Genomic DNA, 144,179 nt, shown 5'->3' with positions numbered 1-144,179 from the left:
GTTATTTAGCTTTAGGACGTAACCAATGGAAACAATTGTTTTAACTTTTTTTCGGGAATTAATTCGATTGAGAATTATATTCAAGAAGTTCAAAATTGCGACCAACGTGCAATATGCAGCGCTCGCGTACCGACTGCGACAAGTCTGAATAATCTTTTTTTCCAATTTTGTCATAATTTTTTATTTCCCAGGAAATGTAAGAAAAAATAAATGGTGCAGTGAGTGTGTTGTTCAATCTTTTAAAAAAGATAGTTTCTACTCACGGTAAGTTGTTTTGTTCGGATGTCAAAGTTGTAGGCTCGAAATCCGGATCGTTCAAAACAACTTACTGCGAGTAGGAACTATCTTTTTAAAAAGAAGGAAATATAAAGTTAAAATTATTTCTTTAGGCCGTAATATGGTCAGAACGGGACCAAAAAGAATCGAATATCAAAATCAGATCCGGTCAGAACCAAATGGTGACTAGTTTTAGTAGACTGTAGGAAATGTGCTAAAAAAGGAAAATTAAAAGAACAATAAACTCACCTTTTGCTGTTTCTCGGTATCAAAACAAGGAGTACCGTGGGGGGGGGGGGTTGGAATGAAACGGAAAAGACTGTTGGACAATGATGGGAAAAGGACTCCTTACCTACAATCCAGCGAGAGTTTCAAACGGTGGGTTCGCCGCGACGATCTGCGAAAATCGCGATTTGATCGAACCAACTGACCAAACAAACTGGACAATAAAATTAAGATACTTTCTCTCCGACTGCGATACAAAGACTTCAGCTAGAAAAACACTTACCCGTTGCTACGCCATGCGACGCTACCCGATGCTACCCGACGCAAATCCAAACTCCGATTTTCCATAAGGTTGCATTACCCCCGTGCACATCTACCCGATGCTATGCCACGCTAACCTACCCGACGCTCTGCGATCCCCACTGTCCGGATTTTCGTCGGGTCGCATCGAGTACAGTCGAAGACGAAAGAACCGGACACTCATATTTTTATTCAAACTACATGTATTATTGTCGTTATATTAATTACAACATACTTATTTTAATATAAACCAAATTAACTGTGATTAAAAATTAATTAGTTTTTATTTAAAAATTAATTTTAATGGTTTTTGTAGAAAATTAATCAAAACACCGGAATAGGATTTTTTGATATAATGAATTTAACTAACAATTTATTGGCGTAATATACTAAAATTGGAACAATTTATTGCACGGTTTTGCTCATAAAATTTAATTAACAATTTATTTCATAGTTTTGCTCTTAAAATTACACCATTTTGTAAAGTCGGGTAGCATCAGAACAGGACACTCATATTTTCTGTAGTTTATTTCAAACTAAGTACATGTAATTTTGTGGTTATATTAATTACAACATGTTATTTTACTGTAAACCGAATTAAACGAGATAAAAAATGCATAAGTTTTTATAAATATTGTTTAATTATGATGGTTAGGAGTAACTTTATTTAAAACAATTAAGTTTAACAAACAATTTATTAGATAGTTGTGCTCATAAAATTTAACTAACTATTTATTACAAGGTTTTGCTCAACATAGTGCACAAGAACAAAAGATGCGTTGCGCATGTGATAGAGATTGTGATAAACGCTGCGGACTGTACGCGACGTGTACTTGCGTCGGATAAATGTGCACACCCCACCAAAACATGGCAAGGCGTCGGGTAGCATCGGGTAAGTGTGTTCCTGGCGTAACGCCGTTCAAAGCCAGTTGGACCGAACACCGGCCTCTCGGGGTTTTACCGATTCTTTTTCTGAATCTAAAGAGTCTGAAAAATTAATCTTTATGAAAGGTATTGGTTGAGATAAAAAAGCCAGTGCCACGAGCGGGATTCGAACCCACGCCATTCGGCTAAATACGCCGCTACTCTACCACTTGAGCTATCGTGATTTCGATCCACTCAGTCACTAACTCTCCATCTCAACTTACAACAAAATGAAAATGGCAAAAAGAAGGAAGGTTCGAACGGTTGTAGGTTGAGATGGAGAGTTGGTGTCCGAGTGGATAGAAGCCATGAAAAAGCTAATTGGTCAATCGGACCACGAACTCTAATGGAGACTGAAAAATGTTCTGAATCTCCATTGGTTGAATGTTTTGCATTCGTGTTTATAAGACATTCAATGTCTGGAAGATTCAGTACTTCCTAAAATATTATTAAAAACATAAATATCACAATTCCAGTGCAAATAACATTAGTAGATTAAAAAAACCGTAACAGGCTACAAGTCAGATTATATTTTGATAGTTATTCAGATATCGTGAGATGCGGTCGGGTGTGATGTAGGTTTCAGAAAAACATTTTCTTTATCGTGCCAACGTTTCGATCTTTTATTGAGATCATCTTCAGGGCCTGGGATTTACAAACAATGTTTACATTTAACAAATANTTTATTGACTTTATCAATTCTAAAAATTCTGAATTCTACTCAGACGGAATTAATAAGTTACCAACACGTTGGGAGAAATGTATTGAGAGTATGGGAAATTATTTTGATTAAAGAACATTGCTTTAAAGTAACTAGTTTCTTTTTTTTTGTTTAATACCAAAATCCTGCATTATTTTCCGGACAACCCAATATTTGATTAATGATATTGGCGTAGCTGCGATCGGAATCACCTTCCGGGTTTATATTGAGTTCGGTGACAAATCGTTCGTAGTTTCGCCTATAAAACTCTAGTCATACTGAAAATAACAAATAAACGCTCAAAGTGAATTTAAAACATTTCCATAAACAAGACAACTAACTTGTGATGAATGGAGTTTTGAATCTAATTCTTAGTTCAAGAAGATGAAAAATCGTTTTCTAAATTCTACAAAATATAATTTAACCTTTATTGTACTACAATTAATTAAGGTTTTTAGATGAAATAAAAAGTCAATGGCACGAGCGGGATTCGAACCCACGATCTTCCGCTAGATACGCCGCTGCTCTACCACTTGAGCTATCGTGACCTCGATCCACTCGGATACCAACCTCCTTTCTCAATCCCACCTTTTGAGTTTTCCCTCCTTTTTGCCATTTTTCAACTAAAAACCTTAATTAATTGTAATATATTAATTGGTCAAGCGGACTACGAAATTAGTGAATTTAATGATTTAAAATGAAGTATACTTCACTAAAGCTCTCCATGGCCATTTCATTTGTCGTCGAAAATCCAATCCGATTACACGACGTTTGAAAAATTAAATTTTATTGTACTGTTATTAAAATGTACAAAAAATTACTGAATATAATTGCTCATAATGAAATACCCAAACTACAACGGTAACCAGGAAACTAAAATTCGGAAAGACGTTTGCTTCCAATGAATGGTAACAAATCTGTTATTTTATTAAACAGTTATATATTTATATTAAAAACAAATAATCATCCAATTATAAATATGGTTAACAATTAATTTGTTCAATTATAAAAATTAATTTAATTACTATCTTGCTGTCCATAATTGATAACGGGTGAAACAGTGTGGCTTGTTACCTGATTGCTGAAAAGATAGCGCTTTGCTTATTGTTTAAATGATCAATAATTTGTTTGATCATTTTTTTAACCATTCCCGTCCATTTTTTTTTGTTTTTGTTTTTTTGTTTTCTGTTCTGAAATCTAAGACGATCGATCGGCTTTAAATAATCAAACCTTACCGACCTTAGATTGGACGTTGGAGAACTGAATACGTTTTGTTGTAAAATGGTCATAAACAACCGAGTCGCTTAACTCTGAGGTGCAATGTAGTCACGTGCAGCAGAGTCTGCGGTCAAGTCGGGAGCTCATCTAGTCTTCAATTACCCGGATTGATCTAAAGCCTCATTGCGGATTCTACTCCTGGAGCCAGAGGGATATATCAGGGCCTGGGTATTGACTCGTTAGTCACTTAGCACCCTTATTAACAGTCTTTGCGGCCCCGGAAGCCCTCTGATTCAAAGCCCAGAAGAAGGTCGAGGCAAGCGGACAAAAGAGGTATTGTCACAAAAGATGTATCACCTAAGCCCAATAACCGCAGGTAATCCTCTCAGCTTCTCGGACAATGGGAATATCGTATTATTTATGATATCTGAGCGGAATTACAGGCTGGATGCTACAAATGCCATTTCCGACTTTACTTGTTAACGCCTCCCCTCGCCTTTCTTTCCTTCTTTTCAAAACTTGTAATGAACCCACTTTTGTTCTCTGGACTCTCTTCCACTGAACACCCATCCTTTAAATAGTCGTACAAAAAATTGAAAATTAACATTATGGTGCAATTTCTTTGCAGGAATGGATTGAATATTTCAACCCATTGACAATCTCTGAAATGCTATAATAGAAAAACAAATTTACATACAATCATATTAAAAGTGTTAGATGTATCTACCACTTTTTTACTTACAAATAATCAGGATCTCGGTATGGACTGGACGAAAAAAAACACAAATTCATTGTGCCAATTTGTAGACATCTTTAAGATTATTTTGCTATGATAACCTTAAAATATGACGAAATCGAAAGCTTGGTATATAACTGGATTTGTTTTTTCATCCAGATCATACCAAGATCCAGATTATTCGTAATATAATTGTAAGTAATTAAATTTTTTACAAAAAGCTAAATTTGTATAAAACATTATTTCAATTGCTCTGCTGTGTCAAATACGAAGTCAAAATTATCGTATTTTATTTGTACCCGTAGCCAACCAGAGAGAAGGAACGTATCTTTTTACATTGTCCAATAGATTCATCGTTAAGCAACCTGCCAAACTAAAACCGCTTCAGATAAATAATTATTATTTGGATGTCTTGAGACGAAATAGAATTATTGACATGCGGTCTGGTGTGATGTAGGTTTAGAAAAACATTTTCTTCATCGTGCCAACGTTTCGATCTTTATTGAGAACATCTTCAGGGCTCAAAGAGTTTGTTTTCCGTGTAGATGTGTCTTCTTGACTATCGTGTTGAGATTGCGGCACTGAAAAATGGAACCAAAAGATTAATACGTATTCAACTGGAACCTACTACGTAGATCCAACTGTCCACAAAAGACCGTCGTTTGATCAGTACCGGCTTACCAAGAGCGATTGTACCACAACGGTTAGACTCAGATCGAATCACGGTAACTGTGGCGCACATTTAACAAAGAGGACAAGCATCAAACGACACATGTTCTATATGCAAGGAAAAGGACAGCTTGGAACACATAGTGATGTCCTGTAAAAAATATAACAAAAAAAGATAGATCATGTTAGACGAATTGTATAAGATAATACTGCTCGAAAAACCTTTCAACTATAAAGCTATTCTAAGTCATAGCACCCTTATACGATGTGACAATAAAATTTATTTATTGAGAAATCGTGAAATGCGGTCTGGTGTGATGTAGGTTTCAGAAAAACATTTTTTTTTATCGTGCCAACGTTACGATCTTTATTGAGATCATCTTCAGGGCCTGGGATTTACAAACATTGTTTACATTTAACAAATACATTTAGGATGTGGAAAAGTGAATTTATACAATGCAAAATATATTTTTTATATTCAATCAAAGTATTTCTACTCACTCAAAGTGTTTGTCTTCTGTGTAATTGTGCCATTCTTGCGTGTCGTGTTGAGAGTGCCAGTGAGATTTTGCTGTTTTATGTTTATATACGTTGGATTTTGAAGGGGTGGGGAAGGAAGTCGGTATAGAAAAGACATTTTTGTATAAGGCGTCGGCTTCTTTGAGGTGAAAAGAGCCGACGAAGGGAAAAAATGTGTTGGTAATGGTTCGGCCAGATTATCCTTTCAGGATTATATAGAAAGGGATAAATAGGAAAAGGAAAGCTAAATTGTTGGAAAATTAGACTATGTGAAAAATATTTGATGTGTGGAATGTAATGTGATGATATAGGTATGTTATCTGTATTGAATTTGATTAATGATATTGGCGTAGCTGCGACTGAGTTTACATGTATCTGTTCTGTAATTGATGCTGTGTTTATCTCTGTTGATATAAACCATTTCTAAGAAATTACGTTTATGTTTGTTTTGTTCTTTGTGTAATACTTTTGGATTTTTGTAGTCGAAATTGTGTTGGTGTTCATCATTGTGGGTAGCGACTGCTGTAGGATTTTGCTTAGGTTTTTTGCAATCATAAATATGTTGCTTTACTCTCTTGTCCAGATATTGGGATGTAAGACCGATGTAAGTTGCCGGACAGTTTAAACAGTTGATCTTGTAGTTTACGTCAGATCTATTTGTTATTGGTGTGGGATCTTTAATTTTGGAAAAAAGTAAAATTTATACGTTCGGCAGGAGTAAGGTGTAAATAAAAATTATAAATTATTCGTGTATTTATTATTATTTATTCATTCCATCTATTTATTCAATTATTTATTTATATATGTATTTTTGTCATTTTATAGCTGTATGATCAAAAATTGACCCATATTTAGATTAATGCTGCGATAGTGTGATATACATGTTTATTCTCTGGGCAATTTGTCTTTAAGCAAAGGAAAAAAGCGTAATATAAGGAAAACGAGAAAATCACTTGCCAAGAGTAGCAATGTTTCACTCACCTTACAATTTGCTCCTGCAGGAGCAGGATAACGCCCGACGGTCCGCTCTAAGGACTTTGAATTTTTCGCCGGGAATGAGCTGTGAAACGTAAGCATCACTTTTCGGAAGATAATTTTCTCCTGTTGTATAAAGAGGAGAAATACTTCGTTGAAAGGGGAAAGTTAACTAATTTTATGATATTGAGAACAACAAGGCGCCCGTCGAGAGGAAAAACATGTGCTCAACGGACGGTATCAAGAAGCCTAAAAAAGTCCGCCAAATAAGCCTCTCATCATTCGGCGGGTCAATCAGATGTCGGAGGCTTAAAATAAAGAGAACTAAATTGAATTTTAATAAGAATTTTTAATTCACTAATTTGTAATCAGAAAAAAAAAAAATTACACGTCGGTGTATAATGAACGGAAAGACTTCCCACTTCATTGTGAACTGAAAATGTTGGGAAAAGCCTTGCCGAGTGGAATGCATCAAGTCTAATGGGAGGTCGCTTAGCATTCATCGTAGGGCACCTCCGCTAATTGTGCTTCTAATGAGCAAACAGTTTAGCACGAGCGACAAATAAAGAAACTATCTGTGTAAATAAAAACCACTCAGACGAAAGAGCAAAGGGTGAAATTAACACATTATGTATTTCAATATGTACTTAGGGACTGGATGTGTGGGACTCCAACTTCCGCCGCATTCAAATCCTACGAAAAATACTTCATGCTTCATTTTATGTACCAAACCTACTACACATACAGACCTAAATATTCCTTGCGTTCAAGAAGAAAATCATTCCCGTTACCGCAAATTTCACATAACCCTCCCAACCAGCACTTCGGAAACTTTGCATTCTGACGAATTGTCTCGAACGGCTGTTGAGACGGTGGCCGCGAGATCTACGAAGTGATAGTGCAAGTGATATTGATACAAATAATAATTAAACAGAAATTTTTTTAGTATCGTTCGAGTACTTGTACTTATGTGCATTTTTCCCCTCGTTGTTTTAATTTTGTATATATTTCCTTTATTATTGTTACATGTTCCCTATTTGAAGGTAGTTGTGATGTATTACAACAAAGGTTCTTTTGTTACTTTTTCACGTACTTCGAGCGTTTTCCCGTTAGTTTTGAACCGAACTAAATGGGAAACTAATAAAAAAATTCTGGGTTTTCCTCCACTTTCCTCTTATCTATATCTCGTAGATGTTAAATACTTTGTACGTAATGGGAAGTAAACTAATAGGACGATATCATTTTGAACTAGTTTGCCAGGTTTCACTGGATGCAGAGGTACATGTCCGTTTTAAACACTAGGTACATATAAAAACAGATATCTTATTCGATTATTTTATATTAAAATAATAATAATAATAAAAAGAGACAGCGAGAAGGAGTGGTAGCCTGGAGGTCTCGAATCGAAGAGAGCGAGAGAGGCCCATGCTGTCCCATCCCGTCTTCCCACGGCGGCCGAGCAGGTAACGTGACTCCGATAACTACTTTGATGTTGTCTCCAAACAATTTCGTCATAATTTTTCAAGGCCACCGAATATTCCTCCTTACTTGTATAAACAGCAATTCCAAAAATAAAGGCCTCTTTTACAAGTCACACCCAAGCATTCATTGGTGGATCACAGGTGGAACTAACAGTGTTATGTGCCTTATTATTATACCTCCCAAAGGCAATTTAATACTCTGGACATACTTCCTATGGCCCCTTTTGACAATATAAAGACAATTCTACGGGCAACCGTTGGTTCAGAAGATATGGCTTGCCCTTGAATGATTGAGATCCTCTGGCATGCAGGTAGTTTTCGTGTGGGTCCCGGGACATTGTGGCATCGTAGGGAATGAAAAAGACACTGACCGCTTTTGATGGGTTCTTAGATAAATATACACCCATACAAATTTTATCACTTCCACTAAAAAAGACTTGGTCCAATTAGGACCCCAGACTACATCTTATATATTGAGTGCTCAGTCACGCCACTCTACAGTCACACTTTGAGCCTGCATTTGAAATATATTAGGAAAGTACTGAATCACACACCTGACAGACTGACGCAGTTTTTGGCCGACGTGGTAATAAATAAAGGCATATTATGGCAGCTGTCAGAGTTAGGTAGGCTGTTCGGTGTAGGAGTAAGTAGGGAGGAACTGAAGTCCTCTAATACCAATGATCTGATTAAAAAGTGGGAGGCAAGCAAAAGGAAAGACCTGGTAACCCGTGCGAAAAACAGCTTACATCACAGCTTGTACGCAAGACTGGATTTTGACTTAGGGCGAAACTACTTGGAGTGCTCTAATATGACAGCGTATGCGGTGTCTCTGGTCTTGAGGGCGAGGGGTGAATTGCTTCAGCTGAACTGCTAACCGTGGAGACAGGACCGCGCCATCATTTGCTCCTTCTGTAACCTCAACGGCCCAAAGGACACTCTCCACTTCATAGGATGTGCCCCGTTCTGAGAGAGTTGCGCCAAAGCTACTTTGGGAAACTGAAGCTGGATGTAGAAGAAGTTATTGCAATCCTTAACGGAAGGGATAACTGGAGGAAGCTTGTGGTGTACCTCACTCACGCCCTGCAGTACCTTAAATACCTGGTTGACCACTTCAATTTTTAAAATCAAAGAAGGCCATTCTCAAGTTACAAAAATAGGGATATAAATTTATAAAGCAATTCGACAGACGGCTAAGGCCATTGTCAATTTAGCTTTTCGAAATGTAAATACTTTTGTGTAAATAACGCTTTCATTCATTCAAAAACGGCCTGGTGAAATGGCAGGAAGAATGAAGAACAGTGAGGAAACAATTAATGAAAATAAACCCAAATATTAGTCCCTGTGGGTAAGGCAAGGTCGTGTGGTGAGTCCACTTCTGTTCTCATTCTTTAGATAATCTCATATTTTAGATGACTTGCCAGCTGCTTTAGATTCAGGAGTCAGAATCGTCCATACATTGATTAAAGTTCTAATGTACGCTGTCGATATTGTTCTCATCTCCGACAACGCAGCCAGTCTCCGAAGGAATATAAAACTTTTGGAATTCTACTGTCTTCAATGGAATCTATTGGTTAATCTAAGTAAATCGAAGATCATGGTATTTGTATTGGTATAGGAGAGGTGGAAGGCTGGCTGCAAAAGATCGATGGTTTTTCGATAACAAAAAAATTGAAATTGTTAAGGAATATAAATATCTCGGTGCAACGCTATCCCCTCTTCTGTGTTTCAATTATCATATCAACAATAAAATATCTACAACGAAACGGGCTCTAAAATGTATATGGCACGACTTAATTTCTCAAAATTTTATTTTTCTTCCAGTGAAATTCAGACTGTTCCATTCGGTTTGCCGCTCAATACTTTGTTACGCCTAACAAGTCTGAGGCTATGAAAAATTTGAACAGCTTGAAAAAACTCAACGTTTTAATTAGAAAGTTATTTGCCCTTCCCAAAACCACCCCGAATTTTATAATTTATTTAGAGATTAAAGTTGAACAATAGTTTTCATATACCCTCAAACTTCATTTTAACTACAACTTTAAACTCTTCAAACATCCTAATTACCGTCTTTCCAAAATAGTAGCCCTGAAAGTCGTTTGTCGTGGTGCATTGTGGTATGAACGTTGGAATAGTTCAGTGAAGAATTTCGTGAATAGGTCAGAACAACCTCGCGTTTTTTATTGTAAAAGGAACTTAACCAAGTTGATTTTAATATGTTTAACCTAACTAAGAACAGGTCTAAAGTGTCGTCATTAGTCGAGTTAAGGTGGTTATTCAAAATCAGAAATCTGCTTTATCTCAATGGTGCACCTTTTCGGGCTTGATAAAAATGTCATTTGTTCATTATGCAATGACCATGTAAAAGGAGACATAGTGCATTTTATTGCAAAATGCACTATACTATCGGTGACTCGGCTTTTGCATCTAAATTTTGTTAAAGGATAAAAAATAAAAATAAAATACAATGTATAAAAATAAAAACATATTTTGACGCGATTGAGAATTGGGCAAAGTACAGTTACAAACGGGTCGGGTATCTCGTGGGCAGAAAATCAGCTCGAGTTTGCAATTGCTGTACGGAATTGGTCACGGTGAAACACCTCTTGACTAATTGTCTAAAGTATGAATAATCAAGCAATAAAGTCCAACCTGGTAGGTTGTAGGAAACCGTCGGGGAACCTTATTGGCAGTGAGACCCCTGACCTGCGAAGCATGTGGATAAAAGAAGTGCCATGACCATCCCCCCTGATAGGTCAGGTGCTAATCTTACACGAAGCGTTGAGCGCAAGGGGTGTTACCTGGGGGCACCGTCTTTTCTCCTGCCCATGGAGACAAAAAAATATGATTAAATAACATCGAACGACTTTTTTAAAATAAATAAATAAATATGTAAAAAAGAACAGAAAAGGCTGTCAAATAAAGTAAAACTTTGTTTCGAAAAACTCATTTATCTCACTTTTATATTTCAAAACAGTGGAAATATCCCTCTATATTTTTTCTTCTATTATAGTGAGCAACTTTATAGGTCAAGTTAAATTAAAACAGAGCAAGACCGCATTCTCAACTGATTTAACTTTAAAAAAAATCTAAAGAATTTTTTTGTTACTTAAATATTGTTTAAGAAATGGGTATATTAATCATTTCGTGTTTATGAATATAATTTTCTAGAACGTATAATTAACCATATTGTAATGAAAATATTTAAATTTTCCATCGGTGGAGTAACTTCGTTAAGCTGGTCTTGAGATATAAAATTACTTTTAAGTATAATAATTATTTGGAGATCGTGCTCAGCTCAATCTAAAAGTTCCACTCGAAATAATAATAACGCCCTCACCAGGATACCGAGAAAACGATATTCAGAAAAACAATCTCCTCGCCGCAGCAATAAAACTCCAAAAAACTTATAAAACGAGTTTATGCATGCAGCAACCTGACAAACTAAAAGCGCTTCAGATAAATAATTATTATTTGGAGGTCGTGAGATGCGGTCTGGTGTGACGTAGGTTTGAGAAAAACATTTTCATTATCGTGCCAACGTTTCGAACTTTATTGAGATCATCTTCAGTGCTCAAAGTGTTTTCCGTGTAGATGTGTCATTCTTGTCTGTCGTGTTGAGAGACGTGTTTAAGTATAATATAAAAAGGGAAAAATTTCCTTGTAATCAACAAATTTAAACCTTGCAAAAAGTCGACGATATTTTTCGTCGAATTCTCCCACCGATTCAAGTGAGAAGACGTGATTTATTAAATGAAATCAATCGTATAAACTTTAAGGAAGGAATTCTTTCACAAAAGACACGCGATGTTTAATCAATCTTTGATTATTCTCAGTGTTATTTTGCAAAGCGAAAATGTACGTTTAAAGAAGAATGTTTGGACGCCTCTAAACATTAACATTCTGCTTTAATCACATTTTACTTTCATGAGCATCTTCCAAATAGACACTGCACAACTTCAAGTACATAATAATAATGATTGCGTGATAGTTTTGCAGTTATGAATAAATTTGTTATAAATATTTAATTTCTATTTAAAGATTTGCTGTCGAATATGATTGCTTCTCCTTCTTTTCAATCAGAATTTATATTCCTACACGAAAGTTAGGGGACATATCTAGCTTTTTCAGTTCCACAAAGGACTCATCGGTTGTTCCATAATACATACTAATACATTTTAAATTGAGTCGTCCATAGCTGTGGCTTGATCTTTCTGTTGCTGATCCCTGGAGGGTTCAATATTTTGTCAACAAACAGTCTTGTGCTCCTCTCGTAACCAATTCTACTATTCTAGGCGTACAAGCTGTAGTCGATTGAAGAAGAGTCACGATATAAACATATCCAACGTTCAACTTGGATTTGGTGTGAAACGATCGCAGAGGCGAAATTAGGCGACACGATTAGCGAGTTGTAATAAGAATTACCAATCGCGGATTAAAATGTAATGAACTGCCATTGAGGTTTGCCGCGCCGGAAGCATTTCCTCCCGACGTCACAGGGGCCGAAATGGAGAAGAATGCGTGACTAATCATATAGATCAGGTATGTGCTAGACGGTGGTACGAGAGGAGAGACCAAGGGAACGCCCAAAAATATATATATATATAAAATATATACCCTTATTATATACCGAAATTTTATTTGTTTTATGATTTAATTTAATTACATCTTTGTCCCCTTCAGAGAGAAAAGGTGTTGGGTCGTTACAATATGTTCGACAGCCAAAGATATTTATTAAGCACCTTGACAAATAAAATAGTTGGGGATTGGAATCCTAGGGGGTCAAAAATCCGCCGAATTTCGAAAAGAATAGAATAAAGAAAACGCAACATCCAGTAGACACTTCGAAGCTCCACAATTAGTCGAAGGACAAAGGAAAAGACAAGGGCGAGGACGGCGAAGGAAAAACTATCGGGATACCCTTTACCTTGTTTTCTCAAAGAGCAACGATGATCGCTAGACAGAAGAAGAAATTTTTTAAGGCCACGATTTGCAAAACAGCCGATGTGTACGGCTTGAGCGAGATGTACAACGAACTGTGTAGGTCGGAGAACACCGAGCGTGAACCTTGACGGACCCCGTTCAAATTCCAAAAAAATGGCATATACATGTATTGTAAGGTAATATAACGGCTACGGAATTGAAAATGTCCAAGCTGTAAATACTTGTTTTTCTTTATCTGTTGTATCTATATTTAGTTAATGACGTATTATTATTACTATTATTTTTCAATGAATTAAGGTTTTTAGTTGAGATAAAAAAGTCAGTGTCACGAGCGAGACTTGAACCCAAGACGAGGTTCAAAGGTGGGGTTGAGATGGGAAGTTGATGTCGGAGAGGGTCAAAGTCATGATAGCTCAAGTGGTACAGTAGCGCGAATCTGGCCGAGAGTCGTGGGTTCGAGTCCCGCTCGTCACAGCGACTTTTTTATCTCAACTAAAAACTTTAATTAATTGAAAGATATTAATTGGTCAAGCGGACCACGAAAACTAGTGAATTACAATTATTAATGATTTACTACAATGTGCACATTAAATCAGTGATAAGTGATAACACATTTCTCCAAACGTTAAGCAAACATCATTTTGTACCCATTGCATACGAGATAAACGCTAGGAGTTTGAACAAAGAAAGGCCACTCGTCTACTGTGAGCGAAGAACTGCGAAAAGGTTACGAAAACGTGTATACAGACCCAGATCCGAACTACAGGTCTGCTTATCATCGCTGTTAGTCTGTCAGACATGTTTTGACTCGTCTTCATCATCAGAGGTGGGTTTTGTTTTGTTCTGCCAGATGTGTTTCGGCTAACGTCATCATCAGTATTGGGTTCATTTGCTTTTTGACATAGTTGAGTACCTTCAATATCTATCGAAAAACCATCGAAAGGTATAAGAACGAGTCACTGTAGTCAACTCGCAACGATTCGCCATATTAAAGAAACTTGTGTGGTGATTAGTGACCGTTAATCGATAGTTATTTAGAAATCGTGAGATGCGGTCTGGTGTGATGTAGGTTTCAGAAAAACATTTTCTTTATCGTGCCAACGTTTCGATCTTTATTGAGATCATCTTCAGGGCCTGGGGTTTACAAACATTGTTTACATATTACAATTACATTTTGGATGTGGAAAAGTGAATTTATACAATGCAAAATATATTTTTTATATACTCAATCAAAGTATTTCTACTCACTCAAAGTGTTTGTCTTCTGTGTAATTGTGCCATTCTTGCGCGTCGTGTCGAGAGTGCCAGTGAGATTTTGCTATTTTGTGTTTATATACGTTGGATTTTGAAGGGTTGGGGAAGGATGTCGGTATAGAAAAGATATTTTTGTATAAGGCGTCGGCTTCTTTGAGGTGAAAAGAGCCGACGAAGGGAAAAAATAAACGGAATTTCTTAGAAATGGTCTATTCTTATCTTAACTAAAATCCTTAATTAATTGAAAAAATTCTCACCTATATTATTTCTTCAAACAGTGTTCTATACTTTCAAGAAAATTAAAGAAATCTGTGGGGATTAACCTAATTGATAGAAGTAAAGGAATACATTAAACTGAAACTTAATCTATTAATGTGTGTGATTATTAAATCAACATTTTTTATTGAATTGTTTTATAACGTATCGAAAGCTTAGTCAACAAATGAACTGAGGAAGTACTTTACGATCGGCGTATGAACTATGTCTCAAGTGTTCGTTCGAATCAGTACAATATGGTGGCATCGGATCGGGATATTCAGGAATCCCGGGATCACAGTCGCACTTCGTAGGCGGGTAGACGATTGGAACGGGCACGGGAACCTGTTCGACGATGGCCGGAGGCGGTTCCGGAGGTGGCTGCATCACCAAGATCTGTGCAGGGTCCTGGTGGACGATCACGTGCGGAGGCTGAACGCAAGATGCAACTTCCGGTTCTGGCAGTTCGAGGTTGACTACAACGTCCGTATTCACAGGAGAGCCGCCAACAGTTACAGAGATTGGTTTTTCTTTTTTCGGTCTTAAGTAGAAGGACGGCATGTTAGTGAGTGAGCGCATCCTTATTTTTCTTTTCTTTCCTCTGAACTTCTTTAATTTACCTTCCTTAAGCCAGAGACGTTTCGCTTTCCTGCCGAGTTTCCGAGTGCCCCCTCCTTTTCTGTTTATCACCAACACCACGTCCTGGTCCTCCCTGATAAACTGCTCGGTTATTAATAACCGAGCATTGTTTATCACTACTAAAGCGTAGGCATATACCACTGAAAACGAAAGGAAATTTGAATATTTGTGACATACTTGTTAGGCAAATATATGATTAGCTACCAAAAATATACTACTATTATGAACTTTATTTGTTGAATTTGAATTTATGAAATTTAATTTAATTTATTACAGAAAATAGTAAAGTCAATCATAGCTCAATGATAGAGTTTTTATCCAAAAGTCTTGGGTTCGAGCTCAGCTCGTGTCACTAATTTTTCATCTCGTAGTATATTCATAATTCGCTGGTAATATGTAGTTATAAAATGAATTAATGATGAATAAGTAATATGTAAGAAATGCTAAGAAGTATTCTAATAATGTGCGTTTGTAAAGCAATTATTTTATAATACAACATTGCGTTAGAGAACACATATTTGAAAAATACAAAACATATAACCGTTAGTGGAAGAATCTCCAGGTTCTCAGGATTATTTAGCGTTTATAAAACTTAACGCTATTTTACACAAATTGTAATATACTCTACGGAATAGTATTCATACTAATTTAAAAAATTGGAAGAGAGATCTGGAAGCTATGTGATTACCTTAATATAATATGTTGTCTGCCTGTAAAAAGCAAAGAAAATTGCTTGGCGAATGTGGAAACGGGACCCACATTACAATCATACTTTACTTGTTATATTAGGAGATTTTTAAAAAAATTGTTAACAATGTTAACAAGATAGTAAATATATTTGAAATACATCACTCAGTTAAAAGTTAGTATTTTAGTTAACGGTTTGTGAAAAATCATTAATACGAGTCCCGCGAAAATAGCAAGTTGTTTGACGTATTGTCCTTTATCTTCCGCCTGGTGTCGGGTTTATCCGTCCTGGAGATTTCTCTGTCCAGGTCAGGGATTGACTCCTTCATTCGTTTGAGCTTCATATTCTTTAACCTCCTATAATCCGCCATTCGATCGGTATCCAAATATTTCAGCCGTCGAACCGGAGTTACGTTATCAGGCATTTTGTTCTTGGCCGGAATCGGGTCCGTCGTCAAAAACGGCAAATTTCTCGGTACATCTTTGACTTTCCTGACGACGCACTGAGCTCCATTTTGACTGTCCTTGCTGTAAATCGGACAAGAAATAAGCAGCATGTCCCCGGGTCCCTCATTTTCTGCGGTATCCTCGCCGCTTGTTTGCTGTTCTTCGGAATCATTGGCCAACTTCTTTTCTCGCATGATAAGTAATTTTGAATTGATTACAATGCACATTATGAAGAAGAAAACTGAAAAATTGAATGAGATGTTATAATTTCAATACTCTGACTTAAATCACTATATAAAGTTATAATTATATGTATATAGTTCTACGAATATTGTTTATCCTTCCAAATACGAAGTTAATCACGCTAAGAAATTGAAAACCCAGTAACATTATTAGCCATTGTTTGTAATATTTAGTTATTAATACAAGAAACTACAAGAAAACCAAATTTATTTACATTTTTTATTTACTCCACATAAAAAACGTATATACATCTTTTTATTTACTATTTCTTGCGAAGTTTCGGAAACGTGCCGTACTTATGATATAGTAACTTAGTTACACAATAAAATATTATACTAATTATATATATTCTGTGGACCCTCTCGTCGTGCTTTTGATGGTAAAATTCGCCGAGTTGAAGCATCTCGGAAAAACGGTGGTTGTTGTCTGGATACCCGGACAGTCGGGCTGGAGGGTAATGAACGTGCGGACGAGGCGGCAAAGGCCGGAAGTCCCATCCTCCAGACCGGACTATCGCGACCAGGCCCTATGACGCCAAGCTAGCAGTAAAGAACATGTTAAAAGAAAGATGGCAGCGTCCGTGGGCCGGATCGTCCGAGAGGGTTTTGCGCGTCAAGAGCACGATTCGTAGATGGCCCCCCGCGAACCTGAGCCGGAAACTAGGAATCGTCCTTACGCGATTAAGAATAGGCCATACGCGGTTGACACACGGGCTACTCTTCGGCCAAAGCCCGCGCAGGTGCCCCTTATGTAGAGAAAGGTGCTCGATGTGTCCCACATACTGGAAACATGTCATGCCTTGGCTCCCTACAGGGAGCGTGTAGGCATGCCATCCAATCTGAAAATGATACTCGAGCACTGCAGCGAGTTTCTGGGTCCCCTGTTCCGCTTTTTATGGAAAATTGGGGTTTTTACTGTATATAATATGTCTTATGTGTTGTGTGTCTATATATTTTGTCTGAGTGCTTGTATTTATTAGCGTGAATGGCGAGGGGTGAGGGTGAAATATAACTTCATCATCGCCCCTCGAACGTTGAGAGCGTATGAGTGTGTGTTCGGGGTCGATGGCGGAATATTTATAAAAGTACTCCATCGACCCCAATCTAGCTTAGTTTGAGTATAGGTCGGTGGAGGAATATCAAATACCCTACCGTCCAAACGGAATGAGTGTACTGTACGGATGTATTTATGTGTATGAATGTATTTATTTGTATGAATGTATTCTTTGATAGGGTAAATATAATATAGACTTAGTTGGGGACTGAAATGAACTAGATGTCGGAAGCCCCAGTCAAAAAAAAATATTTTTTTTTTATTTTTATTTTTTTTAATACATTTTACTTAATACATTATTTGGGATAGTGGTTGTCCATTTTTCAGGTATTCTTCCTATGCTGTTTTAAATATAAACAGCATAAGAATACCTTAATCAATTTTGTGATTCTTGTTCTTATTTAATTTTAATTTTATGATGTAATTTTTTAATTATTGTGCTATTGCATTATTTAATTATGAAGAAAGTTGGACCAGCCTGACGTAATTAATATAAATAACTAAAATTTTTGCATATAGTGAATAAACTCTGTTGAAATAGTAAATAAAATATATTTTTTGTTCACGTTAAATTTATTATTTAAAATTAAATTATTTTTTGTTTGTCTGTATTTAAATGTGTAGGATTAGTTGCAGGGTAGAATGGCATATATTAATTGATATTATTATCTTATCAGCTTTTCAGAAGCAAAATAAGCACCAAACAGGAGCGTTATACCGTTTCCATAGTGGGGCTATGCCCTTGTTTGTTATATTTAGAGTCTCGGGGGAGGAGAGTCATAAGTACCGTCCTGTTACAACAAATATAATTTTTTTACGGGTTTGTCATAAAAATAGCATATAAATCTCATATGTAAACTTATATTTCGTGAAAGTTAATGCATTAAAAGTGATTAAACAACAACCTACTTAAATGTGAGAAAAGCGTTTAATGTCGATTAACCTGATAGTAAAATGGCGATATAGTAAAAAGCGAAATATTATAAAGACACGAATGATTATATTTATTATTATTATCATAAGGGGCATTTTACGGTCTGTAAAAGGTAGCCCCTTCGGTAAAAGGCCTGGCAAATCTTCTGGATAGCTTTGGATAGTTAGTAGGGGGTGGATACTGGTCCATTCGAATGTTCAAATCCTGGGAATAGAAGTCGGGCAAGGCGTCGTAGTCCCTCATGAACAATCCCGGGATTCCGTTGTCTTCTGGGACGTTCAAATTCGGTACAACTACGGGGGTCAAACGCCTGTAGGGGTTGTACCTACTTTCGTGTATGGGGGACCAACCCCTTCTCCTGTGCAACTGGCGTATTCGCATCGCCTGATTTCTGTACACGTTAGGCAGAGGATAAAGCTCTTTACGTCTGTACTTGAGGTACTCCATAGCCGTCAGTTCTCCGTCCTCCTCTTCGTCCTGTTTCTTCATCTTTCTTAAAGGCCTTGTTTTGCGACGTCTGCTAAGCATCAGATCTCGTTTCCTCTCAATTTCATCGTGCATCATTGTTTTCAACTCTCTGTTCCGTTTCACTTCCCGACGAGCGCTATTAATGACTATCATCTGATACAAGTAGTAAACTGAAATAAAAAGAAATAGTTAATTACATGCCTAACCCTATTGCTGTTAAATGCTGAGAAATCTGTTGTTCTACTTAATATTTGCTTAATTTAACAGACCAACCAAATAATAATGCTTTTTATGAAAAGAAATCAGAATGAAAGTTTCTTACAAAAACTTAAATTATGATAAAAAAATAATTGCTGTTGTAGTGTCATTCTGTGAAATAAATTATTTAATTAAGTATGTACGTTTCAACGAATTAAATGTTAATGAGAAAGCAGAGCTAGCAATTGGGCTTTAAAAAAATAAAAAAACATGGTCGCAAAAGTTTCTCAAACTCTTTCTCTTCTGAAGCGATAATGGTTCAGAAATATGACAGCTTGATTCGTAAAACAGGAAATATGTTCCTTCCACGATTTCCCTGAATTTTTGAGTAGCTTAGTGTATGAATCTACGACACTTTAATAACACATTTAGTAACTAACTGCTTATTAGGGAACACAATCACAAACCCGTACCGTTTACTTTGGCAAAAGTATAAACTCGCGCTTGGAGTGTTTTTATTAAACTAACGTTATGATTTAAACGAGTGCTTAATACTTATTTACTACATTATACTTTAATTGTCATAAATTAATAGAAGTTCAGACAAGATATCAAAATGATTAAATATTTAACAAAATAATGTGGAGGGTCGTAGGTGGCCGCAACGGCAATCAATGCATATAAAATATACCAATATGGGGTAACAAGTAATATTGTTATGGAAAATTAATACTATTACTAATTTTACTACAGGGGAACAGAATAAGTCGGTGGACTTTTTTGTATTGTAGATGTAGATGTAATATTCGGGGTGTAGTATACCGCGCGCTTTTTAGGGCTATTGTATTCCCCGTTCTCTGCCTAAAGCACATCGTCCTATTTCATCAAGAAACTTGATTAATAGGCCCGGTTTCAGTGGTTGAAGCTCTTCTATAGTCACATTATACATCCCAAAACCCCATTACATCTACATCGTTTAGCATTGTAACACTACATACACATGTGGGCTTTTTGTGACCTCTGCTGTTGAGAACCACGTGAGAAAGGAGATGCAGAAGGATTTTAAAAATAATAACCTCAGAGCCTGGAGCTTTGTTTGATTTCAGATGTTTTATGGTATAAGAAGTGTCAGAAAGTGAAAAATCTTTAGCTAGTGGAGAGATAACGGGATGGGGCAGTGTAAATAATATTTAATAAGCTGTCCACGATTCCACACCATGGTCCACGATGGTATGTGGATGGATACTTCAGGTCAGGTAACTGGCAAAAGCAGACGGTTTCTCCTTGTCTGACTTGATCCAACTGCAGTTGACCTGTGAAGCGGGGTAACTATTTTGTGCTAAGATAAAAGGTGTTTTGGTTGCAAGCTTTAGTTCCGTTGTTCATTTAACTGTTTATTTATCGAATCTGTATTAGTTATTTTGCGTTTTTTGCGAGTTTTTTGACATTGTTTGGATCTTGTCATTTTAATCTTACGAAGTGGCTAGCTGTACATTATTGGGATTATTGGGGGGGGGGGTTTATGTTTATGTGTGTATGTTCTAGAAGCACTGTTGGATTCAGTTACTGAGAATGTTTTTGTTTTTTCAGTGTCTAGTTCATGATGTGTTGTAAGGAGCTTTTGAGATTTATTTTCTGACTCAAGTGTGTTCCAAATTGTTGTTCCGGTTAGTAATGTGTGTCTAGGAGCAGTTGGACTAGGGTAAGTGTCGATAGTAGTTAAAACAACGAGAGATCATTCAACATAAAAACAAGGTGGTGAAGTGAGACGGTTTGGATGTAACGAAGTATGGAAGATCACTGGTTTGCCAAAAGGCCACTATATAAGATCGGAGGGAGCGAGATGTGTAATTGAAGTGTTGAACGGAGAGGCAATTGCGTAAGACACGACCTGGTGGATAAGCTACGGGCTCACTGTGGTGCTTCGCCCAGACCTCACTGGGCAGGAAGCCAAAATTTATGTCGTGGAAGATTGTTGCAGAATAACTCTTCTTAGCCATTGAAGTTCTGTGTGTATGTTCCATTCTACACAGTTTGTTCCTTTTAAAGCTACGTACCACTATGTTCTCGAACCAGTAACGCTCGGCGACCCTGTAACCACTCCAAGTGAGACGAGGACGCGAACACGGTGAGATCCGCAGTGTTCACCCGAACGTGTATTAACATGTCGTCCGAGATAGTGGCTAGTGCAACATATATATTCATCCACTTTAGATTATAGAAGGCCCCTTCGTTTTTTGCTAGCACATTTCTATAAAAAGAAAGCTAACCACGACTTCCAATTGAATTTTTTTTTACCAATTTCTCGCCAAGTGTCTTCTTTCAGAGTCTGTTTTTAGAATTGGAATCTTTAAGATCCTTTCGATAAGAACGAGACATTTTTTCTCCGGCCACTCCATGCTTTTGGATATTGCATTTATTGTTAAATTACAAGAGCTGTACACACTATATAACGTTTCTCACTGCCGTCCACGAACCTACTGCGCTCCCATTTGAGTTCGCCCAAAAGCCGACAGTCATTGGAACGCTCTCGAATGTTCGCGAACCGTTATACGCTCTGAGCACATAAGCATACACACTAAAGACAAACCTGGTTCGCGAACATAGTGGATACGCAGTGTAAAGTGAGTACATAGCTGGCACCGTTTCCCCATTTAATACACTTTTTATTTATTATATTCATTTGACACACCTAGATGAATGATTGTAACGCGATTTGGTATGTCCATCATCTTGAAAGAACTTCATTACTAAATTGGTCTGTTTTTGACGCTCGTACCTCACGTGTACAACAACCGTTTAAGTGCATTACCAAAAATATCCTGACTCGTTGGTGTAGGTTCGATATCCAAAAATAATAGCGCTAGTTTAATTTTTGTCGCAAATTGTATATCGGCGACATTCCGGATTTTGAAGTCAAGTGCTTCAATTCGTTTTTTTATTTCATCAGGCGGGATGGAAGGATGAAGATTTTTCAACACAACTCTAAACCCACGATTTTCATTCATTTGATAGGCGAAAAGTCACACCTTTGTGATTTAAATGCATGTGTTAGGTTGCGATAATCATCGACACTTGTCATTGTCGTATCTATTGTTGAATGTATGTAAAAAATGTGTGAGAAACCAAATTATCATTCTGATGATCTTGTGTTATAATTTAGTACCAAATGATATTTACTAAACAAAAAAATGAGTAAACAGTAACGAAGTGTATTGTTCAAAATAATTCTGACAATTATTTGGCGTGGGGGGAAACGTCACTTTTTCTTTTCCTTGCCAGGTGGAGTTTTTGGGGTACTAGCCGCTGAGGCAGCATTACCCGGAGGACCTTTACCAGAAGGACCAGCCCCTGGCGGACCCTTTCCAGGAGGACCGGCACCTTGAGGACCCTTTCCAGGAGGACCGGCACCTTGAGGACCCCTTCCAGGAGGGCCGGCTCCTGGAGGGCCGGTTCTTGGTGGGCCGGCTCCTGGAGGGCCGGTTCTTGGTGGGCCGGCTGCTGGAGGGGCAGGCTGTCCTGGGAGCGGCTCCGTGGGGTCTTCCAATTCTTCGACGAATCTAGTTCTTGGGAAAAATTGCGGTACGTCCCAAAACGCGGGTACCCCCTCATAGCCATATGGCGCGTAGTCGTAGTAAAAATTATTCGGGTCTCCCACTTTCTGCGCTTTTGCTGTGCCCCACCTCGACATCGCTGTGAAGTGTGCCGCGCGACGAGAATAGGGTGATTTGGACTTAGGATTGAAAGCTGAAAACGGTGGCGATCCGTAGGTGGTCACGTCCCCGAAGCTTTTCGCTTTTCTCATTCTCTTTTTCATTTGTTTAATCCTCCTCGATTTCGTCTTGCTCGTCGGCCTGTGGATAACTATAACCTCATCATCGGAATCCGGCTCGTCCGGCTCTTCGATCAGCTTAAGACGTAGATTGTTCAAAATAATGATAGCATAACAATCAACCACTGAAAAATAAAATGTTACATATTATTCCGTGATTTCGTGTCCACTGTGGTGATCATTTTTAAGCGAAAGTTATTTAAAGAGACTAACATCTCTTTGCTTAATTCTAAATCCAAGTTTTTATTAAATGTTAATATTTACATATTATGTATTAATTAATTTATTATATAATACGAATTAAATATAATATTAATCATAAACCTTATATAACTACGGTTAATAAAATTACAAATCAAGGTATTGAGAATCATGTAATTATAAAATCAATACCGCATGCCAAGTGATTGTAACGAAAAAAAAAAATTCTACGCAAATTGTAAAACCCAACTGTGATCAAGAATTAGCATTTCTAATGAAGTGGATCATATTCAAATATTTAATTCAATTTCTTTAAATTTACCACATTTGTTTTAAAAATCACTACGTTTACTACCGTCATAACATGCAGAATGGCCTAAATTACATCTTTAATCAACTATAAAAATATGTATTGAAACATCCCTCTTTTTATTGTTATTCCAGTCTTATTATTTAATTATTTATTACTGTTACAAATCGAAGTAGGACTCTATCTAAACTGATATTTTTCGGGGAAAAACATTGCTGCATTAGACAACCAAAATGTCCACGAATACCCGCGAAAATAATGCGGCTAAAACATTAGCCCATGTATAATTAAAAATTAACAAACTGAAACTGCAATGAGCCCCCAACTGCTTTAAATGATGTATGAACTGACGACATTTAAATCCTCCGTGACTTCAAGTCATGCCCTAGTGCCATTGCGCCGTCTTTTTTTCCAGTCCACAGCAACATCGGACATGGAAATGGATACATAATATTTAATGGCAAATTCGAATTTTATATGGCAGTCTTGCTTCATTATTACTTGGTCTCCACATCGCTCACAAATAGCATATCATCATTTTTAGTTGTCATGTTTATTTCTGAATATTTCTGAAAATGCCATCATGGGTCAAAGCTATTGAAACATTAATACAATCCTCACGTTTAAGGTTAAAACTGACAAGAAGTAAACGACTGAACATTTACGTTACAATATTATGTTTGAACTACCAGTATCAAGAGCAAAAAAATATGGTCAGTTATTAGTAAGGCATGGACAAATTTCCTTAATTACTTATTATACATCAATAAAACATCACGTTTATGAATAATAATTTATTGTATTTCACAATATAGTCTAGATAGACGAACAAAAGTATATTCTTGAGCACCCCAGTTTTTTCTCGTACAGGTATGTTCACATTCTCTGAAACTGTCACGAGTTTATGAGTGTGTTTATAAGTAAAAACGACAGTTGTATTTTGATGTACCTTTGGGTTAGCCATCTTCGAGTGAATCGGATCCATAGGGTGAACGACTTCGTAAGCGTTCACGGGATTTTCACTTTGCCCGGGGTCGTGCATCCTACGAACGGGCTCGTAGTTGAAATACAGCTCCGGAGGATAAGGCGCGTTTGCAAATGTCGGATGGGAAAAATAATCCCTATGGAGAGGTGGCGCAACGCCGTCGTGCTGCCCCCAACGGGACTCCCTCTTCCTGCTCTTAATAGTCTTCGATAGATAATTTGGAGGCGAGGGTATCCTCTCGATCGTGTGTATAGGGCCTCCCATGTCCAAACGGTATTTCCTCGTCTTCGGTAATACCGGCCGGCTAATTACGATTATTTCGTCCTCGCTCGGGGGATCGGCAAATAATATATCGTAGTAGTATCGATACGTGCTATAGATTACGCAGTACATATGAGCGAAAAATGCTGAAAAAAATTGTCGGTTTGAGAGTGAATCAACAAACTAATTCTCAACTTTAAACATTGTTGGACTGTTCTGCTTAGATCTGGGCCACTTATTGGGTCCGTCTACACTCGCGGGTTTCGATGTCACTTAAACGCATTTCGGCTTTGAACCTCTTCACTGAAAATGGCGCGAAACCGAAACCCGTTTGAGTGACATCAAAAAGGCATACCCAATAAACCATCCAGTGCAAGTTCAACATGTGTTCGCCGAATACAGACCACCATCAGGTATTCTACCTATATTATGGACAAACTTGTCCAAAAAACGGTTGTCATACGGAGATTTACTTTTGGGGTCAAAACCGTCCGGTATATGATAGTTGATGTGTACAATACATACTACTGTCACCGGACTTAATACGGTATTTAGCAAACCTAATGAATTAATTTAAATTCAAGTTGAAAAAATGAAAAACAATTGTGTTTTAAATAATATTTCTTTGTGTTATCAATGTAATAAATAATTCATTGAGCAAGCCTACCAAAGTATTAAATATCAACGTAAAAATTACAATACCTGAAGAATTTAGAATCATGTACTGATGATGATTATTTTATTATATTAAATATTTAAAGTGTGAATAGTAAATTTAAACTAAACTGGCAATGAAAAGGTTTTGTTTCTTTTCTCCAGTCCGCTTACCAGCTCGACACATCTCCGTCGTACCATTTGAAATAATGGAATTAGGAATTAGGCCTTGAATGAAATTAATTTTTAATTTCATTGCATGCGATAAAGTACTTTTTCATAGCAATTGCGTGGCCCGACAAACGTATTCGTATATTAGTATCATCAATTGAGTTAAATTATAAAGTAGGATGCTTTTCAAAAGATCGTCGGTAATAGCTGAATTTTATTATTTTTATTTTTCCATCGACCTTATTGAATTATAGTTATACAAAGTGTAAGTAAGGTCTCAGCAAAAATTTATCATAAATCACATATAGCTTAAAGTGGGAAATATTTAAAATCAATATATTTATTAATAGTCGTTCATATTTTTGGAATAGGAAGTCGTTAATAAGAAATAATATGCTCAATCGTTTAGAAATGAAGGCATTACACTTGAAAAACCAAATTATATAGAGCTGCTTTAAACAAATTTAAATTGCCATTGTACTTATAAATTATAATATTGATGTATATTATATTTTTATTAAACTATAAATAGTTTTTCAGAACTTTATATTTGATTTGTACGAACACGAACTTAATGAACTTGGTGATTTTTACCGTTTCTCGCAGATTTAATTTTACAAGCTTACATTTTGTTTGTTCCACATTTATTATGTGAAATAAATAATTCTCTTGACACTATTATTTAAAAAAATGACATGTAAAAAATTGTAAATTATTAACCTTATTTATTTGGTACGTGATATAGTTCAGGAGACTTTTCCCAAGCAAATACTGATTCAACACTTGGGTTCAAGGTTGGTTTTTTCTTTTTTTTCGTTTTTAACTTTGCAGCCTCTCGGATGTCGGGACGGACGTTTGTATTTGAGGATATGAAAGGTGACACACGGTTACGGTTCATACCGGGCACCATTTTAAAAGGATTCGGATATACCTCATAATCCAATTCATTTAGAAATGGGACGTTGGATTGTTCTCGGTTCTTTCTTTTCATGATGAAACGCGATAAGCTTTTGTTTGGTGACTTTTTTGACTGTAAACCCTTTATTAAGCTTGTTTCGTTCTCCATTTCCTCCATTCCCAACAAAAAACTTGGATACCTAACAAGCGGAATCGCGGGGGGGTTAGCTAATCCTGACTGGTCCATATTTTTCCTCTCTTCCGATGACGAGCTCGAAAACTTTGGGATGGACTTGGCACCGCGGACAGTAACAGGTTCTGAGGCGTACTGGCTAAGTTTGGTGTGGGCTGACAATGTTACGACGTTATCGTCGGATTCTGACCGTCTCATCCCCATTATCGTCGGGCCCGATAGTTTTCTGACCACCTCTTTTGGCCTCCTTCTCGGCCTGGGATCCTTTGTAAAAATCTTTTTGAGACGCGTCTTCGAGCTATCGTTAATTTTGAAGCCGTAACGTATCTTCAAATCATCTTCGGAGGTCGTACTATCTTCCGCGTTCGCCTGAGATAATTTTATTTGCATCAACGAGGTAATCAGTGGTGCTACGGTTCTAGTTTCTTCATGCTTTGGGGTGTTCAATGTTAACGGCGTTCTGGGGCCGACAGTAATAAGTGGCGGACTGGTAGGCTTGTGCACTATAATGGTCTCTTTTATGTTTGGCGATCCTGGTGGGTTCTTCTTTTTGACCGTTTTCACTAAATATAGCGCTCTTGCTCGTTTCAATTGTTTTCTGAGCTTAAACCAGTAGAAAAAGACCAAAACTAATCCAATGATAACGAAAAGGGAGATAACTGAAAATAAAAAAAATAAAAATCGTTGGTACGACAGCCAATATTATTGACACAAATATTTTCTTAGCACCGAGATCTAAATGGAAGTTATATCCATATTTCATACCATACATCGTAAGCATTCAGTATAATGTCGAATTTTTCAAGTTTTCAATAAAAGGGCACATGTTACGTTTAATAATGATAAACAACAATAATTACTTGATACAGTTAAGCAGGAATATATATATATATATATATTTTTTTTTTTTTTTTTTTAAAGATAGTTAATAGTACGTTTAATACAATAGCAATACTCATACAAGATTCATGTTTTTTTAACGTAATATACATGTTTCGAACCATCATTCCGCAAATTTTAATACCGTCGAAATGTCATCCTTCAAAAACCAATTGGTTCAAAACTTGGTGATAATATAGTACCAAGTTTTACATTCAGTGTAATGTTACAGTTTTCAAAGCCAAATTTCACATAAATCATTCACAGATGTGACGTTGTTTATGATTTACGAAAAATAGTGTTCTTATTCTAAAAAGCAATTTATCTTATGAATCAAAAAATAAAATTAAACATAAAGGATAACGCGACTGCAGTACTTTGTATGAATCAATGAAATGAATATCAACAGACATATCTTCAGAATATATTTTATTTCAATAAAAAATGAAAATAATAAAAGTGAAATACTAATAATAAATAGGGAAATTTATGGGCCAACAAACAGCTGAAATCGTGTTTTCCTTCTTTCTCTTCTTTCGCGCGAATTTTGTTATAAATTGCAGCCATTTGAGCGTCTCGATCTGGTTTATGATTGTACAAATCGTGAAAAAAAGCACAGAATAAAACAGATATGATCAATGGAAACAACGAGAATATATTGACTTTGATTATCAACCAGAATGCTCTTTTATGCTTAAACTGTGTTTTCTCATTAATTCTGACGACAAAAAATCATAAGATGACTAAGGTACCTACAATAATATACCGACAAACCATCATTTGGCCTCTCTGATGAGGCTGCAATAGTGAAACCACCTTCACCCACAAAAAATAAATAAATAAAAAATAATAACAACTATGTTTAGCTTCATATTTCCGAAATTAAATTATTTTGTTTGATGGTCAATGTTAATAAAGACAAACTAACTTTCCTAAGGTTGCGAGGAAAATTCATCATTACTTTGCTAGCTGTCAAAATTGTACTGTATGCGCATTAATTGTACACTTGTATAAACAGCAGTATAGATTTTTTTATGGCATCCGACCACGATGGGTTAAAAACTTCCTTGATTTTATATGAGGTAATGAGAGAATGAGATAAAGTTTTTCTCTTCTTTCGCGCGTATTTTGTTTTAAACTGCAGCCATTTGAGTGTCTTGATCTGGTTTCTGACTCTGTACAAATCGTGAAAAAAAAACGCACGATGGTGTTGGTGGCCTCAAAATCGATGCAAGGACATCGACTGGACTCTCGACCTTTCTACTCGTTGCATTTGAGAATTTATTTATCATCCCAGGTTTGGTAAGGAACTCAATGTCCTAATGATAGACGAGGAACCTTTCAAAATTTCGGTCACGTCATTTGCAAGCCTATATTTAAAGGCTATATGTAAAGTCTTGGTAGTTTCTTGATGCCGGAATATGCTTGATGGAAATAATAGCAGTATAGTTGTAAAATATATTTACAAATATATAATCAGCATGCATGTACAATTTGAATTATACTAGCTGTTTCTAACAATCAGTTCTTTATTTTTTTCATTCACATTTTACGAAGTGTTTAATGTTCTTAATTTCTATGAGCGTAACGACAAAGAAGGTGATTTTATTCTTATTTGCGATATTGTACAGCCCAATAAAGTAAAACTGGTGAGAAAAAAATCATATTTATTGTTTTTCCAAACGGAGTTTTTAAACACTATCAAACATATTTGTTTCGGGAGGACAGTCTTCTTCCGCCTCTTCGCCGACGTCTATAGTCAACGGCGTTGTCATTTCGTTGTTCATCCTTTTCACCATTTCCCTGTAATCTCTAGCGCATTCGTATTGGCAGGCTCGCTGTTTTTCTTTCGGTACGCAATATGGAATAGTGCAGTTGAGCCTCCGCATCGTTGGCGGGCATTGACAAGGCTCTGGAGGATAAACGATGTGCACGGGAACGGGCACTTCTTCCAAAATCATCGGAGGCGGCTCCGGAGGCGGCTGCATGACCATGACCTGAGGAGCTTCTTGATTGAAAACTATTTCGGCTGGGTAGTCGTCGTCGCAGGACACAGCGCCGACACGCCCTCCGCTTTTGCCGCCGCCACCTCCGCCTTTGCCGCCACCTCCGCCTTTGCCGCCACCCCCGTCGCCTGCATTCACTTTCACAGACGTAACATGATCGTGGACTTTGACATTTATAGTCTTAGGGGCGTCCCTCTTCGGCCTTAAGTGAAAGGAAGGTATGGGCGCTAAACCAGTCGCTTTCCTCCAGCCCTTGTGCCTTCCCTTTATGTTCCTGATCCTCTTCTCTCTCAACCATCTTCGTTTCCCGGCTTTCGTCAGCCGTCTAGCACCTTTTCCTTTACGGTTTATGACAAGTATGTCATCTCTTTCCTGCTCTAAGAACCTCTCCGTTAACAAAAGTCGAAAATTATTCACAACAACCAGCGAAGTGCCGTAGAGGACTGGAAATAAAATAGTTTTATATATGTTATATATAAATATNATATATATAATTGTTATTGCTTGTGGCAAAAATAATTAATTAAAAATTTACGAACATATTGTTTAGGGTTTCTACTTACTACCCGAGAACTTGCACAAATTATTTCAATACATTATTTTTTTATTTTGGAAGCAAAGTTACTTTATTTTCGGAAACTTCCTACACTCGAAAAACAAGAGGAAACCACATTAATACAGAGTTCGGTGCAAAACTATACAATTCAAGGGTAAAAATACGCCCTGGCTTTATAAACAATTGCTTTATTTTGTACGAAATTTAATAAATAAATAAATGTATACAGTTAAACAAACAAAAATAGCAAAGTTAAGAAATATGTAACAAGAAAAACAAAAACAATAAATTATTGCAGTTCGGGCACTGCATACAATCCTCTGTCTGATGCAAGTTAAGGCGAGATGATGCTCCCAAGTCCCAACTATATCTTTCGCCCAATAATAGTCCAATGGGTCTTCTTTAAGTGGCCACTTTCACATCTGATGTTTTTAGTCAAGGTTGAAATGAGTGCTTTTTCATCATCTAAAGTTATAACTTTGCCGAGGTACAGTTCTCCTTCATAGCGCACCTCGCAAAATTTCCCAACCTCCTTTTGAATCGTTGAGAACTTTCATCTCTCCTTTTTCAAACATTTCAGCTTTCGTTTCTTGAGATTCAGATTCATCCATCTCCCGCAATTGGCTAACAATATTATCATTGATCAATCGCTACCACACAATTTATCAGTATTCTTTAGTTTAGGGCCGCTCGCATCCTGGTACATATGGTGTACATTAGGTGATGTTATGCTTTCACCGGCTGGAATTTCTTTCCCCGTGTAGTCTTATTCCTTTCAGTCCATTCGGCTCGTTTTTTTATTAAACTGGAAGTAAAATTATTTGGGAGTATTTCTCTTGACGAACTGCTTTTAGCAAGGTCATCTGCCCCTGGGATCCGTTTTATTTTATGTTGCATGGCTGAAGCCCGATATTACATTTTCTTTGATGCAAAGTTCAATTAACACTAATAATTTTTTAAGAAGAGTGGGATGTCATCCTTTCTAAGGGTTTGGTATATATTATTTTGTTTCCACTCGCACAAATCTTTACGCTAGTATGCCGTAACTCCCCTGATAAAACACAACTAAAGGCTGGGTTAAATGTGTGCTGCTATTGGGAAGTAAACAAATAGATGTTGCTGGCCTAAAAGACGTAAAGTGAGGTTGTCACAAACGAAAGTTTTCTCCCATGTGAAAGAAAGAGGGATTTGAACCAATCATGGAATACACTGGACTCAAACACCCACTTAGATTGTTGTTGTAATGTGTATCCATATCGACCACATTTTTTGGGATTTAAGTAGGACATATAAAGCGAGCGATGTCCCAGAATCTGACCCCGTAAACATGATTTATGTCCCACTTTTGGAAGTCTAAGTTGTATATGCTGATAGGGGAACGCCTTACAAGTCCACAGCAAGATTGACCACATAGCTTCGTAGACCATGGTTTGTTAGAGCAGCTCTGTTCGTTTAATATTTGAAACATATCTTCTTGACAGTTCTCTGTAGAAAGCATTTTACCCAATACCGCTCTGTAATATTATTGTTGAACTTCGTAACATTAAGTTCAATTTGGACAAGGTATTTATCAATTATCATTTCCAGATCTAGTACAGGAAAACCGTATTTCGTCATACTTGCAATGCACCAGTTAGATTTCTCTTTTTCATCTGAGGAAAACACTAGGATGTACCTGGTTTTTTAGGTATTTTTTACCCGTTTATTAATTATCATGCGTATGGGGATTTTGAAAGTTAGTGAAATTTGCCACTGGGCCATCGTGCAAGGTTTGATGCCTTCAAAGTACAAAGTAAAGTTGTTTAGAGGATTTTTCTTTACTTCTATTATTTATTTAGCCTAAAAAAGTTTCTTTTTTGCCTTTTGCTACAATCGGAACTATTTTCAATACTATACCTATTATGAATTCTGGTCTCGATATAAAACTATCTATATTCTTATAAAGCATAAGTTTTAATTTTAGGTTCCAGACAATCCGAACCTGAAGGCCCTTTTAGTGTCTTTGTTTGCATACCGATACACACAAATTGCTATTCTACATGTTTGTTTTAGTTAGAGATTACCCTCTGAAAACAACCAATGACGACTGTAAATTAAGCGAAAATTTAATCGTCACTGAATTTTTGTATATAAAACATTTCACAATAAATTATCCCTAGAATCTTTTCCCAATCTTTAATGATTGTTTAACCGTTTGTAAAATATGTGGTATTTAGTGACGGTTAGTTAATGATAATTTGGGAGTATTTCTCTTGACGAACTGCTTTTAGCAAGGTCATCTGCCCCTGGGATCCGTTTTATTTTATGTTGCATGGCTGAAGCCCGATATTACATTTTCTTTGATGCAAAGTTCAATTAACACTAATAATTTTTAGTTAATGTTAGTTAGTTAAGGTTAGTTAATGATTATTCGGAGATCGTGAGATGCAGTCTGGTGTGACGTAGGTTTTAGAAAAATATTTTCTTTATCGTGCCAACGTTTCGATCTTTATTGAGATCATCTTCAGGGCTCAAAGTGTTTGTTTTCCGTGTAGATGTGTTGAGAGTAGCTTGTACTTTGTAAAATGTAGATGACCAACCCAAGCCCTAAGCAGACACGGGCATATTTACACAGTTTGGCATTGTGACCGTTTCCTTACGTACTTCATAATTAGCCTTTTTTGTTTAATTTAAATTAAGGTCAGTTTCTTTTGTCGTTGTTTACTTTCCAAATGGTAATCATACAATTATCATCGGAATTATAAATACACTATATAATCGGTTTAAGATATACATGTAATATTATTAATGAGCATATTGTCAAATAAACTCCCTGGTGGTAGGGTGTATTTTCACCAAGAAAATACACACACATTTTGATAAGGATAAATTATTTCATAATCCCTTATCTTTGAGGTGTTTAAAGCGGTAAAAATATAACAAAAGAATGACAATGAAATTTATGTTTCGTATTTGCAATTTGACCTATTCATTGCTATGAAAAATATAAAACATTACTGGTTTACTGTAAAATCTTTTATTTTTTTACTGTACATACGTGTTCTGCACATAATTTTTAAATGAACACATTTCTAACTTAAATACATTAATCCAACTGACCTTTCTGCTAATATTAACAAAAAATTGTGAATTTTTCCCCCTCCCGATGTAAATAATACCGGAAATGGGTAAAATACAGCGGATTCGAAAGAAAAAGCGATTTTTTTTAGATTGCTTCTTGAGGTTATATAGAAAGCCAATGTCCATTTGTTTAAATTATTATGTGACGTACGAGCGCGATGAATTACTTCCTGAAGAAGCGAAGTGAACTCTGTTTCGTGGCGTGCTTCTGCTCGATGTGCTGGAGAGAGTCCTGCTGGAAGCTGCGCTTTTTTGCTTTTTAAGTTCAGACTCGTATATAATCGGGATTGAAGACGGCTTCTTTGCGTTCATATCCATTGACGGTAATCTTATTTTCAAAGGTCTTTCAAACGCTAAGTTTTTCGGTGGGTAGTGTTTGATATATTGTTGTTTGGGTGGTTCGGGTGGCGGGGGGGAGTAAGTCATCTGCGGTATTGGATGGTACATCGGCATAGAGACGAATGGCATTACAATCGGAGTCATGGACGGTACGGGTTGTGCAGAAGGATGCCACATCTGTTGCTGAGCTAACTGCTGTTGATGCGCCATTTGTTGTTGATGAGCCATTTGTTGCTGTTGTTGTTGTCGTTGTTGGTTATACGCCATTTGCTGTTGTTGATGGTGTGCCATTTGTTGTTGTTGATGGTGTGCCATTTGTTGTTGTTGATGGTGAGCCATTTGTTGTTGTTGATTGGGGTACATTTGCTGTTGTGGATAAACTTTCGAGTTTCTTTGATTTAACGGCTGACTTAAAGAACGCCTTTGAGACGGATTTTTCAAATTGGATTTAAGGCTTGGAACATTACCCCCGTAGGAATGTTGGTCATAGTCGCTTGCTTCTTCGTGGCCTTCTTCTGCATTTCTTTTCTCCTCCCGCATTTGAAGATACTTTGAATTAACACTCACTATAATGGTTAAACATAAAACTGAAAAAATAAACAGCAATATGTGATATTTCTGTAACTTTTGTTCTCCTAATTGTATTTATTTAATACACCCAAGCAAACATTACTTAATAAACTTTCAGTTATTTACAAAAAAGGTTCATATAACAATAATAATAAGATATACGTATCCAAAATTATAGGAATGTTTAAGTAAGCAACTCGTTTTTTAATTAACCTTTGATGGCTCATAAATACCCTTTCCAAATTTTTTCTTTTTTTTCTTTTCATCATTGTTACTAATTCCAGCGCTGCACCAGAGGGACACGTGCCATAAGAAACCAGCCTGTGCTGGCACAATATGAGGGATTAAGGGGCAAGGATGTATCGAGGACATCGTCGATTAAGGCGACGTTTGCGGGTTCTCCGGATGGGAATATGTAGAGAGGGCTCGAACATTAGGACTAGGATGGATCGAGAAGTTGGTGTGAAACTTTTGGAAACGGTTACGGATCAGTAGAACAAAGGAATGTTACGATCATTGTGGATAGTGAGGTTAGTGACATAGTAAGAGCTTTGACGCTTTGACTAAGGACTTTGGATTGAAAGGATGCGTTGGATGTTGGTTGGTTTCAAAGAACCCCACAACTCCACTCCGTATGTTCAAAGTGGGCGCAGTAAAGTCCTGTAAGATTATTTAACGATCATGAGATGTGATGTAAGTTTAAAAAAATATTCTTTTTATTGTGCCAACATTTCGATCTCTATTGAGATCATCTTCAGGACTGGAATATATAAACATTGTTTAAATTATAGAAATACATATAAGATATGAATATGAATTCATAGAATGATGTAATCAAAATATTTGTGTACTACGATTAATCCTAAAAATTCTATATTGTTTTACATCATTGTATAAATTCCTATCCATATCTTATATTTATTTGTATAATTAAAATATGTTTATAATTCCCAGGCCCTGAAGATGATGTTAATAAAGATCGAAACGTTGGCACAATAAAGAATTGTTTTTCTAACCTACATCACACTAGAGCCCCTCTCATGATCTTTAAATAATCATTAATTAACCATCACTCAATATTACACACGTCTTGCATAAGATTAGTTTAGTTATGATGATCAAGAGAGATTTCGGTCCTAATTGTAGTTTAGAGAAGAAAGAAGTACATAATTTCGTAACAAATATAATGAAATGTCGATGCCCTAATTAAGATACTCCTTTCATTTTTACTCAATGTATTAAATGTAATAAAAGAACAATATTTTCGGTTAAAGTGTTAGAAAACTGGCTGAAAGGCTTGACGATAGTTATCCAAATAAATAATCAAAATAAAATTACATTTAGGCCAATAACCGAAAAATGCCAATCGTATAAACATTTAAATTTTTCCACAGATTTAAGTGATAACTATTACAAAATACAAGTACATAAATATTGTAAAAAATACAAAAATTAATACAAAATATGTTAATAATTGATCTGGATTATAAAAATTCAAAGTAGTATGTTAAAATGTAATCCCTTATAACGCTACATGTCCTATTTGTAATGCCGAAGAAAGAGAGGATCTACACCATTTCATTGGCGATGTACATTTCTTGCTAATCTATATTAATTGCTAGGAATGAAATGGTTTAAAAAATTGCTAGAAAGGACTGAAGCGTAGTTGTGACTATATAACTGGCAAAAATTGGAATGATAAACTGTACCAAAGTAATTTATCAGGTTAGAAGTTAGAAGCAGATCATAAAGGTCTCTCATTATATTTAAAACTTGTATATTATTTATTGTAATGCATTGTTTTGTACAAATTTGTAAAATTAAAAATCTCAAGAATAACAATGTTAATCTGTTTGTTTTTTACTATCATTGACTTTTTCGTATGGCGTTCACCTATTCTTTATTCTTGCTGTACAATGATTTTATTTTTTTATTTATTAATTTTTTTTTTTGCATCTGCAAAATACCTTGGCGAGAGTGACTTGAATAAGGGCCATTCAACATGACTAATTAATTCGTTATATTTGAAAGGATTTAGATTTACAGATAGTTGGGCGTGGGTTCGGATGTATCAGGCTTGAACTAAATCTTAGATAAATGGTATTTATAGGCCGAATGTAAGATATGGTTAAAGCGTTAAAGACGTAGAAGGGAGCTTCAACGTGGATACGAAGGGTTCGGAAATGGAGAGTTTGTATTCGGCTTTGGTAGAACGCCGGCCGTACCGTACAAAAAAAGTTCATACATCCATTAAGTGCTGATGTAGTGACGATGTTCTATGTTTTTTCCTCCTGAACGCCTGTCAGGTAATATTCTGTACTTCAAGTTTAGTTCCGCTCGTTTAAGTCATGTGTTGGAATACGCAGTTGCATCCGAAAGGGGCACGAACTGAGGCATTTTGCGCATCCCCTGTTCTCGGTAAACTCTTCGGCGCCTGCTTTCGCTATAAAGGCAGATACGCGACTCATCAGTAAACATAACACCATTCCAATTGATGTTCTTTTCTAGACGCTCGCTGAACCATGTTCTTCTGAGTTTCTGATGGTGGGCTGTTGCTGCAGGTTGTATCAAACGGCCAACGTTTGGTCTTTGCCAAAATATCTTGTTATTTAGGAAATGAAGGAAGCGTACTAACATAGGAAAGCGCACTATGGAAAGGATTCTTTCTAGCAGCAATGACAATATTTCTGTCCTTCGGAGTGTAAGCTCACGTTTTCTATCTAATTGGTTGTGTTTTGATTTGTTGCTAAAGAGATTTGAACATTTGATCAACAAACGAGAGAAACACATTAGCATTGGTAGTCCTACTCTATCGCACTTAAAGCTAAAATCCATTGGTAGAAATATGCTTGATATCGAGACAGGTATAGGTGTGTTGTCTCCCCCCACCAGTGTGTTCCTATCCTTGGATTTGCTCATAGAACCCCACATTTAGAAGTAACCACAAAATAATAAGCACGACCAGCAGATGGCCCTCAGAGAACGAGCAGAAGACGACGGATCGTCCTCACACGATTGAGGATTGGCTATACGCGGTTGACTTTTGGGTCAAAGCCCGCGCAGGTGCCCCTTATGCAGAGAAAGGATGCTCCATGTGTCCCGCATAATAGAGCGTGTAGGCTTGCCGCCGGATTTAAGAATGATTCTCGGACACGGTAGCGAGTTTCAGATTCCCCGATTCCGATTTTTATGGGAATTGGATATTTTTTATTGTACATAGCCGTCAAAATATGTGTTTTGGGTTCCTGTGTTTTGTATTGGGTTGTCCGGAAAATAATGCAGGATTTTGGTATTAAACAAAAAAAAAGAAACTAGTTACTTTAAAGCAATGTTCTTTAATCAAAATAATTTCCCATACTCTCAATACATTTCTCCCAACGTGTTGGTAACTTATTAATTCCGTCTGAGTAGAATTCAGAATTTTTAGAATTGATAAAGTCAATAAATGCATTTTCCAGTTCCGTTTGATTTTTGAATATTATGTGTTCTAAGTAGTGGTCCAGGTGTCTAAAAAAATGGTAGTCAGTAGGCGAGAGGTCCGGAGAGTAGGGTGGGTGAGGCAAAGTTTCATAGCCAAGCTCCAATAATTTTTGTGACGTTACACGTGACACATGTGGTCGAGCGTTGTCATGCAACAAAATGGGCCCTTTCCGATTGACCAAAGAGGGCTTCATTACTGCCAATTTCTGATGCATGGTATTAATTTGGTTACAGTATGATTCAGCATTGATGGTTTCGCCAGGATTTAAGAAGCTGTAGTGTATTAAACCAAATGAAGCCCACCATACCGTAACCATTACCTTTTTTTGATGAGTTGGGGGCTTTGGAAAATGTATTGGAGCTTCTCCTTTGTCGAGCCACTGTCCAGAACGTCTAGTGTTATCGTAGAGAATCCACTTTTCGTCACATGTAACAATTCTGGCCAGAAATGGGTCATTTTTGTTTCGACAAAGAAGTGATGCACAAACATCAAAGCGCTGATTTTTTTGGCGATCGTTTAATGAGTGTGGAACCCAATTTTCGAGTTTTTTCACTTTTCCAATCGCCTTGAGGTGGTCAGCGACGGTCGTTTTACTGACTTTGAGTTGCTCTGCACCCACCACTGATCGCAGAACATCATCATTAAGAGAGGAAGGCCTTCCACGACCTTCTTCATCTTCAAGGCTGAAATCTCCCTCCCGAAATTTTTTAAACCACCTTTGCACAGTGCACTCATTAACACAACCCTCGCCCCAGACTTGGTTAATGTTTCTAGCCGTTTGGGCTCCGCTTCGGCCGAGTTTAAACTCGTAAAAGAAAATCGTACGAAATTCTCGCTTTGACATTATAAGGATGACTGAATTATTTCCAAGTAGCGGAATGCTACAGAGGTAAACAAACAATATCATTTGGAAGAGGATTAATAAGTGTTGACATTCATACAAATGAGTAATCCTGTAAACGTAAACAGAATATTTTATATAGATTTTTTTTAATGAAAACTTAAAATCCTGCATTATTTTCCGGACAACCCAATATAATTGGGTGCATTTATTACAGTTAATGGGGTGAAATGGCATCCCCATCGCCCATCGACCTGTGTACCTGACTTTGGTCGATGTTTTTTTTTTTTTTTTTTTACGAGGGTTCGCAACAACAGAGGTCATATAAACCCTCAGGGTGCCGGCCGTTTTGAAAAAAAGCCCATTGGTATGTCGGGTTCGAATTGCAGGGCCGCTGGATTCGAACCCGGGACCTTTACCATTGCATACCTACTTACTATTAATATATATTCTTAATGAATATTTCTTTCTTTTTACTGGCAGACAGCATCATTAGCCATTTTATTTTGTATAATATTCAATTTGTATGCATTGTAATGAGTTGTTTACATACAAAATTAATTACAATTACATTAACATTTATTCCTGTTTAAATTAGCCTATACTGTCAGAGTTGGGTTTATGTATAATAAAAATGTCTATAATATTTGTTAGTTGTGATCAATTATCGTAGCGCTTAAGAAGAAATACACAATACGATTTGTAGAAATACTCAAAAAGCGAGGTTACGATTTCCAGAAATGAGTGAACTTAGTGTGGGTTTCATCATTTAATGAAAAACGTGATGAGACATGCAGATACAATTTGAATTGGAGAAATCTGTGTACTATAGATAATACTGTAATTGTTTAATATTAAAAGACTATTTACCTTTCTTTTAGCCTGGACATTCCACAGTAGTATGCCGTAAATACACTAAACAACACTGTCTCATTTAGTAATAAGTTCCGTCCGGAGGCTTGTACTTGAGTTCGTAAGTGCCGAAGATGCCTTCGGTAGGTTTGGCCTGGCCTGTGAGAACTGCTCTCCTGTAAATCGGCCTGTATACAGCGTACGACTGGGTCGGATAATATCTTCGCTGGTTGGGAGAGTAACGGTGGCCGTGCCTGGAGAACTTCCTGGGGTCGATCGCATCTCTTGGGTGCTTTCCATATCTGAACCTGTCCGGCTGTTTCATCGTGGCACCCTGGGCGAGCTGGTGTGCAGGGCCAGGCCCTGGAGGAAAGGCGTAATTAGGACGGTTCACGATGATTATCTCTTCGTCACTTAGTGCCATCGAATCGGGGGCGTACATGGCGAGTAACTCTTCTATCTTGTCGAGGCGATAACTGTTCGTGATAATTACACTGAAACCTGAGCCAACTGGAACCAAAAATGACATTTTCTCATAGGGGTTTCTTTTCGACTATTTGCACGTTGGGGTGAATTTTACGCTAGGCGGCCGATAAAAATTACGAAGGATCCATAAGGATTTTCAGTAAATAACTGGTATTTGTATAATATCTTGAACTCTTAATAACTAAAACTTTACTCCGTAGTATATAGCTATTAATAAATAGTTCATAGATGAGAATTAACCCGAACATAATGCCTAAACTACGCTTCAAATACTTATCCTCCAAGGGATACTATTATTTTAAAACGTGTAGAAATAAAGAATGAAAAAAAAAAATAAGCGGAAATTCAACAGAACACGAAAAGAAATGTCGAAATACGAACATTCCAGTCTGGAAAAACTTGTAAAAACGTAAAAAGTGTTAGAAAAATTAATAAGCATATAAGTAAAGTTGAAATCACTATGAAGTCTGGATTGAAATGGAATGTTAAAAAAATGGTCTAATGCATACTTCGCCAATGTATCTTTTTTGAAAAACAAAAGCGCGAAAGTAAAATGGCGGAAAATGTTAAAAGTTGATATGATTGGAATCCTACTCACTCCTCTCTCCCTCTCTCACTCTACCTCTCCTCACTTTCTCAACACTCTCTCTTTCCTCTCTCTCTCTCCACTCTCTCTCCCTCTCCCTCTCTCTCTCTCTCTCTCTCTCTCTCTCTCTCTCTCTCTCTCTCTCTCTCTCTCTCTCTTTCCTCTCTTTCTCTCTCTCTCTCTCTCTTTCTCTTTCTTTCTCTCTCTCTTTTTATCTGTTTTTCAAATATATATATAACCACTAAGCGCAAACTCATTTACAAAGTAAACATTTACATCCAGTATTAGGCAGAATTCCGCTGACATCGTTCCGCAGTCGCGCAGTCTCATGCTTGCCTTCTCGAGAATAGAGGTTTCCGAATTTCTTTGACCAAGTATATGATACGACGTGAGGAGATTCGATACTTCGGAAATGTTGCAATATCGGATTAAGAAGCAAATTACCCCGGTTTCTTGAGGCTTTCATAAAGGACCGAAGATTCTGTGTCCGATTGGGATCTGTCCTCTCCAAGGACTTTTTTCAAGAGAATGCAGTCTCTCAGGGTTATGTGATAAGCGTTACACTTTTGTCGATCTCGGTGAACGGTGTCGCTGACGGTATCTCCCGACTAATCAAACGATTACTGTACGTCGACGACCTGGGTTTTTTTTTTTTTTTCGGGGAGATGTGTGCAGAGGTCGGAGAGGAGATGTCAGCGATAAGCGTTGTGATTGAAAGAGCCGAGGACCGTATGCGTCCATTTTGGCAAGCTGAGGAGGGCCCAAAGTCTTTCGCGGCTCTGTCAGGGGACGCTGCGGTAAGGTACGTAGAGTCAGTGAAGTTCCTCGGCCTCCCGTTCGAGCATTGCTTAGATGGCATTCGTGCATTGACCCCGTCGAGGTGAAGAGAAGGAAAGTAATAAAATTAGTTCATCGATCACTTCAGGTGGGGAGCAGACAATGAGACCCTCCTGAAAATATTTAACTCGCTGCTGCGCTCGATTTTGTTTTATAGTTGCATGGCCTATTGTTTAGACCGAAAAACGTGATTACAGAGGCTCGATAGTCTCTACTATTTGGGTCTTCGAGCGGTCTCTGGCGCGTTCAGAACAAGGAGTTGGCTAGCCTTTGCTGCTAGGTGGCGTGCTGCCGCCCGAAATTCAGTGGGAGTAGCTTACTCTCAGCTATGCGGCGGGGTTCCTTGCCAAACCGGGACATCAGCGTTCGTGTGCGATCCTTAGATGTCAGTATAGTACAATATACGAGCGACTTTTAAGAAAACGCTCCGGCGAAGCCTTAGGGACAGCAGGGAGGACACATGGCAGCGTACTCGAGCTATCTAGCTCCCTAGGTACTCCCAGTCATACTCGCCCGGGATGATCTCGCCATGTTAGCCAAGTCGTCCACTCCGCCATACCTTTACCGAGCTAAGTTTGTGGAGTTTTGGTACGCTGGTTTGACACACAAGCAATTACTTTTGTAGGGAAAGGTTGTTCGATATGTCTTAATTGAAGGGTGCAATTCCTTGGTTCCATTCAGAGAACGCGGAAAAATACCACCCGATTTGAGAATTGTGCTTGTGCACGGTAGTGAGTATTTGGGTCTCCTGTTTCGATTCTAGGATAAACGGGGTTGTTCGATTGTATGTAGTGATAATAGTTGTGTGTATATAGTTTGTGTTGAAAGTGAATTTATATCGAGCACCCCATCGACCTACAATTAAGTTAGTTGTATAATATGAATAAAGGTTATGGAGAAATATCGAGTACTCCACCACCCTAATTGAAAGGAGTGGTATGTAAATAGGAGTGAATATATTTAAGAATGAACATGAGTACGAATGGGTTTGGAACAGCCATGCGTTGGGTGCTGAATTTACCTAGCTGTTGACAGCACTCCCACCCGGAGCCTAACCTTGGTGGCTGGACGGATAAGATTGAAGTCTGCCACTGATTGCCAACACCCCATGGGTGATTCCCGAGTCTGCCGGAAAGCTAAAACAAAATAGAAGATAATACCATAAATCGGTCAAAACAAGTGAGAACATATTTTTGGTTGCAAAAGAAAAAAATCCGGCCATGGTCGATTCGATCAAAAATTTCCTTTCAGTAAAAGTGACATACATAAGCCCTAGAATCGAATGACAATAAAAATATGGGATTCTCATCTAATCTAAATAATGAAGTTATTGTCCTTTCCCAGCTAGAAGAGAGTTATGTTAAACAAAAATGACCATTTTTGCTAATGTTAATCGTTTCCGAATTAAATGACGACTATTGAAGTTTATACACTATAGCCAATAGGTAACCTTCCTCCATTTTGATCGGGCAGTTTGTCGACAAGTCAACTTTCCTTTTTTACTTAAAAAAATTAAACTTTTATACAAATGAACTTGCATTACAGATAAGAAATGGTCATATATCTTTTAAAAGAAACTATATAGAATGAAAATTTCAATTTAAAAAAATAAATGAATAAGGAAAGCTTTATAATAAGGTGTTGTAAAAAATAATATCGTTTGTTATACTTACTTTTTTGCTTGGATTTTTAATGTAGATCTGATGATGGGTGGAAATTCCCGAACATCAAAGCAATTTTTTTAAAACTTTTTATTTGTTTTTTACAACTGCATTCTTCGACGTAACAAGTAAAACAGGTAGTATTTACATGTAAAATTATTAACGGTAGCGTGAAAGCTTGAACAATTACCATCCAGTGATGGTAGCCGTTAGTTCGTCAATACGATGAGCGAGATGTACTCCATCGTAGGAGACAGATGTCAATTGTTAAGGTTGTCGCGGGGCCACCGACGCTTCAGTCTTCTGTTGGGATTATTAGGTAATGTGGTTGATGACAGGTTTTTGACGAAAGGGTTCTGATGGTGGAGTAGTTTGGAATGGAACGTTTTGTAGCGGGATTGGGCTAGCTCTATAACAAAAGGGACATTTAGGTCGGTATGGATGGTGTGATTGGATACATAGAAAGGGGCTTGTACTATTGTTCTGAGGATTTTTGATTGAAGGGATTGGATTCGATTGAGGTTGGAACGCTTAGCAGTACCGTAAAGTTCAAGTCCGTATGTCCAAATGGGGGCCAGGAGGGCAATGTCAAATTTTCTTTTGTTTGTTAGTGAGAGTTTTGATCGTCTGTCGAGTAGTCGTTTAAGCATGAAAAATCGTATATTACAGTCTGTGCGCTTAAGTCGTGTATGGGGGTTCCACGTCAGTCGTTTGTCGAGGTAGAGTCCGAGGTATCGTACATGGTTCGCAATTGGGATGGGAACGTTGTTGGGGTATACTGGTGAGAGTGTTTTCTTGTTTAGAGTAAATATTATGTTCGTTGATTTGGTTTCGTTGATCTTGATTCTCCACCGACGGAGCCAGCATTCTAGGGTGTTTAGGTGATTTTGAAGATTACGGGAAGCAGTGACAAGATCTTTATCAGGAGAAAGGATTGCGGTATCATCGGCAAAGGTGAAGGTGATAGTGTTGGGTTGCGTAGGTAGGTCGGAGGTATAAATTGAATAAAGGAAAGGAGCGGGCACGCTGCCCTGTGGGACACCTGCAAGAATAGGATGGATAGGAGACAATGAATTTTTGTGGGATACTTGGAAGTAACGATCGTTAAGATAGGATTTTAGGATAAGGTAATAGGTTGTTGGTAGGATGTTCTTGAGCTTCCACAGCAGCCCAGAGTGCCATACTCGGTCAAAGGCTTGGTGTATATCCAATAACACACCCGGGCAATACTGTTTTAGCTCAAGGGATGTGGAAATAACGTCGGTTATGCGATGTGCTTGTTGTACAGTTGAGTGGCAACTCCGAAAGCCGAATTGGTGATGGGGAATTGTGTTTGGAGGAATTTCCTTGGTCAAGCGGTTCAATAGGAGCTTTTCCAGTATTTTGCCAATAATGGGCAAAAGACTGATGGGAAAAGCAATTTAATGTAAAAATAAAGCAGGAAATGTATAAAAGCCAAATAGAAAAATTAAAAAACCACTAATTATATAAAAAGACAATAAGTCTTTAAAACAAACTATAATAACGAAAATTATATACGCGAAGACAGAAAATGACTATTTACAAAGAGGAGGATAGCGTTGTGATTTCTAATTTGAACGAAAACCGTTAACAAAAAGCTTCAACCGAAAAGTCCTACATACTTTTTCTGTAATTTTGCCAAAGGATGGGATTTTAGTAACTGATATTGAGAACCTCCAACAGGGTGGGTTTCCTTATGAAGTTATGGCACCTTATCACATACATCCCTACTTAATCATGATATAGTAAGTTGATGATTCAGCATCAGATTCTCGTCAATTTGGTTACAAAAATTGTGTAATGTACTGTTTTGTGTTAAATGTTGAAGTGTTATAGTGCGTGTGTCTTGAAAATATAAGATAAATAAAGCTCTATCATAAAAATTATTTTTATATGATGTTTTGTATTTTTTACTTAATGTTATTCGATGTTCTATATTTTATATTTATTGATATCTTATTTTACACTCTATTTATGCTGTCTGTACTAATTTTAAATGTTGTTTTGTACGTTTTATGATATGTATAAATCTTCCACTTATTTTATTTTTGTTTTATTAAATTTTATTTAATGTCTCTAAAGGCATTGCACTGTAAGTATATGTAATATTCATTTTAATCTTAATCCTGGGCAATTAACGAGCAGTCGGGATGGCCGGTCTATAAAATAGGTTGCGCCCCTAAGCTGTGAGGTAAGTTGCGTACTCTACTGGGCGTCCCTGCCAACTTGACAAAGGAAAGATTTAAGGACGAAAGAAAGCTCTGTTTTTATGTTTCCCGTTTCATTAAAAAAAATGTTTTATTACAATTTGGAGTTTTAATTCACATCAATTACATTCGCAAAACAATTGTAAAAGAATAATGATTGAACCGGAGTAAAGAATTTCAAAGGGAAGAAATCTTGTACCATTGCAATATCTTTTCAGTAATACATAAGCGAAAGTATTGAAACTAGTGAGAATGCTTTCCATTATTAATTTTTATTCCAACTCAACTTTAAATTAGTTGTTTCTGATCGTTTTGGTCGACATCCTTTGTGTTTGATGGGACCGACCTTCCAGCTCAACACCTCGTAGACCTGAACCGGAAATCTGTAATAGCTTGAAAGGTTGTCGCACTCAAAATAACAACGAAAAATAAGCGTTCACCGGTCATAAATGTATAGAGCATAATCACATCGATTATATAAGCTTGTTTCTTTGTTTAATGTTCATAGATTTTGTAGGTGTGGAGGCAGTTTATCATCTTGCAAGTTAAAATTTTTGCAAACTTAGTTTTTTATAATTAACAACTGCGAGAGTGAATGTTCAGACTATGAACATCATTTCAGCTTTTTTTGCTATTGGTGCTTCAAAAATTCGCAAATGTATATTATTACTCATTTGTCATTAAAGTTTCGATTAAAAAAGTTATTTGGTTTTATCTTAGCAATGAACAACCCCTTTGTAATTTGAGTCAAACAACTTTACACGCTTTATAAGAAAATTATCTCAGAAGGAGGATAAAAGTTTAGTTTAAAAAAATTGTTATTTGATAGTAATGTTCTATCTAATCATTATTCATTGTAACTTGTGTTTTATATAAAAGAAAGATTTAGTGTGTATTGCGAGATACGAAATTATAAAAGTATGCATAAAAAATTGCTATCGAGGCGACCAAATGCAAACTAATAATTTTTCTAGACTGGATTGACCCAAATTCAAAATTGAAAAATAATTCAAAATTCTACATACGGATAAGCAGTATTATCCCGGCGAACGACGGCAAAGTTTTCATAAACGAGACTTTTCCAGTGATGTACCCTTCGGCGAAAGGCACGGCCAAGGCCACTGCTCCTAAAAATACCAGGACGAGTACGATCAGCGCCCCGAGAACGGCGTTGGACGACTCCTGAACATATGATAAAAGACGAATTATTATTGATGTTTAATGATTAGATAATTCATTGCCGTCTTAGCCTCACACTATAGATTCCGACGAGGAGGGTGACCCCACCAAAGAGGACTAGGCCTGCAAATGTAAGTCCTGCTATCGACACAGGAGCTAAAACAAATGCCTGGTTAAACATCATGTATATTTTAACATACAATATTAATAATGTTAACACTACTTCAAACATTAGCACAAATCAGTATTTTATTGTTTACCACTTGGTTAATATATACATCTAGATCCATGCAAAATAAAACCACGTAAAATCATACTACCTATGAAAAAGACAATTTAATAAAACTATTGCTTTATTTTTGCATGTTTCACATCAGTATTGCATGCATTATCAGTACACAATAACAAAACTACAAATAATAAAACAAATTAAGAATTTTGAAGACACGGATTCTTTTCATTTTACTCTTAACAACTCTTAAATTAATAGCAATGAAAATAACTTAATATTTGCAATTCACATAATTATATAGTTTATTTATCGTGCCAACGTTTCGATCTTTATTGAGCCCTGAAGATGATCTCAATAAAGATCGAAACGTTGCACGATAAAGAAAATGTTTTTCTGAAACCTACATCACACCAGACTGCATCTCACGATTTCTGAACATTTATTAAATTTACATTTTGATTTCAACTTTTGAATGTTACCTACATATTATTTTATTATAATTCTTTGTTTATACATAAAATATTTTAAAATTAAATTTTATTAACTCCATGATGTTAACAAATGTTAAATATTTTTGGAAGAAGTCTCGTGCACCTTCCATTATAATTATAAATAACAAAATTACATATTAGAAGAGAACGAACTGATTTTCTCCTCGTGTTTAACATTATTAATAGCAAATTAAACTGCTCTTAACCATTAAATTGATTTCCTTCGATGTTAATGCTCACAATACCAATTCTCTTTCTTTTTGAGTACAAACTCAAAAATGTAATTATTTATTTCATCTGGAATTTCGAGAATTCTATGTATTGATAATAAGCATTATATAGTTGAACTAAATAAATATTTTTAGAACAGAAAAATGGTGAATAATTTCTTATATTACTAATAAATGTTTTATTACATACGTTTATTTGATTTTTATATACTTGAATACTATGTCTAGGTAGTACATCATTGCCTCACACTTCAAAAGAAAATTTTGCAAATTATCCTTTTTACAAAGGCAATTAATCTCCGAAAAAAGAAGGGCTAGAAACCTTTGGCAACGTACTAGATCAGTCATTGACGAACAAAATTACAACAAACTTGTGAATACATTGAATAAAGAAATAAAATTATTTAAACAACTATTATAGGAAACACATTTAAAAAGCTTGTCAACAAAGGATGGGAGTCTCTGGCTTAGTACTAAACATATCCTGTGTCATAGCTATGTCTCAGCTACTCTCAGTAATGATGATGGAACGTGGATCATTTCCGATAAATAAAAATCCAAAACATTTGGTATTCAAACCTCATAACTTAATCGATATTAACCACGATGAATTTAAATCAGATTCACTTATGACACCTATACCTCCTCTAGATCTGCCACTTAAACCAATCATTGCAAAACAAGAATCACAAGAAATGCGACATCTTCCTTAAAAAAAATCATCACCTGGTCATGAATTAATAACAACGGAAGTTGTTCAAGAACCTCCCAAAAAAGCTGTCGTCTTCGTCCTTCTGACTTCTTTATTTAACGCAATTTTGAGAACTACACACTTTCCCGTACGAAACAAATGACACCGCCATATTAACAAGTCAAACCTCTTTTACACAAGCTTCATTTATGTTAGAAAACCACACATTGAAACAATCGAAAAAGGAGCAATCTTTGAAAAACAAAGTTTAACCTCTCAAAATCCCAACATATCAACTTTACGCTGTCGTGGGATAAAATTCTATATTACATACTCAACCGACATAAAAATTACCATTAAAATCAAAACTTTAGACGTACACATATCTACTAATGGGGTACGGGCCTACTCAGGCTTTTAACCCCTCGGGTCCTGGTCGCCCGCCCTGTGTAATATATATACTCAAACCAATTTGGATGTACGGGTGCCAAGTTTATGGATCGGCCAAGTATTCCAATATTCAAAGATTACAAAGTTTTCAATCCAAAATTTTAAGACTAATTGTTTCAGTCCCTTTTTACATAAACAATAACAGTTTTTTCATTCATCAAAACATATTACAGACGTTTTCATAGTAAATTATAAAATCACACTAACACACAAATTCGATTACTCCATTCCCCACAATTCCCAAGTAAACGTCTGAAAAGAATATGGACAAGAGACCTCTTAAATGGTTAATATCATTTTATTAATCTCGAGCGGATGCCAGCTTTCTCTATAACGCCCGTAATGCCACAAACAATTATCCAATCTGCTGGTTGGGTATAATACATGTACAGTTGTAGATACAATTAAATGAAGTAAAACCAACTTCTGGGGAAATAGATGGCCAGATTTTCCACAGAGAAAAGTTAAAAAATTAATGAACTTCGTGGCTGCTCAAAAATTGGGCACTTGAGAAAAATATGTATTCCCATGTTTGTTGGGGTCGATCTTCACGTTCGCAGGCTGAACAGGTTGGTTGAAGCGTTGGAAGTATCCTGCATTTTTACCTTGTCCAGTAAGAACTTGGATTATTTTGTACGTATGCTTTATCTTCTTGTCCGTAAGAGTATCATTGACTGGAATAACTTGCTTGTGTGAGCACAGCTTTTCCATTCGAGTGGTTAGTCGGCATACCTCCCTCGAGAATTTTCGAGTCTAAGGTGATTTAATCTTGATATCGCAGCGTCTTATAACATTTGGTCCGCCAACTAGTTTCCCTGTTCTTTGATGAGCCCGAACCTATTTCTGCGCAATGTTTCAATTTTCTTTGCAGGTAAGGTTCTCGTTTTTACAGATATAATGCAGAACAAGTTTTCTTGTTTGCTCTGCATTATACCTCCGTGTTTTGGCAGATTTTAAAAGTTGGAAGGATGTCAGGTCATCACCCCAAATTTCTACTCGCTTTCGTCGGGTTGAGGTGAAGGTCTTCAATCATTCTATCTCCTTGAGGTGCCCCAGTAATTCCGCGTAGTTGTTGCTGCACCAGTCTGCCAGTTGAAATTTCTGGGAAAAGCAACCATTTTGGATTAATTGTAATACAAGACAAAAACAATGCCCACGTACCCACTTATTTTGTTCCCGTCCTTATTAAAAGAATGTTTAATATTTTCTACCCATAGATACGTGAATATGTTTCATTTTATCCCGTACTTGGGGAATATTTCGCTGGTGTTATGTGTTGTCGTATACAAGTCCATTTTACCTTTGAGGACCAACCTATTGGTTCTATATATCTGCAAACAGGCAAGAAAAAAGATAAAGCCTTTTATAACTCGCAAAGCGATCTTTCTTTTAAGCTCGAACAAAGGCTTCTCCACAAACAACAGCATCGTGTCGTAGCAAAATATCGATAGAACGGGATTCGGCTATATAGTACTCAAAGTTTCACTCCCAATAACCCAAAATAAACCTTAGCTGATTTTTGCAGGGCATGTATAACTTGAACCTCATAAGCCTATACAACCTCTCTCAGGCTATACTCTCCAAAATTCCGATCACAGATAATTTTGAATCTTTGTAGGTATTCCTTATTTTTTCCATAAAAATTCCTGAAAAGCTTGGTCTCTTTTGAGGTAGTCTGGAACGCTTACGTTATTTAGTGACTCTATAGTTGGAAGTAATTTTTTGTCAGACTATTCCTCTATTATGTTTGTGTTTTTTAAATTTATTTGTTAATTTTATACCCCCACGCAATAATCTTGTGCTAAGAAAGTTTATTTCCTGATCTAAATTGTTATTTCATGGAAATCAAATAATTATTACTTCAATTAATTAAATTAACATTTTAGATTTTAAAATTCGATTTATACACTTCATTAAATTTTGTCATAGTCAATGGAATTTATAAACATTACAAACTCATCAAAGCGGTTTCTCAAATATCTAGGAAAGAGGTTGATTTTTCCCCACATAAAACCACTTTTCTTATCAGTAAACTTTGCCGTTATTTAAACAGTGGGTAATCGAAGACAAGGTCCTCTCACGCTTGCCGGTGCCCGAATTGGTGCCTAATCTATGTCTATCTAGATCGAATCTATGTTTTCAACCGAACTTGAGTCTTTTTGTGCATGTGTCTTATCTACTTGACCATTCGTACGGCCATTGAATTTTCTTGCGTGTAATCCATTTTCAGTTGTGCTCCACAGCTCCCTCCGTTGTCTGGGAACATACGGCATTCTTCCTAGAATGAGGTAGAAGTCAGGTACGTTGCTATTCGATAATGCAGCTTCATTTGCCATTTGGTCGGCCAAATCTTTCCTAATAGCTTGAAACTATATCAGCGCGATTATTCTGTTCTGATTCAGTTCCTTGCAAGTTTTCTAATTTTCTCTGCATGGGATGTCTAAATCTGGGCGCACACTAAGTCAGTGGGGCAGCGTGGAATTGTGAAGGTCCGCACACTATGTAGGAACCGCTCTCGGCCGCGTTGATCGAATTTTACCCCTCCATCTGACCACCGCTGCGGTTTAGTGTTGATTTTGCATTTCCAGGAGTCCCCACGTCACATTCGTTGGCTTCGTTTTTACAAATATGGCGTCCGAGGGCAGCCGAATATACCCGAACTCAACGATTTTCAACCGCCCCGGCGTACACTAGGCAAGTAGCGCGGCGCGGCGTGGAGCCGGAGGAAGTTGCCAGACTTCTGCAACCCGGCTCCTCGCCGCGCCACCGACCTAGTGTGCGCCCAGCTTTATAGGCACAGAGTAGCCGTACATCCCACAGGAAGTGAGAGAAGCCCTTAGCCGTTTAGATTGACTTTCTGATAATTCCTTTTACCTTCCTATTAACAGACTTAATACTATATAACTACGATAAAAACGAAATAATGTCGTGAACAATATATTTAAAATAAACACTAATGAACTACTTATTCTGTTATCCATTAAATGATAAATTTTGTGTCCATTATTTAACGTAAGAATGAAAGGATCCTTTTTCGTGCATAATAATCTATTTCCTACTGGTCAATAACAAGTATAATCTGTTTAAATAAGTTTTACCACATTTCGTAAGGCGAACAATATTTCACTTTAATACCTAACACATACCTAGTTTTCAATTGGAAAGAAAAATCTCTACATTTTTGCCAAATGCGAAAATCTATCAAATTCTTAATTAAAGTATTCATTGTAAAGTGTAAAGATTCGGTTTTCTATTACACATGTGTATTCGCGTTTAAGGCTGTATTGAATTATTTTCAATCATGAATTTATTATGATTGAATAAGCAATTTAAATATTTACGTAATACCTTTTTTTTAACTGAGGCATGACCACTGACCCCCTCTCTCTATTTTCAACGTTAGTATACAAACATTACTATAAATTTACGAACCATGCCGTCAAAGATCTTTTCTAGTAATTTTTTTTGTATTTGATTGCATTGCGACATGCACTAAAATGCACAATTATGATAACTGAGCAAAACTTGTTCTCACACATTTCGATTTTGGCACGTAAGAAACGATTGATTATGCATTATGTTAAAAATTAGTCAATTACGTGTGAAGACATCGTTGAACGTAGCAGCTAGATAGATAATCCCGGCGGTTGAAGCAAGCTATTAAAAAAGAAGATTGTAGCTCTCATCTTGTTTATTGAACTTGTTAATTGACTTACTGTTATGACCCATCCAAAAATTTTGCTCCCTGTCGTTACCGAACACATAAAACAACACGTTCTCACGCGGATACAATTCATTTTGTCCGCTAAAATAAAATTGGAAAAATAAAAATCTTTTATACACAATACACATTTGTTTTCAATAATCACGAGTGTTCGCCATTTAAATATATTTGGCATTCATGTGTTTAATATTTGATCATAAAATCATGTGATGTTTTATCTAATAGCTGATGTCTACTGCTGCCCAACGATGTTCTACTACTAATCAATCATTTGAAAGTGTCAAAGAAAAATGTTCAAACCATATTTAAAATTAAATGATGTTACTTTGCAGTATATGTACTATACGTCTTATTGTCTATTGCTATTGTCTTATTTAATATATATTTAGGGAAATAATGATTATAACTTTACGAAGAAAGAGTTTTATCAAACAAAATATAAATTATTAATTAGAGATTAATAAAATTAAAATACACCTTTAAAAATAAAGTTTTGGATTTAACGATAGCTGATAATATCTTAGCTGCAACTAGCATGTCTCCGAAAAGGCTCAATGACTCTGAATTGAAGTAACTCCATACAACAAGTGAAAAAGAGATAACTGCTCACATGCTAAACCAAGCAATTTTCATATAATTTGAAGAACGTTGTCTAGTTATTAGGTTTGTTGTTTAGTTATAAATAACAATTCAATTTCTTATCTATAGAGAGCGTGGTTATGCCTATAGCGAAATCGTTAGCTTCCCAAAAAAAATACCATACCATTCTTAAGCTGGGCGCATACTAGGCCGGTAGGTGGCGCGACGCAGCGCGTAGCCGAACTTGGAGAAGTTGCCACACTTCAAGAAGCTCCGCGCTGCGCCTTGCCACCCTACCGGCCTAGTGTGCTCCGGGGCGGTTGAGTTCGGGTATATTCGTCTGCCCTTGGACGCCATATTTGTAAAGACGAGGCCAATGTGTAGCTTTGTTTACCCTGCTTTTTGGAATAGTAGTAGCATTGTTTCATGATAAGTTTGAAAACAAGATCATTTCCACAAAAATAATGGTGATATTCTCCAAACGTTAGGCGTTTGGTGTTTATTTCATGTGCCTACGTTTTTCGTTTTCATTTCTGCCTTTCTTCCTCATCTTCCAACTCTATGACCGCGACCAGAAAAATAATTTCCTCGTCACTACTATTTATTATGAATATAATTATTGTCACGGGGAACTCCTACAAATGCAAAATCAACACTAAACCGAACACTAGTCAGATAGAGGGGGGAAAAATACGACCAACGCGGCCGAGAGCGGTTCCTACATAGTGTGCGGACCTCCACATTTCCGACCCGCGCCGCGCCGTCCCACCGTACTGGTGTGCGCCCAGCTTTAGACGACCAGTGGCGTTCAAACCTTAGAAGAAAAATCCGCTTTCTTAATTTCTAATTATTGCAATTGAATTCAATGTATTGAAAAATTCTACAAAATAATTGAGGAAGGAACCACATGGACACCTTTTCGCCCATCTCCCTACCCTTTTCCCAGGTAACTTTTCTCACTCCTTTTGTGAAACTCCTGGCGTAGCCATCTATTCTTGAGGCTCAGGTAATTTTCAAGTTTTAATTCTCTTCTTCTGTAAGAATATATCTCTGCAAATCAGAAGTGAATATTCTAACTCGCATTATTTTTCTTAACAAGTTTGGTTCTCCGGATGCGAATTTATTGGATAAATTTAATTCCCCCGTTGTTCATGTCTATATTTCTTGAATTATAATTAATACTTTTGTATTGTATATAATTATTCATTCATAAAAGGGTATGTTGCAAAGAGATAAATGTAAAGGTTAATTTATAAGTAGTATTCCATTACTATTTTATAAATTAATAATTTAACATTTTAAAATATTTTTTTAACATTTTAAAAGTAATTGTTTAACATTACTATTTATAAATACTATCGAACGCAGATTGGGTTCTATCCGATTGAAAATCTATTGGAATTCCTTCGATCACACTCATAAAATGAATATGCATACAGGGATGTCGGTTCATTGCACTCATTGGTTCTGCTCACAAAAACATGTAAAGGACGCAATTGCAAACCTAAAATCTCGAAAGTACCCTCTATGTTCGCGAACCAGTGGCGAACCAAGTTCGTCTTTAGTGTGTACGCTTCTGCGCTCGGAGCGAGTTCGTGAACATTCAAGAGCGTCCCAACGGCTGTCGGATTTTGGGCGAACTCAAAGGGGAGCGCAGTAGGTTCGTGAACGGTAGTAAGGAACGTTTTGTAATGTGAACAGCTTTTGTAACTTACGATCACACAGTACAATCTCCAAAAGCCGAAAAAATGTCTCGTTCTTATCGAACTGTTCCAAAATTATTGTGGGATCCTCAAGATTCCAACTATAAAAAAAGACCCTGAAAGAAGTCGCATAGCGAGAAATTGGTTTAAAAAAAATAATTAAATTGGAAGTCATGGTTAGCTCTCCTTTTATAGAAATTTGCTAACCAAAAACTATAATCACTATTGCTAGGCTTTCTATAATCTAAAGCCAAATAGTGGATGAATATATATGCTTCACTAGCCAAATTTCAACATGTCGAGCCATAAAGTCGACGACATGTCAATTGTTCCACGTTCGGGTGAACACTGTGGATCTCTTGGGGAGCGCACTTGATGTATTTACAGGATCGCGGAGCGCTACTGGTTCGCGAACAGAGTGGGTACGCAGTTTCAATTTCGACCTTTGTAATAGTTGTTCTTCCCCAAGTTCACCTGACGCTGACTTCCCAGTTCAAAATTAAAAAGGCGTAAATATGTTATCCCTGAAGATGGTGGGAATCACTGGCCCAATTGCGTCGATATTCTTCTCGTGAGTGATTTTCTGGTTTTACAGTTCAATTTTTTTTTGTTAACAGTTCAATATCCCCCAATATCAATTACCCAATTCTGGATGGAAAAAGAATTTACAATATTTTGAAAAAGAAACAAAGAGTAAAAATAAATTTAAGTCTTTTCAGAGGATCTAAGGAAGAGGTCAAACACAGAGAAAACTTCCTTTTGGTTTTTCCCGAGCTTTCGACAGTTTTTATACTGTCATCTTCAGGGCCTGTTTTATTATCATATAAACAAACAAACAATTAAAACATGAAAAACCCGTTCGTCCGGGGAGTCGAACTTGGAAAGGAGATTACTGACCGAAAAAGTATATATCAGTGTCACCCCAAATACTTGTAATCTACAAACCGATAGGTTGGGATCCATTTCGGTCTATGCAGGCCTCCTAAACGAATACAAAAATTCTAAGCAAAGGAGGGATATGAGAACGTCGCCCTAGTGGCGGAATTTGTTAACCAGGGGAGAAAAAACGAGTTTCTCCCATAGCCTTTGTTTTTGATTTGTGATCTTATTGTATACATATATATATATTGTATACGTTTTTTAATTTTTAATTTTTATTGTACTTTTAGTTGTAATTTATAATTATTAATTTATTCAGTTTAAATAATGTTTAGATGCTGAGCGCCAAAAGACGTAATGTACTTCTGTGCCCAAAACACGATGTCTTTTATTTCCCCATTACGGTTTAAGTAAGATATTTCAATTCTTGTGCAATTTGTTTTTCATGTTTTAATTGTTTGTTTTTTTATATGATAATAAAACAGGCCCTGAAGATGACAGTATAAAAACTGTCGAAAGCTCGGCGTAAACCGAAAGGAAGTTTTCTCTGTGGTTGACCTCTTCCGTAGATCCTCCGAAAAGACTTCATGTTTCCAGCAGGTCGATAATCTAGCTCATCGTTAAAAATAAATTGATTAATTGTGGTTTTAGTTTAGATAAAAAAGTCAGTGTCACGAGCGGGATTCGAACACACGATCTTTCGCTAGATACGCCGCTGCTCTACCACTTGAGCTATCGTGACGTCGATCCACTCGGACACTAACTTCCCTTCTCAACCCCTGCTTTTTGAATTTTCCCTCCTTTTTGCCATTTTTCAAATGTCGTGTAATCTATTTGATTATCGGCGACAAATTAAATGGCCACGGAAAGCTTTAGTGAAGATATACTTCATTTTAAACTAATTAAATTCGCTAGTTTTTTTAATTGGTCGAGCGGACCACGAAACTAGTCAACTAAAAATAAAGTCAGATTACGCAATAAACATTTAGTAAAACTTATTACATATGTATGAAGTGCATTGTATTAGGATTTGAACATACATTGAACTGAATTATGTTAGGTACATGCTGAACGCATGATTTAATAATTTGTATTCAATTAAAAAGCCAAGTCGAATCACAGATTAAAATTATGCAATATATGCAGTTTTTGTATCCATTTTCTTTTTTTTTTCGATTTGTCATATTTTTTACTTATTAGTTAGTGTATAATAGAAGTTCAACAATATCTTAAATTCTATAGTGTTTAGATTATGGTGATAATTGCAATAACTGATGATTCGTTGACCTCGACTTTTAGCCAATTTGAAATTCATGAATTATAATTAAAATAAACGTATATACGTATGTACCTTTCACCATCAATGTTCTGAATTTCGAAGCGAGGAGAAAACAAGTATTCATAAAACCTTGAAATCTGTTACTCCGTTGTGTTGCTGTCGTCGAACGCTAATCGGTAATATCGGTAGCTCCTTAGAACGAGGAGGAAGTAGTACATGAGCCCTGGAACAATGCCGAAGATTAATGTGACCGGTTTAGCACGAATTAAAGCTACACTTGCCATCCCAAGATAAAAGTAGTATCATTACGGGTATGGGTTGGTGTTTTAGCCAGCCGACTAAACCACCTATTCCAATAGCGAGGGATATTAAAGCACCAAAGATGACTGCCCCCAATAAAGCATAATTGTTCTTTTCCATTAAATCCATCCGGTCCTGTTTGTATTAACTATTAAACGTTTCTAATGTGATTAAGAGCTGGTATAATTAGATCTCACCAATTTATAAGCAACGAAACTTATAACCCCGACAATGGTATTCCAAATGAAGTACAAAATGCAGAGGACAACGGACCAATCTAAATACAAAAGGCAAATCAACGATTTTCGTTTAGGTAATGAGCTGTCGGTCGTTTACCTACGGAGCCGTGGACGATCTGATTCACTTGCATGAAAATTCCTATCAGGCCGCCAGCCTGATTAAATGTTTTCTTTGTTGTTATTTTCCATATTGACGGAAATATTGTAAATACTTACGGCCATGATCCAACCAATGAGTTTCCCACCGCTTTGTAGCGATCTGATGACACAGCAAGTGTCGACCAGGCACAACATCTTGTTGCTTTATTTCGAAATGCATTTCATACAATACGGCTTGTAAAAAAAATATTGTCCCTAATGATCAGTACACATATGATTATTATACATCTGTGGCAGTTTTTATTTAAAAAGTACATATTAATAATAATCATCGTAATATTCCGCCTCTTCTTCGTCTTGCTTTTCGAACTTGTAACTGTTAACTACGATCATGAAAACTGATATAACGCCTAGAACAAAAACGTACGCACATATTGTGTGTTTTATAGCAAATGAATAATATTGAAATATTGTAAATAATATTGTAACATACTTTATAAATAATATTATATGATAACATTATTATAAATATATCGCTTACAATTGTATACGCCTAGTCCTATAACTGGAGCATAGCAAGCGGACGTCATCTCAATGTGCATAAACGCTATACCTAGTCCAATGCCTGCAAATATTGATAACAAAATCATAATCCAAAATATGCAATAAGCACCATCCAGCACTGTGACGCTCTCCTGGAATTATTTTGATAATTAATTTATAAACTACTTTGTCGTTGACAAAACCCTTTGTTGCTGACCGCCCAAATCCCCAGGAGAACACAAAATCCAGCTGCCAATAAGAAGAAGAAAAATATCACTCCGGGGGAAAACATAGCAATTTCTGGAAAAAAGGAACATTCATTTGGAAATCTCCGATGGGTCAAAACATCACAAATCTAGAACTATTGGAGTATTGGGGCGTATTTGGTTTAAAAATCTAAAAAGGAAACTGCCATACGAATTCATTCACGTTTATTAAGCACTTTGAACCTTAAAATTTCTAAAATAAATTTCTATTCGTCGCTTTATATCGAATTTAAACATAAGTCTAGATATGTCTGATCCAGACTTTGTCGTTTAGTATTTACCTAAAAATGACCTGGAATGCACCAAGAACCGCGCAATAAAGGTCAGACCTATAGCACCTTGAATCTAAGGACAAACAGCAACATGAAAAATGAGAATTCAACATGATTCTTGAAGACATACGACGCATAACCAACCGACGATGTGGCTCCAGACCCTGACTGATAAGCAGCAACAACTCCTTATCCGACAGCATCGAGAACAGCCCATTATTCAAGTTCACTGTACAAATAAAGGCGATAGGAACAGATGGCGCATCGGCATTTCCCACATGATCAATAACATCTAAACGTTTCCTGTTTAACATCTCATAGTTTACAAATTTTCAAATTGGTATTAGAGTTGCAATTCCCAACGTGTGAAAACAATTAAAAATTACATTAGCTGAGGGTGGGAAATAAATTCTAAGTGTGGCGGCACTTGTTGTAAATGATTGGAAATAAGACTTCCAGGAGTATAAAAAGTCACTCCCCTCATTCCGGCAGCTGCAGAAACTCGTTTACGCAGCCTTACAGTTTTCGGGCCCATAACCCGTACTGCTCGGCGCCCACTGGGCCATAGTACTTTGACTAATGGCAATTTTCTCGTGATTTTAAATTAAATGAAAATAAAACTTTGTGAAATATGGTACCAACTACCTATCACTTACCACAATAAATACCATTCCAGTCGGCAGTTGACGACAGAATTTGTTTTCACTTGTGCTCTCTATGTATGAATTCTCCTTGCTTGTGTAAGACAGATTCAAATTGTAAAAATGAGTTCCTTTGATGTAAATGTGGTATCCTTTTTGCAACGCAAAATTTAGTAGACACGCATAAATGTGACGCTGTCGCATCTACTAGCTCTCGTCAGCGAAGATGTAGGGAAGAATGTATTGAAAATTCTATGGACCTAGAGGAGGTAATTCGATTGATACGTGTTCGATGTGGGCAATTGTTTCTCACTTCTGAGGACAGCGAAATACCTGAAACTGACAACTGTACCCTTCGGCATGTTGAATTATGTTCCAAATGAGATAGTCTTTTTCCAAATTACCATAATTTACAAAGACACGAAGAAAACTATAGTCTACTACAAATTCCATTGATAAAAGTTGAAACAAAGAAAAAAGAATTCTAAAGCTGGACGCACAGTAGGTTGGTGGGGCGGCGCGGCTCGGTGCGGAATTGAGAAGGTCCTCACACTATGTAGGAACCGCTCTCGGCCGCGTTGGACGGATTTTTCCCCTCCATCTAAACGCTGCGGTTTAGTGTGGATTTTGCATTTCCAGGAGTCCCCACGACACTTCGTCTTTAGAAATATGGCCTCCGAGGGCAGCCGAATATGCCCGAACTCAACGATTTACGGCCGCCCCGCCGCGCTACCTTTAGCCCTTCCTTCGACCATTGATGAATATGAAACGCATTCGAAGGTCGCATTAAATCTTTTTTCCTTCGCTCTGAAAATAATTTTGATTTAACCTCTTTTTACAAACAACGTAAAACCTAAGATTTTTAATAAAATTTCAGGTTTATTTCGAAACTGTAATTCTTTAAAAATCAATTTTTTAGTAGAATGTTTTTTTCAAAGCCAACATAATGAAAGGACAGACCGAGCATTTAAGACGTTGAATAAAGCTGATTCGTATCTGTCGATGGTATAAGAATAAGGGTAAATAAACAATGTACTTTGAAAACTGGCCCATTAATTCCCTTACCGAGATCAATAAAAAATAACTTAAGATTTTCGTCGGGTAGCGTCGAGTACAGTCGAAGACAAAAGAACCGGACACTCATATTTTTATTCAAACTACATGTATTATTGTCGTTATATTAATTACAACATACTTATTTTAATATAGATCAAATTAACTGTGATTAAAAATCAATTAGTTTTTATTTAAAAAATTAATTTTAATGGTTTGGTAGAAAATTAATCAAAACACCAGAATACGATTTTTTGATATAATGAATTTAACTAACAATTTATTGTACTCGCTTCGGTGGTACATATACTAAAATTGGAACAATTTATTACACGGTTTTGCTCATAAAATTTAATTAACAATTTATTTCATATTTTTGCTCGTAAAATTACACCATTTTCTAATGTCGGGTAGCATCAGAACAGGACACTCATATTTTTTGTAGTTTATTTCAAACTAAGTATATGTAATTTTGTCGTTATATTGATTACAACATGTTATTTTAATGTAAACCAAATTAAACGAGATCAAAAATGCATAAGTTTTTATAAACATTGTTTAATTATGATGGTTAGGAGTAACTTTATTTAAAACAATTAAGTTTAACAAACAATTTATTAGATGGTTGTGCTAATAAAATTTAACTAACAATTTATTACAAGGTTTTGCTCAAAATAGTGCATTAAGAGCAAAAGATGCGTTGGGATTGTGATCGTGATTATTGTGACAAACGCTGCGGACTGTACGCGACGTGTACTTACGCCGGATAGATGTGCACACCCCACCAAAAGGTTGCAAGGTGTCGGGTAGCATCGGGTAGCGTCGCATGGCGTAGCATCGGGTAAGTGTGTTTCTGGCATAAAGTTCATATGCGCTGAACTCTTCGCCGATTGTTGATTGTCCTATTGTCGATTAACCGTTGAAACGGAAAGTTACTCCATATTCATTCAACAACTTTCGACAATGTCCTACTGACTGCGCCAGTTAAATAATTTCTTGCGTTAAATGCGTTTTTAAAAACTTTTATTCGAGAAATTCCAAAAAAGGACATTCAGTTTCTTCTAATTTCCTAATCTAAATCAAATTTCTCCGATATACCTTCTGGAAAATCTAACTTAAGACTATGTTGTTATGTGTTAATAAAAATGCTTACAAAATCTCTGGAGTGAGAGAGAGTGCCAAATTTTAGAAACGACACCTGTATTGTCATCACCATCACCTCATTTATGTAATAAAATAGTTATACTCTTATATATATATATATATATATGTGTGTGTGTGTGTGTGTGTGTGTGTGTGTGTGTGTGTGTGTGTGTGGGTGTGTGTGTGTATGTGTGTATTTCTTCAAGTAAGATGTAAATTAAATGATAAAGACGAATTTAATTAAGAGTAGGTATTATGTAATGTGCACCGAAATGCTTTTCCTCTGGCCTAGGACGTCCTCTCTCAGATGACGAACAAAGACTAAATTAAAAATTACCAAAAAATTCAGTTTAAAATTGATCCATTTATTTTATTTCATTTTGCAGTAGCGAATTACATAGTGGGTGACAGAACAAAATTGAAAATTGAGGGGGAAAATTGGAGAAATATGGATAATAAAGGAAGGAGGAATATAGAAAGTAAGAGACATGTGGAGCGCGTTCCCTCTTATCTCCTGTTCACGGATCATCAATTTCTTTCTCGTCTGGAAATATGCTCTTCAGTCCTGGGTCTAATCTAGGCCCAGGGCCTTTCATTGCCTTAACACCCCGCCTCCCTATGTCATTGGGCCATTCACAGACAACAGACGACGAGTCAGGAAAGGAAATGTACCGGCAGCTGTAGATGTCGTCAGGCCGTTTTCCACTTGGGAATATTCGTTTCTGCGAGGCTAAAAACCTCATTAGCATGATCAATTACTTTAATGTAGTGTTCTTCTCAGTGAATACAATTGCTGACATCCCTCAGTCATACGAATTGGCTCGACAACTACTGACATTTTTACAAATTTATTAGATCGAAATTTCTGCCTCAATCTTGGCCACCTTAATATAATATATTAAATGTGTGATCGTTAAAATAATTCTACAGTACAGTATATAATTTCCTCTCTAAAGACCATCTTCCAAACCATATCCAAACGTCACGCTAGAAGCATTGATAACAATCCCTTCCTATAACAGAACTGTCTACCGGTTAATGGTGAATCGTCGAATACAACTCTCATCTTTCCGATCTTCCAGAACCCTTCCCAAACACATATCTCTCTGGTCCGCTACAAAGAAAAAACCCTAATTAAAATATCAAACAATGGATTCCTCCATCCGTTTACTTCATAGATTCTGGTCAGGAGAGACAATGATAAATCTGTCAACTTTGTTTAGATGGATAGTTGTAAATAGTGTAAAAGAAAGTTTATTTTTTAAAATGTATTACAGTTATTTCATATTATTAGACAGCGCATGCGCATACATAGAAGAAAAACGGCGGCAACACCGGAATGATTAGCAACCCTGAAGGGATGACAGTGACGTAGGCTGAGCGGAGACTACGCAGTACGCACTACGCAGTTTTGTAGTTAAAAACGGCGTCTTTGAAAGGAGCGACTTTGATTAATTAAACTCTTACAAATTTGTTGTTTACTTTTACTAATCCTTTTACATTTCAGAGGACGGAGCATAAAGGCGAAGTTAAGGACAAAGAGTTCATAGAGGCGATTTATAGTATGTGGGTTGGCGAGAGATCAGATCGGGAAGTCTTCTTGAAACTTATCGAGTAAAGGTGAGATGGATTTGGCTTCTTCAGGCGAATTTCAAGGTAATGGCATTTTCCGGTCCTAAACCAACTGAACCAACGACCAGCTGAACTGTGCCGGAGCAGTTATTACGCAGTTGTTAGATGGCGCCTAGCGGAATAGTTCAGGCGGACAGTTCAGCGACAGCCGGCGTTGGTTTTGAGCGAGATGTGCGATTCGTCGAAGTCGACTCGTGCAGGAACTTACGGCTCTACTTTTGAGTGATATCAATTCCCGGCCATCATCGATCCCTTTGACCCGGATGATTCCGAAGACATTGTCAGGTGGCCAAATAAAATAGACCAACTTGGGCGAATTCGTGGATGGTCTGAGAACGAAAGGACCATAATGATGCAGTAGAAGTTGTCGAAAGCTACTAAGAAATATCGTCTTGAGATGTATGAGTTGACTTGGGAGGAGTGGATCCCTCGGCGATACTATTTTGCTGCTGTCCTGGAGGTGTTGGTTCTGAGGCGTGAAGAACCAACAGAGACCATGACACAATACTATCAGGCAAAACTCGAATTGTCCAACTTTTCCCAACCGTTACATTAAGGTTTTCGTTGGGGGGGCCGCGGTAGCCGAGTGGTTAATGCGTCAAACTCTCGGCTAGGAGATCCCGCGGTCGTGGGTTCGATCCCCAGCGTCGCCTCTGGACTTTTTCTGACGCCTAAGGGGACCGGTGGCCCCAATTGAAAGAAATTGACACGGCACTCATCAATGAAAGGGGCGGGATCGGATCTCAGCGACCCTGAATTTGGTCCCAACCCCCTTTAAAAATGAGTTTCTTCGATGGAAGAACACCGGTACAACGGGGGCTCAAGTTCACATTTGTGTTGCGAGCCCTCCCCCAAAATGTGCAGCCATGGATAAAGTACAATAAGCTGTACAGCTTAGCTGCAGTGCTCAGGAGGGAACTCCTCCAGTCCCTGGTATCCAAGAAAAAAAAACATTAAGCAATTTTTTATACTTAAGTTAATCAATTCTGCCTGTTCGGCCTGGTTCCGCTCTCTTGGAAGTCTCACGCACACCTGAGGAATCCAGCCAACTGTCAGAGGAATATGGTGCTCTCGCGGCCGCTTCCACCGCGAAAGCCAGAAGACACAGGCGGGCGCGTGACAATATTATGTGCGGGGTCCATGACCATGAAGGTTTTATAAATAAAATCTAAGCCGAGACGTAAGGATGCTGGTAAATTTGGACAATTAAAAAACTATGGTTCCAAGTAAACGAGTCTATTTTTATTTTTTACTGGGTTCCGTGTTTGATGGTTACAGTTTGTTAATTTCCGACAATTATTATTTGGTTCCATGTTATTTTTTATAGGACCTGTTGTCGACAGAAGAAAATTGTTTTGCATACAGGAGACGGCTGCGCCTGTATCGAGAAGTGCCGAAGTTTTAAAATTATTAGCAAGACTATGTATATGGTTATAACGACCTTGTGTTGTATTGGGACTGGTGGTACAATGGATCCTCGGTATTAGTTTTTTTTGTTATTATTGGGTTTACGTTGGGTTGGGTTTCCCTTGGAATTTAATTTTTGAACGGTTGCTACTAAAATTTTGCCCATTTTTTGTTTTACTGGGTGGGATCTCTAGAGGAGAGATGAGGTGTGCCCTTTTCAGCTTTATCGGGGGAGTTCCGTCTTGTAATCAATATAACATAGCTTAAATTTATTTTTCCACTGAGGATTTGTGGTTACGTGATGCGGTAAATTCTTTGTTAGTCTGCGGATTTTTCTCTGACGTATTTTCCGTACTGATTGAAGGTGGGCTATACCTAAGTTTATCGATATTGTTAAATTTTATTTTATTAAAATTTCTATGATAGTATTGTTTGCTTTGATTTGGACAGTTGCTAGTTTTATGGGAAACTTCTTGTTTCTCCACTTCGAGTATTACAAGTTCCAAATCGTGAATAGTTCGGGGGCGTTCTATGAATTGAAATCTAGCTCACGTGTCTAAGTTTACTCCGGATAATAAAATTTGCAACAATTCTGTTTCCGGATAAAATGCCAGCGAATTTCCGAACCTCTGACGCGACCTCATTTCTTTTGTACCCTCTGAGCACTTTACGCGAATTTAGAAAAGTCTTTGTCCTGATATCTATCTACTGATTCGTGACAGAGGTGCTTACTCTTTCGAACGTTAATTTTCCGATTGGTTCTAAATTGGAAATTTGAATCACTATATCAATGGATTGAATGATTGCGGCTTGACGAAAAATTTCGTCAAACCATTGCGGGCTGGATAAATTTAAGTTGTACAATTTCTCTACAAAGGATAGGATCGACCATGGGTTCAGTCATGTAGGTAAATTTTTAATAAGATCAACCAAGTATCGCGGGAATTTATCGGAATTAGAGATTTCAATTGTTTCGGGTGGTGGACAAACCGTTTGTTCCGAAAGTAGTGTTTTGGTGCGCTCGTAGCATGTTCGGTTATACCCTTGTTTAATTGCGATTCCAAGTTCGCGACTGATTCGGCAAGTTTTTGATTATTGTTTTTTAGTTCTGTATTCTGCGATATTACTTTTTTATTGGATCTGCAAGGCCGGTATCTGAGATAAGATATATTGCGGCGAAAGTTTACACTTGTCACGTTTCCATTTGATACGTCGGTCTAAGTTTAACATTTTCCAACCGTCTAAATTTAACGGATTATCGCATTCGAAATGTTATGAATCCTTACGAAGGGCGCAACTTGTGGCGTTTTCTGTTGAACATTGCTTTGAACGAGCTACGCAAAATTCATTTTTGATTCGTTACAACAAAAAATATAAATAATAGTTTTATTTTGGAAGGCCGATCCTCGAACTCAAAACACGGACCTCGGACCCATGCAATCCGTTCGTAAACGTTTTCTGGTCAAAACCGTCCTCGATTGAAATTTTATTTAAATTTATTTTTCTTAATTATTATTAATATTATTTTTAATGTTTTATTTTACTATTAATAATGAACCGAAAAAATGAATATAAACAAATACGACAAGCAAACAGTGAACAATTTTTTTTTTAAATTTTGCATTTTTTTTTTTTCGCTTTGAAATATTGTAATCTTGGTCATTCTCCATGACAGTAAACATGTCAATAATTTTATTAGAACTAGTATTAATATTTTTTAAATTAGAGGAAACTAAGTTAATTTTTAATTATAGTATTACTTAATCTCTAGTATTTTATTCACGAATAATCCAAATAATAAGGTGAAAACGAAGGATAATTTTTTGTACTGTTGAAATTTTAATATTTAGAAGAAGAAAATATTTTTTCCCTTTCTCACAACGATGCACATGGTTTCCCACCATAAGACAGTCAAACTATCCACACTAATACATATCAAAAATTACAGAAAACAACTTCAAATGCCAAGCGTCTCACTGTCAACTTCAAGGGAGCAGAGCTATAACATTATCAGCCAACGCCCAGCATTAAACTTTCAAAGAGCAAACCATCTGTGGACGGACACTTTCACGGCAACACAAGAAAAAATAATTAAAATAATAATAATAATAATTAGGTCGATCCTAACGTTCTCAAGATTATTCAGAGATCGTGAGATGCGGTCTGGTGTGACGTAGGTTTTAGAAAAACATTTTCTTTATCGTGCCAACGTTTCGATCTTTATTGAGATCATCTTCAGGGCTCAAAGAGTTTGTTTTCTTCGTAATTGTGCCATTCTTGTGTATTGTGTTGAGAGTGACCCAAAACAACAACTACCCAAACAAATTTCAACTACATATGGACACCAAGCAAAAAGTATTCGCATCGGCTATCAACCAGAGAACTTTTTTGCTGAAATGCAGACAACACAAGGTATTTCCTACTCACATCAAAAACAATTTTAACTTCACAATTGCCACACTAACACAACCCAACACCAGAATTAACGACATACATAAGGCTACAATGCATTTAAAAAAAATTAAACATAAAAATCACCACGAGCTTTAAGACATTAACACAAAAATTACACCAATTAAAACTCCGGGACACTCTCAACACGACAGACAAGAATGACAGAAGTACTCAGAAAACAAACACTTTGAGCCCTGAAGATGATCTCAATAAAGATCGAAACGTTGGCACGATAAAGAAAATGTTTTTCTAAAACCTACGTCACACCAGACCACATCTCACGATCTCCAAATAATTATTGCCTAACGGTTGCTAACTACCACACATTTCTATACGAGAATAACGAAAAACATGGGATTCTATGAACAGATACAGATCAGAACTACATATGGACACCAAGCAAAAAGTATTCGCATCGGCTATCAACCAGAGAACTTTTTTGCTGAAATGCAGACAACACAAGGTATTTCCTACTCACATCAAAAACAATTTTAACTTCACAATTGCCACACTAACACAACCCAACACCAGAATTAACGACATACATAAGGCTACAATGCATTTAAAAAAAATTAAACATAAAAATCACCACGAGCTTTAAGACATTAACACAAAAATTACACCAATTAAAACTCCGGGACACTCTCAACACGACAGACAAGAATGACAGAAGTACTCAGAAAACAAACACTTTGAGCCCTGAAGATGATCTCAATAAAGATCGAAACGTTGGCACGATAAAGAAAATGTTTTTCTAAAACCTACGTCACACCAGACCACATCTCACGATCTCTGAATAATTATTGCCTAACGGTTGCTAACTACCACACACGTTCGTAGAGAAATTATACAACTTAAGTTTATCAAGCCCGCGATTTGTATCATCTATGTGGTAAATGATGCCACAACCCAATGTGTGAAAAAAACTTCTTAATTTTATTCCTACTTTAAAGCACTGGGTGAGCAAGAATGGATTAGATATATCTGAAAAAAAAAATCGTTTCTATGTCCCTTCAATAGAAGAAGAAAGTAGCGCTACCAAGTATTGCAAAAATACGTACATGTAAATTCCCAGTGAAATTCCAGGTAAAATTTTAAGGTTTACCTCTAGACCGCAAAATGTCTTGGACACATATTAAGAATACCCTAACAAAATGCGAAAAATTGTACATGTGAGCTCTTGTTTTACAACTTCTCGGTTAGATTTATTTTGGATTTCGGTTCGATTTTTTACGGACAGCGTCAGATACAGACTTAAAAAAATTCAGACCTTTAGTAATACATGCATTAGCCGGAATAGGTACTAAGCACACCTAAGGTAGTCCTTTCCGCGGAAGTGGGGGAGCCGCCTCTAGCAATAATAATAAAAGATTAACCATAAATAATTCACTAAATTGGCAACATTCTGAGAGTGCTCTTTTACCAAAAATTTCAGCATCGACGGAGGTGGTTCAGACCGAAAATTATTGGAAGAAAAAGAAACCCCCTCCAATAGTATGTGCCTTTTTGTCTGATATTCCCAATACATTTTCAATGTATAAACATCAGCTCCACTACCTGTACCAACCTATCAAAAAGCTATTAGTACACCAAGTACACTTATTTACAAGATTACGCAGAATATCCCCGCATATTGCAAATTCATTATGCCTAGAAGAATTGAATCTACGACTGCCCAATAACCATTTGATTTTTACGAATGGTTTGATAATAAGTGATAAATTCGGATGTGCCATTTATGATCCTACTAAGCAATACAATACAATACAATACACAATACTTTATTAGAATTGCTACAAAAAAAAAAGAGAAATACTGATACAAAGTATAATAAGCATGGCTAATAGCCGTCTGCTGAGTTTACCGCTTAAAAGCTTACAAATGCAGAAATATTAAAAGAAAAAAAATTCGAAGAGAAAATTAACATATAGCAGGTGTATGAATCATAATAGATGGAAATATGAGAAAAAAGAAGAAAACAAAAAGAATTAAATAAGAACAAATTACCTTTTGAGAACTGATAGAGTACTAAAAAACAAAGCAGTAAAAGTAAAAGTAATGTACAATTATTGCATATCTGAAAGCCACTCGTACCTCACTCTCCAGGCGTGCCGAGCAAAGTAAATTAGCGGTAAAGGGGATACTTGGTTAGAAAGATATTCCAGTATTTCAACTCTGGAGATGACTTTCTTACCCAAGTAAGATGCCCGCAATTCTGAGAGAAGAGAGCAGACTCTCAAAAAGTGATATGAATCTTCCCTGGCGTGGCTGTTACAAAGTGGACAAGTTTCATCTTGAGGATCATTCAAAACCCAGGGTTTGAATTTCAAATATAACAATTCTCCTCTTAGTTTTAATAGCACAAGAATCTCTAATATTAAGGTCCTGGTAAAGGCTCGGTTTATATGACAGTGGGTGTTCATTGAAAAGTTCCTTACACAAGTAGAACCTCTCTGTGCTTTTCGCCTTATTCACAGCTTCTTCTCGATGAACTTCGATTATTTTGTAAGGAAGCACTGAAAGGTCCGAGAGATTCTCCCGAACACCGGAGTTTTGCCAGGAGCATGAGTATTTCTGGGTTGGAGAAGCCCATTAATTATACCAGGAGATATTCTTTCTAATTATCTGTAGAGCGATTATTTTAGGCAGTCGATCATCTGGAAGGCTCAGTATCTTTGACATATATTTTAGGTGGAGGGAAAAGGTATACGAGAATAGAGGAGGCAAACAGGATTCTAGCGTTAGAATGTAATTTGGGAAGAAAGATGGTAAGTTGAAAAGTTTTTTAACATAAAAACGTTGACATTTTTCCACAACCTCGTATGACTGGAAACCCCATACTTGAGGGCTGTAACATACCACTGTGCGCAGGACACCGTTATAAACTTTTAGTTTGGTTTCATAAGGTACAAGCTTGTACAACAAAGAGATTTACCCAGACACAGTTTAAACCTGTTTTTGCAGCCAAAATTCTTGCTTCAAAATGGTGAGATAGGGAAAGACGCGGAATAAAAATAACACCCAGGTATTTGTACCTATTCACTACTTGGATTTTATTACCCTTATATTTTTCAGATTTTTCAGAGGCAGCGGTTTACCCCCATTTCAGATGATCATAATTTTTGATTTTTTTAAGTTTACAGATAAGTTCCAAAGATCTCCTACTAAGCAATTTTGTAGTAAAATTATGCTTTCCTCAATGGTGTCTATATTTTCCGCAGAAATTCATGCTCTATTAAAAGCCTTGCATTATATTGTCACAATAGAAGAGATTTTGTTTTAAATATTTTTTTCTTTCCAAAAGGTAGATGTGGCCAGGAAGACAGAAACAATATTTATTTTCTTGTCGAGCTTTCGGCAGAATATACCGCCTTCAGGACTATATAACATCGATGAAGCACCCCGCTGTTGATTAATATTTTCTTTGGTGATTGATCAGCCTTCTCAGTTTAAATATTTTTTTCTTTCCAAAAGACTTTGTTTTGTATATTGACAGATAGCAAAAGCTCGGTTTCTCAAATCCACAATTTTTCTCCTAAGGCTATATGTGACTATCTGGTGACGGAAATAGTTGGCAAAACATATCACCTCTAAAAAACAAGAAAGTAACATTTGGTCGGTGTCGGGGTCACTTAAGTGGTGCATAACGAAGTTGTTGATACGTTGGCAAAGGAAGCTACATCGGGTGAGAAAGCCCAGAACGTCAAAATACCCAAATCTGATGAAAAGAGGGTGGTTCTTTTTTTAAGGATTGAACCCCGTCCCATTTCATGGATTTTCGCAATGAGGGGAAGCAAGGCGTTGTTTTCATCGATTATCAGAATTAGGTCGAATAACTGCTTATGTGGGGCTTATCTGAACAGAATTCGTCGAAAACCCTCCGCAAATTGTGAAACATGCGATGAACCCGAGACAATGCAACATATTTGTTTGATATGAGTACGAAGAAGCGAGAAATGCCCTGTTTGAACGAATCTTAAGTTACAAAGAGGTAGAGAAGCCCTTCAATTTTAAGAGCCTCATAGGTTCTGAAAATGAAATGGTTTATAAAACATTGTTTGAATTTTTAAATAACAATAAACTGAAGTCTTAATTGCAATACATGCGTAATTATTAATTTATTAATGTTTTACATTATTACATTATTATTTATGAAGTAGTATTTATACATTTATATTAGTAATTTATTATTTACTTACCAATTGATTATTTGTTTATTACCTGGAAATATTTATTTATATTGAAATTTGTTAATATTTGAAAATTTATATAGATTATTTATTAATTATTTATTTACCAATTAATTAAGAGGTGAGGAGCCTGCGTTGTTCCAGGAGTGCTGGGTTGGCTGGCTTGGGTGTCTCGGGGGGGTGCTCCACATGCAAATGGCAAATGGTCCCCGAGAAGTGGGGAGGATGTGGACTTTTCCAGGGGCAGTTGTTGACATGTACAGGTTTTACCTTCATCTTCCTAATGCTGCCGGAATAGGAAGGATGAGGATAGGAAGGAGGAAAACCACCCTTTGGAGGTGGTCCGAGTCGGTTAGCGCGGATCGTTGGGGTGGTGCGAGTTGACACCAATAAAATGACATTGACGGAATGCCTGTGAGGCACTGTAAAAAAATACATCCAAATCATGTTTGTCTTCAAGATTCAAGTCATTAAGAGTTTTTCTGGATGAATCTGGGATTATCAAGGTGGGCGGCAGACAGTCTCATGCTCAGCTAACCTTTACCTGCCACCTCAAGCAAAATTCACCTCCCACATGATTCAGCATATTCACACAAGCACCTTGCATTTAGGATTCGCTGCTCTTCAAGCTCATTTACAACGTAAATATATATTTTAATCTCCGAAGCGTGGTTAGAAAGAAACTCTGGAGCTGTCTAAGATGCTTTAAAGCAAGGGCCAAACCGACGAACCCCTTCATTACATACTTACCACATTCCCAAGTGTCACAAGGGCTCATTTCTCAGAGTGGGTGTAGATTATGCAGGCCCCTTTTTAATCAAACTCAACAGTCGCCGGAACTCACGGATATCGAAGGCTGTGTCTTCGTTTGCACGGCCGTCAACGCTGTCCATTTGGAAGTCGTTTCTGCGTTGGCCACTGGCGCGTTTTTGCCAGCATTCGATAGATTCGTTGCTCGAAGAGGACTACCCTCGGACATCTACTCGGACTGCGGACTGAATTTTGTTGGACCTGTTCGACAATTGAAGGAAATATATACATGGCTTCGATCTAACATGACACAGCACAGCATCATTAACCGTGCGACCAACAGAGATGGTAACAAATGGTACTTCAGCCACCTTATGCACCTCACTTCGGAGGATTGTACGAGGCAGCAGTAAAATCTGCCAAAACACAACTCAAGAAAACGTTGGGTGATAGGCCATTGATCTTCGAGGAGCTGGTTACAGTCTTCACCAGGATCGAAGCTGTGATGAATTCCCGACCTCTTTGCCGGATTTCAGCACAACCAGAAGTTATAATTACCTCACACCAGGCCACTTCTTAGTGGGATCAGCAATATTAGCAGCTCCGGAGCCGAACTTCCAAGATGCTAATGAGAATATGTTATCTCGTTGGCAACTGATCCAAAGAGTTGTGCAGGTCTTCTGGAAGCGCTGGTCAAATGAGTATCTCCTTATCCTCCACACGCGCCCGAAGTGGATAAAACGGACAGCTCCACCAAAAATCAACGATTTTACAAGAACCAAACACGCCTACGTTAAACTGGAAGTTAGATCGAGTAGTTGAAATCCATCCAGGTATTGATCAAGATGTTCGAGTGGTGACACTAAAAACATCACAGGCCCTTGTTAAGTGAGCCTCGAGGATATCCAAACACTTTGCTTTAAAATTTGGCAGATTTTAGGTGGGCGTACCGTTCGGTGAGAGTGAAGCCTCGGGGGAATGGTCCTATTGTGTTTGTTTTGGCCGACAACCGATAAAGGGGATTCGGGCTTATCCACATCGCCGGCTAAGACCGGCTTCATTGTTTTTTTTCGTCAGTCGATGCCACCGGTTGCTTCCGACACGCCGACAATTAAGTAAAATTAAAAATCTAAAATAATTACTAAAAATTAACATCAACCGGTTATTTATTATGTACGAGTGATTTAATATAAAACAAAAACAAAGTTTATTAACAATTTTTTGTATTTGCCTTTGATACAACTAACAAAAATCTAAAATTGGTAACTATGTATAAATTATTTTCAACAATCCGTGTATTTATTAAATATAAATATGTATTTTCTAGTTTCTTTTTCTCGGTTACACTTAGCAGGTTATACCATTAGTGAGAACGCTGCGGTCTTGTAAGTTTAGTATACCCTCGCCGTTATTTTTATTTAATAAACATTTTAATACCCAATGAATGCTTTAAGACTTAAGTCAATGGAAACAATTGTTTTACCGTTCTTCAGTTATTACATATTTAATAAAATTTTAACTGCCGAAACCACACCAAAATCTTGATCACACAATAAATTGAAACTCATTCACAAAAAAGAGACCATCGAGATCCATATAATTATCGTGGCATCGCTATTTTCCACAGTCTTACAAATGTTTTTACCAATATCATCTATGAACGACCGAATATGTGGGCTGAAGAACACTGTGTGTTACCCGATGTGCAAATGGGCTTCAGGAAGGGCAGAGGATGTCGTGATAACATTTTTATATCAGAGATAGTAAATAGTTATTTGAGACTACATATAGAAAACCTTATGCAGTTTTTATTGATCTGAAGAGACATTTGATAGTATCGACTGCACTATGGTACAAACTTTAAAATGTTGGAATTAATCGAAAATAAATACATTAATAGAGATTTGTAGGATAATGATGTTATGTTCGTAGGCGGCGAGGCCCATTCCAGCCAAAGAATTCCGGCATCTGAAGGAGTGTTATAGGGCAAAGTTTTAGTCCCTTATTATTTACTCTATTCTCGTCCGACATCGCTCAACTTTTTACTAACTCTACTGGATTACCAATGTACAGGTGTAAATATTTACATTTATTGATGTACGCTGACGACCATTCATTCTTCTTGAAATGAAACTCACGAAAAGTTAAATTTACTTAATCAATACTTTGCAGATAACTTTTTAACTATTAATACCACATTGGTTATGGGATCACCTGAGCTGGGTACTCTGTTGAAAAAAGTATTATGTACAAAAGTGATTCTACAGCATTTGTAACAAACTTTAATTACCTGAGTGTTCCGTTTTTATCTTCAGCTAAGTTCTCACAAGCCAGTAAATATTGAGGAAAAGTACTATAGTGGCCCACTCAGTCATGTGGATTAAAATTGAGTACAAATGATAACGGAAATTCAAAGTTCATGCTGTGGGACTATCTCGAAAGTGTGATACTGTTGACCTCGGAAATTTAGACACCTAAATACACGAACAAAATTTTTAAACCTATTTTACATCACCCAAGGAACACACTCGACCCTTACGTTTTAGAGGTTAGAATGTAGAAGGGTCATTCAAAATTAAAAGAGTTGTTTTCAATAATGCTTGGTTGATTTAATACTATTTTTAAGGTGCAAAGGAACCTATTAATATAATTATATTGTCCAAAATTTCAAAATTCATACAGCTCCTACCCACCTCAAGTTGTACACTCCAAAGTACTCACTGAAAAATCAAATTCAACTTCTATAATAAAAGATTCCAACAAGGTAAAAATATAAAAATATTTCAAAAAATTCCAAAATATTATTTCTAAGACCATTAATATTGTAAGCAACTACTCTAAATAAACAAGATTCATCCCACTGTTGTGTCACCTGATGGCAAACGGGAGGAAATCAAGTCGACTTACGAGAAACATCAAAGTTTTGCACAGAGTTGGTGTCCGATATAATTTTAATAACCATTCTCACAAGGTAACACCACTGAGCATTTATTCTTTCACGAAAGTAACGGCATTTTAGAGTATGACGAAATTATCATCTAAATATAGTGCAATCAATTATTTTGAAAAAAAACTGAAACACTTTCTAAAAAATAGTATAAAGTCTACATTATTATATGTTTATGTTCATACCGATTTGGCACAAATATTATTTGCGACATATCATTTCACTGCTTGCTCCAGTAAATATGGTGCAGTTATCCATTGCCAAGAATTCATAAAATAAACTATCATCTATTTGTTTTAATTTTGTAAACAAATTTAGGACATCAGTTGGGTAGATCCTCCTAAGATTATATTATTTTATGTTTTAAAGCAAAGTATTGTGTAATTGTAAAATATTATTTGATTAAATCGTCCAAAAAATATTTTTAATTACTTCCTCTTTTTGCGCTCTCGTAATACAAATCGCATGAAAAAAGAATTGACGGCAGATTTTGCCAGAGTATGCAGATCATGGGTCCGGATAGTAATCTCTGTCATCGATTTCCAAACGGGAAATTTTATAGCTGAATATGATAATTTTACTTGTCACGCTAAAAACTAAAAAACAAACAATGATATAAATAAATACTATGACATCTATCTAGTCTTACATACAAAGAAATACTATCATCATAACAAGAAACTGCGGGCAGACTACGTGCAACTGCAGACTGCTGTACGCAATGATCGAGGTAAACGTTGAGGCAACGGAATACCCAGACAAAACGGTAAACATAGTTTGTGCATGATCTACCAACGTCATTTTATCCTAAAAGTTTACTTATTTGTCATTAGTTAAGTAAGTAGCCAAGTTTTATTCTTACAGTACAAATGCCTAAAACCGTTGAAAAGCCTGTAGCAAACATGACGAAGAAAAATGTGGCCAACGTCAAAATGTTTGGAAATTCTATAAAAATAAAAATATTTTAACAACTTTTACAACATAGGTTAAAAACTTACCGCGTTTGTTTTTTGAATTGTAGGTAACACTTAAGGCGGGCAAGCCCAAGATGGCAAGAATCTTGAAACACACTCATATTACTTATTCGTCAATAATTATATCCACGAGGTTAATAGGTCATATAATTTTATTTTATAACCTCAAGAAACCTCCCGAGTAGTTAAAAATTGACTTTGTTCTTAACTTAAACACTTACTATGCAAATGACTCCGGATGTCAAAGACGCCACTCTTAAGTTGCAACAGCAGAAATGCGTTATAGCACAGCAGTCACTCGTACACATTTGTAAAAGAAGAAATTCACTTTGGAGTTTACTATTTAAAAAAACATGTGTTAACACATCATATTACACTATATTCTTGACCAAAGTTAAGAAAAAATAAATTACCTCAGGCATTTTTATGATTCGGAAACGTTACCGCTTTGCGGCTTTGTAATCTGAAGTTTAAAATATTTGTAAAGGAGTATCTTAGTTCCCAATGTGAATACTGGAAAAAAAGTTTAAAGAAGAGTTTTAATTTTGTTCTTTAGTACATACATATCATTGGTATCGGTACGATGAAGAAAAATACGCAAATTTCTGAAATGTTAAAAATATTCAGGTAATAAAAGGTGCAACTTTCCAAAACGCTGATAGATAACAAAATCGTCAACATTCGCTGTGTGTGGATCAGCAGCATTGGTTTGCCCTGCGAATTTATGACGTTATGCCTGGTTATTAGTACGATGAGAAGATGGAATGTTCTCACCGCGCAAACACTCGCAATGACTGTTAAACCAATGGCGAACAGCAAGAAGAAGCTGAGTGCGAGAGTAATGACGACGCAATAGTCGACAGCTGTAACGTACCAAGAAGGAGAATGCCTGTGCATAGGCTGGCACATACTGCCGGTAGCGGCCATGCCAGCTGCTGATAGAAACTGCAAAAATAATTAGATTGGTTAGTTTCAAACAGTAAAAACGTACGATGATGTATCTACGTCTTCGTATAGACAAACAATAACTATTTTAAAAACTAATTATTTAGAAATCGTGAGATGCGGTCTGGTGTGATGTAGGTTTCAGAAAAACATTTTCTTTATCGTGCCAACGTTTTGATTTTTATTGAGTTCATCTTCAGGGCCTGTGATTTGCAAACATTGTTTACTTTTAACAAATACATTTTGAATGTGGAAAAATGAATTTATACAATGCAAAATATATTTTTTATATATTCAATCAAAGTATTTCTATATTTTGCATTGTATAAATTCACTTTTCCACATCCAAAATATATTTGTTAAATGTAAACAATATTTGTAAATACCAGGCCCTGAAGATGCTCTCAATAAAAATCAAAACGTTGGCACGATAAAGAAAATATATTTTTTATATATTCAATCAAAGTATTTCTATATTTTGCATTGTATAAATTCACTTTTCCACATCCAAAATGTATTTGTTAAATGTAAACACTGTTTGTAAATCCCAGGCCCTGAAGATGCTCTCAATAAAGATTGAAACGTTGGCACGATGAAGAAAATGTTTTTCTGAAACCTACATCACACCAGACCGCATCTCACAATTTCTAAATAATTAACTATTAATAGTCACTAATCACCACACATACTTTGAGTGAGTAGAAATCTTTGATTGAATATATAAATAATATATTTTGCATTGTATAAATTCACTTTTCCACATCCAAAATGTATTTGTTAAATGTAAACACTGTTTGTAAATCCCAGGCCCTGAAGATGATCTCAATAAAGATCGAAACGTTGACACGATAAAGAAAATGTTTTTCTGAAACCTACATCACACCAGACCGCATCTCACGATTTCTAAATAATTAACGATTAACGGTCACTAATCACCACACATACTTTGAGTGAGTAGAAATACTTTGATTGAATATATAAAAAATATATTTTGCATTGTATAAACGCACTTTTACACATCCAAAATGTATTTGTTAAATGTAAACAATGTTTGTAATTCCCAGGCCCTGAAGATGATCTCAATAAAGATCAAAACGTTGGCACGATAAAGAAAAATTTTTCTGAAACCTACATCACACTAGACCGCATCTCACGATTTCTAAATAATTAACGATTAACGGTCACTAATCACCACACATATTTTAAAAACATTGTTTCGTTGTTTTTGAAGGATGTTTTTATAAAAACAAAACGTTTTCGGCGCCAGGTCACGTTGCATACTCCTTTTTTAAACGATTGTTAAGAATAGGAGATTTTTCCCTTTGCCAATGTACAGAAAACTCACCTCGCAAACATATCCAAAAATCAATGTAATAACATCTAGTCGTGCTCGCATGTAAACAGACATTTTTACAGCGCCATTGTTTGCCTTGTAGTGTTTTCGTTTTAACTTAATTTTACTGTCATATGTTTAAAATTGGGCAGTTTTGTGAACGTGTATATCAATGCGAAAATGGCAATTCATTTACATTACTTTTATGAGTTTTTGAAATATGAATTTATAGTACTTCTTTTAGAAAAGTACTTTCCAAAGGGTTTTCCGCTGGAGAAATAATTATCTCACTTGAAAGTGGAATTAATCGACTACAATTAAGGATGTTAATAAGTGCGGGAATGGTCGGCCTGTGCGAGAATTTCAGATTATTGGGCGCTAAGCGAAAAACCAGCGGGGAATCGTGGAATTGATAAGATATTGAATATCTCAAGAAGTCTCCCGCGTTCATTTACATAATTCCTCATTTTCATTTCTATTGCATCTCATCAGCGGGTGTGGAGGAGGATTGCGGTTTTTTTCATTTTGTCATCAGGAAGTATTATTCTTTTTTCGTGCAACGTCGCCGTGTAAAATAGGCCACAAGCCACAAAGGAGCTGTTGGATTGAATTTAAAATTAAATTGAAGAGTTCTTGGTTTATTATTGTAGTTATTTACAACCGTTATATATCCCACAGCATTCGTGTTAAAGTGAGTTAAAAACTGTAATTTTTTCGTCGATAGATTTGCACAAATAACTACTGAACTTCTTCAACCAATTTTTTTTTTTCAACTAAGGCACCCCTTTTCAGGGCTCGTTGAAGTCAAACCAAGAAAACTCAAACAACTTCACGAGCTCAATTAAGTATCTAAATTAATTAATCTATCTACGTAAGATATAATAATAATAGTAAATTTACCAATGAAGGAAAAAACAACCAAAAAAGGAAGTTATATTCCCGCTTTTCGCACGTGATAATTGAGCGGCATTAAAAACAAGCTTCTCATTTGAACGACGCGATGGTCGGGGGACCGGGGTTCAGTCTTGCAATTCATGTCGAGAGGACGGGTTGTAGAGCTCCTTCAAGCTGATGATGAGCTGTGAGCTCGAAATCCGGAATGTTGAAAACAACTTACTTTGACTAGGAATATTAAAAAGAATATTTAGTGTTTCGCCTAAATTGGTCGAAACGCAATCAAGTAGAGTTTTTAATTTACATCCCGGAAGTTTTATGCACGGAAGATAACTATTGTCTGTATGTGTCATTACCTAGCATTCGAGAGCCCGGATCTTCCAAAAAATGATGTGTCGGATATTTCTGTGTTTTGCCCTGTACATTTTCAGCACTGTTTCGTGTTTGTGATTCCTGATTGACAGATTGTTGTTCTGTGTTGGTTTGGTCCATATTATAAATGACTTAGGGGGTGTTGTTTAACTTTGGCATTTTAAATGAAAACATTGTTTGGTTTTAACATTCGTTGTTTCCTCAATTGCCTACTTTCGATCGACATCGGTGTTGGCTGTAATAATAATAATAATAAAGAAATACTTTATTGAACTTTATACATTTTCGTTTTTACCTTTAAATTTACAAAAGACAATGGACTTTAGTCCGTCTGCCAAGAGGAGGTGTCGGCTGTATGTTTCGTTCGGTTATTGCTTGTAATTTTGGTACAAACATTGTTTCTTGTGGTTTTGTGTTGTGTATTTGCCATCTTGTATTTAGAAAATTGTAAGATTATGAGTTAAAAGTCCAATTTACAATATGTCGGGGAAAAAAGAAATTCGCACGCAAACTTGAGTCTACCACGTACGTACTTATTTCATAGCGATTGCATTTTTTATACATTTCACGTCACCGCATATGAAAAATGCAGTCGCGTTTTTTAAGATATACGATCTCGTGTGCACGCTGTCGCGTTTTTTACGCAGTGGTGCGATAAGCCGGATTTAGTGTTTAGTAGCCTCCCCCCCCGTCCGGTTTGTTCCTACCAGATAATGACGAGAATTTAAAAATTTAATTTACTCTTGTTGCAAAAAGTAGGCCGTTAAGGGCCTCTTCGTGTAGCAATTTATTTTGTTAATAGTTAAAATCCTTATGAAGTTAATCTGATCACTTGGATTAACTCCTATCTAGCCAGGCTTGTTTATGCTCATGGGTCACGACAACGTCTTCCAATTATTGCTCGCCGTAAAAAAAAAAATAAAAATAAAATAATAATACGCCTGTGAGCGATTCACTTATCGATTAATACATTTTCAATTTTCAACTGGTTTTTACAATTTAAATATGCTTAATATATGCTGCATGATACATGCATACAATGTTTGATCAGAACAAACAAAACGTATTTCAAATTATTCCGAGACCCGAGGGATGAGTTGTCGCTATCAGACGGTATTTCGGAGAGACATGCTCATGCAGAGATGCAACTTCATCTACAAGATGGTCCTTCAACTCAAGATAAACAAAACTACATAGGGTTGATGTTTTGTTGTTATTCTTCTACCGCGAAGAACGGACATGGCGTAAAAGCTTCTTCAGTAACAGGATGTTCAGCGTAATACTGGGAAGATTGTTATCTAAAAAGAGAGAGGTGATGGTGATGAGAATAGTAGTAAGCGAGGTTTATGACCTCCAGGGACTGCAGTCTTCTGCCCTAGTGTACCTTACTAGTTACCAGCTTCAGAGCGATCGATTCTTCTCAGAAGTATTATGTCATTAGTTAACATTTGAAGGAACTGCCTCCAGCTGAAATGAAAACCCAATATTCAGACAAACAAATCAGTAAACCTTTCCAGCAACAGCCTCTTTAAACCCCCGTTTTCTAATCCAAAATGGAATTCCCAAAATATTCCATGAGAACTGTCCCATCAAGACCAAATTTCAATAATTTTCAAAAATATTTCATTTCCCCTTAAGAAGTAACTCATTAGAAAACCAGAGACAATCCAGTTAGAAAGATGACATGAAAAAACAAATTTTCATTGGGAAAAGTGGTCGGTAGCCGAGTGGTTAAGATGAGAGACTCTCACGCGTGGGTTCGATTCCCACCGTCGCCTCTGGCCCTTTTCTCACGATAACCCCTCCCCAATTTGAACACACATACAAGAATTGTCACATGGCTAATATGCATAGATCATAACGCAAAAAAAATTGAGAAAAGCGGTCAATAATCTATTAGATCAGGAAAAATTATATAAACCACTCTTTAGTGCCGCCTACAATTACGAAATTTAAAGAAACTTTTACTGTTAAAACATGAAAACATCAAATGGCGAATGTCATGGTATTGAATATATCCTTTTTAATACCGAGAATGTGTTTCCTACTGCTTCTAAAATATAAATATATTTATTCAACTTCTCACCTAAATATGAACTTGTATCAGGCTGTAAAAAATTAAGTGATATTAAAGCACTACTAGTTATGAAAGCAATCCAGAAAAAAGCACTAGAATATGAACAAGGATGGAAAGAATTATTATTTTTAATTAATACCGAAGAAATTAGTTTAAAACCAGTTTTAATATAGTTTTCGGTCCTTTAGGTCAATTCTCAACCTGAACACCGGACTAACTAAGCCAGTTGCTAATAATAAATATAGTATTGTTAATATAAATAGTATTAAATGCCAATGCGTAATATATTCCAACGACCTTATCACCATTTGTCGTAAGCCGATGGAAGTAGAAGAATTTGAAACAATTTTTGAATATAAGAAACTCGTGACCACTCGTTCCGATAATCTTAAGCAAATGATGAAAGAAATTCCTCAGTTATTACGTACAGATCATATGAATGAGGAAGAAAGATGTAAAATTACAGATTTACTTTAAAAATTCCCAGAAATAATTAAACGTTAAAATGATCCTTTAAGTAGTACCAATTTACTAAAACATTAAATAATAACAAAAGAATAACTTCCTGTATACAGCAAGAATCATAGACATCCGCAAGCTTTTCGAACGATGGACACATTGAAATTGATAAATTACTGAAAAACAAAATTACTCAAACTCTCCCTATAATTTTCTCATTTGGGTAGTTGCCAAAAAAACCGATCTTCTGGAAAAATACTACGAGATGTAATAGACTATAGAAAATAAAATCATAAGACAATATTAGATAAACTCTCAAAAATATATCACTCACAACACGACCTACAAGAATGAGACATCTACACGGAAAACAAACACTTTGAGCCCTGAAGAAGATCTCAATAAAGATCGAAACGTTGGCACAATAAAGAAAATGTTTTTCTAAAACCTACGTCACACCAGACCGCATTTCACGATCTCCAAATAATCATTGACTAACGGTCACTAAACTCCACACCACACATTGAAAATAAATATCTTTTACCAAGCATGGAAGACTTATTCGGAAAAACTGGCACAGCTACATATTTCTCTTTTCTCGATTTGAACTCTGGCTTCCACTACATTCAGATGGATCCCGAATCCGTACCAAAAACAGCTTTTTCAACAGAAGATGGCCACGACGAATTTCTTCGCATGCCATTCGGTTTAAAAAATTCATCCCCCAACTTTTCAGGGAGCTATGAATATAATTTTTTGCAGAATGTCCTAGAGTGTATGGACGGCATAATTATATTTTCAGACAATTTAAACGAACACCTTAAACCCTTAAAACCAATATTTGAAAAATTCAATGAACGTAAGCTTAAATTGCAACTTGTCAAAACGGAATTTTTCAAACGAGAACTACTGTACTTAGGCCATTTAATCTCAGACAAAGGAACTATACCAAATCCATTAAAACTAAAAGCAATTCAAACATTTTCAATTCCAAGAACAACAAAACAAATAAAGCAGTTTTTACGCCTCACCGGTTATTATCGGTTATATATTAAATTATTTAAAATTACGCTAAAATTACCACGGCCCTCATTGCCGCTTTAAGATGAAACAACAAAATAAATATCACAAATAAAGACTACAAAGAATCTTTTGACAAAATTAAATTATTACTACAAAATTGACCTATCTTACAATTGCTCGACTTTTCCAAACAATTTATTTTACCTGTCGACACACAAGAATAATAGATTACGCAGAAAACAAATACTTTGATTGAATATAAAATTTTCTATTTATAAATTCATTTTTTTCTTCTTTTCTAACATCCTACATGTATTATTGTAAAATTTAAACAATGTTTATAAATCCCAGGCCCTGAAGATGACTACAATAAAGCTCGAAACGTTGGCAAGATAAAGAAAATGTTTTTATAAAACCTACGTAACACTTTTTTTTGGGGGGGGAAGGATTTCGCCTCTACTATGCCTCTTGTGTCAATGAACTGGACGGAGGGGAAGAAAGAGTAAATGGTGTAAAATAGTGTAGAGCATAGTATTGTTTACAAAAATGGAAAAATGGGAAAGCAAGGGGTGAGAAATGTCCTCTCAGGAAGCCAGAGCAATAGTGAAAATAGAACAGTTTTTATGGAGCTATGAGACAGTGGACCATTTTTCGCTAGATACAGAAATATACCAAAAAAATTAAAGTAATGAAGCTCTTTCGACTCCAAGTAAGCTAGCGAACGGTCCCCGATTTGGTAGGAAAAAGATTAAAGTTAGCGTCTAGCGGCTTTAGAAATTGGACTGAAGTGAGCTGATAAACTTTATTTGAAAAAAAAATCTCAACTTTAACAACCTCTTCTTAACTAACTTCTTTTTCCCGCTTCCCTCTTGGAGCATCTCAGTTCATTTCATACGATTCGGCCATCCTCTTCTACATCCGCCCCGGATGATTCGGTATGCACATCCGTGTGCTGAGTTGTTTAGTTGAGTTACCTCTGCCCAGTCCTCACCCTTCTCTTCCTTCAAAAACAGCCTCGTTTTGTTGCTTACATTGTTCTTATACGAATATCTCTCTCCTTTGCACCACAAAAATTCAGTGACCTCCTAAATCCAAATTATATCCAAAAATTACAGTACCATTACAGTTAAAACACAATATTACACTTACACCTTAGACCGATGGAAATAATACACATTTACTCTCTAACTCTGTAAAAATCTAAATTCCTGACAATTTATTGATATATTCTCTCTGCCTGCACAAGCGTGCCCATTGAAGTCATCACCTGATGACTCAGCCATTCAATAAGCAAAAATACTCTTTTAATCAAATGTTATACTGCACGTTAATTTTCAATCATTTTAGGATGTTGGCATTAAAATGGGCAGTGCTCGTGTAAAGATAGTAGGGTGGGCTTTATTCTTTTACTCCTTATTTCAAATTTTACTTTTCCTGCTAACATTTGCTTTCCATAAAGATCCCGGTAAGTTTTTTTATGACATGCCGGTAAAACTAATTTTACTTAAAACAAACAAATAAAATAAACAGTCAATTTTTCAATAAATTTATTTTTCAGATTGGATATCATTATTTAAAATGATGAACAACCTTATTATATTTTCATCAGCGTTCCAACTCAACATTGCTGTCAAAAAGGTGAATAACTGTGATAGGTGTAAAAATACTTATCTGTCAGTCGTCTACTTTGCTTCGTCCACAGGATAACATGACCATCGTCAATGTGTCGGAAATTATGCTCATCTCGACATTAGTGGGATTCGTGCTGTATACTATCATTTTGCTGATCATGTTCATCAAAGAAAATCGATACGGCCTTCCCTTTGTCGTTTTCCTTCTTCAACGAACGTTATTCTTCTGTGAGTGCATAATTTCAAAAAACAGTCGTTTCAAACCACGTAAACAAAGTTTTAACTATTTACACCAAATAATTTTCATTGTCTGTTGAAAACATATGTTTGTTTTTATCTACTGGTAGGTTCAATTTTGAGTATCATTAATTTTCTCATATTAAATACGACTCAGCATAAAAATGCAAAACATTACTGAACAACAAAAATTTGAATTCTCAACCGCGTAGGCGTTTTGTAAAATTATATTCATTTATCAAGCTGTACAACATGAAACGAAAGGTAAAATTTATTTGTTATCTAGTAAGAGAGATCAAACAATATAAGAATCAAAATTATCAAAGAAGATAAGAATTTGCGACATAACTTGGTGTGATGCATTCCATTAAACGACTAAAGCTGCCTGCAATAATAATTATTAGCTTTCATAGCATAGCAAACTTAAGCTGATATTTGAAGCAACATACAACATAAAAATAAGCGACAAAATAATCTACTATATTATCATTATTACCACATCGGAGGAAAAATGACCGACTTAGATATGTCAAGAAAGCCGATTAATTACTGGAAATACACTTCAACTTTTGGAATACTAATTTTGTGATTCTAATAAGCAGAAGTATTTAATTTTTATTTTTGAAATTGGAAAGTTTTAGACTCTGACCTGATGGTAACCTCCTAGCTCATTTGGTACGTATTACGTACATACGAAGAACATAAATTCTTGGGGACTACAAGAAAATGGCAAATTGGTTAAATATGGCGATAGTAATAAGACCATTATATCCTTTGAATCACTAATCTGGTAGAACAAAGCACACCAAATACAAGATGCCTAAAAAGTAGGCACTGTATAAAGATTGGCAAACCGTGCACCATAGAGGAAATAAACAAGAAACAACCACATTAACTCCATTAGAAATACTGTTAAACCTGCACTGAAAATATTCATACAAGAAGAAGCTAGGAAAAGTTCATTCCGACTCAAAAAAAACTTAAATTGGTCGGAGACAAAACAATTTGGGTCAAGAAATGTTGGACTATATGATCCTTGAACATCCTATAAAGTCTTCACTGTCTTTCAAGGAGAAAAAGGAATCAGGAGAAAATCAACTACAATGACATGACATACAGATGGCCCCAAAACCAATGAACTAACCGGATTATATTCTGTGCTTGTCAAATAGAGAAATAACCCTCAAGTACGGAACTACACGACGGTCTTTCAAGCTGAAATAAATATTATCAATGCTCGTGCATTAGAAAATCTTAAAAGAGATTACACTGGCAAAGAAATCCTCATAACATTAGACGGCCAAGCAGCCAAAAAAGCACTAGCATGTAAAAAGATTAGAGTCAATGAATGTATACCAAAAACCCCTGGGGAAACACAAGCTGATAATATTTTGGGTATCTGGACACATCTAAGTAATCAAAAAACACACTGGCCAGGGGATAACTTGCAAAACCATATATATATATGCTCCAGTCTTACACATGGGATAACAAGGACAAATACAAAATTCTCCATCTCAGAAAGCGCCCACAAAAACCAAATGAGTGGTGGAACAACTCCAGAAGTGCCAAAGTAAAATTATGAATAAAGAACCCTAAAAAAACGGATAAAAAATTGATACAGCTAAAGAGGGAATGATAGGACGATATACTGGTTACTGTCGTTTGTGAAAACACTTCAACAACACAGGGACATTCAAAAAATGTTGGAAGATTTTTTTAAGGAAATTTATTTTACGTTGTTACAATATAACGGTAATGTACAATAATTATTAAGTGGTACAAGTAAATAATATCTTGCAAGAGAACATTAACATTTTAGTGACGGTTCGTTTTTTCCTTCGTTCATATTTGAGCTGGGAGCCAGGGGGGACCACCACCAGCTGTGTTTTCGAGGTTCAAATGTTTAATTAGATAAAAGAATCATATTAAAAATATTTAATTTTAACATTACAGAATGAGATTTTACGAATAAAATGTGGGAAGGTTAGGATTTTCAGCCCTCATTTATCATCTCTTGTACATATGCTATAATTGCTGTTATCCATTTTCAGCAGTCCGTCAGTGTAGAAATAGTCCAAAACTAATAAATATTGGTGTACATTCTACGTAATTACAAGGTTCTACTATACCATTCTCCCAAACGGCCAGGACCGCTAGTTTCATTATAAAGAGTCGTTCAAATACATTTTTTGGGATAAAGCTCCAAATTATATTTTTTGCGCTTTCGTTTGGGTTTAGTATACCCCCCCAGTGTTGGGCAAAAATTAGTCATGTCTAATGATTGATCACTCAGACCGTTAGTCATGATTGGTAGTAAGTGACTAATTTAGTCATTAGTCGCCATATGTGATTGATGATTAAATTAGTCATGACTAGTAATTAAATAGAGGCATGACTAATTTAGTCACAATATAGTTAGTCATGACTAAATTTCGATAAATCATGTTCAAATGGGTGCTCAAAAAATGAAAAATACACTTCATCACTTTTAAAAAATTTATTAACAGAAATTTATTTCATCAAAACGAAAATCCTTCATCACCTTTTTTAACAAAAATCTATCTTCCAATTAGAAGTAAAACTCCGTCGTTATGAAAAGCCAAAAATAATGATAATAATAATAATAAAATAAAATAAAAAAATCCTAGAACAAGCTACGCTTTGAAAAGTAAATATGTTTACATAACCGATCAATAGAAAAAATAATTCTTTGAATTAAAATTTATTCCACGTAAAAGAAGAGATTTCTCCATTACTTGGAAAATACACCATCTAGGGGTGTTGATTGTAATAAAATAGACATTTAGAATAATTATGCAACTTTGGTTTTCGTTTATGATAACACTTTTTGAAGGTTGGCCTTGAGCACGACTCTTATCTCAAAATTTTTATCCGGAGTCGGTTGGATTTTGGTAAGTTGGTCATTGTAGCCAGAGTTGGGCAAAATCAAACTAATTCAATCATGATTAAGAATTTTGATTGAAGTTTAATCATGATTGAATTAAGTGAAATGAAGTCATGAGTAAATTAATCATTGTATGATTTGGTCATACCTCATGATTGTATTAATTATGATTAAATCATATAATGATGCCTAATTCAATCATGACTAAACTTCAATCAAAATTCTTAATCATGTTTGAATTAGTTTAATTTTGCCCAACTCTGCCAAATGGCATCTTTCAATTAACTAATCTTTATGTAAGGTATTGGTTGAGATAAAAAAGACAGTGTCACGAGGGGAATTCGAACTTGTCAACCCAACCTTTCGAATTTTCCTTCCTTTTTGCCATTTTTCAAATTCGAAAGGTTGGGTTGAGATGGGAAGTTAGTATCCGAGTGGATCGAAGTCACGATAGGTCAAGTGGTAGAGCAGCAGCGTATTTAGCCGAAGGTCGTGTGTTCGAATCCCGCTCGTGACACTGACTTTTTTATCTCAACTAATACCTTACATAAAGATAATTAATTGAAACAGTTCATTATATTAAACGTACTTTTTCTGTTTTGTGCTTTACTACCCTTAATCGATATTTTGTTGAAGCTGAGTCCATACTTTACAGGTGAGAATCAATTGTTAACTAACACCATGTGAGGAATGTTATATTTTTTCTTCTTATATTTCTTATTCTCTATAGCTATTAATACATAATTTCGTACTCGATCTACAGTCGTTATGTGTGTGCGTTATTAAGCATATTGGTTAACAAAATTAATTTAGTTTCGATTTTTCTGGCTATTCCCACCTCGGGAACATAAAAAGCATGTTGTGATTCTGATGTAATTTAAATAAACATAATATAATGTAAACCCACTTTCAACTTTTTGTTACCATTTTTAAACTAATTGAGGTAATAATTTCTTGATTTAATTTTTTCCCCTATTTCTTGCGATTTTACTTCATTAACTTTTATATTCAATTCAAGATTTCGAGTTTTAGCTTATTAAATACCGAAAATAGTATCTAAATTTATTTCTTCGGGAATGTTTCTAATTATTCCAACGTGCAGATCATTGGCTGACTTTTTGTTTGATTAAAGTTTTAGTGTCCGCACTTGAGATGTTTGGGTTTACAGATTTAATACAAAGTTTAAAAGATGGTTTTGAACTAAAGACTTGCAATTTTTTTCTCATAATTTCTGCATAACTGGTATTTTATGGACGCTCATCTGAGAGAGATTGGAAAGCTAGTTTTGCTTTTAACTCGTCATTTTATTTTAATCATTTATGTTTAACTATCGGTACTTATTCTGCGGTCGCCGACTACTTGAGAATTTGCCATATTCGCCAACCAACGCCCACTAATTTTCTATGTATATTACGTTATGGTAAAAAAGCTATTTATGCCACGGCTCAAGAATTTTATTCGTGGCTACAATGGCCATGTTTGAGCCCACAGATTATGACTTCCAGTATTTCTTTACAATTAAAATCATAAGCTGTGCGCACAAAAATGACTATTGTAACCTATGTGTGTGATCATATGTACACGTTTTAAATTATCTAGCCCTTTAAATCAATATAGATATGGCCTATTTACACCAAGATCTTTCTATGTCATGGAAATCCTACAAGTACAAAGTATTTTCTGATTTCGACGACTCGTTTTCTTATAATTCATAGCAGTGCTCGCTCGGAAATCATTCTCATTAGAATCTTTTTTTTGCAACCTATTATTTGGTTATGGTTCCGGTTTTCCTAATAAATAATAATCCTAATAAATGAATGAATCCAACATAACTTTAGAAACATATGCACGTGTAGATGGAACGCGTATACACAGGCTGAAGTATGTACACCAATAATACTTGAAATTTATCAAGGTAGTTATACTTATTTTTCCATTAAATAGTTATGTTTCACTCATGATTTTATGAATAGCAATTAATTTGGATTTGTTAGAGGATATATATATATATATATATATATATATATATATATATTAATTAACTTGAACCAATATGAATGAAGAAAACAAGCAAATGTGGTAGCACTAAAATTGTTTATTTACGAAAACTAGCAAATGATGGAAAATGATGTTTCAGGTCTGTTGATATTTTCCATTATATCGATCCATCAGTACCGAATAGTGAGATCGGAGCTCATTCGTCACGATAGATGGTCCGATATCACTTCTTCTCGGCGTACGGGCAAATCCAGTGGCAGTGATTTCTCGAGGTCCGTCGAATGGAGTTCGAGCACCACAGATTTGGGCCTAGGGATCAAACTCGATGGCGGGGGGGACCCTTTGATGGTTAAAGGGATAATGCAAGGCCTTCCTGTACCGTTCGGCGGCGTATGTGGACTTCCCAAATTTGGATACGGAGCACCTCACTCATTTCCGAAAAAGATCAGGACGGATCAAAAAGATGGGCCCCCAGAATTTAAATTTCCCGACGATCCACCAGCACCACCGCCGACAGTCTACATCGGCCCACCACTGCTTCCGGGACAACAAAATATGGGGATGTCTCAGATGGGGGTTATGCCTCAGATGGGGGTTATGCCTCAGATGGGGGGTATGCCTCAGATGGGGATGGGGATGGGGATGTCGCCGATGGGGATGGTAATGTCACCGATGAATATGGGAACGGGGATGCCGCCTGTGGTCCCGATGGCTCCCAATCCAATTTTGCCCCTTCCTCCCGGAACCCCGTCGCCAGCACCATATTCCCAAAGAGCCGCCATGCCTATAGGTTGCATGTCTCAGCAACAGCCCGAAGGTTTCCCCATCTCGCGACCTGTCCTTCCTTTCAGCAACCCATTTGGAACTCCCCTGCCGCCTCAACCAGGAGGGGGTTGCTGCGGTGCTCCTCCTGCAAATTAATGGTCTCATTACTTTAAATACACTCGGTTTCAGAAAAAAAATATTTTCATTCAAATTTTGTAGATTTCTGTTAGTGATCACATATCACACAAGTCCTACGGTCATACAAGGGACTGGAGTCCTTAACGTTTAAAACGTTCTACTGCTCTAAGCGGTAGAATATGTAGTATGTATCTGACGAAAAACCAAAATTATTTTAGATGTAGCGGCTAAACGACTGGTAACATAATATTAAAAAGAATATCAATTAAACTGTAAGCTTTGTTAAAAGTTTGCATTACAAATATTTTATTGCCACACTGTAGAATACCATTAAAAATTAAATACGATTATGATTTCGTTTGTCTTTTGATATTCTATATTTTGATTGTCTTTTTAAGATTAAACACAAATTTTATATTAAAAAAAAGGTAATTGAAAAGAAAACTTTGGTCGAACAGGAATATGTCTTCTTCATCAGGACTTTGAAACAATAATGATGAATTTATAAAGCACAAATGTTTTAAACATTTAAAAAGATTAAATACAAATTTTCCATAGTTGATCGTTTTTAATTGTCAAGTTCTATTTACTGATATATTCATTAAATGTATTACTGTTGTAATTTATAATTAAAAATTCTAACTTAAAGGATCATTCAATATGTTCCATGCTTATATCAACTCAATATATACGCTCGGTAAAGCAATTTTATCATGATGTCGGCCGATAAATGTGGAAGAAACGTTTTTGTTTTATGTTTTATTGAACTACTTGTGAATTGTTATTTACTTTTTTAAATCATTTTTAGTGTTGATCTTTATTGCTCTTCAAACGATCCGTCCGTACAGAAAGTTCAGAGAGAGGATACAGAAGAACGCTGTTTGGCCGAATCGATTAGACGATTTTGAAACAGAAGATGAAAATAATAAGACCGGTCCCGAAGCAATGCGAAAGCCACAGTCTGGCTGGACCAGGGTAGATGGTGACATTGGCCAACGTTACATTTACAACCCGCCAGCACCGATACCAGTGCCGCAGACGTTCGACATCTGCAACCAGTGGCCCAACTTTGTTCCTCCTAATTTCTATCCTCCTCCTCTAGCACGAACAGAGGATGGAGAGCCATACGGTGGAAGCGAAAGGAATTTGGCAGCATATCCCAGGCCTCCAGCTCCGCCCATGATACCACAAGGATACTCGCCGATCGAATCACCAGCCATGGGCCCTGCCAGTTACCTTGCGGGCCCACCTTTCCCCAACCAGTACGGAACCCCTGACAGACCTGCCTGCTGGATAAAATGTAACCAATACTGAGATTATGCTGAAAACTGCTAAAATCTTTTTTTATAATTCATGAAATAAAATTTTATTATTGTTTTACACAACCCTTCATGCCATAGCGAGGAACAAACTCCTGATGGTGAGTAACAAACCAAAATATATTTTTATACATATGCGCTCAAGGAATAATCGCATAAATAAATACATTTTTGTTTCTTTGTTTAAATTATGAATAATTTAAAAAAGTGTAATTTTCAATACATGTAATTGTATATAATGTAATAGATCCATCACAGTTCGTGGTCCGATTGACCAATTAACATTTTTCAATTCATTCATATTTTTATGAAAGATATTGGTCGAGATTAAAAAGTCAGTGTCACGAGCGAGATTCGAACCCACGATCTTCGGCTAAATACGCCGCTGCTCTACCACTTAAGCTATTGTGACTTCGATCCTTTCGGACACGAACTTCTCATCTCAACCTCACCTCTGGAATTTTCCCCCCTTTTTGCCATTTTTTCCGCGACAAATGAAATGGCCATGGAGAGCTTTCGTGTAGATATACTTAAATTTAATTATTAAATCCATTACAGTTCGTGGTCTGATTGACCAATTAACATTTTTCAATTCATTCATATTTTTATGAAAGGTATTGGTCGAGATTAAAAAGTCAGTGTCACGAGCGGGAATCGAACCCACGATCTTCCGCTAAATACGCCGCTGCTCTACCACTTGAGCTATTGTGACTTCGATCCTTTCGGACACGAACTTCTCATCTCAACCTCACCTCTGGAATTGTCCCCCCTTTTTGCCATTTTTTCCGCGACAAATGAAATGGCTATGGATAGCTTTCCTGAAGATATACTTCAATTTAATAATTAAATCCATTACAGTTCGTGGTCTGATTGACCAATTCACATTTTTCAATTAATTAATATTTGTATGAAAGGTATTGGTCGAGGTAAAAAGTCAGTGTCACGAGCGGGATTCGAACCCACGAAATTAATATTTAATAATTAATTGAAAAATGTTAATTGGTCAATCGGACCACGAACTGTAATTTTCATTTCATCGCTATATGCCCTATTTTAAGATCGTATAAGAGTAAATATTTCAATAAAGAAATATATCAGAGTATGTGTCATGTATTGTTTAATTCGCCGATTGCTGCTCGTGATGAATTTATCGATAATTGTAATCTAGATAATCTAGATATTTAATTTTATCTTCTTTCCTTCTGTCTTGACAATGGGAGCAGTAGCATACTTATTGGGTGATATTTTCAATTTTTTTCCTTGCATCATTTGACTACTCTGCCTATTACGGTTTCGGATTTTTCTTCTTTAGTGTCGGCCCCAATCCATAATCCTTATTACAGGATCAGAAGGGAATAATAAAATAGACAATCATGTTAATAACTAAAACAGCTGAGACGCCATCTGATATTTTGCGAAGTGCTTCAAATCATTGATATCGAAATGTACGAACGTGATCAACATGGGTTTAAAAATTTCAATAATTCCAGTTCCTTCAAGAGGATGTACCAGGGCTGTCTTATGTATACTATTGGCATACGCCAGTGCCCAAATGTGCCTCTTCATCCATACGTATTACGTCGGAAACGAACCAGGTAATACACTATTAGTTAATTTATTTATTATATTTCCTACAACTTAGGACCGAGATCTTCTGTTGACATTACTTTATACGGGGGAAACTAACTAAACATTGTTTTTTTGAGTAACTGGTAGCAGCAAACAGCTTAATCATATACATATAATACATAACAGTAAAACAATGTTTAACTGTCTCTTATAAGTTAGTCATTTATAAATTCTTTACCTGCAAGAATCGGTAATACAAAGGCTTAAAAAGTTGACCATAAGGTCGGTGGCCATGACGGTGTAAAAGATCGATTTACACATAACTTTGGCGAGACAGTATCGTGACCAGCCCGTGTTCCAAGCCACCACACTAGTCACTGTTTCATGATTCGTGTAATAATCACTATAGCAACTTTTTCTTGAATGAATAACCATTTTCAGAAATAAAAACTAATTGTTGAAATTTACCAGAGGTAGTACTTAAGTCCTTTTATATCGGTAGAAGCAGCTGAGAACTATCTTGAGCGTGCTATGATACCTTCCTCCTGGAGGTAACAGGCGATTGTCTGAGGTTTTATGTGATTTGTCTTCCTTTGTCGATGGTAATTGAGTTAATCCATTGTGTCATCTTCTTGTCTTCCGCAACTGTTTTGCAGCCTTGATATAACGGATATCAGTGGAAAATTGTCTGATATAATTTATCTGGGCGAAGCATTGTCGAGTTTTGGTTGAAATGCGTAGGTCATTTCTTTGTGGCCGGTTAAGATGACGTCTTGACCGTTCAGAATGGTCGAAAGTATTTTACAACCGAATAGACGGCAGGCAATATTCTGTCAAACTTTTCAGATTGCATGTTTTTGTAGCACTCCACCTACTGCAAAATTTGATGCGTCCGTTGTTGTCCTGCGTGAGGAGTGTGCCAGGGTTACAGTCTTTGACAGACTTCATTGGACTTTCCAGAATGTGTGTTTTAGTTGAGAAGTCCAATTTATTTGAGTAGAAGGTCTGACGGTAGTGGCGTGTAAAGGAGAGATTGAAGATCGACAATTTTGGATGAAACGTCTATAGAAATTGACAAGTCCTAAGAAGCATTTAAGGAGCGGACGGTGGTGGGCAGTCGGAAGTTTTGGATGGCTGTAACTCCGGACATATGCCGTTTCCTGATGTTTCGGCTAGTGCCGAAAAAATTCTGAAAAATGAACTGAAAATAAACTAATTCTAACAAAATAAAATAGGTGAACTTAAGAATAATTCACTAGTTTTCGTGGTCCGCTTGACCAATTAATTTTTTTTCAATTAATTAAGGTTTTCTGTTGAGATAAAAAAGTCAGTGTCAAGAGCGGGATTCGAACCCACGACCTTCGGCTAGATACGCCGCTACTCTACCACTTGAGCTACCGTGACATTGATCCACTCGGACACTAACTTCCCATCTCAACCCCACCTTCGAATTTTTATGAATAATTTGAATGGAAATAATATAGAATCTTTGCAAGGAATCAATTAGTCACCATTAAGAGCAAAGGTAAGAGGGTACTTACCACCAGTCACGAGTCGTCTCGTCGGAAGCATCGAGCTCGAACGGGCCGCGGCCAGAAGGAACGTGTTTCGCAAATCGTGATGGTCTCAAATCGGACTTCTCGGTCTTTTTTGTGACCAATAATGGCTACTTGCACTGACTTTGGATAAAGGAATAAAAAAGCAACTTTAAAGGTAACGGAGGAAATCGTAATATTCGATGGGTCGTAAGAGCGGGCAGACATTTTTCATGCCTTGAGACCAACTGGATTAACCAAGCCCCCTTCCTTTAAAATCAACGGTCACCTCTAGCTGTGATTTCAAATCGAACTATTTTACAGGCGTAAATACCTGAAATTTGAAATACAAGAAACCGATGTGATATGTGTTCAATTAATTCATTGCTTTAAAATTATTTGTTAAAGTGATTGTTTATGTTTTTTATTTCTTGACCTGTTTTATATAAAATTGGTTATTTTAAGATTAGGATCCTGTGGGGATTTTGAGAGTTTTGTAAGGAACGTTGACTAAAAGTTAAGCCTTGAGACACAGGCCGATTTCGTTTTAGTGGCCATATAGGTGAGATTTTTTGAGAGGACAAGTCTAGTTTTGCTTGTCGATTGTTGTTGTACAGTATTATTCAAAAATTTTACAAGGATTTTTCGGTTCGATTGAGGATCAGTAACTACCTGTTTTGTTGTTGTACATCTCCTTTCATTACTTATTTTGCAAGTAAATATTTTTTTCTTATCAGTCGTTCAGCAAGTTTGGTTACTTGTGCTATCGAAGTTTTATTGACTTATGCTAATAGTTGATTTATTGTAGGCTGAAAATGATCATAGGGAATTTTGAGGTCGAGGGTTTATTCAAACTTAGAACTTAGAAAGGTACTAACAGTTAGTGAATAAGAAAGTGTATCTGACTTTAATTTCCCGTGTTTTTAGTGTTAGTTTTGCTTGACTGAATGGCATTTATTCTGAGGACTTAATTTTTTCTTACGTTTGGTGCACTAAGCACCCCCAGTCATATGCAGGATGAGGTTCAGCACAATTTAGGCATTTCGAGCGGTTCGAACAGCTTTGCCATGCCATTCTCTCCACATTTTCCACAATTATTGATTTGACATTTTTTCATAATGTATCTGTATCGATAGCAAGAAAACCTCATCAGTGCATTTGGTTCAAATAAACTTTAACCCTGAGAAGATCAAAGGTAATTTTTTAGTACTTTTTTATTTTCGATAGTTCTTTATATTCTTTTGACCTGGAGTATTTATGACATGCATTTCGTAAAGGCCGCCAAAACGGCACAACATAAAGAAGGCAGATTGTTCCGACGATTGAGGAGGCAGTAGAAGAGGAAGGCAGAGGCCTAAACGGAGAGTGGAGCCACGCTTGATCGGAGGTACTAGTCAGTCGCATTTAGTGTTAGAAAAAAAAGTAAAAACAAATGCGTGACGTGAGGTGTTTGTGTTGAAATGTTCGTCAGCTGGTGCCCATTAAAACAAGGTTTAGTACATTATTATACACGACTTATCTAAAAGAAAATAATACTAAAGAAACTTTAGACTTAACTACTCAAATTAAATTTTAGTTATAAGAAAATATTCTCTTTTCCCTTTAATTTCTTTGTAATAAATAACCGTTAATCACATTTTAACGATTCTATTATTTGTTTTTAATATAAGAAGTTTTTTTCGTGTTAAACGGCTATTAATATTTTATTAATTACAAACATTAATCCCCCAGCATTATAAATACTGGAACATCATGTGACTCAAGTTCATTGAATTTCAGATTCATCGCAGTTAATTCCCTAACTAATCGAGCGCCATTGAAAAACCAGCTTCTCGTCGGAACGTCGCGTTGGCGGGGGTATCGGCGGGTTCACTTTTGCGATTCTGTCGAGAGACGTGGTTGTAGAAATCCTTCAACCTGATGATGAGCTAAGGGCTCGAAATCCGGATCGTTGCAAAACAACTTACTGTGAGTAGGAACTATCATTTTAAAAAGGATTGAACACCGCACCCACTCCATCATTCATCATTTCCATCATATTTGTTCATTACACAGAGAAAAAATGTAAATTGGATACAAGAATTGTGAATTAAACTAAATGTAAACAAGGAACTCCTATGACCATATTCATTGTTATTTGGCTCCTGATAAGTGAAGATAGTTGCCGGTGATGTAGAGATTGAAGATCATATACACGCAACTAACACTGCTAAGTTCGTTTGCCGAGTTAAAACGGAATGTTAATTATGTACATTCAAAACTTTCGAGAGGTCACCGACTGTGACAGTTATAAAAACTACCACTATTTGAGTTTTTAAAAGTTCATTTTAGGGAAATTACAACTATTATCGATATACGCTCCACTACAGCTAGTAAGTTGGGTTGAGATGAAGTAAAGCAAGCATGCTTCTAAAGGGGGCGAGAGTGCAACTATACACATTTTATCTATTACGCGTCTATTGTTATATCTACGATAATTGTTATTAAACATATATGTATTTGATCCCTGTGATTTCATAAACGTTGCGATAAACTAATTGTCTAGTGAATTAGCGTAGCATTATATTTTATAAATTATACTTCTTGTGGCCAACAATATTAAGTAATTATTTAGATGCCATTGGTTTAGGTTCTTTTGTTTTTGTAGGCCTCTGGTGATGATCTGGTGATGGTGTATGATCAGAGGCTTGTAACAGTCTCTGAACAACTTTAAAAGTGTCAAGACCGCGTTCTTTGTGCGCATGCGTGAACGAAAACCTCTTGTTTTTTGAAGTGTCAGTCCGGTGTTCAGTTTGGAGCCCCTCTGGGATCGAGGTTAGAGGAGGAAAGTACTGAGCTTCCCCTCAACCGATTATCCCACTAGCAATTTCTCCAGAGATGCATGGATTGTCCTTCTTCGCGAAGTCAATGTATCCCCGCTACAATGGCCCATTGGACGAATACAACAATGCATGCCAGGAAAGGATGGTCAAGTCCGCGTGGTCAAGGTCCGAACCGCAGAAGGTGAATTTATTCGTCCAGTGGTTAAATTGTCGTCTTTGCTCCCAGAAGGAGACAATGATGATGACTCTAAAATTTAATGATTAACTTTGGTGGGCGGTATGTTGGGGCCAACAATATTAAAGTAATTATTTAGATGCCATGGGTTTAGGTGCTTTTGTTTTTGTAGGCCTTGTAACAGTCTCTGAACAACTTTAAAAGTGTCAAGACCGCGTTCTTTGTGCGCATGCGTGAACGAAAACCTCTTGTTTTGTGAAGTGTCAATCCGGTGTTCAGTTTGGATAACCAGAAAATTACCAAACCCGTCGTGTCGTCTGCCTTAGACAAAATCCGCCATCGTGAAGGCACTTTATCTAACCGCCGCATGAATCATAAGAGAAGCTACATATCCTATCCGCTGACGTCAACTAGACATGAGGTAACAATCTCGAGCTGATACGTTGTGCTCGAGATTGCTCTTCTTTTATTATTGTTGTTGCCCGCCTGCCGCATCTACGGAATTGATAATTAAATTCTTGCCAAGAAGTCAACTCAAATATTATGGAGCTTAAACTCTTGATTATTTATAAGATAATAAATTCATATGTAAATCAAATTTAGTTATAAAGAATATTGTTAATTTAGATTAAAGTGCTGGCATCTATTACTTTAATTAGTAAAGACATAATAAATGTTGAATCCGGATTTTTTTTTGTTCTTATTTAATAATTACATGTATACCAGCCCTACCGCGGATCCGAAATTAATTCAAGCATTTTGCAAAGTTGTTCGGTCACTGTACAATACCATAAGCGAGTGTTCTACATCTTCTCACTCATCTTAATGCATAACGTTTTGCTTCAGATACAATAACATTATTGAAGATGTTATGCATGTTAATCATGTTTAGTTCTTCGTCTGTGTCGATTGTTGCCGTAAAAAAGGTAAGTTGTCAGTTAAAAATTCCGATGTGAACAATACAAACTGCCAAATTCAATTTTATTTCATCAGGAAATGATGTTTGCTATTCAGTCATCCGAAATAATGCTGCTCACCGCTGGATTTGGCATACTGATATATACTATCATGTTTTCCAGTATTTTCTATAGGAATTGGGACTGGGATAGCCCAAATTTCAAAAAGAGTTTTTCAGTTTTTCTATTTCAGCGGATTATTTTTGGTTGTAAGGATAACGACAATTGACTACAAGGGCACTCACGATACTAATTTGTTGCGTCTTTTTTTCAGGTATATTTATACCTTCGTATCTTATACTTCGTAAATATAGAATCAAGCGGACGGATATGTTAGATCTAAATAAGTGGGATATCGAAGATATCTTCGAAATTCCATTAGACGAAAACCAAGAAATTAAGGAGCCATTCTCAGCGTTTCCCAACCCAAAAAGTCAACCTCCATTCATTGATCCCCATACAATGAAACGTCCAGAGATTAATTCGCACATTAAAAATTTTGGCGGTGGTGGCGGCTTCAGCGGTGGTGGAGGCGTAAATATTGGCGGTAAAGGAGGTAATACGAATGGAAAACAAGAAGATAAAGATAAAAAGGACAGTAAGTCTAAGGAAGAACCAAAACAGGAACGAAACATCGGAGCATTACACCCAGTGGGAGGAAACTTTCTATATGGCACTTGGGAAGAGAACGAATTGGGCTACACCTACAAACATCCCGTGCCTAGACCTATAATCAAACGGCCCTTTGGAGGAATTACAGGTGCTTCGCCTGCCTTTCTTCCTAAAACGTTTTTCCCGCTGGATCCACCAGCCAAGAAAAGAAGAAAACCTTACAGGGACCCTAAAATTCCAGTATCCTCGTTCGCTCCACCAGGGTACCCACTCTATCCCCTTCCATCACCACAATATCCTCATATTCCCGTTTTTCCGAAAAAACAGTAAATAATAAACGTTTTTAATTTGATAGTAGCAATATATCTGATAGATATTGACATCTAATAATCGATTATTTTCTTTCGTAAAAAAATTATATTTGTGTTTTCTTGTGAATCTGTCGGTATAAATGTATGAACAATAAATCCTGTTTCAACCAGACCACCTCTACCAATTAACACAAAAAATTTATCTCTACCCACAACTATTTCACGCAAACTTAAAAAAAAGTAGAGAAGCCAAAGCAACATGAGCAAACTGCGGGGGTGATCACCCTGCGACTTACAGAGGGTGCAATGCTTTTAAAGAAGAGTCTCCTAGGTCAGAAACTTTTATTTTCATGATGTGAATGTTGATGTTTATTTTACACTGGTGCGTATCTATTATATGCAACCAGCAAATAGGATTTCAATTTATGATTGAAGCATTACGGGCGTTATAGAGACAGCTACCCATTGGTGGATTAATAAAATGATATTTCTCAATTAAGAGGACTTTTATCCATATTCTTTTCAGTCGCTTACGAGGCAATTGTGAGCAATGGAGTAATCGTATTTGCGTGTTAGAGAAACAATTAGTCTTAAGATTTTGGATTGAAAACTTTGTAATCTTTGAATATTGGAATACTTGGCCGATCCATAAACTTGGCACCCGTACATGAAAAAGGTTTGGATAAGTATCTGTATGATGAAAGTTTTGATGCTAATTCTGATTGTCAGTTAAGTATGTAATAAAATATTTTAAATCGTTTGTTGAGTGTCTGTTTTTTACTGGTGTTTGTGGATTCCAAGTTAATCTTCAATCAAATTAAGTACTAAATAGTTAACTTTGTCGGATTGAGGAACAGGTTCATAGTATGTATATGCTAAGACAAGTCTCACGGCGGAGTGTAAAGGTTGGTTCGAGTTTATTTATTAGATACTTTCACATACATTTTGTACAAAGTGACTACAAGGGGAAATGTCTAGGACATTATACATCCTTGTGGCAGAGGGCTTACGTATATTTACAATATTTGTTGATTTGGCCTAGAGAAATAAGAACCGTGGTGAAAATTATACTAAAAACCACTCGCAGAAAGAATACATTAATAAATAGGAAAGTTACAAATAACATATAATTATTGTTAAGTGAATTTTGTGATCTGTACGTCGCGCGTCTAAAAGGCCGTGAAGTGACGGGTTTTGTTGTTAGAGACGCGCTTGACGACGAGGTCCAGACTCTTCTTCGCTCCCGCACGTGTTCGAGGCAGTCCCGCAACCCGTAACTTTGTGTAAGACTTTGTGTACGAGGTATAATTTATTCGCGACCGTTTACTCTTCAGCGCGAATATCAACTTTAAAACCTCTAGATAGAATTTATTATCAAGGTATCAGGATTGCAACAGGGGCGTTTAGAACAAGCCCTTTTTATAGTCTCTGCAATGATGCCGGTGTCCTTCCTCCGGAACTTTTCAGGGAGAAGGCAATTCTTAGGTTTGTTGCTAGACTTTGGTCTAAGCCTTTCCATCTTCTATTTCTTTCAGTTTTCCGTAACCCTCACCAAGATATGTACTCGTTCCTAAGAACTAGGACAAGACCTCTCTGAATCCGCGGTACTGAAATGTTGAGATTAGGAGGGAATACCTTGCCGGCGGTTGAGGGTTTAAAATTGCTAGATATCCCACCGTAGGCATTACCTACTGCCACAATTATCGAAGATCTGGCCTTGTTGAAGAGAAACACCTTCTCTGATGATCAAGGCAGAATTCTTGCGAATTTTAAATAACTATCCCAATTATAAAGTTTTTTATACCGATGGGTCTAAAAATGAAATTGGTGAAGTGTGTGGGATATTTGCTGATGAGTATAACTTCAGCTGGTCTCTATCGAATGAGGCTAGCGTATACACAGCTCAACTTCATGCAATCAGAAGATCATTGAGCATTATAAAGGAATCACCAGGAATTGGTAATGCCATTATTTGCTCTGATTCGTAAAGTAGTCTCGAAGCAATCAAAAATAATTTCTCGGTTGACCCTTACATCTTAGAAATTCACAAATATCTCTATGAAATCAGAACACTCAACAAACATGTGATATTTGTTTGGGTTCCTAGTCATGTCGGTATTTCTGGAAATGAAAAAGCTGATCAACAGGCAAGAAACGCTGCAAACCATCCACAAAGAACAGATCAATTTCCTCTCCGTCCAGATGATATAGTCGTTTATGTTAAAAACATTTTCAAACGAAAGTTGGCGGCAAGATGGAATGTCTGTAGAGATAGTATGAAAGAAATTAAGCCAGTTAGTTGTAGATAAATGGCCAACTGAGGAACATGAGAGAAAAGAACTTGTGATTCTCTCTAGATTGCGAATAGGCCATATCAGGCTAATCCATATTAGGCTTTTAATAGGCAACAACCTTCCAACTTGTCCTCGATGTACGCGAAGTGGAGAACGCACCATTTTGACAGTAAAACATATTTTGGTCGACTGTCCCACTTTACAATCCTTTAGGCAAAGGCTCAACCTTTCGAGTGATTTACAGGAGTTACTGGGTCCATTGACTACATATGTACAATAGATAAGTTTCATAAACAACACATTTCTTTAATATTAGCTAATTTCATAAATAAGTTAATAAATAAGCAAGTTAATAAATAATTACTAATTACTATGAGTTAAAAATCATTGAATAGACTTGTACAATACCTAGTCTGACATTTACTAACTTGGTAAATAAATAAATAAATAAATACATATATAAACAGTAAAATTAACAATTTAATAAATAATATCACAGTGAATAAATATACTAAGCAGTCATACTAAAATGTGTTTGATCCTCCTGTGTTTCCAATTTTTGTTGAGGTTATAGTTTCCTACATTCTTTACTGTCATATTTGTACTCTCAGCGCTACGTTCATAAAAGGAGCTAGTAATCCTTTTGATATCATCCTTAATGTATGGGATGTTTAAAATTTCGTGCACATAATTTATAAGAACAGTTCTTTTAGAGGATGTAATTAACCTTAAAAATTTATTTTGAATTGTTTGTAGGCACTTTATATTGGTGTTACTTATGTAGCTCCATACCTGACAGGCGTATAACAGCATTGGTCTGACTATGGTTTTATATATAATGAGTTCCTACTTCCATAGGGAGTGTAAAGGTGATAGGCTGTGAATTTGATGGAACTTTATTTTCCAAAGACTCCATTTTTCAATTGTTGGTAATTGGTTTTGTATCATAAGTGAAGCTTGTGTCGTAAATGGATGATGTGTTAATATGGCGGTATGTGGCAATAAGATCATTCTCATTTGTGAGCATATCAGAACTAAAAATTGAGTTCAAAACTGAGCGAGCATTGACTCTTGTGGCACACCTGCAAGCACTTCTTCCATTTCAGAAGTCTCCGATCCCTGGTTTACTACGAAAAATCTCTTCTTAAGGTATTGTATAATCATGAACCTGGGCTAAAAATAATTTTATTTTTAAAATCTCTCATGCCATAATCTAACTCTGTGAAGTTGGTAAGTAGTGAAATGAATGGTTCGAAAGCCAAATTGATGGTCTGGTAAGATGTAGTTTGAAGTAGCAATAGAGATAACTCTTTTCTAAATTTTTAGTTTTTTTTTAAATAATTTAGGAACAATGGGTAACAAACTGGTAGGACGAGGGGATGAGGGAGAGTTTAAATTTTTATGGGGCTTTGGGATAATTTTGATGTAAAAAGTTTCCATTGAAGGTAAAGTGTGTAGTTCTCAAAATTGCATTAAATAAAAAAGCCAGAAAGACCACATTCTTGAAGAACTTCAGCTGTTATCAAATCATGACATGGTGATTTTTTTAAGGAATCTCTTCTTCTTTTTTTTTTCTTTTTTTTTGGGGGGGGGGTTATTGGTTTAGGTGGCAGAACTAGTGGTACAGGTGTCATAAGTGAATCTGATTTAAATTTATCATATTAAGTTATGAGGTGTGAATACCTCGAAGAGATGTTTCGTAAATGTTGGGACTTTTCCTTATCGGAAATGATCCATGTTGAGAGTAGCTGAGGCAACACTATGACGCACGACATGTTTAGTACTACTCCACCGGCTCCCATCCTTGTTTACAAGCTTTTTAAATGTGTTTCGTATGATTATTGTTTAAACAGTTTAATTATTTTTTCAATGTATTGAAATATTTGTTGTAATTTTGTTTTTCAATGCCTGATCTAAGTAAGTTGCCAAAGGTTTTTAGTCCGCCTTCATTTGTATATTAATTGCCTTACTTAGAAAGGATATATTGGAAGATTTTCTTTTTGAGTGTGAGAATGAAAATTGAAGAATTTTGTACTGTTTCATAAAAACACAACTATAACACTTCAACACATTGGACTTTATACACCGAGACTTGCCTTGTCGGAGTCATTGGCAGATAGGAAAGAAAATCATAGTCCGTATGTCTTTGACACTAGTAAGCAACTGACCAGCTGATTGATTCCCAAAAACTGGGCCCATTGCATCAGCCACGGTTAAAACCGAGTTAACTGTAAAGTCGTTCCTTCGTAGTCTCTTTGTACAGTTATAGCTAGTGATAGTATTCATTCATTGTTTGCATTGATTGTTGTACCACTTTCCGTTGATTTTTATTTAGTACTTTTGTGTTTTTACTGTTTCCTTAATTTTTCTTTATATGTCGGAGAAAATTGTTGTTGAGATTCCTGTATCTATTAAAGAATTAATCATTGTCGCATTCGTAAAAATGGTCTTGTTGGTTCTTTGTCATAAAAGTTGTACATTTATAATAAATGTAATGAAAAATTTTGCTAAAACTTATAGAACTTTATCATTTCCTTTGGAATCAACGACTTATATAATACACATTTAAGAAACGAAAGAAAAAAGAGTGTTTCGGGAAGTTCGGCACGGTCATGTCGGCCCTCTTGCTGGCCGGCGGTTTCTGTTCATCGCCACCCTAAACATATTTCTGTTCAAAGCATTTTATGACCCTTAGTGATTGATTGCCTTTAATAACGATAATTTTAAAAAACACTTAAACAGAGACCAGCTGAATAAAAGAAAATATGCCAGTAATTGCGAACTAATCATTTATATCACGGACATATAGGTCAGGAAGGTAATGAAAAAGCGGACGAGGCAGCTAAGGCCGGGACGACCCAACCTCCGGACTTAATCTGACCCTCGGCTGCAAGAATGCAATAAAAAACATGATTAAAAACAGCGGATTTACAGAGAAGCTCTAGCGCATCAAAAGTACTGCCGATGAGTGGCCTCGGAGCTTCTGACTCGTAGAAGAAGGGTCATCCTCACCCTATTAAGAATAGGCCATGCGAGATTGACACAAGGACTCTTATATATTTACATGTGAATAAGAATGAATGCATTTAAGAATGAACGTGAGTATGAATGGGTTGGGAACTGCATATGTTAGGTGCTGAAATGACCTAGCGGTTGACAGCAACCCCCTCCCCATGGGGGAGCCTGTATAAATCTAAACCCACAATCATTTATATGGTCTAAGTTGGACATCTAAAATTGTCACTATTTATTTTCCTTTATTTTTTATTCTTTATTTATTATGTTTTTACCTATGGATCTTGATTTTTTTTTAAATTAACGCTCTTGCCAAAAGTAGTGGGGAAAAGTCTTAAAAGTACCACAGATCGTAATAAAACAATATAATGTATAACGATTTTTAAAAAACCTTAGCGATTTGTTTCATTTACTTTACAGTTACAATTAAGAGTTCAAAAAGAGCGGTTTTATACATTTTTTTCAAGCAATCAAAAAGGCTGCGGAAGTTTCAGTTAGTCACCCGTTCAACCATAATAAATAATAATTTGTTGATGAAAATGAACAAAGATACCGTTTATTGTGTAAACTTTCGGCTCTTTTTATTAGTGAAAAATGACTAAGACATCCAGAGGAATTTTGTCAGTCGACACAATCGTCCACATTCATCTATTTCTGCCTGACTTTCAAGACCAAGTTGTACGTGTGTAATGACGATCTGGACAACGAGAAATGGTGCGATCATGTTCGCGACCATCATGATGATATACTCGATCGTGCATATGTGCCTGTTCATCGGTGTTTTCTTTCAAAAAAGAGCGGAACCAGGTAAACATGACGAGAATATTTTCTTTGAAAGGAACATAAATAATGCTCACTCCCCATTATGCTTGACAATTTATTTTTAAACGCTTTTGCGTAGGATTTGCTTGTAAACTACATACTTTGTTTATGTTCATGAGGAAAAATAATATATTCTTGTTTTTCAGACTGGATAGTTTTGTTCAAACTTGTTTGTGATTTCATACTGCTACCATCTTCGATACTACTTCTAATAGCAATTGTCAAGGTGAATGAAGGTGATTCTATTTCATACAAACAGTATTCATGGTTACTTTCCCCAACTAAAAAATGTTATGAATCATTGTCATTAATACTAAATTTATGTTTTTCGCTACAGGACAACCTGACGATAATGTTGATTAGTGAAACCATGTACTTTTCCACATCCATAGGGTTTTTGCTCTACGCAGTCATTTTCGTGATATTGTTCATAAAGCGGCAAGAATTTGGTACCCCCTTCATTTCATTTATGGCGCAACGAGTTTTCTTCTTTGGTAAGAAAGTTTATTACCATTTTAATGGGTTTTAAACAAAAAGGAGGGCTTGCATTATAAACAAAAGACGTCAAAAAATTGAACAAATCTTTCTTAATTTTTGATTTAAACAAATCAATCCCGATTTTTTAGTTACATTAACAATTGTAACGTTTCTGCAATTTAAATGCAATTTTATAATTTGAATATTTTGAAGTTAAACCGAATTCGTTATCACTTCGAAATTTCTACTTCGATATGATTTTTCGGAAAATAGTTACATTTAGCTGGGAATAATACTTTAAATTACAAAAAGGTCATTTAGCCCAAAGCTGTACTGTTGTATCTGTTGGAGACACATAATGGGTATTGTCCCTTGGTAGGAAAAGGGAATTTATACAATTGCTACTCAAATTGTAGTTAGTAGTCTAGTCACCAATCACAGCATCCCCATTTTCCTGCACCCAATATCACCTTTATTCCTAACTGCATCTCCACACAGCAGCGATAATACTCAAGACCTCAGAAAGCACTTTGTTATACGTGTCTCCTCCTTGTTTTTTGATCTTGACATCTCGGTACCTCCGCTTTAAAAGATAAATGTCTGGCAACTAGGTGAGCCTAAAATCTCTCTAAACTTGATTATATTTCTAAAAGAGCCCCGCCTGAGTTATACAAACAGGAATTCCTTAAACTGTGCACCTCTGACAGGTTTTGTTTATACCGACGGCTCCAAGAATTCAATCGTTGTGGGAGTTGCTTTTGTATCGGGTTGTCCGGAAAATAATGCAGGATTTTAAGTTTTCATTTAAAAAAATCTATATAAAATATTCTGTTTACGTTTACAGGATTACTCATTTGTATGAATGTCAACACTTATTAATCCTCTTCCAAATGATATTGTTTGTTTACCTCTGTAGCATTCCGCTACTTGGAAATAATTCAGTCATCCTTATAATGTCAAAGCGAGAATTTCGTACGATTTTCTTTTACGAGTTTAAACTCGGCCGAAGCGGAGCCCAAACGGCTAGAAACATTAACCAAGTCTGGGGCGAGGGTTGTGTTAATGAGTGCACTGTGCAAAGGTGGTTTAAAAAATTTCGGGAGGGAGATTTCAGCCTTGAAGATGAAGAAGGTCGTGGAAGGCCTTCCTCTCTTAATGATGATGTTCTGCGATCAGTGGTGGAAGAAAACCCCAAAACAACTGTTCGAGAACTTGCAGAGCAACTCAAAGTCAGTAAAACGACCGTCGCTGACCACCTCAAGGCGATTGGAAAAGTGAAAAAACTCGAAAATTGGGTTCCACACTCATTAAACGATCGCCAAAAAAATCAGCGCTTTGATGTTTGTGCATCACTTCTTTGTCGAAACAAAAATGACCCATTTCTGGCCAGAATTGTTACATGTGACGAAAAGTGGATTCTCTACGATAACACTAGACGTTCTGGACAGTGGCTCGACAAAGGAGAAGCTCCAATACATTTTCCAAAGCCCCCAACTCATCAAAAAAAGGTAATGGTTACGGTATGGTGGGCTTCATTTGGTTTAATACACTACAGCTTCTTAAATCCTGGCGAAACCATCAATGCTGAATCATACTGTAACCAAATTAATACCATGCATCAGAAATTGGCAGTAATGAAGCCCTCTTTGGTCAATCGGAAAGGGCCCATTTTGTTGCATGACAACGCTCGACCACATGTGTCACGTGTAACGTCACAAAAATTATTGGAGCTTGGCTATGAAACTTTGCCTCACCCACCCTACTCTCCGGACCTCTCGCCTACTGACTACCATTTTTTTAGACACCTGGACCACTACTTACAACACATAATATTCAAAAATCAAACGGAACTGGAAAATGCATTTATTGACTTTATCAATTCTAAAAATTCTGAATTCTACTCAGACGGAATTAATAAGTTACCAACACGTTTTATTTTGATTAAAGAACATTGCTTTAAAGTAACTAGTTTCTTTTTTTTTGTTTAATACCAAAATCCTGCATTATTTTCCGGACAACCCAATACGCAACTCAAAAGTAATGAGTTTGCTCTTCCTGCAATAAGTAGCAACTTCACCACCGAGCTCGTTGTGCTCAATAAAAGTGAGGATATTGTATTCCCTGTCATACAACGACTGGGCGGGTGCACGGATTTCCAAGCTGCGCTGCACCTATACAGAATCAATCACCCTTAACCCCGGAAATACTCCTAGCCCCGAGGGACTTTCGGTCGAACAATATCACTGTGTTATTCATGTGGATTCCGGGTCATTGTGACATTCGTGCTGACGTGGTGGCCAAATCGGCGGTCACGGAAGGGATATGGATAAATCGGGTTTCTGGGGAAGTGGCATAACGAATGGTGTGAACAGCTGCGAGAAATTAAGGAAGATATAAAACAATGGTCCTCCACCATTCAAACTTTTCGAACTTCCCGTAAGGAAGAAACGGTCCTAGCTCGCCTCAGAATAGGTAATTGCAGACTCACGAATTGTTTTCTCATCACAAAAGAACCTCCACCGATCTGTCAGGGTTGTGACATCCCGCTAACTTTTCCTATCCCCTGGAGGTCCTTTCTAAATTAAACTTACCTTCAGGTGACTTCAAAAAGCTCAACCAAAATATCTTGCCCACAATAGGAACAAATTAGCAGAGTTGCGCAGCCTTTATTATTCCTGAATGGAAATAAAACGAAAGATGAAACGTGAAAATAAAATAAAAAAGGTTACTTCCTTGACCAAAAATAAATTTATTATACCTTTAAAATAGGATTAAAATATAAATGAATATAAATGGGCCTGTGACGTGATATGAACCAAAACACTATCTTAATAGACGAATGCAAAAACGAAAGACAACGGTACTCACTATGCAATTAAATTCAAGGGAGATCAGTAGAAGGAGGTCTTCGCTCGGGCAATTCTCAATCGGCTCTCTCACCGTGCACGTTTTTCGGCGAACTTCTTCCCGACGCCCGGCGCAGAGGGAGCATCGATAACGATTCCCGAGTATCGGAAATTAATATCGTTACACTGTCAAACATATTCTTACTGTCTGTGCTCGATTTGAGCCGGAAAGGAGCGCATGTGGTGATTTTCGTGAAGGGCTGGCCGGCGGTTTCTGTTCATCGTCACCCTAAACATACGTTCAAGGCAGATTATGACTCTTAGGGCCCGTTGCACCAACTTGGTTTAAACTAAATTCAGAAATGAACCGAGTTCAACTAAAAAATTGCGTTTTTTCGATTTGTCCTTAACCGCGTTCAAACGGAGATCGTGGTTCAAACGGTTGCCGAGCGTGGGTTGAATGGAGATCAGAGCTTCCGACGTCCATAATAATATTGGGTGTTCGACTACTCGTGTTACAAATTTTGCCAGTAGATTCTACATTTAAAATAGAACCAAAAATTCTTAAACTTTTTTTTCAATTTCAAGACCTTACTTCAAATAAACAATGATAACTCCAAAACAGAAAGGTTTTGGACAAATCCGTTGAGACCAGTGAAAACTACGTCAAATTTCCAATAAGACGTGATTAATACTACAATTGTAAACGTTGGTGAAATAAGCATTTTAATAGGCAAAACTTTGAAAAATAATTATTTTTTCAATGTTAAAAAACTTGTTATGGTGATTCTAAATTACTATTTCCAAACCTAGAGACCAGCAAATTTAAAAAAACGTACTCCATTTAATATCCTTTTTTAGTGGTGTATTTGCTATTTTAATTACTTTTTTCAAAGATGAAGAAATTGTTGAAGGAAAGTTAAAAACCGTGGTTGATTGATAATATGGAAAGATCCAGATGTCAACAAAATTTTTCTCACACATTCTAGGAAAGAAAAATTTAGGAAAATGTAAAAACACATAAATAAACATAAATATAAGTCTACGGAAGTGGTACAAGAGCCAATGTAAACAATGCATAAATTCGATCACTAGCTATAATCGTACAAATAGACTACAATCAGTTCCACTAACTAATGGTTGAACTAGGATCAGTTGAACTGTGGTCCCTTACAAATGGTGCAACGCTCCCGTGAACTTGGTGCAAATTATGAACGACGTTCCAATGAACATGGTTTTAGCCGTGGCTGGTGCAACCCTTATGGCCACTAGGGTTGTACCACTCACGATCAAAACAGTAGTTAATAATATGACATACTGGTTATATTATTAAGAAATGGACATCGTTCAACTCTGATCTTCGTTTAACCCACAAATTTGAACTAGGATCACCGTTTGAACGCTGTTCGAGACAAATTGAAAAACGGCAATCTTTGAGTTGAACTCGGTTCATTTCTCAATTGAGTTTAAACCGAATTGGTGCAACGGGACCTTAGTGGTTGCTTGCCTTAATTGCCTTTAATAATAATTTTAAAAAACACTAAAACACGGACGAGTTGAATAAAAGAAAAAGAAAATATGTCAGAAATAGCGAACTGCTCATTTACATCATGGACATATAGGTCAGGAGGGTAATGAAAAAGCGGACGACCCAACTTCCAGTTTTAATCAGACTTAATCACCACGATCTGACCCTCTGGCTAACAATGCGATAAAAAACACGATTAAAAAAATGGCAGCGTCAATCAGCTGGATTTACAGAGAAGCTCTCGCGCATCAAAAGCACTGTCGAGCCTCGGATCTTCTGACTCGTAGAAGAAGGATCATCCTCACCCTATTAAGAACAGGCCATGTGAGATTGGCACAAGGACACTTACATTTGGGCCAAAGCACATGTATCGGTAAGGCATGTAATGAAATGGTGGAAATGGTTCCTCGATGTGTCCCACCTATTTGAAGGTTGCAATTCCTTGGCTCCATGCATAGAGCGCGCAGGTATGTCACCAGTTTTGAGAATTGTGCTTGTGCCCGGCAGCGAGCATTTGGGTCCTTGGTTCCGATTATTCAAGGAAATAAGGTTGTTCTGTTAGTACAAATAGTTGTGCACACCTAACTTGTGTTAAGAGTGAATGTACTCATTAGCTTGAATTTACTTGTTAGCGTGAATGTGATGTGAGAGGGTCGATGGTGAAATATAGAGTACTCCATCGACCCTCAATTAGGTTACGTGTATATGTGTAAAGGGTGATTGAGGAATATCGATCTTTCCACCACCCTTATTGAATAGGCGATATGTAAATAAGGGTGAATGTATTTAAGAATGAACGTGAGTACGAATGAGTTAGGAACTGCATATGTTAGGTGCTGAATTGATCTAGCGGGTGACAGCAACCCCCTCCCAAAAAGAGGCCTGTATAAACCCAAATCCAAAATCATCTATACGGTCTAAGTTGGATACCTAAAATTGTCACTATTTGTTCTACTTTTTATTTTTTTATTCTTTATTTATGTTTCTACCTATGGATCTTGATTTTTTAAAATTAACGATCTTGCCAATAGTAGTGGGGAAAAGTTTTAAAAGTACAGTACTACAATTTGTAATAAAACAATGTTATAATATATGCAGGGAATTAAAGTACTCCCACAAATAAAAAAAGAAAGAGTTAAAGTTTATTGATAAAAAGCACATAAAACACGTACGAGAACAACTAAATAACATCAAACTACGTTAGCTTAAAAATCGAGTACGTAGGACAGTGTGGTTGGTTACAACTAGTAGAAAATCAGCTAAGGCCCCGATAGAGGGGAGAGCTGAAACAGTTCTCGCCACGTAGGGCCTCCGATGACGTTGTGACGGTCAACATCCTACATTGGGCCATTCTGGATATCGTCCGTCCCGGCTTCATGTACTCTGCAGCAGTAGACGTTGTAGTGGTCCTTCGGGGTTCCCTATGTTACGAACATCGTACCTGTCAGGCCCTCGAAGTTTAGTTATTACCTATGGTCCTAGATATTTAAGGTGATTTTTCCCGAAGGAAGGAATTGTGAGCGTTGTTTGGCCACCCAGTTTCCGAGTTGAAAGGATCGTGCGGCTTCCGTCGTCTGTTTTTTGGTTTTTCGTTGTTCCTCCTGAGCGGACTGGATTTGTTTTCTAGCTTTGATTCTTTCCTCTTCACGACCGTCCAAGAAATGTTTTACATATTCCTCTTCGATAACACTTTTGTCATAATTCGTTAGGTTGTTTCATCACGACACCGATCATTAGCTTAAACTGTGTCGTTTGAAATGACCGCTGTTTATTGCACGTTGAACGTCCGTTAAGGCGAAAATGTATTTACACCCTTTTCGTGTTGCCGGGAGCGGTCCCAGCTGGTCGATGTGAAGCGTGTGGAGAGGAACATCCCCCTTGTCGATGCTGTATAGTTCTCCTTCCAATCTTCCGTGTTTCCGTTGGCAAAAAATGCATGGTATGCCATTGGGGATCAAGAGTTTAGATTCCCCGTTGATTCCCTTCAACGAAATGTCGTCTTGAAGTTTGTAGTCATTGTAAGGGCCTTTCCCAAGAAGTTGATTAATTAATTGGCATTCGTTATCTTTGAGTTGCGTTTCGGGTATTCTTGCTAGAAATTCGTATCGGATTGCTAGGATCGCTGGATTGCGGCTGAGAGCATCACAGTGCTGCATCCGGCTTCCCGAGCGATGCTCGATCGTGTAGTCGTATTCCTGGAGTCCGAGAGCCCATCTCGCGATCCGTGGTATGACTTCTTTCTTCTCCAACGTTGCTCGAATTGCTGCACAGTCTGTAAGTATTTTGAAGTGTATTCCAATGAGATAAACACGATTTTTTTTAAGCCGTTGACAACGGCGAGTACTTCCAATCCGTAAATGGTACATTTGCTTTCTGCGGGTGAAGTTTTTTTGCACCGGTTGCATCTGTCCTTCATTGTTTTCATCAATATAGCACCGAACCCGTCCTTAGATGAGTTCTAGGCAGAATTTTATTTCCTGTTCAACCGTCAACAGTTCTGGACGAGAGAGCCGGCGTGGGTACTGATACAGGTGTATACCGTCAATGAGTAGAACATTTAATTCTATACCGGCTGATTTTATTGCTCGAGGTGGTATTTATTCCTTGAGGGAACGAAAGTAATTGTAAAAATTTTCCAAATTTGTACAAGTTTCCAACTTCGATTTGTAAATCAGTCTTCAGTGTTAATATTTAAAATTTCGTAGATATCCTCGTTTCGTTTCCTTGTGTATGGAATTCGTGAGATCCTAGGCCGTTATCGTTACTCCTGGGTGGAGGGAAATTTTTCCGAGAAGCGAGAAAAATCGTGACGTCATCAGGGTCAAGTCTGAGCCGGTGTCGAGAATTCCTATAGCATTGATTGCCAATGGTGACATCAAATGTCATAGAGAACGAAGCGTGAGGCGGTTTTGGCGGAATGATCACAAGTCTCATATGAAGGGACGAACTCACCGTAGGGGAAGGGGTTGGTGGTCCTTCTGTGAGATTTGGCGATTTCGTTTTCAGAGCGCAATTTTTGGAAATGTGACCTTCAAATTTATTACAATTTAAACATTTTATACCTTTTTCCTTTGAATAGCATGCATTTAAGACGTGGTATCCACGGTAGTAGCAGTTTTTCTCGGTCGTAGTGTTGAACAGATTTCCTGTCCGGCGTTGGAATAGACTGAAACGTGTCACTTTTTGTAGGGATGCTGTTTTTCATCATCTGTTCGTAAATGGTCATTTTATCTTTAAATTCTGATAAGTTTTTAGTCCCGTACAGGACGGATTTATTGAATTCCGTGTCCTGAATCCCTTTGATTACTTATATAAATAAAGCATCGTCGTCCAACTTACCCCCATCGCGATCTCGCGAAAGCGGTAAAAGTACTGTCGTAACGTTTCATTTTACTGTTTTCTTGATGTCGAAAAAAGCATGTGGATTTCTGCGCTGTTCAGTGGTTTCGCCAACTTCAAGGGTATCCGTCAGTAGATTCTATGAGATCAGTCCAGATTCAGATTTTGGGAACATTGCTGCCGAGCCGACGTGCTTTCTTACCAAAAATGGGTTTTTGCGTATCATTCCATTCACACAATACGGCAGTTTCCTCGAAACTTGCGATCCAAGAACGCAGATCGAAGTCATCAGAGTTAAATTTTATTGATAAAAAGCACATAAAACACGTACAAGAACAACTTAATAACATTAAAATACGTCAGCTTAAAAACCGAGTACGTAGACCGCGTCGATACAACTGGTAGACAGTCAGCTGAGGCCCAGATAGAGGGGAGGGCCGAAACACAGTTCCCGCCGCGTAGGCCTCCGATGACGTTTGGTGGTCAGGTCAACCTCCTACATGTATAACGATTTTTAAAAATCCTTTGCGCTTTGTTTCGTTTACTTTAACTTTACAGTTACAATTAAGAGTTCAAAAAGAGCAGTTTTATACATTTTTTCAAGCAATCAAAAAGGCTGCGGAAGTTTCAATTAGTCACCCGTTCAATCTTAATACAATAATAATTTGTTGATGAAAATGAACAAAGTTACTACCTGGTTAAATACTGCAAATAATAATTATTCTGTATACTTTCGACTCTTTTTACTAGTGAAAAATGATTAAGACATCCAGAGGAATTTTGTCTGCCGACAAAATCGTCCACATTCATCTATTTCTGCCTGACTTTCAAGAGCAAGTTCTACGGTTGTAATGAGGATCTGCACAAAGAGATGTGGTGTGTATGTGTTCGCGTCCTTGATGCTGCTTTACTCGCTCGTGCATATGTGCATGTTCATGATGGTTTTCTTTCACCATAACTCGGAACCAGGTAAACGTGACGAGAGAATATTTTCTTTGAAAGGAACATAAATAATGCGCACTCCTCATTAGGCTTGTCAATTTATTTTTAAACGCTTATAGTCATAGGATTTGTTTCTAAACTACTTATTTTGTTTATGTTCATAAGGAAAAATGATATATTCATGTTTTTCAGACTGGATAGTTTTGTTCAAACTTGTTTGTGATTTCATACTGCTACCATCTTCGATACTACTTCTAATAGCAATTGTCAAGGTGAATGAAGGTGATTCTATTTCATACAAACAGTATTCATGGTTATTTTCCCCAACTAAAAAATGTTATGAATCATTGTCATTAATACTAAATTTATGTTTTTCGCTACAGGACAACCTGACGATAATGTTGATTAGTGAAACCATGTACTTTTCCACATCCATAGGGTTTTTGCTCTACGCAGTCATTTTCGTGATATTGTTCATAAAGCGGCAAGAATTTGGTACCCCCTTCATTTCATTTATGGCGCAACGAGTTTTCTTCTTTGGTAAGAAAGTATATTACCATTTTAATGGGTTTTAAACAAAAAGGAGGGCTTGCATTATAAACAAAAGACGTCAAAAAATTGAACAAATCTTCCTTAATTTTTGATTTAAATAAATCAATCCAGATTTTTTTAGTTACATTAACAATTGTAACGATTCTGCAATTTAAATGTAATTTCATAATTTGAATATTTTGAAGTTAAACCAAATTGGTTATCACTTCGAAATTTCTACTTCGATATGATTTTTCGGAAAATAGTTACATTTAGCTGGGAATAATACTTTAAATTACAAAAAGGTCATTTAGCCCAAAGCTGTACTGTTGTATCTGTTGGAGAAACATAATGGGTATTGTCCCTTGGTAGGAAAAGGAATCACAGAATATTCTCTGCGAACAATTAAGCGATAGTGAAAGGGTGTATGTGAGAGAGAGAATAAATAAAATGTGTATTTTACTTGTATATTCTAGGGGTCTCCGGCCCCTGTTCCCTTTTTTTCGTTGCCCACTCATCCTGTCGCGATAAAGCTAGCAGGCACTAGCTGCCGTGGGAAGGCCCAGGGTTGGCGAGTCGAGCTCCTCCTAGTTTTATTTTATCATGTTTTTAAATAAGTAAAAAGTGCAACTCCAAAAAAATAAGCTCAAAAACATCCGTGTCTCACGGTTTTTGGCGGGTTAGGTAGAAAAAATAAATACACTACTCGAACGCTTCATCGAAAACAATATTTTCTATGCATTTTTCTTTTAATTTGCACTCAATCTTAACGCCCATCTTTGTCGTACACCTCGATAGGGCTACATATAATTAGTTATTAGACTAGAAATTAGTCAATAGTTTCAAGGTGTAAAAATTATGTTTTTTGGATTTATAATCAAACCTATTTTCTCAAAATTTTGTGGTTGTGACTTTTTTATGGGCATAGCAAATGCTTGACGGCCGGAATTAGAACCGTTTTAAAAAATGACCTTTCGCTGTCTCCTCGTGTGTCTAAATATCTTTGAAGGGTGTCCACAAAATTTCCCCTTTTTCAGCTAATATTTCGTAGTGTAGTATCGTCCAACCAAATTTTCTTACTATCAAATTGGCCCATACTGTCTCCTTTGCATAAATTCCTCGATAGCATAACTATATATCCTGCTTTGAAGTACAGTTCTACAGGAAGCTAACCCGAAGGTGGCATTGATTGTAAATATTCAAAGGGATACTGAAAACTTATGTTTCCATCGTCTTGTCACCAGCTTGTAAATTAGCATGTTCTATGGAAACGGCGAAGTAGGCGGGCCGCGATTGTAGGAAAGACCTAACTATAGGTTCATCGTATACATCAAGAAGAAGTCAGCAAACCTTTTATTCTGAAAACCCCGTCTTAGCTGACTCGAGCTGCCTCCATTTTTCTAACTTTTTTATAGAGAGATTCGTCAATATCAAAAATAAACATTATAATTGTTTTCTACAAAAGTACTGAACAAGTTACTTGTACTTGACCACTTATTCCCTTACTCTGTACAACCTAAGTCAAGGAAGTTTTGCCCTAGGTTTAAGTAAAGAAACAGTATTTGGAAATAATGAGTTCAACAGAAACATCAATGCTTAACCCAAATGTCCGATTTATTTAGTAGAAATTGTATAAATAAACAGTTTACATCAAAACACGGGAGTTCTTAACACTTTTTGTTGAGAAACATTCATAAAAACGCATAATCCACTACTGGTTTATTCATGATGCTCATCGGTAACCTAAAATGATTAGAAGTAAGTTAACCTTTCTAAAAGGGTTTCGAAGGTTTGAAGAAAAATGTCAGCCTGCTGAAAGACGTAACAAATAGCTTTTGTATTACCTTATAAAAAATCTGGAAACTTCACTACATAAATAGGTTATTCTTCAGTAAGTTGAGATGAAGATGTAATTAATACTAGAGGATTAATGTTCGTAACTTCAAACCAATTGCGATAGTTTACTTTCCTATAAATTGGAAAGATCCCCTTTGATGGCTGTATGTTTATGAGAAAAATACAGGTAAATCTTCTTTCAGAATGAAGATTTATGAAAAGAAAAATTTCAACTGTAAAAAAAAGCAGAAATAGTACATTTAGCGAAAGTTTTACTAATTGTTTGCTTAAAAGGCTCTATTAGAACAAAAATGGATTAAAATGATGAGAAGTTGCTGAAGCTCCTGTGTTGTTTCAGGTCTATCGGTTATAACGCTTATATGTACAGATATATATAGGACGGATAGAAGTGAACTGATGGACGATGACAATTGGACGGATATAAGCAGCGTTACACGCTCTAGTTCCAAAAGCAAACGCGCAACTAAACCAGCTGGCAAGCTGAAACGTTTTACATCATCACTGCTGTGTGTTGCGCGTTCGCGGCTCAAGCCTCCGATCCCCTACGTCCGTAAGAGGGTGAAGCACTACCGCTATTCTTATACGACCGGGCCGCCGAGATTTGTCGACTCGAAGTGTGTGCCAGTCAAGATGGTGCCGACTCGATATGCCACATTACTTTCAGCCCGGGATCCCAGGCCACCATGCGTGCCCACGTCCTTTTCCCCGTACTTCCAGAGGGAGTACGTCCCACGGAACGTGCCACCGCAATACGTGTGAAATTATCAATTTTTCATCAAAAGCAAACAACAACTAATCAAACAATAACTCTTCGAGGGAAACAGAAATGTTATAATCATTTTCTTCAATCGTCTCACGCTTCCGGACCTGCGGATTTGGATGAAGTTTAAATATAAATTCTGGCCAAGTGAACAGATCCTGCAGACTTCTCTTAATTTATTTGTGTTATACTGTTATACCATTATAAGCGTGAATGGCAAAAAAAGAATACTTTTATCATAAAGATAAAATCTTAAGGTAACTAATAAATTAATTAATTGAATAACCAGGTTGGTGGATTTGTTATTTGAATGATTGTGAATTTCGCTCTTACTTTTATATTATTATTTTATTTGAGCAAAGAAAAAATACTTTAACATGAGTATTATTCGAACACCAAGTAGTTAACAATATGATGTGATACTTCTACAAGAAAACGTCTCGCTCAAAAGTACGATTTTTATGATAATTTTGTAGTGCACATGGTTCAGATTTGCTATAATAACATTTCTTCAACGAAATACTTCTATTCTATAATATCTGTAAATGATATTTGATATTCGAAGAACCAAAAGTTCTTTATTTGCTAACAAGCAGAGGATGTTAATTTCAGTTATTTTGGTAAAAACAAAACTTTTTTTCTGATAAACCGATAAACTAAAAATGCTTATTCTTAAAACATGGTAATTTATTACATAGTTATTATTGTACGTACGATATCTTATGTCTGTTTCAGCCGCCGAGTATTTGGGATCTATCAACTTACACAAGTACCGAAGTACGGTTCAGCCAAACGGCGACGAAGATGATTGGTGTTGCCCCAAACCAGATTTTTCCAAATCAGGAGGGAAGTATAACATATCAAAAGATTTCTCGGCGAAACCTAGTAGAGAACAAATCATCCCTCTCCAGCTGTCATCTAGGAATCTGGCAGACTCTTGCAGTATTGAAAGGAGACTTGCCGGGAGCCACATAGCAGAAATGAACGAACCCGGCCAACGTCCTCCATACCCTCCACCGGTGTCAAACCCAGACTTTAAACCTGCAAAAATGCCGGAATCAAAAAAAAAGAATGACTACTTAGTCATGAAAAACGCCCCTTCGGCCTTGAAATTTTTGAAGCCCTGTCCACGGACGACTGCTGGATTCGCTGCTCCGACCCAGTTTACAGGCCAGGAATGTTTCAAAACCCTCGAGGGCGGACGATCGCCGGGAACGGGTGGTTTTGGAAGTTCGGTAAAATATACAGGCTATCCTCCGGTAAGAGGTTGCCAAAGCTGCGGAACTCCCGGAGGTCAGACCTGGCAGTCGAAAGGTACGCTCAGGTTCACTAGCGGGCGTCCCATTAGCGCTGCTGATCTTGAAGGGATCAGGAACATCCGAGGCCTCGGAATCGGTTTCCCAGGATCTCTGGGACTGTGTAAGGACATGCCGGGACCAGGGACCTACGGAGGAACATACACGGCACGGCAAACACCGGCCAAAGGAGCGACCAGCGTTCCTAAGTGCTTCTAAAAAATCTCACTTTACGAAGACCATTGTTTGGCAGAGAAGTATCACGACAGCTTTGTTATTTTCAACAATACATTTTTATTCTTATATTATACAGTTTTAATTATTAAGTTTGGTTACATTTTTTGGAATTGCATTTGTTGTAGAGAACTAATAAAAATAATTAACCGACAAAAGTTTTGCAAAATCAACTTAGAATGTCGTGAAAACTTATTTAGACAAACTCAGTTTAATTAACAGATGATTATTTGGAGATCGTGAGGTGCGGTCTGGTGTGACGTAGATTTTAGAAAAACATTTTCTTTATCATGCCAACGTTTCGATCTTTATCCAAATACATGTAGGACGTGAAAAAATGAATCGTACATTGTTTAAATTCATTTTTTCACATCCTACATGTATTTGCAAAATTTAAACAATGTTTGTAAATCCCAGGCCCTGAAGATGATCTCAATAAAGATCGAAACATTTGCATGATAAAGAAATGTTTTTCTAAAACCTACATCACACCAGACGGCACCTCACGATCTCCAAATAATCATTGGCTAACGGTCACTAAACACCACACACTTAATTAACAGACTTCATTTTAAACTGAATTAGAAACACATACGAAACTTTTTTTCATCAGGTGTGCAATGTGCAACCATAGGTCAGAAAATTTTTTCAGAAAAGAAACAAATCAAATTTGGCAGGCCCGGTCAAAAGCTTGAGTACGAATACTTCTTAATACAAGGTGTCCCTACGCCTTGCTTTGGCGACACGACAAATGGGGTGGAGATAGATTGTTATATCCACTCTATTTATTGTTGGCTTGTCTGGAAAATAATGTCGTCTTTCAATTATAGGATTAATTAGCTCAATATGTACATTTCTTCACAGTTTATGTTTTCACCTCGTTTACTGTCGAATAATTTAATACGTAGGCTTGGATGAATCACATTTAAGGCATTATTTACTTTATGAATTCCAAAAAAGGGAGCAATGCAACTGTTACAACTGAATTGAAAAAAGTTGTTGAAGATGATGTGCGCAGTGTACGACGTTCAGGAGTCTGACGACGACATATTGAGGCATAGGCTAAAAGAAAGTACCTTTTTGACGACCGGGGATCTGGAGAGATGTTAAATATTTCCCACACAACCATTGGAAACTACTGCAACGCCTGGGGTTTGTTGAAAAGTACATTACATGGACCCACGCGTACTTAGCTAAGGAATTTCGCGGATCGCATTTCAATTTGCCATTTTTTCTGTTTTCTTTTTTTTTCATATAGCTATAGAAATGTCATTTTTATTTAGTTGGTATTTTTCCGACACAACCTTCACTCTTCATGTTTTATTTATTTTTAAGAATCTTACTTTTGAGTGATACACATGTAGATTACTTGTGCTTAGAATTGTTTTATAGTTGAGCGGGAGTTCCAGACATCAAAATATGCAATTAATTAATTTTTTCTTTTCATTCTTATATTTGGGGCATATCATAATTAAGTGTTCGCAAGTCTCTGTTACTGAACGTATATACAAAGATTTGAATTTACTAAATTTATTTTGAATCTTGTTACAATTATAGTGATTTGAGCTTAACCTACATATGAATTTGGACATTTCCTTCCTTACCGTAGAGTCCTTGAGGCTTAAACCAGCAAGTACTGCATTTAAAATTTACTGATTTATTATTTGGAGATCGTGAGGTGCGGTCTGGTGTGACGTAGTTTTAGAAAAACAGTTTCTTTATCGTGCCAACGTTTCGGTCTTTATTGAGATCATCTTCAGGGTCTGGGATTTACAAACATTGTTTAAATTTAACAAATACAAGTAGGATGTGGAAAGAAAAAATGAATTTATACAATGCAAATGAAAGTTTTTTTTAAATTCGATCAAAGTATTTGTACTCACTTCTTCTTGTGTGTCGTGTTGAGAGGATAGTCAAGAATTACGTACCTTTCTCCTGAGCCTTTCCATTTACCTCTGATTTACACTCAATCTCTTCGCGACTTCGCGCTGGCTATATCCTACCTTTAATAATGTTCTGACTCAGAAACCGTCATACTCACTCAAATCACTCAAATGCCTGACTGGAGATATTGAAAAAGGTTTAAGAGTAAGAATAATATCAAATAAAATCAACAAACAAATAAGACTGTGATTAAAAAGATTAAGATTTCTGAATAATTATCGATTAACGGTCACTAATCACCACACATTTGAATTAACAATTATTTGGAGGTCGTGAGACCGCATCTCACGACCTCCAAATAATCATTAAGTAACGGTCAATAAACACCACACATTTTAATTAACAATAACAATAAATGAGTATAGCGGTAAATAATGAGCTCAAAGATTTGTTCTATTACAATTCATGTGCAAGTGTCATCTAATAGAATGTGAAAGTTCTACAACGCCTCTGCTTGATTATTGTTATGATGTCGAAAAACAGGAAAACATGATTTTGGATTGTATATTACCATGACGTATAGTACGCTGTGTCAACTTCCATTGGTAAAGATTTTTTACAAATGTTGAATTTCCTGCTGAAGACTAGGATGCTTTTGTTTGGTGATCTAGGTAGCAGGTGTGTACTAATACTACTGCCATTGTGGTGCCAAACGATTATATATATATANAGTTTTATACTATTATACCACTTTCGTTTAGAGAACCACATTAAATTACCAAGATTTATTATTTATCATATTATCATTTATATAATTTCATATTAAAACTTGTAATATGTAATCTTCATAAATAATAATTCTTATAAAAAAAGGTTGATTGAAGAAAAATTCACCAAATTATTAAATAAGAAATAATTTTTACAAGATTTATACATCAATGTATGTCAAATCATTTTTTTTTTTTTTTTTAATTATAAAAGACGATCAACCGCTTTGGGTCATTTTCCGCCTTAAAAAACTTTCAAGCTGGGTGGTGAGTGGGCCACAGCTCAGGAACCCCCAATAGCGGAAACCAGGGCCCTGGCAGCATCACACGCCCCAGACACCCCTTCACAACCACCACCAGATGGGCACCCAAACAGCACCCCCCTAGACACCCCCTAACCATCCCTAATCATTATAATACTGTAGTGGAGACAGCAGGAACTAACTAGGAAAAATAATTTTAAAACAAATTGGAAACAATGATTAAATTGAAAATTTATAATGTTATTTTTCTTGTTTGTCACAAATTGTTTTTGTGTATCATTAGTGTCAAAATGAGTGGTAAACGTTAGTACAAATAAATTAAAAATTAAAAAAGCCATAACTGGTTGTTAATAAAAATAAATGTATTATCTCCATTTGTATTTATATACTTTTTTCTATTGTTCTGATTTAAAAAAATTAGAAGAAAAAGGTAAAAAGTAGATTACAATAAGAGCAAGCCAATTGTTTTTATGTGACTTGCTCATTATTGAACCTTAAGTCACCTGTTATTTAAAATACATTGTTGTTTAAAAAAAAAATATTATAAAAGTTATACAAAAACTATTCTCTGGCGTTATTCCATTTATAGATAAATGACAATTGAATGCATTAATCACGGTGGAATTCGATGTGTAGTTCATTGGATGAAGGAATATCTCTTCAAAGCTTATAAAAATGTGTTATAAGTCTACAAGCAAATCATGCTTGATGTTTGCATATGTAATGATAGGTCATACGTGTATATACATCGTTGAATTTCTCTATTTTTTCTGGACTTCTTTAAATCCAGGTAAACATTTATAACATTCAACCTTATTACTCCTTCAATACAGTATATTCTGATATATAGGAACAGTTGTTACACCTGAAATTTTAATATTGAGTTATGCTTGAGCAATGATGCCTTTTAATAATTTATTATACCGTAGTTTTTTGACAATAAGAATTTTTTACAGAAAGTTATAGACCACTTCTTGCAATGCTGTTTTTACTTTCTTTTTGTGCAAGCATTAAAACTGAATGTGATAGATTTTGCAAATATAATGTCCCAGCCACCATATCTGGTTTACCAATAAAGAAACGTAAAGCCTCATGTATAACAGAAAATCATAATTTTTTTAAATAAATTAATAGATTGTATATAAATCAGCCATATTTCAATAAATAGCTACCTTTTCGGAACATGTAAGCTCTTGGGTATCAAACAAGAGGTAGCCCACATAGGGTATGAATCAGAAATAAGGAGCATTCCCCTCTCTCTCAAATTAGGTGTGTTGTGTGTTGTTGAAAAGACATTTACAGAGTAATGTATCTGTCGTGTAGAGAAAGATAACCAATGAACTAAATGAAGGAAGGCAATGTATTGGCTTCATATAGAGTGGAAATGAAACCTGATTTGAAAACAGAACTGAGCACAAGAAACAAATCAGAGTTTCTGGATCGCTATTCAGAATGTGGAGCGGTTGTTTTCAAATAGTTAAACTAGTGTAGAGGCCATCTCTCAAAAAATATATATGGTGTGTATAATTATATTTATTAAATTCACTAGTTTTCACGGTCCGCTTGATGAATTATATTTATTGTTTACATTATTACTACTACATTATTGCATGAAAAATATACAAATATTGAAGGGAATACAAATATATTTCAGTGTACACAAATAAATTAATAAAGCTTCAATTGAATAGGAATTTATTTTATTTGTTTATTAATTGCATAGCTGCAGCATTTTTTATATTGGAAATAAAGAGAAACGTTTTCTAAAATGTAATGTACATTTATGTGAACATAATAAATGTATAAATAATGAATCTCTATTTGTTTTGACTTTGTAATATATGTAATAATTCAATTAAATTTACAGGTTGGATCGCGTTGTTCAAAATCATGTCTGAGTTCATTGTGATACCTCCCTCTCTTCTATTATCAATAGGTATTAAAAAGGTGATGTATTGTGTTTTAAAATTGATCCTAGCCTTTTGGAGAAAATTATTTTAATTGCTTTAAACTAAAATTGTTATAATAATACTGTCATAATTAAAAACAATCATAATAGTCAAGTGGTAATAATAAAATTTGAGAATGTGCAAAACCTCATTGTGACACTTTTAATTTCAGGAGAATCTAACCATAGTTTTAATTTCTCAAGCAATGTACATAACCTCAGGAGTAGCCCATCTACTCTTTGCTACTGTTCTCTGCATGTTTTTATATAATGACGAAGAAGTGGGATTAGTAATTGCATACTTTCTGATCCAGCGAATCTTTTTTTTTAGTAAGAAAGCAATGCCTTAGTAATAGATTGATCAACAATTATTTTATTATTTAAATGTAGTATTTTTTTAAATGTTAATGTAAATCTATTTTATTTGCTGCATAAAAGGAGAAAATACGATGCAGAAATTGTACTTGCTGTAATAAATAAAACAATGGTGTCTGACAAGTTAGAAACAAAGAAAGTAATGTAAATGTAATGTAAGGGAATTTTTAGTCATTAAGTTTTCACATTTACAATTAGGCTTTGTGTTAAAGAAGTCTTGCATCAATAATTTACTGCCCTTGTATATAAATACTATTTAAATAAATAACTACACTCTTATATTTTGTAAATTAATCATTCATGTTAGCAAATAGCCCCTCTAGTTTTGGGATGCATACTCTTCTCCTATACATGGCTTCTGTGGGAGGGGGATGTTAGAATATGAAGTGAAATGAATGGGAATTGCTGAAAACACAAAAGTTTACTTTTCTATAAAAGAAAAGAATTATTATATATATTTTATCAAACAGAAAAGCTTCACTCTAACTACCTGTTAAGAGAGGGACACTAACAGACTGTCTGAAAATATGACGATGTTATCCTTTCTGAGCATAAAGGCCATCATTTGGCCCAGATCCTGATGGGTTGTCAAATGGCTTGTTTTCAATCAGAAATTTTCAAAAGTTTATTTCCCATTAAGATGTGATAATACTCGTCCAAAGGAACTTGGGATATTTCTTTTTCATTGCCATTGTGTTACCAATTTTCTCTGAGAGTAATGTTCTAAATTTTATTAGGAAAGGAGAGCTGAGTTGAGTTGGATTTGGATATATGTTGCCGAATTTTGAGTTTTTTTTTTTAACTTTGAAGATTTTTGGTTCACAAATAATTTTTCTTGAAAAGTACATTAACCATAAAGTATATTTTTAAATTATTGATGAAAACATCTAATATCAAACTATTTTTGTTTCAGTTCTTATGTTTTACGGTTTTTATATTGTACAACGACACATTCAGTATGAGTGCAGTTTGAGGTGTGACAAAGAACAAGCAGCGATAGCTCGAATTAAATGTAAGGATATTGTAACAAGACCAACACCTGGAGGCCCTGGTCATACAATGAGAAGGGATTCACCCTCAAAGATGTCATTTATGGTTCCTATGTGTAAGGAAAGACCAGGACAGGGATATGACCCGGCTAGGAATGTCATTTACAATTTACCAAGGGTGGTAGGACCAAATGAATTGAGAGACACCTCTCAGTTTATATGCGCCCCTTTGAGAGACACAAGAACAGGGGAATCAACAATAGCTAAACGAGGTGGAGTAGCAATCAGTAAATACACTCAACCTCAGTATGCAGAAGGAAGAAATTTATCTATGAATTATATACCGGAAATGGAGAAAGGATGTGTTAGTCTGAGTAACCCAACAACAAAAGATGCCCGGTCTCCAACCAGTGAAGGAGGAAGTACTGGTTCACCAAATATTTATTTAGGGAGGATTGGAGGTAGTGGAGGCAGCAGTGCTAGCCCAAGGAGTCCTGGCAGTCGAAGTAGATTAGCTACTTCTTCAAGTGGCACTCAAATAATACAAACAAAATATGGTGGTTCTATCAGCAGATCTCGAGAAGATTTGGCCGGCAGCAAAAGAACAATTAATTTCTCTCCTTCCACTCAAGGTGAAGGAGAAATTGGACGATTTAGAACTACTGATAGAAGAAATGCTCCACAGGCATGGGTTCCATCTGCAAGACAACCGGAAGTTCAATCTCCATTTATGAGGCAAAATGAGAGATATGGAGCTCAAAATTATCCTCCTCAACAGTTCCCTATAGGAGAAGACCAACCACCCCAATTAGCTCCAGTTGATTATCCACCATTTACAACACCTCATGGTGCCTGCACCATAGGCACCCAGGAGCAACCAGCCTACGGAATGGTTCACAGGATAAGTGATCAATGCAGAGAAACAATGAGAAGACCAGATGTCTTGAGCCTGGGAGAGCGAATTAAATGTCCGCCAAAAGTATTTAAAGAGGCTGCGACTGGAGGAGAAATTTCAATGAAAAGTAAATGGGCACAGACTGATAAAATACCAGTTCCTCCACCAGCACCACCACTGGATCCTGTACCACCTAGGCTGTCAAAAAGTGATCCTTGTGTACTAAAGGCTGGACCCATAAATGAACTGCAAGGAGAGTTTAAAGGAAATAGAGGCTTACCAGGACCTGATCCCATTTTAGGTGATGATACTAATTGTCTTGTTAAAAGGGGTATTTCTGAACAGAGGTTGCGGAGAGTCCGAGGAGCAAATGTTGGCTTCATATAATGGAACACAATTATAACAAAACTTACAAGCCTTGTTTTTCAATCATTTAAAAGTATATACAATTACTCAAAATTGATTAATTCATAATAATTTGGAGAAGAATTATTGGTAATAATTTATTCATGAAATCAACAGAGCTTGGATCTAACGTTAAAACCCCTACTCAGTCAGGGAATATTGAAATAGGTTCTTTTCTTAACCAAATAAGCATTTTCAAAAGAATTCTGAGCTTGATTGTGTAGAATATGTTACAGTATTGTTTGTGCTTGTTTGCGATTCCCTGAAGGATGTAGTCAGGTGATTTGTGCCAGGGGACGATGGTCTGAGGACTTATCTCTTCTCTCTTCATGTCCCAAGACACGTTTCACATTTGCGGTTGCGATGTCATTAGGACAACGAAGTTCTTTAATTATTCCAGATATCGTGAGATGCGGTCGGGTGTGATATCTCACGATATCTGAATAACTATCGATTAACGGTCACTAATCTCTACACACGAAGTTCTTTAACGTGCACACCTGGCACATGGCCTTATCACAAGTTTAGATTCTCAAGATAGGAACGACACACCTCTGCAAGGCGCATAACAGGGGCTGAAATAACACAATAATGCTTCTGAGAAAACACCACAAATAGGAGAATTGGTTGCTATAAAAACCACGTTCTTTAAAATAAAAAAGATTCAGGCTTCAAATTCCTACAAAATAATAAAAAATTTCAACTTGTTTCCTACATTATGTAATCTAAACAGACATAACAGGCCCACATAACACGACTAAAAATGCCTTCAGACAATAAAGTAAATGGCGAATTGTAGTAATAATACATAATGTGTAAATACTATCGTACATTTAAATATTCAATAATAAAATAAAATATATTAATTAACTTCAAAATAATGTTATTGCGTATTTTTATTAAATCGTTCTAAATTCAAGATCAGGATGATTAAAACAAAATACACAATGTTGAAGAGGATCAGGTTTTATGATCTTGAATGAAGTTACAAAGTTATGCAAACAATTCGCCGAGCTTTCGCGACATATATTTGCATCAACAGAGTCTGTATCGATCAAAAAATATCGATACATTAAACTTTGGAATTACAGTTTTTTTATACATACATTTATATAAGTTAAATAATTTCTTTGGTCGAATGTGTTTTTAAAAAACTTTTATTCAAAGAAATTACAAATAAAGGCTGATATACATTCAGAACTTTATGAATCTAAATCAAATCTCGTCGATATGCTTTCGGGAAATCTGNTATATATATATATATATACGCTTCATGCGAAGAGCGCTTAGCGCCGATGTTTCCACCGGACCGCTATACAGCCCCGCAATAATGTCGCGGAACTTACAGGAAGATGCACTCGGCGACCAGAACGAGTAGTTTGCGATGGCGAAGATTCTGCAGAGACGTTATGGTTACGCCGTGTTACCGTTGGAAGGTGGGTTGTAGAAGTCTGCTCTTCTTTAGATAGAATGAACGCTGATTTCAATCTGTCTACAATTACTGTTCTTATCCCCGATGGTAATCTGACATCAGATGTTTTAAGGTCTGCACTCCTTCTTACAACAGAGTATGGACCAGACTAAGATGGTACTAATGGTTTTTTAACAAAGTCATCCCGTATAATGACTTGCGAGCAGGTTTTTAACTCTTTAGAGACAAAAGCGGATGCTGAACTAGCACGGTAAGGAGCCGGACGTAGTTCAAACATCTTTTTTCTGAGGTTTGCCACAAATTCTTCAGCGTTTTCTGAAAATGTTGCTCGGGAAAACATCTCTCTTGGTAATCGTAATGGCTTACCATACCTTCGCTGGTAGGGGTGAAATACCATTATTACTCACCCGATTTCCCAAAAATTCCTCTTCCTGAACCCCGAAAACGCTTTTATTTGGGTTTATTGTAATGCCGTATTCATGTAAACGACTAAAAGCCTCTTTTATGTGAACTGAATGTTCGTCTTCATTCGTTGAAGCTATAAGAATGTCGTCAACATACACAAAAATGTAGTTTATGTCTCCAAAAATAGAATTCATAAACCTTTGGAATATTTGAGCCGCGTTTCGCAACCCAAAACACAAAAATTGGACGAGTGGATCGAAGTCAGGATAGTTCAAGCGGAATAGCAGCGGTGTATTTAGCCCCGAAGGTCGTGGGTTCGAATCCCGTTCGTGACACTGACTTTTTTATCTCAACCAATAATTTGCATAAAGAGTAATTAATTTAAATATGTTATTTGGTCAATCGGACCACGGAATCTAATGAATTTAATACGTTAAATGTAGTACATCTTCACTAAAGCTCTCCATGGCCATTTCATTTGTCACCGAGAATCAAATAGATTACACGACATTTGAAAAATGGCGAAAAGGAGGAAAAATTCGAAAGGTTGGGTTGAGATGGGAAGTTAGTGTCCGAGTGGATCGAAGTCACGATAGCTCAAGTGGTAAAGCAGCGTCGTATTTAGCCGAAGGTCGTGGGTTCGAATCCCGTTCGTGACACTGACTTTTTTATCTCAACCAATAATTTGCATAAAGAGTAATTAATTTAAATATGTTATTTGGTCAATCGGACCACGGAATCTAATGAATTTAATACGTTAAATGTAGTACATCTTCACTAAAGCTCTCCATGGCCATTTCATTTGTCACCGAGAATCAAATAGATTACACGACATTTGAAAAATGGCGAAAAGGAGGAAAAATTCGAAAGGTTGGGTTGAGATGGGAAGTTAGTGTCCGAGTGGATCGAAGTCACGATAGCTCAAGTGGTAAAGCAGCGTCGTATTTAGCCGAAGGTCGTGGGTTCGAATCCCGCTCGTGACATTGACTTTTTTATTTCAACCAATACCTTACATAAAGACTAATTAATTGAAACAATCCAAGACGTTCATTAAAATCTCAACCAAGAAAACAAAATTCTACCACTCTCTAAATAGTACACAAATAAAATAATATGCCTTTTGTACTGGCCAATCCTCAAAAAGTGCAAAAAAACTGAGACAGAAAAATACCAATCTGCCATGGAGAAGTAGAAACAGCGGAGCATGCCCTTTGTAACTAAAGAAATAAGCGTAGAAAAACCCTGTAACGTGGAAATCTACCTAAAGGATAGTGAAATTTTCGAGGTTTGGAAATAAAGAAAGAATAGATCTTTTAGGTTGCAACGGAGACTGGTCACCAGTTACCCTGAAGAAGAAATAGAAGTGGTGTTTGTGCAGGAGAAGAAACACGCACAACATTTTAACTGAGAAACATTATACAACTGTTCCTTGTCTTATCACACCTTTACAATATCTGATTATTAGCTAAGTTAGCACTGTTTTATAAATGGAACATAACATTTTTAAGAAAAATTTACAGAGATTTTCACATTGCTTCAGTTTGAAACAGATCATGTGCTTATTTATATTCAAAAATGAAATAAAGCTGTTCTAAGTTTTATTAAAAATACCACAAGAGAATAATAAATTAAGGGAAAATCTCACAACAATGAAACCATTTTTTACATCGCCTGTTGTAAAATTGTTTACGTCCAGGACATTTCCAGAAGACAAGCATGACCAATTTTCACCAAATTCAACACAGTTTAGTAAAACTGTATTCTAGTGATCAGGTGAAATGTCGGTCGGCAAAGCAGGATGCGTCGGGTTTGCTATAATTATGCTCTTCTATGCATTCGCAAACATCGCTCTGTTTCTCGTAGATTTCATTTTTCAAAGAGGAGATCCAGGTTAGCAATATTCTCAATCCATTGTAGAAATCCTAATAATATATGCGCTTGCATGCCATTCAATGATGCATACCTTTATTTTCTTTTAAATTTTCAAGTAAAGTTGTATAATCAATGGCGATTGAAACTAACTTGGACAATTAGTCTATATCCATTATCTCTTACAGATAACCATTAAAAAAATGACGATTTTACTGTTGTGAAAAATAACTTAAAATATTGTTTAGATTCAAATTCGAAACATATCACAAAAATTAACATTCAGCTGTAGAAAGATTTTTTTTTTTTTTTTGTATTCGTGGCAATTATGTTTTTAATTTGTTTTTACTCTTGCTAAGGTTACAGGGTTAGTAGCAAAAGGGCATTTATTTTTACCATATGTTGCATATTAAATGGAATATTTCACTATCTAAATTATTATAAATCGTATTCGTTTTGAACGTTTTGTTAAATTTAAAATTTGGTCAATTAGCATTTTATATTAAATTAAAAACCATTCCGGAAAGAAAGAACTGAAACTCTTCCACAAATTCTGTTATTAACTTAGTGTAGGTTGGCGGCCAGCTTCTTGATGACTATACATCTTTAGGTTGTTAGAGTTGTATTTCAAAATAGGAACATTACTAGACCAAATGCTCCCAGCTCTGGTTCCGCAAGTGACAATCGTCCTGGGAGAACTTGTAGTATTTTAAAATCATTTTAGAATTCTTTCCACTAATTACTGTAAGATATTTTTCGTGTGGCTATACTAGTTTCTCACTCTACATGTAGACTTTCTAAAGCAGGGCACACACTAGGTCGGTGGCGCGGCGCGACGCGGAACCAACCACCAAAGAAGAATACATTGAAATGAATGTAACCCCGCACAATAGGACGGTAGGGCGGCTCGGAGCGGAGGAAGTTGCCAGACTTATGGAACTCGGCTCCGCGCCGCGCTACCGGCCTAGTGTGCGCCGGGGCGGTCGGAAATCGTTGGGTTCGGGTATATTCGGCTGCCCCCCAAATCATGTCTGTCGTCTATTCATACTAACCGAATTGAATCACACAGACAAGAAAAGACAACCGCAGACATGTGCCGGCACAAGCAAAACATTCTCGGCGACAACGCTGCCCGGTGCTGGTACGTGTCTGCGGTTGTCTTTTCTGATTCAATTAGGTTAGTATGAATAGACGACAGACAAGATTTGTGCAATGCCAATAACTTAGGTGCCTACCTACAATAAATTACATTATAATTTTAATTATAATGTCCAGTCTCGGTAAACCGAACATGCGCTAATCCAAATTCGGGGTAAACTCTGAATCGCCGATCAGTACATATTCAAGATGTTTTTTTTTAAATTTTATTTTACAAAATGTGTATAATAATAATTATATATAATAATTTTATATATAAATAATAATTATTCAGAAATCACTAATCACCACACAAAATAATAATAATATTATATATTGTATGTGGTGAAATGTACGTAATTTGTAATACGGACATGGAAAGAATCCTGTCCATTGGTTTTCTGAAGAATGAAGTTCGTTGGTCTGTAGGTGACTGTTGCTGTGATTACCGCTTGGTATGAATACTAGTGTCTGTGCCGTCTGCCACGCTACTTGTGCTGGTAGATATGAATCGACCTTAAGGCGTCCGAGTGCAGCCGAATATACCCGAACCCAACGATTTCCGACCGCTCCGGCGCACACTAGGACGGTGTGGCCGCTACGTGCTGGACACGCTATTGTGCTGGTAGATATGAATCGAGTATCGACCTTAAAAGTCCTCCTGCTCCGCACCGCGCTACTGGCCTACTGTGCGCCGGGGCGGTCGAAAATCGTTGGGTTCGGTATATTCGGCTGCCTTCGGACGCCATATTGTAAAGACGAAGGCAACGATTGTGACGTGAACTCCTGGAAATTCAACACTAAACCGCAGCGCTAGTCAGTCAGAAGGAAGGGAAAATTCGACCATTCGGCCGAGAGCGGTTCCTACATAGTGTGCGGACTACGGACCTTCATAATTCCGCGCCGCCCCACCGACCTCGTGTGCGCCCAGCCTTAGACATCCCATGCAGAGAAATAAGAAAACTTGCAAGGAACCGCCCAGCTTAAAATGTCACCCTCCTATTTGCTACCTAGGTTATGTTCTACACTTATTTCTCAGCTTTTGGCTGAGGTATTGTCTGGCAGTAGGCTCCTTCATTATCCTACCCCAATGTGGGCATTTACCCACATGATTGCTTTTTTCTATCCTTTAGACAATTTCTGCTGAAAGAGAGTTTATATCTGACTCTTTTCTTGCTTGAATTTATTTTTTCCAATAATCTATTTCATGTTAGGTTATTATATATATGTTGTAATGGCTTACTTTTAAAATGCCCCAAGTTCTCTCAGGGCAACTGTCACTTGCAGAAACCACAGAGTTGGGAGCACTTGATCCAGTATTGTCTCCATTTTGATATTCGATCATCTGAATATAGAACTAAAGCAGTAAAAAAATTCTCGAACCAAAAACATTCCAAATTTTGAACAAATTTTTGGGCTTCACAGGCTATTTTAGAAAATTACCAAATCAAGATTATGTAAAAATTTCTTTAACGGAACTTTTAAAATGCAACCCTAAAAGAATTTACTTCGCCCACTAGCCAACTGAGAACTTCATACATTCGTAAGCAAGGATGGTTAAAGAGTGATTCTTTTACAACAAAGGATGATGTTGATTCCCAAACAAAACTGCTAAAATCTCGCCCTTAAAATATGTTCTTCTGATATCTCACAAATTATTAACTCCAAAGACAGAATATAGAAGATCATAAAAGTCTTTAATAAAAGGTCAATTAACTTCCTAAATCAATTTGATAAAAAGGTTTCTCCTTAAAGATTAAAACAGCAAGTCTATTCCAAAGAAATTCCATCTGATTGTTGGCTACCTGTGATTGTTGACAATATTTTAAACAAAAGAACCTGCTGTAAAATCAAATGATGGATTATGCTATTCGATATGTAGGTATATCTTACCTAACTAAAGATAGTCCTAACAAGAGAAGTCACATCCAAGATAAGAGTTGTGAAATAAATACTACCCTACTTCTGTAACTTATAGGTGTATCACAATCCATCGAAAATATTAAAAGAAAAAATTTGATGAAGACTATTAATCAAAATGTACTTTTATGAATACGTTTCGTAGTTATGTACTTATATAAATCAATGAAGTTCGAGGAAGCACTGTCGAAGTGAAAGGCAGTCTGTTATAAATGTCATCCATGTCTTATCTATCTTTTTATTGTGTTAACCCAAATGCAAACAATGAAAATCATACATCATTAACAACACCAGCTTCGTCACTCAAGCAAAAAATACATAGAAATTGTGCTCTGTGATTACCTTAGCATGATCTTCATTGAACAATCATTGCAATAGTCGCACTGAGGAAAACATACCTTTACTTTCAACAATGATGCCATGTCGAAGTCCATGCAATTAGCAGATCATAAATTATGGTGGTTCCTTTGCTGCCTTGGTAATAATGTTCAACCTAACATTCTTCACCTCACACCTGCCTCCAATTAAACAATGAGTGACCCCGTAAAGACCTACAAAACCTAGCGAAGGTTCTGGAGGACATTTTTGTAAAGCGGGTGGACGTTTTTGAGCGTTGGTATTAAAAAGTAACTAGATTTTCCACAGTTCACTTGTCCATTCTGACTGCAAATTTTTTGTTTGAATCAACGGATTGTGAGCAAATGTTTTTACAGAGCCCTTGAAAATATAACAAACCACGTATACTAATGTTTAGAAAACAAATTCTTCTTTAACTACTCCGACATGTTCTAGCCATTTCTTGGCATCACAAACCACATGGTAGAAGCTAACTTTGCTCTATCAGTGACCAAGTACCCCCAAAGGCAATAACGAGCTCGCTTATTATGTCCATTTTTGTGGAATCAGTAACAGGAGAAGGAACACTGGAATTTTTTGTAATTGTTAGCGTATACCATGGTAATATGCATCAATAAACAGCAAAATTTTAAAAAATCAATAATTGAAGTATTGATAAAACTTAAACAAATTAGCTCAATATGGAACAGCCGGAAACTATTAGAAATTACAAAACCTAATTAATTTCAGATTGGACAAGTCTGTTCAAACTGATGTGTGATTTTATATTGGTTCCACCATCTTTTCTACTCATAATAGCTAGTTCAAAGGTGAATTATTGTTTTTTCTTCTTTATAATAATTTATTGCTTTTTTATTTATTTTATTTTTTATGCGTAGGAGAACTTGACAATGGTATTGATTGCGGAAGTTATATACATCTGCACAACTCTAGCCCATGTCCTCTGCACAATTCTTTTCTTCCTTTTATACCAAAAACATAAAGATTTTGGAATGAATTTCATGATATTTTTGATTCAGCGAGTAATTTTCTTTGGTAATAATAATAATTTATTTGATCACTTCCAGCTATATGAAAGAAGCTATATAATTTAAATATTTTTGTAAATGCCATAACAATTTAAATTAGAACTAGATGTCATGTGACTGTACTAAGGGCTGAACCCATCGAGGACTGTCAGCAAAATATCATGCCATCATCAAGTGAGGTATTGAAAGCGTGATATTGCGCTTTACTCTCTTCACTTTTTTATTCGAGTTCATAAAAGTAGTTTACTGTTTAAAATAAAAAATGGCTCTGAGGATTCACATTCTTACTTCTAATTTATTATAAGAAATTTTTGGCCACAAAAGCAATACTGTTAATAGTATGCTATTTATAGTTAACATAACATTATAAGTTTCTTTGTAATTTTTATATCCAACTAGTACGTTGTAATATGGAGTGGACCTTCTCTCTAGTTGTCAAATGTAATCAATTGAAAATTCTAAACAATATTTACAAATAAGATCCAAATTAAGATAACTAAAAAGTGCCCAATATCATTCATTAAAGGAAATTAAAATTCAAAAATTAGTATAGAGGTAGTTTTTAAGCTAGTGAAAACAAGATTTAAACAACATAGTTACATCATAATAGTTATTGTGAGGAAAGAAGAAATTCTGAAATAACTATAGTCCAACTTTGTTAGTAATAATTGATCAATAGTCACTAGAAAAGTATTAGATCATTTTGAGCTTTTTTCAAAAAATATTTAGTCAATACATTTGTACATTGATATAGATTCTGGTGCACATTACTGTAAAATATGAAGAATTATCTCTACTGAACTGCAATATTATCGATTAAAAAAAACATTACACAGTGTCCAATTTAGTAGCAAAAACAAAACGATAATGACTTACCAATGAAAATTATATGTATTATGCCCTTCAAAACGTTGTAACCAGTTGTATGTACCAATTGTGTACCAACATACCAATGTACTGACCAGCCAAAATGGATTGTTGAAAGGATAGATGACCGTAACTAAGCATTCTTATCATAGTGTGAATGTTTTGATTATGCCTTTAGTTTCTCGGTCAATATTTTGGTATTTGTTTCAGTCGTAATGATTGTTGGTGTGATATTAATGATAGTCCATCACCGTTCATTAAAAGGTGAAGATGAATATGTTGTTTATGATACCAAGGACCATTATTTGGGAGATGATGAAACGGACATATCTAGATTCCGCGGGGGAAAAGGACTACTGGAAGAAAGCGATGAAGATGATGTTCCTTGTAACGACATGGCAGATGATGCTGAGGATGCACCAAAAACAGGAGTTCCAAGAACTGCTCGTTTAGCGCAATATTTACAAACAGGGGAATTTGTCGGGGATCCTAAAGAAATTAAAGAAGCCAAGGCGTGTAATCCATGTGCTTATGTCGAACCTCACTGTGGAAATCGTTTACCAGCTACACCATTAAAACCTCCAACATTGCCACCTTTGCCGCCGATGAGGACATCACCGAAATATAGAACTGTGTTTCCAACTTCACGGTCAGTTGACGTCCCTGAAGGGCCTTCCATGTTTCCAAAAAAATCGTTCCAACAGGAGGAAAAATGTATGACAGGAGGTCAGAAGACCAGAGCCAGCTGTTGTGGTGGTGGTGAAGTCTTGGAGTTAATGCCCGATGGTAGAGATGCAGCTTCTTGTGTTATTGTAAAAAATGTTGGAAATCCTGTAGCCATGATGAAAAGATGTGCCACACCACTAGTTCCATGTCCTACTGTTAGGAGATCATCTCTTAGAAGTATAGGTCAAAGTAGACGTGGTTATTCTTTCAATGGACCACCACCGGTACCACCACTACCCAGGCATTCAATGGGGAGGCCCAGCTCAGTGCCAGGGAACTATTGCCAATCAAGCTGTGCACCTGGCCAATATGATTTTTCCGGAACTCAACCGCTCGAATCAGAACTTGTAGATCCAGGAAGGGAGACAAAACTATGTCCCCATAAATTTCAAGCCGAAAAGTCCATGTGCTTTTCCAAGGGTCCTGCTATCCCTCCTAGCAATCCGCACACCTCGGCTTGTCTGCCTCCGATCAGTCTTGAATCAGATCCATGGGGGCAAGGCTGTCCTCAAGTTCCAGATCTTTGTTTGGTGGGGCCTAAAACCCATGAGTTGTGCCCCAAGCCGCTTATACCACCTTGTGGCCATGTGGAATGTGCAGCACCTGTTCAATTAGATGCTCCAAGGACTGTAGATATTAGAATATTAGAAAGACCCCCTCCTAGAGAGCACATGAGATCTGTGCATTTTGATGCAAGAAGTAATTTGATGACTAGATATGGACCTGCACCTAATGATACAACCTGTCCTCATAATTAAACTCTTGTTAATGTGTTTGTTGTTTTATTACTTTATTTCTGCTGTATAACCATTTTTTTTTTAAATTGGCCTTTGCCACCAAATGTTAAAAGTTGTTAAGTATTAACATTTTTAAGAGGTGTTGTCTTTAAAACTTATATTTCTTTTGATCCTAATAGCACACATTTTAAAATGGCCTTTGAGAAAATTAAGAATTAAATATGGGAGAATAGAACTAGTTAAAATATTGATGCTATTTTTATTTTATTTAGTCTATGCGTATTCAGCCACAATTCAGGCATAGTACAGATGTAAACCTAAATTCTTTACCAAAATTGTATTTATCAGCAATCTGATAACTTTAGTACACACTAATATTTCGATTCGATTTCGAGCTGCAATATTTTGGTTTGAATTTTTGTTTAAACAAAACTTCAAATTCGAATGTTTTATTACTTGCGTTGAAAACTAATAGGAATGTTATTATTTGTGTCAAATTGCCACTTAGATTGCTCTAAAGACAAGATTGAATTGGAATTGCAATAAATATAACTAGCAAAATTAGTAGAATTATTGTCTTGTCAAAGATTATATGATTTTATTTTTTGTTGATCTATGTTCTTAACTTATCATTATTACTAACGAATTTATTTACAAAAATTTGTTGATCAGATAACATAAATTTTATGTTAATTTGTTTTTCTTGAGGTTCCCACTGGCTACTAAAGAATTAAGTTTGATGTTTTTTCATTGTTTTTAATCTACATTTTGAGGATATTTTCAATATATTGAATAAATAATATAGTTGTCAGTCAAAACATTAAAAGCAACTTATAAAGAAACAAATTTAATGGTGCTAATTTAAGTTGCACAATTGAATCTAATCAAACAAAAGTAGCTATAGCAAAACAATAATTATTGCACAATAAATAAATAATTAAATAAATATTAAAACTTACTTTAAACTATATCTTTTCATTTCAGTGATACCATCGTTGGGTATATTACTCTTGCATAAATATGTCCAATATAAATGCAGAAAAATATGTCAGCAAATAGGTTTGTTACCCTAATTTTTAGTGTAATATTTAACTATCCAGCATTGAACGAAACACATTTTAGCCTATCTGTTTTACTTATGCGATGATAATGGTATTTATTATTTTTTAGAAAAACGTGAGAAAAAACATTTTCTTTATCCTCCACCTATCATGCACATCGGGGAAGAAGCCTATTTGGATCAATATGAAAAACCATACATTGATACCTGAAGAAAATGAATGACATTTGTTTTCATTTACAATAAATATATATTTCCATAATACAATATAAAAGTAGGTATTAGTTTTTTCAGCTTTATTGTAGGTAATGTAAATACAACATTTAGTCAAAATGGGTTAGAAGTCAACTGACGCGTCCCCTTCACAGGTGCCGAAAGTAACCGAGCATGCGTCGCCCACCCTTTTAATTCAAGTTTTTCACATTTGCTTGAAATGATCTCTAGCTAACTTATATTTACTTCCAATTAACTCATCTTTATGTAAGGTATTGGTTAAGGACAGAAAGTCAGTGTCAGAAGTGGGATTCGAACCCACGACCTTCAGCTAAATACGCGTTGCTCTACCACTTAAGCTATCATGACTTCGATCCACTCGGACACTGACTTCCCATCTCAACCCAACCTTTCGAATGTTCTATCCTTTTTGCCATTCTTCAAATGTCGTGTAATCTATTTGATTCTCGGCGACAAATGAAATGGCCATGGAGAGCTTTAGTGAAGAGTGACCAAATAACATCTTTCAATTAATTAATATTTATGTGAGGTATTGGTTGAGATAGAAAAGTCAGTGTCACCAGAGGGATTCGAACCCATGACCTTCAGCTAAATACACCGCTGCTCTACCACTTGAGTGTATTTAGCCAACACGACCAGGTTTCGCCTCAGACCAATAGCAGCAGTATGCCGATAGAGCTCCCATCCCCATCAGGATTATATAGGCGGGGATAATTAGGGAAAGGAAAGCCAATTGTTGAAGAATTAGACTCTAATACTTGGATTGAATCTAAAAAAAAAATTTCTAGCATTGCATAAATTCATTTTTTTAAATCTAAAATTTTCTAGCATTGTATAAATTCATTCTTTTTAAATCTAAAATTTTCTAGCATTGTATAAATTAATTTTTTTTTAATCTAAAATTTTCTAGCATTGTATAAATTCATAATTTTTTCTCCACATCCTACATGTATTTGTAAAATTCATACAATGTTTATAAATCCCAGACCCTGAAGACGATCTCAATAAAGACCGAAACATTGCCATGATAAAGAAAAAGTTTTTCTAAAACCTACGTCACACCAGACCACATCTCACAATCTCCAAATAATTGTTGACAAACTGTCACTAAACACCACACAATATCAGCCATGTAAAAAATGAGATTAATATTGTTAATAGTTTAAAAGTTAATATTGTTGTTTATAACGGAGTTTTTTTCAATTAAAGGAATCATAAGAGCTTAAATCATGAATGTTTTTTTTAGCCATTTATTTTTACACAAAACATTTTAATTGCTAATGCGTTTTGGGCCACATCCCTGGTCTGTCTTTAGTGCTAGACTATTTTTTGTAATAATGAATAAACACATTTTTATCAAAAACAATAAGAAATCTTTCTTTATGTACATACATCACTATTTAGATAAATGGCTATTACAAACATATTAAATTAAAATTAATAAAAAAATAAATAAAATTTGAATCATAAGAGCTTAAAACAATTGTTTTTCCCCACAAAATATTTTAATTGCTAATGCATTTTGGGCCATATCCCTCATTCCTCTTCAGAGCCACAATATTTTATTATAATAAATAAACACATTTTTTATGAAAAACAGTAAAAAATCTTTCTTTATAATCATACTTCACTATTCAGCAAAACGGCTATTACCACCACATTAAATTAAAAGTAATAAAAAATAATTGAAATTTGAATCATAAGAGCTTAAATCTAGAAAGTTTTTTTAAACTAAACACACCATTTATTTTTATGCAATATATGTTAATTGCTAATTTATTATGGGCCACATTCCCAATCATACCTAAATTTTAAATTATATTCAGCATCAATGTTGTACTGACCTGTACGGTTATGGCATTTCGGGCCATTTCCCTCGTTCCTCTTCAGAACCACAATATTTTAATATAATAAATAAACACTTTTTTTTTAAATGAAAAACAGTAAGAAATCTTTCATTATATTCATACTTCACTATTTAACAAAATGGCTATTACCACCATACTGAAATTTGCCTTTTTTACTGAATGAATTTGAAGATTTTTTAGATAATTATTCAGAAATCGTGAGATGCGGTCTGGTGTGATGAAGGTTTCAGAAAAACATTTTCTTTATCGTGCCATCGTTTCGGTCTTTATTGAGATCATCTTCAGGGCCTGGGATTTACAAACATTGTTTAAATTTAAAAAATACATGTAGGATGTGTCAAAAGTGAATTTATACAATGCAAAAATATGTATTTTTTTATATTCAACCAAAGTATTTCTACTCACGCAAGAATAGCACACGCAGAAAACTAACCCTTTGAGTGAATAGAAATACTTTGGTTGAATATAAAAAAAATATATTTTTTGCATTGTATAAATTCACTTTTTTCCACAACCTACATGTATTTGCTAAATTTAAACAATGCTTGTAAATCCAAGGCCCTGAAGATGATCTCAATAAAGATCGAAACGTTGGCACGATAAAGAAAATATTTTTCTGAAACCTACATCACACCAGACCGCATCTCACAGTTTCTGAATAATCCTCTACTAACGGTTACTAATCACCACACATTTTTTAGATACTTTTGCTGAGGTTTACTGCAAAGTACTACACATGAATTCTGAATAAAAGTAATTGATAGTGTTTTGAAATTTACTTTGATTTAGTATATATTCCATTTATTATTATTTTTTTAAATTAATATACTTTAGTTAGAATTGGAAAGAAATATTATTTTGGAAAAAGATCAGGTCTTTGAAAAATCTTCGGTTTCCAACACATCCACGTGGATATTTGTGAGACTAAGTTTGCCAAGAATGTTGTAGAGGAAGAGGTTGCAATTATGAATTTATGATAACGGGTCCGTTTGATTTCGCCGTTTATCCCTAGCGAGAAAAGGGGAATTACCATATTATGGAACAAGAAACTTCGCAAGATCTGGGAAAATACTTTGGCGATGCACCCGAGGGGGAAACTTTTTTCGACCAGCTTTCTTCGACTGGAAATCTAGATATGATGACAAACGTGCAATCCAGCCCGCAGCAAGAGTTATTCAGCAACAGCAGGAGACCTGACCCTCTCTCCGACAAAATCGGTAAATTAGAATTGTCAGAAAAAGAACCTGAGCCGTCAGTATGTAAAATATTCTCGGAAACGCCCACCGTCGATAGCAGTGATAAGAATTTCTTTGACATATTAAGCCCTAGTCATATAGATTCTCCAGACGGGGATCCGTCCCTCATCGGTTCTTCTTTGATAAATTTCGACACGAACAACGAAGGTCCTTACCCATCTCCACTGCAAGGGTTCGAAGAATCTTTCGACGTTTTGACCGGCCCGGAGACATACAGGACGAAAGAGGCTTGGATCCCTTCGGAAGTTACAAGAAAAGCACTTATCGTAGCTGCGACGTCCTCACCGGGTTCGTATCACCCTGACAAGCAGCTGCTGACGATGCCCAGTGTCCTCTTAAGAGAAGAGCTCGTGTGTGAATTGACTCAGCTTATCCGACAAGTATTCGGTGACGAAGAAGCGAGCAAAAGGAACATACAGACCGTCAACGATGTGCCGCAGGATGAGAAAGGTCTAAGGGAATTGATACAAAATCATTGCTTTAGAGCTGCTGTCAACTTAACCAGCAAATTGCTTTCGTCACGCGGTCAAGGTTTGAATAGGCAGAACCAGCCAACAAAACACACTCCTTATTCTATTCAGCTCTGGTTCACTCGATTCTGCCTTTTGGTAAAACTGCATTATTTTAAAATTGCTTTTGATGAGTCAAATGTGTGGTGGAACTTGGATAGACCAGATCTCTACTACCAATTTTACCCTGAGCTGTATGGTGGCAAATTAGGGACTATGGTGCCTTTTCAGATGAGGTTACTAATCGCCACGATTCCGGCTTATGTGTCACAATACTCCATGGCGTTAGACAGACTTTATTTTGTTTTGGCCGCTGTGAAACAAATGTTAAGCAATCTGGAAGCGGGCAAGACCGAAGAGGGCAGTCTGATCGAACTGAGTCAAAAAGAAAGGGAAATAGCCGAAAAAGTATGGCGCTCCAGAGAAGCGAGAGTACAACACGCAATAATTAATGTAGCTTTAATGTCAAAACATTACATCCTCGCTATCGAGGTCTTACAACTTGTAATTAAAAAAAACAGTTCGAGAAATCAAAAAAGGGCATTGCATTCAGCTCTAGGTAGGATATTCCTCCAATTAGGCGATTTGAAAAACGCTGAAAAATGCTTCGCTGAAGCCAAACAGTTAAAGCGACAACAGCAAGGCACCCTCAGCGCTGACACAGCCGATTTGAGGGAACTCGTTGACAAAGGGCTTTTCTTCGTGGCCGAGATGAATCATAGCCAGGCTTTTGAATGTTTTCAAAAAGCTTTAATGCTAGACCCTTATAACATAATGGTTGTAAACAATATGGCATTCTGCCTCTTGTACATGGGAAAACTGAAAAAAGCAGTCGAGATCCTTGTATCGGTGATCAAATCTAATCCGACAGCGGCTCTCCACGAAGCTCTCCTGCTCAACGTCTGTACTCTCTTCGAACTGGAAAGTTCCAATATTACACAAAAGCAGGCGCTACTTAAAGAAATTGCTAAATATAAAGGAGATGGACTTAAATTAGACTGTTTAAAAGCAATTATGAAACAGCGATGAATACGTTTTATAATGTTTTGAAACCAATTTTTTTTGTTATGCCTAAAAATTTGTTATATGTATTTAAATTTGTACATAATTGTAATAAGTATCTAATAAATTATTTTAGAATAACATAATCTAAAATCAATTTTTTCTTAATTTTTTTTGCAAATGAATTCCCATATTTGCCAAGAGACCTTTCATATTGCTTAAATTTGTTCATACAATAGGAAGTAAAACAGTATAGTTAAAAAAAAAGTTTATGAACGATTATAACCGCTGTATTTATGTACATAGTGATGAGGCGGGACACATAACTGAAAATATGCAAAACTTTGGGTAGATTTGTTTTTGAATATCCATCAACATGCGCTTTCAGTTGATTTAAAATGGTTATCATCGATCGTGGTGAAAATGTGTCCTTCATTTACCAAATAATCCAAAGCGGCTCTAAAGAGAGAAAAAAAAATTAAAATGGTGAACAAATCAATTGACAAGATGGTTTACCTAATTTGATTAACTGGCATTTTAACAGTCATGATTGTTCTAATTTCATCGATATTAATGCCACTGTCACTTGTGGCTCTCTGAAAAATAAAATTATAATGTTAACAAACGGTTTTCTTATAAATACCTAGTGAAAAAAAAAAAACAAAAAAACTTCAATGATTACCATGATAGCTTCATATACTTTTCTGTATTTGACATCAATACTGCCTAATGTTGATGATTCATTTCTACCATTGGTGTCCCCGTAGGATGCCACCATGTCCTGCTTTA

The 144,179-nt window shown here is 36.3% G+C and overlaps 9 protein-coding genes and 2 long non-coding RNA genes across 32 annotated transcripts in view; 7 read left to right on the top strand and 4 right to left on the bottom strand.

The window, feature by feature from the left end:
- Positions 1–14,640: 14,640 nt before the first annotated feature.
- LOC106667957 (hybrid signal transduction histidine kinase L-like) lies at positions 14,641–52,407 on the bottom strand. 9 transcript variants are annotated; one of them, XR_002910618.1, is made up of 6 exons: positions 52,081–52,398; positions 51,964–52,021; positions 46,347–46,426; positions 46,117–46,273; positions 39,312–39,803; positions 19,055–19,117 (listed from the first exon to the last, which is right to left on the bottom strand). XR_002910618.1 is itself a non-coding variant. In XM_014396294.2 (5 exons), the coding sequence occupies exons 1-5, from the start codon at positions 52,261–52,263 to the stop codon at positions 14,657–14,659; spliced, it is 1,077 nt and encodes a 358-aa protein (XP_014251780.1). In that variant the 5' UTR covers positions 52,264–52,397; the 3' UTR covers positions 14,641–14,656. The 9 variants fall into 9 exon arrangements, 6 of the variants coding, with proteins under 6 accessions (XP_014251780.1, XP_014251782.1, XP_014251781.1 ...); XR_001340671.2 differs by lacking the exon at positions 19,055–19,117 and adding an exon at positions 27,223–27,308; XR_002910617.1 differs by lacking the exon at positions 19,055–19,117 and adding an exon at positions 29,634–29,977.
- A 4,405-nt stretch (positions 52,408–56,812) lies between these two features.
- LOC106667958 lies at positions 56,813–58,856 on the bottom strand. 4 transcript variants are annotated; one of them, XR_001340673.2, is made up of 9 exons: positions 58,378–58,854; positions 58,257–58,320; positions 57,927–58,009; positions 57,708–57,861; positions 57,482–57,576; positions 57,284–57,421; positions 57,165–57,222; positions 57,026–57,105; positions 56,813–56,963 (listed from the first exon to the last, which is right to left on the bottom strand). It is a non-coding gene; the product is annotated as an uncharacterized LOC106667958 (long non-coding RNA). The 4 variants fall into 4 exon arrangements; XR_001340675.2 differs by having other exon boundaries at positions 56,813–56,976; positions 57,284–57,576; positions 58,378–58,856; XR_001340672.2 differs by having other exon boundaries at positions 57,284–57,576; positions 58,378–58,855.
- Positions 58,857–72,819: 13,963 nt separating this feature from the next.
- LOC106667897 lies at positions 72,820–77,854 on the bottom strand. Of its 3 annotated transcripts, none has more exons than XR_001340665.2 (13): positions 77,729–77,854; positions 76,213–76,383; positions 75,852–76,152; positions 75,660–75,777; positions 75,463–75,523; positions 75,327–75,409; positions 75,118–75,271; positions 74,897–75,060; positions 74,650–74,804; positions 74,425–74,555; positions 74,057–74,237; positions 73,808–73,991; positions 72,820–73,745 (listed from the first exon to the last, which is right to left on the bottom strand). It is a non-coding gene; the product is annotated as an uncharacterized LOC106667897 (long non-coding RNA). The 3 variants fall into 3 exon arrangements; XR_001340666.2 differs by lacking the exon at positions 74,425–74,555 and having other exon boundaries at positions 75,852–75,951; positions 76,002–76,152; positions 77,729–77,853; XR_001340664.2 differs by lacking the exon at positions 74,425–74,555 and having other exon boundaries at positions 77,729–77,853.
- A 5,960-nt stretch (positions 77,855–83,814) lies between these two features.
- On the top strand, positions 83,815–91,677 carry LOC106667894. Of its 2 annotated transcripts, none has more exons than XM_014396146.1 (4): positions 83,815–84,006; positions 84,100–84,179; positions 84,244–84,400; positions 91,027–91,677. In XM_014396146.1, exons 1-4 carry the CDS (start codon positions 83,904–83,906, stop codon positions 91,530–91,532), a joined length of 846 nt encoding a protein of 281 aa, XP_014251632.1. In that variant the 5' UTR covers positions 83,815–83,903; the 3' UTR covers positions 91,533–91,677. The 2 variants fall into 2 exon arrangements, with proteins under 2 accessions (XP_014251632.1, XP_014251630.1); XM_014396144.2 differs by lacking the exon at positions 91,027–91,677 and adding an exon at positions 89,455–90,527.
- A 1,065-nt stretch (positions 91,678–92,742) lies between these two features.
- LOC106667895 lies at positions 92,743–99,853 on the top strand. Of its 2 annotated transcripts, none has more exons than XM_014396148.2 (4): positions 92,743–93,132; positions 98,485–98,564; positions 98,632–98,800; positions 98,869–99,853. In XM_014396148.2, exons 1-4 carry the CDS (start codon positions 93,000–93,002, stop codon positions 99,534–99,536), a joined length of 1,050 nt encoding a protein of 349 aa, XP_014251634.1. In that variant the 5' UTR covers positions 92,743–92,999; the 3' UTR covers positions 99,537–99,853. The 2 variants fall into 2 exon arrangements, with proteins under 2 accessions (XP_014251634.1, XP_014251633.1); XM_014396147.2 differs by having other exon boundaries at positions 92,749–93,132; positions 98,632–98,803; positions 98,869–99,845.
- Positions 99,854–105,313: 5,460 nt separating this feature from the next.
- Positions 105,314–106,182, top strand: LOC106667896. Of its 2 annotated transcripts, none has more exons than XM_014396149.2 (3): positions 105,314–105,633; positions 105,795–105,874; positions 105,986–106,182. In XM_014396149.2, exons 1-3 carry the CDS (start codon positions 105,516–105,518, stop codon positions 106,175–106,177), a joined length of 390 nt encoding a protein of 129 aa, XP_014251635.1. In that variant the 5' UTR covers positions 105,314–105,515; the 3' UTR covers positions 106,178–106,182. The 2 variants fall into 2 exon arrangements, with proteins under 2 accessions (XP_014251635.1, XP_014251636.1); XM_014396150.2 differs by having other exon boundaries at positions 105,795–105,884; positions 105,986–106,167.
- Positions 106,183–114,479: 8,297 nt separating this feature from the next.
- LOC106667893 lies at positions 114,480–119,531 on the top strand. 2 transcript variants are annotated; one of them, XM_014396143.2, is made up of 4 exons: positions 114,480–114,807; positions 114,973–115,062; positions 115,164–115,320; positions 118,664–119,531. In XM_014396143.2, exons 2-4 carry the CDS (start codon positions 115,057–115,059, stop codon positions 119,440–119,442), a joined length of 942 nt encoding a protein of 313 aa, XP_014251629.1. In that variant the 5' UTR covers positions 114,480–114,807; positions 114,973–115,056; the 3' UTR covers positions 119,443–119,531. The 2 variants fall into 2 exon arrangements, with proteins under 2 accessions (XP_014251629.1, XP_014251628.1); XM_014396142.2 differs by having other exon boundaries at positions 114,481–114,807; positions 114,973–115,052.
- Positions 119,532–122,881: 3,350 nt separating this feature from the next.
- On the top strand, positions 122,882–126,993 carry LOC106667891. 3 transcript variants are annotated; one of them, XM_014396135.2, is made up of 4 exons: positions 122,882–123,161; positions 124,239–124,318; positions 124,493–124,649; positions 125,608–126,993. In XM_014396135.2, exons 1-4 carry the CDS (start codon positions 123,047–123,049, stop codon positions 126,963–126,965), a joined length of 1,710 nt encoding a protein of 569 aa, XP_014251621.1. In that variant the 5' UTR covers positions 122,882–123,046; the 3' UTR covers positions 126,966–126,993. The 3 variants fall into 3 exon arrangements, with proteins under 3 accessions (XP_014251621.1, XP_014251624.1, XP_014251623.1); XM_014396138.2 differs by having other exon boundaries at positions 122,883–123,161; positions 124,239–124,307; XM_014396137.2 differs by lacking the exon at positions 124,493–124,649 and having other exon boundaries at positions 122,883–123,161; positions 124,239–124,307.
- Positions 126,994–130,405: 3,412 nt separating this feature from the next.
- LOC106667892 lies at positions 130,406–137,497 on the top strand. 3 transcript variants are annotated; one of them, XM_014396139.2, is made up of 4 exons: positions 130,406–130,710; positions 134,833–134,912; positions 134,982–135,138; positions 136,209–137,497. In XM_014396139.2, the coding sequence occupies exons 1-4, from the start codon at positions 130,599–130,601 to the stop codon at positions 137,480–137,482; spliced, it is 1,623 nt and encodes a 540-aa protein (XP_014251625.1). In that variant the 5' UTR covers positions 130,406–130,598; the 3' UTR covers positions 137,483–137,497. The 3 variants fall into 3 exon arrangements, with proteins under 3 accessions (XP_014251625.1, XP_014251627.1, XP_014251626.1); XM_014396140.2 differs by lacking the exon at positions 130,406–130,710 and adding an exon at positions 131,174–131,258; XM_014396141.2 differs by lacking the exons at positions 134,833–134,912; positions 134,982–135,138.
- Positions 137,498–141,461: 3,964 nt separating this feature from the next.
- Positions 141,462–143,499, top strand: LOC106667898 (trafficking protein particle complex subunit 12). Its single transcript, XM_014396151.2, has one exon. It carries the CDS (start codon positions 141,660–141,662, stop codon positions 143,415–143,417), a length of 1,758 nt encoding a protein of 585 aa, XP_014251637.1. The 5' UTR covers positions 141,462–141,659; the 3' UTR covers positions 143,418–143,499.
- Positions 143,500–143,664: 165 nt separating this feature from the next.
- LOC106667901 (replication protein A 32 kDa subunit-B) overlaps positions 143,665–144,179 on the bottom strand; it is an 8,411-nt gene continuing 7,896 nt past the window's right edge. Inside the window, exons 6-8 of the mRNA XM_014396159.2 lie at positions 144,073–144,179; positions 143,907–143,986; positions 143,665–143,849 (exon numbers count right to left, since the gene is read on the bottom strand). The exon at positions 144,073–144,179 is cut by the window's right edge and continues 16 nt beyond it. Coding sequence (XP_014251645.1) covers positions 143,762–143,849; positions 143,907–143,986; positions 144,073–144,179 — 275 coding nt within the window. The 3' untranslated portion in view covers positions 143,665–143,761. The remainder of the gene's footprint in view (positions 143,850–143,906; positions 143,987–144,072) is intronic.

Source organism: Cimex lectularius, unplaced genomic scaffold, assembly GCF_000648675.2.
Source record: "Cimex lectularius strain Harlan isolate CLEC.00 unplaced genomic scaffold, Clec_2.1 scaffold281, whole genome shotgun sequence".
NCBI lineage: Eukaryota > Metazoa > Arthropoda > Insecta > Hemiptera > Cimicidae > Cimex > Cimex lectularius.
Note: the sequence above shows the minus strand (reverse complement) of the source record. Positions and strands in the feature narration are given on the sequence as shown.

Coding starts and splice junctions, on each gene's coding strand:
- LOC106667957 (XM_014396291.2), bottom strand. CDS start 52,263: ATGCCAAATATATTTAAATGGCGAACACTCGTGATTATTGAAAACAAA. Junction 46,427..51,963: donor GTTCAACGATGTCTTCACAC/GTAATTGACTAA, acceptor CATTTGTTTTAG/CTCCTGTGTCGATAGCAGGA. Junction 46,274..46,346: donor TCCTCGTCGGAATCTATAGT/GTGAGGCTAAGA, acceptor TCATATGTTCAG/GAGTCGTCCAACGCCGTTCT.
- LOC106667894 (XM_014396144.2), top strand. CDS start 83,904: ATGGGCAGTGCTCGTGTAAAGATAGTAGGGTGGGCTTTATTCTTTTAC. Junction 84,180..84,243: donor TCAACATTGCTGTCAAAAAG/GTGAATAACTGT, acceptor CTTCGTCCACAG/GATAACATGACCATCGTCAA. Junction 84,401..89,454: donor TCAACGAACGTTATTCTTCT/GTGAGTGCATAA, acceptor ATGATGTTTCAG/GTCTGTTGATATTTTCCATT.
- LOC106667895 (XM_014396147.2), top strand. CDS start 93,000: ATGGGTTTAAAAATTTCAATAATTCCAGTTCCTTCAAGAGGATGTACC. Junction 93,133..98,484: donor TTACGTCGGAAACGAACCAG/GTAATACACTAT, acceptor GTTTTGCTTCAG/ATACAATAACATTATTGAAG. Junction 98,565..98,631: donor CGATTGTTGCCGTAAAAAAG/GTAAGTTGTCAG, acceptor TTATTTCATCAG/GAAATGATGTTTGCTATTCA.
- LOC106667896 (XM_014396149.2), top strand. CDS start 105,516: ATGACGATCTGGACAACGAGAAATGGTGCGATCATGTTCGCGACCATC. Junction 105,634..105,794: donor TCAAAAAAGAGCGGAACCAG/GTAAACATGACG, acceptor CTTGTTTTTCAG/ACTGGATAGTTTTGTTCAAA. Junction 105,875..105,985: donor TTCTAATAGCAATTGTCAAG/GTGAATGAAGGT, acceptor TTTTCGCTACAG/GACAACCTGACGATAATGTT.
- LOC106667893 (XM_014396142.2), top strand. CDS start 114,690: ATGAGGATCTGCACAAAGAGATGTGGTGTGTATGTGTTCGCGTCCTTG. Junction 115,053..115,163: donor TTCTAATAGCAATTGTCAAG/GTGAATGAAGGT, acceptor TTTTCGCTACAG/GACAACCTGACGATAATGTT. Junction 115,321..118,663: donor GCAACGAGTTTTCTTCTTTG/GTAAGAAAGTAT, acceptor TGTCTGTTTCAG/CCGCCGAGTATTTGGGATCT.
- LOC106667891 (XM_014396135.2), top strand. CDS start 123,047: ATGTGTTATAAGTCTACAAGCAAATCATGCTTGATGTTTGCATATGTA. Junction 123,162..124,238: donor CTGGACTTCTTTAAATCCAG/GTAAACATTTAT, acceptor TTAAATTTACAG/GTTGGATCGCGTTGTTCAAA. Junction 124,650..125,607: donor CCAGCGAATCTTTTTTTTTA/GTAAGAAAGCAA, acceptor TTTTTGTTTCAG/TTCTTATGTTTTACGGTTTT.
- LOC106667892 (XM_014396139.2), top strand. CDS start 130,599: ATGTCGGTCGGCAAAGCAGGATGCGTCGGGTTTGCTATAATTATGCTC. Junction 134,913..134,981: donor TCATAATAGCTAGTTCAAAG/GTGAATTATTGT, acceptor TTTTATGCGTAG/GAGAACTTGACAATGGTATT. Junction 135,139..136,208: donor TCAGCGAGTAATTTTCTTTG/GTAATAATAATA, acceptor TATTTGTTTCAG/TCGTAATGATTGTTGGTGTG.
- LOC106667898 (XM_014396151.2), top strand. CDS start 141,660: ATGGAACAAGAAACTTCGCAAGATCTGGGAAAATACTTTGGCGATGCA.